At 52.7% G+C, this 143220-nt stretch overlaps 5 protein-coding genes; 2 read left to right on the top strand and 3 right to left on the bottom strand.

Moving 5' to 3' along the window:
- Window positions 1–36056: 36056 nt before the first annotated feature.
- CHC_T00009006001 (Animal heme peroxidase homologue) lies at window positions 36057–37804 on the bottom strand. XM_005714347.1 is given in 2 exon segments: window positions 36057–37772; window positions 37773–37804. 1 exon segment carries the CDS (start codon window positions 37770–37772, stop codon window positions 36057–36059), a length of 1716 nt encoding a protein of 571 aa, XP_005714404.1. The 5' UTR covers window positions 37773–37804.
- A 3926-nt stretch (window positions 37805–41730) lies between these two features.
- On the top strand, window positions 41731–43480 carry CHC_T00008590001 (Animal heme peroxidase homologue). XM_005714346.1 is given in 2 exon segments: window positions 41731–41764; window positions 41765–43480. The coding sequence occupies 1 exon segment, from the start codon at window positions 41765–41767 to the stop codon at window positions 43478–43480; it is 1716 nt and encodes a 571-aa protein (XP_005714403.1). The 5' UTR covers window positions 41731–41764.
- Window positions 43481–52534: 9054 nt separating this feature from the next.
- Window positions 52535–54250, bottom strand: CHC_T00009515001 (Animal heme peroxidase homologue). Its single transcript, XM_005714345.1, has one exon. The coding sequence runs from the start codon at window positions 54248–54250 to the stop codon at window positions 52535–52537; it is 1716 nt and encodes a 571-aa protein (XP_005714402.1).
- Window positions 54251–69318: 15068 nt separating this feature from the next.
- Window positions 69319–69711, bottom strand: CHC_T00003192001 (hypothetical protein). The gene has a single exon (XM_005714344.1). It carries the CDS (start codon window positions 69709–69711, stop codon window positions 69319–69321), a length of 393 nt encoding a protein of 130 aa, XP_005714401.1.
- A 36556-nt stretch (window positions 69712–106267) lies between these two features.
- CHC_T00003191001 (hypothetical protein) lies at window positions 106268–107200 on the top strand. Its single transcript, XM_005714343.1, has 2 exons — window positions 106268–106479; window positions 106528–107200. The coding sequence occupies exons 1-2, from the start codon at window positions 106268–106270 to the stop codon at window positions 107198–107200; spliced, it is 885 nt and encodes a 294-aa protein (XP_005714400.1).
- The last annotated feature ends 36020 nt before the right edge of the window (window positions 107201–143220 follow it).

Here is a 143220-nt window from a genome sequence, read left to right as displayed (position 1 = left end):
GCCACTCGCCCACCATCCCCTACACCCCTCAAGAGAACAGCCTCGCAGAGAGGATCAACAGTACACTACTGAATGCAGCTCGAGCTGCTCTGCATCACAGTGAGCTCCCTCAACACCACTGGGAGGACGCAGTGCGAGATGCAACATTTAAATACAATCACACCATGCATCACAGCACACACGCCCTCCCCGCCACCCAATGGCACCAATCGGTGCCACAAATCACCCAATTTCACATCTTTGGACAATTAGGCACCACCCCTGACCCCCGCCAGCGCACCACAACCCTCTCCAAGCTGCACTCACGCTCCCGCACCGTACGGTACCTCTACCCTACCGACGATCGCCACATCATGGCACTGGACATCAACACGAGCAAAACTCACCGCATACGCACAGTAGACTTCCACCCCTACTTCCGCACACAAGACCCCAAAATGACCTCCGCCGCCGCCTTCAAGGCGCACACCCCCCACCGTACACCAGACGAGCTATCGGTCTCCACCCCTGCCCCCTTCAACCGCGGGCAAGCACGAAAATACCCCGATGCAGACCTCTGGTCCACCGCTCACAACCAGGAGCTCGATGCGCTCGACACAAAGCGTGTCATACAGTGGACACCCGACCACCTACTCCCGCGAAATACGCGCCTCATTCCCCTTACGATGGGGTACCGCTACAAGCGCGACAAAAACGGCAACGTCACGAAACGAAAAGCGCGCTGCGCGGCTCGAGGAGACACAATGCTGCCAAACGTTCATTACGATCCCGAACGTACTACAACCTACATGGCAGACAAGTCCTCGGTACGCCTGCTATTCGCCATTTCCGCAGCCCACAACCTCGTCATTGAACACATCGACATTGAGGCCGCGTACCTCCACGAGGACTTCGACCACAATGGGGAAAAGCCTGTATACGTCCGTCAGCACCCCCGCTTCGACGGAACGTACAAGCACAATGCAAAGGAGGTAAACTAATCAAGAACCTCTATGGCACCCCGCAAGCAGGATTTACATACCTGCAAGCCGTGTTCGGCCTCCTCACCAAGGATGGCTTTCACCAATCCGAGGCAGACACCTGCCTCTTCCACAAAATATCCCCCTCCTCGGGCACATTCGTCGCGATCAGCATGGACGACTTTACCGTCACAGCGACCACACAAGCGCTGCTCGACGATTTCGCAAACCTGCTGACAAAGGCGTACACCATAAAGCGCCTCGGTGAGCCCCGCACGCTGCTCGGATGGACAGTACAGCGCACCGCCAACGGCGCGCTGCACATATCCCAGCCCACCGCCACCGCATGCATCCTGCGAAAAGCAGAGATGCATATCGCCAACGGTAAGCCCACACCGTACCAGGACGGAATCCGCCTCCACGGACCCACCGACCAAGATGAGCCTCTTTCAAAACACCCCCAACTGAAAGAGTACCAGCAAATACTCGGTGACCTGAGATACATCGCCGACTCCACGCGCCCGGACATTTACTTTGTCATCAACCGCCTGTCCGTCGCCGCCAAAGCCCCGACAACACGGCACTGGAATGCTCTCAAACGCGTCCTTCGGTACCTCCGTCACACTCCCCAGCACGGGCTCCTCTTCCCCGCTGCTAACATCCCCCTGCAAGTCAGTAACACCGCTGACAAACCCATCTCCAACACCCCCCTGCTCACGTCATACTCGGACGCCGACCACGCGGCAGATGTCACCGACCGGAAATCAATATCTGGCATCGTCCACCTATACAATGGCACTCCGATCTGCTGGGCATCTATGAAACAAAGCATCACGGCCCTCTCCACGTGCGAGGCGGAATACATTGCCGCCACCGCCGCAGTGCAGCAAACTGCATGGCTTCGCCGGACCCTCCAAGATATCCGCATGCTCAGCCCCCACCCCACCCCCTTCTTCATGGACAACCAATCCGCCATTCGCGTCGCACGAAACACGGGACCGACCAAACGCCGCAAGTTCATTGATCTCCGGCACCATTTCTTGTCCCATCACGCACGCAACGGCAACATCGTCCTGAAGCACGTCCCGAGCGAAGACATGCTCGCGGATATATTCACGAAGCCGCTACGATCGGAGCCGTTCCGAAAGCTCACGGCGAAGCTCCAAATCGTCGCCGCCGCCCCCCCACCCCCCGCGCAGCACGACCACACAGCGACGGGGGGAGTGTCATGATTCCCATGTCCAATTTATGTCGCTATGCGGCCGTCCTGCGCCCTCTGTCATGATTCACTGTCATGATTCCCATGCACAGCTCACACACCTGTACCACGCACACACGTAGCACAGATGTAGCTCCCCAGGCAGCGCCGCCGCCACCGGCGCCGCTCCCCTTCTTAGTCGCACACGGTCCGTCTCCCTCAGTAAACTCGGGTATCGTTCCTTGCACCACAGAGATACCACTGTGGAACGGTAGTCAGAGCTGTCACGAGAAACCCAGCTGGAAACGCAACTCCAGATTGCATCGGAAAGGGACAGGTGACTACTGGATAACGTAAGTGGGGCTGGGCTCTCCTCACAAATAAACACAAACTTCACACTCAGATCCGTACTTTATAACGGTGTAGCTCCGCCAGAGATGAAATAGAACAGACAGTAACAAAAAACAGCGAGCTGCAAATCGACAGTAGATATTTGACACAGAAATCCTGGGTTCCAGTGCTCTTCCGGGTCGGAAAGACTTTCCGCTCGCAACGGACTTTGATCTGCCGTAGCTGTGTGGAAGGGCATGCTGAAACAGATGAAAGAGCGGGCAGATGTTCACTTAAAGATCCGATGTCCCATTTTACGTACCCAGCCATAGCGGCAAACTATTTATACGGTATATATCGATACTTTCTGAATCCCACAGCATAATACTACGGCATCCTGAAGAGTCAACCACGTCCATCACTATTCGTAGATATTGAAGTAAGAATCTGCCTCGAAATCCTGTCTTAATAACCCGCCACGGCATGCTCTCCGACATACTTGTGGCACTATATCCACCTTCCTTTATTGACGACCCCATCAATGTAAATGTATCAGAATGTTATGATGTTGACTGTAGTCCAGAAACACAGATGTGACAGTGCCATCCGTGTCGATGAAATCCGCAGTGGGTTGCCACGCTGCCTCATGTCTAGGATCTCCCTTCATGAGGGTCAGAAACTGATAGATTCTTCCCTGTTTCCTGTGCGATAGTATTTCCTGTGGCGTGTACTGAACGATTCCATCCTTCCACACAAATGTAACAGGCTTTGGCGTGATTTGAACTGCAAAATGTGAAGGCTGAGTGCGATACGGTCTGGTATGTTCGACGTGGATACAGCACGAATCAGGACTTCCCAGGAGGGTGCTGTCGAAGGGCGTTCCTCCCAATAAGCTCCTTAATTGTAAATGGCCCCTAACCGCTTGGCTTCCAACTTGGTTGGTATTATAACCCTGGCAACAGTATCTTGAACAAGACCGTGTCCCACCATACTGAGTCCCCTTCCTTGTAAGGATGTGGCTGTACCTTTCGTGCACTATATGCGCTTTGCCTTGCCTTGTAAATTTTATGAGCAAACGTATCATCACGTAGCAGCTCCCTCCGTGTAGTGCAATGCGCCTGTCAGGCAGAGACCGCGGTCCGATGGTCCAGCAAAAACAACAGCAACAGAAAGAAGAACTGCCGACGGCACATCGCTACGGAGTGTCCGGCTCTCCCTTCTCAGTTTAAACGAGCTTGCGACTAGTAGTAGATCGGATTCCTGATAGGGGGGCACATAGAAACAGCCCGGCCCGGGATCGATGTGGTAGAGACTTGCGAAGAGATCTGCTCGACGAGTGTGGAGTGGGGCGCGTACGTAGGTACCCCGGTTCTACTGGGTTGTAAGGCCAATGCTCGTTGAGCTTCTTCGACACCTTGTAACGCGACAAGGCCCTCGACGAGAGCGTCGCTACGCAGCCCGACAGGATGAAATGAAAGTAGCAACGCTACACCAACTGTGCCGCCCGATGGCTCGAAACACCTTCACCGGTTCGGTCGCAACCGAGGCCGATGGCACCGACACTGGCTTGTAGACACGACAAAGCCCTTCGAGGGAGACGTCGTCGCAGCAGTCTCCGCGGGAAAATAGGTCACAGTAGCAGCGCTACGTCAACCGTGTCGCCCGACGGCCAAGACACCTACACCGGTTCAGTCGCAACCAATACCGATGGTACCAACACAAGATAAGGGAAATTGGTAGAATTAGAGATAGAAAAGGATAAGGAAATAAAGGAAAAGAAAAGGGAACCTCCGAGCGCAGAGGATAAAGTAATCTGTAGTTGAAGGGAAGGTCTTGTGAAATACGGACTTCGACCAAGGCGATATCAGACTCTGGCAACTCTGGTTACTTTTACTGACTTGGTGGCTAGTGGGCTAAGGTACACATCGCCCCGCCAGAGCCACTACAGTAGCTCGCGGCGCTAGATCCTAAATCTAATCTAATGTCAGCCAAATTAATGCTAACTAATTAACTAAATAAAAGTAATAATTAAAATAAAAACTGTGCAAATATTCACACGTGTGTCCACTAATCCCGGACTACACTATTCACATTCCAACTTAGTTTCTTTTCCCTTCACCCCCTTTTGCAACCCCTTATTGCACTACATATCCCCTTTCTGAGCGTCCTTGCTCATCTGCTTCGCTCCTTGATCTCCAGCTGCATTTTCCATCTCGACTCTTTTTCAGCTTTCTCCTGACCGACGGTCACCATGGGCAAGGACAAGACGAACCCTATACCTCCTGTATCGCCGAGGCGCGCGGGCTAGAATGTTATCCGAAAGCGCCTTGGAGTTGGCCATCCTTCCCAACCTCGAGCTTCCCGTGGTCTTCCTTCCATTCCTCGACTTCTTCCTCATAATCCCCTTCCCAACCGATTTTCCAACCCACTCCCCAAATTAATCCTTCTCCTCGTCGCTACCCCTCCCTCGCCGAACTACACGACAATTACATGCGTGAGCATCCCCTCTTGTTCGCGGCTGCTCCTTGGTTCTGCGATCTTGGCGTTCGCGACACCATGAATATCGAAAATAAATTTGCCGACGGCGCTGGTATATTACCCGGTCACCTCCCCCTCATAGCCATCCATTCCCACGATTGGCGAGCCCACATCGCGGTTCCACCTTCTATTCTGCCCGGCTCCTCTCCTCACGGCCGTCATTCACTCTCCGCGCGGTTTATGTCCGCTGTCTGCGATCGCCTCGAATTACCACTGACCGACGGTCTCATACCTGCCAGTTATTTTTGTGGCACCTGGCAGTACCGTACGGAAGGGGAGCGGTCTTACTCAGACAGCATGATCAACTGGACCGCCGGGGATCCCGTAAGAGAGGCAAATCGCCTTTAGTATAACCAACGGACTGCCACCAACGAAGCCATGTTCTGGACGCGAGCCATCATTCCGGAAAATTTCCATTATCTCAAACGTGGGAACCTTCCCTTTTTCCGACATACTGTACGAGCGGAGGGTCGTCTCCGTTCGGACATCGGCTACTTCGTAGCATACCACATGCTAGAGGCGCGAGAAATTGCGCGAGACCATTACACAAATAGTTATCAAAAAATCCCTTCCTGGTGGGGACAGTTCGAACTGTGTCAGTGTTTTTGGGCTGAGCTTGGTCCTGTGCTCACTTACTACGGGAGGTATCTTTGCGATCCGCGGCACGGGCTTTGGGTCGTATTCTTCACCGAATGGTGTGTTAAGTGGCAGCGACATTACTCTGGGAAACCTATGACTGCTGGCGTCTTTGGTTTCTGCCTCCCAAACTCATCGAACTCATGGGATTGCTCGATTTCACAGTCCCTCTGGGCGGTGCGGATGTTGATAGCGAAGTCCATTCGCTGCTCGACAAAATAGAGAGCGTGAACTGGGACGCCATTCCGAGTCAAAATTCTTCCCGCTCCTTCACGCACCAACGCCCATCATTCTCCCCCGGACGGACTCACTGTGCAGCAGGCGACTTTGCAAGTTTCAACCCGTGGTCACGGTCCCTGTTTTCAGCGGCGGAGGCTCAGCTGAGCTGCCGATTTGGGAATCAAATTCCCCTCCTGTCACCGAACTAGTTATACCCACAGACCCCCGAGTCTCCAATATCTGCACAAGGCCATCACCACTTTCGTCTCCGCGCCTCGCTTCACTCCCGCTACGCCTCCTATAGCACCCTCGGCTCCCTCAACCTCCATTTTCCAGCCGGTCTCACCAGCTGTGCCGTCAATCCACTTGAGATCCCAGCTTCTCCATCCTCCGCCATCTCTCCCTGCACGCGCTCTCACCCCAGCGTCCTCGTTGGAGATCAGATCTCCAAGGCCAGAGGCCACTGAGAGCCTGTCTGTCCGTGCAATTCCCGAAAGCGGAGGGGATCCAACCCTTCTTCTCCTCTCTCCAAAATGTGACCTCAAACCAGCGTCGCGTGAAGCGACTTCTCCTTCACCCAAAATTTCAAAAAAACCTTGTCCTACTTCGGAGGTGTACGCTTCCCTCCTGCGGGCTCATGGCGTGGCGACGGAAGCCATCAAAGAGGCTTCGTTGGAGGAACTCAGGATCCTCGCTCGACTACTCACATCTCTTCCGGAAGGTAAATCCTTCCGTGCACCGCCTCAGTTGTTCACCCTCACTTTCCCGTTCATAACGTAGTACCTCTTCGAGATGGCGCTAGGTTAGCGACGCCATCCTCGTCCCTTGGAAAAATAAATGAAACCCCCCTGCGTACTCCTTCATCCTTCAAATTTTCCTCCTCTTTTCTCATACGTCCCGTCGCCTCGGTCGCAGCTTCTTCTCTCCACTTTCCTTCTCTTTTCCTCGTTACTGTCTTCCTTATCTTCTCGTTTTCTCGTGCATCTCTGCTACTGCAGCTGCACATCCCCTACTACCTTTTCTTTTCCTCTGCTAGTCCGCGAGAGGCCGCCGATCAGATGTGATGCGATTGTTTTCACTTCTCGGTCCACTTGCCTCTCGTTGCTTACAGAAGGGCTCCCGTTCTTCCTGGCCTTCAGGCTTTCTCGATGCCTATATCCGCACCTCATCGAGAGAATGTACCAGCCCTCCAATAAGTGATTACCTCCTCTGCGGTTCTCAGATTGTCTAATGATCCCGATCAATCCCTGTCCTGACGTCATTGACGTCTCTACAAAGTCATCAGGTACGATCTCCTCCTCCTGCTCTTCCACAATTTTCCTCCTCTTTATTTTTCTGCGTGCACCCCGCCGACGGCGGTTGCCCCCCCTTTTTACGGACTTCCTGTCAGTTAGGCGCTCGCGAAACGCGAATCGGCGCATGGGGGCACAGTCCTCCTTGGTCTTCCGGCTGCTTCGTGGTCTGGTTGGTGTCCGACAGAAGTCATCGGATGCATCTCGAAAGGTCACAAATTCAACCCGGTGGGTTTGTCTCGTTTCCCGTAGTGTCCAAGCTGATCGAAAACCTCCCTGAGGCAACGCCGTAGGTCTTTATTGGCTCGCTCCCACCTGGCCTTGACGTCAACGTTGGGTAACAGGATCTTATACGCGAGAATGGGTTACACCGACGACGGTCATAAAGCAGCAGCCGGGCGTTGTGGTACAAGATTGCGGGCTGGAAGGAGAGTAGGTGATCGCTTTCTTTTGTAGGTTATTTGGGATTGTAGTAAGGTGGAGGGCGGAGCATTGCTCGCAGATAGAGGACCCGATGTCATCGTCGACTTTCAACGCTTGTTGGGGGATTTGATAACGTCTCAAACTCTGAACCGGAGGTTCTGGTATTGATCAGAAGCGATCCGCTCGTCCCGTCCCTGGGTTTCCGACGTCATCAGTGGCTGCTGTACCCGGCGGCAATTGGTAGCACATCGAGGTCCTCGGTACGTCTCCCACCATGGCGTAGATCACATCCCCTCAACTTCTTCTTGGTTTGACCCACAGCGTAGTGAATTAATTACGATCGACGATCGCAAGTATTCCTCGATCTGTCGTCGAGCATTGTGCGTCGCAAGGCTTGTTCGTCGTTGCCCGCGGTGCGGGGTTCTTGTTCTCTACGTCACATATGTGACGTAGAGAACAAGAACCCCGCGTGTTTTGTTGATATCAACAAAACAAAAAAAGACAAAAACAAAAGAAAAATGCGGAACGAAACGGTACAACCAAAAATGAATGGGGGATTACTGTAAACAAATGTGTGAGTAAGTCCTCGATGAGGACGTGGTACAACAAGGACATGTGACACAGTTATTGTCGATCGGAAACGGTACGGCCAGGTGGCTGTGGTCGCCGTCGCGGTGTTCACGATCCGACCGCGTCTCATTACGAGAACGTGCGCTGTAACTTCGACGAAGTTTTGGGGTTCCTATTTCAGAGTTGCGTCGGATCTCCGGTTATGCGAAGAATCCCTTCAACGTCACTCCCAAACTGGCGCTCCACCCTTCTCGCCAGCTCCTACCATCCGGTCCTTTGGTGTCATGCACGACTTCGCGGGCGGTACTTGTGCGTGTGTCTCGTACTTGTCCAAAAATTAGCCGGCATCTTGTGCGCTCGTCGCGACACGTTCCTTAAATTTGATTAAAAATCCCAGTGAGACTTCTTGTTCCGTTTTGACTTCGGAACGCTCCTCCGCCTGTCTCTTCTTTGAAGAACAGTACCTCTGATTTTTCTGTGTAACTCAGCTCTGATGAGGGCGGATCGCTGATCCAAACGTCATTTCGCCTACACGCGTCGGTGCCGCGCGTGTGTGCGCCAGTAGACTCATTACCTCATCCGGGGCACTGTAGGAGTTCCCATTGCCTAGCGTGGCGGTGCACGCCAGTTCGGTCATCTGCGGCGGTTCTCCCGACTCAGCTCACTTCCATATTTTTCAGCCTACGTCCTTGAGCTTCCTGCATCTTTCCTCAGTTTGTGGGTTCTCACGCCGCATAAAGCATCTCTCGCTTATCGTTTGCTCAAACTTCTTGAAGGCTAATCCGCGAAGCCGTCCCCTTTGTCCGTGTCGCCTCTTCCTTCCTGGCCTTCGGCTATATCCTGGTTGTGATTCGCCCATACTGTCCAGTAGCACTGCACGCAGGGAGCACGGAAACGCCATGACGATCGTCGGTCGGGTAAACTACTACTGTGGACCACGATTGGTGACGGGTTGTCTCGGGTAGACTTCTGGTCCTTCCTTTGTCACTGCAGCTTTCCCTGACGTCACCGCGATGGTCGTCCTTGACTCTCCTTTGCGTTTCTCCTCCTCCAGGCCAGTCCATCTCTTCCTCTAGTTGTTGGGGGCCTCCTTCCCTTTCGCGTGGGGGTATCCTCCTTCTGGTTCTTCTCTTGGTCCTTGTAGACTTGCTGAGCGACCTCCGCGGTGCGGGTCATGTCCTTGCCATCACAATAAAAACGAAGAACAAATAAAAAGAAAACCAAACAAAAACAAACACGAAAGAACGAAGGAAACAGAAAAGAGAAAGGGAAGTTATCGTAATCAATTTCTAATTATACCGCTCTTGGTGTAGGAAACGTATGCGTGCGACCGTGTCCGTCCGTGCCAATCATGCTCAATGATAGTCTTCCTCCGTGAAGACGTCGGTAGTGGAGAGTACGTGTTACAAAACGGGCTTGTGCCGCGGTGTTGCCGTCGGCTTGTCTCTTGCACGATTTCCGATCTTAGCAGGTAGAGGGCGGGCATCCCCTATATGGGAATGTGACGGTGCAGTTGCATGGGATCTCGGCGGACAAAGCGCGTTGACGGTCCATGTAGGCATATCTTTTCGCTCGTCGAGCAGGGCCAAATCACGACTTTGCCGCAGAGCGGCTTTGAACATGGGTGTCGCCGGCTGTGGAGCAACAGCAACCAAAAAAATGTCTTTTTGATTAAATGACTTTCCACGAGGACGTACCGCTGATCCCAGTTGTCATTTCACGTGCATCCGAAAACGCGTCGCGCGTGAATCCTTTCGCTCTCACTTTCCTCGTGTGCCAACCTCGCATATCTGTTCCTTTCTAGAATTTCTGACTTCTCTGTTGTCCCTCACCTACTTATTCTACTTACGATGACTATCCCGGTTGTGCGTGCGCGACTTGCGCCGGTAAGGGTAGCCTTTTCCTTCGGAAATATGTGACCACCGCGCCGCGGAGTAATTGATCAATAGGTTCCCACGTCGCGTCTTCTGTCCAATACCCATACCATTTCACCTTGAGGATTAATTCCTCGCCTTGATACCCGTGGTCGATGATCCTCTCTATCACATACTCGGCGTCCTTATCCTCTCCCTCGCGTCCGGCGTTACTTACTTCCCCCTCCTGAAGATCCTCCGATGTCATTAACTCTTCTGAATTAACTATCTGCTGTAGGTCTTGCGGTATCTCCGCTGACCGATTTCGACTAACTAAATTTTCCTCGACCTCTTGTGTCTACGCCCTTGCGTGAGGGTCGTCCTCACTCTCCATGGCGTTGTGTTTTTGATCTGTCACGTATCCGCTTACCCTAGCAATCCTACCGCAGGGAAGCCGGAGTACGTAGTGAACAGTAGCGGCGCAGTCCATCCGCAGTACGTGTGTGGTGCATTGGTTTTGTGGCACTCCTAACACGTGTACTCTACCGCAACACTGCGGACAAATAACTACAGTACTGCGCCTATACTCCATTCACATTCCAGTGCACTGCGGTGGCACTGCGAATGAGACAGGCATACGGTTCAGAATCGCATATTATGGACGCCCATTTGCATCATATATAGCTGAGAGGGGTGGCGATTAGATGGCAGCATGGTGGATCCAACTAACTGCCAAGTTTCGGCTCTTTCGGCAATTTGGAAGCTTTACTGCTGAGCTTTACAACCGAGCTTCACAGTCGAGTGTACTGTCGGCCGTCGCTCTCCGCCGACGCCTATCTCACGCCCTCGCCGCCAGCCTCGCCCGCCCCGCCCGCGTCTACCTTCTTGACGCGATCAAAGTGCGGTTTAGGCCATCGCAGCCACACGTATCCTTGTACTGCTGAACCCCTACGACCGACTACATTATGGTTGTTAGGGCTTCTTGTGCTCCGGAAGCTCTGCGTATGGGCGCGCGTCCCGCGCATCCCAACTCCAGCCTCCGAACTCCGCCCCGCTGCGACCCGTAGCCACCCCCGCCCTGCCCGTGCCGAGCCGTTGTGACGACAGTTCTTCGTGCGGGAATCGTCACCGAGTTGAAAGCGATTCCCTCCAAGCAAACGCTTTGCAATCCCAAAATCTCCGACGCCCAACTCTCCGCATCCCCCTGCCCGCCGTTTTGCTCGTCCCGACGTTTGTCCAGACTTCATTTGTCGCATTGAGGAGCTTCGTTGCCTCATCATTTCAGAACGCCCACCCTTCATACTACCATTTCTTCCACTTTTCCGCACCCGTCTCCTCTTTCGCCAACCTTTCGACGCGTAAAATACCCTTGTACGTCTGCGACCGGATGTTCCCATGCGCCACTGCTTTGCCAGCCACTTTCTTCGCAGCATTATGCGATTGTTCCTGGGGATTGTCGAATAGAATCCCCAGGTTGACTACATCTTGAGGCCCGCGGAGATCCCATTCGTGGGAAGGTCACCAGGGAATTCACATGAAGCGATTAGTGTTCTGTACTTGGATCGGAACGGCATCGAGCGTGTTGCTTAAAGAGAGAGAAAATACGCCTTACCATTCACTCCTCGCTCCACTAGACATGATCCAATGACTCCCTCTGGTCGCGCAACAGATTGCTCCAGCATTCGCAATCAAGAACCGTCTGCTATCCGCATCTCTCAACCCTGCTGAGTACGCAATTTCAAAGACGATGCCCTGAGTGAATACCATCCCATCACAAAATGTTAGAAAGCCTGCCATGTAGTCGTCTCGGGTGTCAGAGTTGCAGCGACGCCCCAGAGCCATACCTTCTCTGCAGCAACGTGTATTTGCAGCCGCTTCACTTGTAACACCTGACGACGATCTAGAGCCAAACTGATGATGTCAAAGTCAAACTGCAGACATTGTTGAAACACATTCTCGGTCGTTGGCCGCACTGCAACAAGATCAAACTCATTCAGGGAGGAAGAGCTCAAAAGCACAAGCTGGGAGGGCCCAAAAACGAAAACTGCGCGCGCGTTAGACAACCCAAAAGAGACGTTGAAGACGAAAAAAGTATACTCGGTTGACAAGGACAAATGCGCCCCGACTTAGTCTCATTAACGAATAAGCTTACCTGACTTGCCTCTGAAATGACCAGAGTGACACACTCTAGAACGGTGACACCCTTCTTTCGTAACCTGGGACGTGACAGCTGGTGCACCTGTGCAATAAAAACAACAAAAACTCCGAATGTGAGATAAGCAAAATTCCTCCAACCTCAATGATGGCAACCCGCCTGCGCCAAAACTAAACCCCTCTGTAACGCACTTTTACCTGTCTCCTTTGTCGTGCACTGAGGGGGAAGGTTGGGATCCCCCTCTGGCAGAGCGCGCGCGTTCGGGGGCGCGTGTAGGGGGGGTATCGGGAGACCACCCGTAAGAGACCGGTACGGGGCCGGGCGCGAGGCGCAGTAGGGAAAGTAAGGAAAAAAGGTGGAAAATAGAGCCCAAGAGGGGCGGAGCGGTAGGGACAGCTGTCGCGCGGAGAGCCGGGCGTGGCGGGACGACGCGCGCGGTAGAGACAGGAGGGAATCGGGACGTAGATGGCTCGCAGGGTACCGTCGTGGGACGGGGACCGACGCGAGGCTACGACTCCGTTCCAGAAACCCGAGTTGTAGACCCAAAGCTTCGTAAGGATTTACTTAGGGTCGGACGTCGGCTATATACTAGCCGACGTCGGAGCTATAATTAATTAAACTAAAAGATACTAAATTAAAACGACGGCGGCGACGACCGGAGAAACTCCCCTTGGGGAAGTATGACAACCACTACACGTGGGGGGTGACACCTGGACACAGGAGCCTTGACGCCTGGTTACACGTGGCGCGCGGTACACGTGTGTCCCGGAGAAGGAGTCGTGCTGGCCGGGGACAGGTGTCCCCTGGGAAAAGGGAAAGGTGGGTCAGTGCACTACATCCTCGGAAGAACTCCTTCGCCGGAGGGCTGCTTGGACGGAAGCAGGTCACTGTTTATCGATGTCGCATCGGCACTGACAGTTGAGAATGCGATCACGTCATAGCCCATGCGAGAAAGAATTTCCAATGTCTTCTTTCTCGAGCTTCGCGGCACGTTCACATGGCAGTCGTGATACATTGCGAGTGCGAGGCCCGAGAGTCACACCCAAGCGGGTTTGAAAAGGTTGCTCGAAGTCGAAGACTTCAAACACCGGCTGATGCACACGAAGTCTGAATGTACTTCACCGTTGCTGAGGTAGTTGGCAGCTGATCGCATTCAGGCGATAACAAAACGCACTTGAAATACGCGCATAGGTCTTGTTAACACCTGCCTCAACAATTCCTCAGACTCAGACAGTAGCGGGTTCCGGGGGTCGGGTGGCAGAGACAGTGGGAATGTAGGTCGGGTCGGAGAGCAAAAATAGATCGCCGTAAGGGTCGAGCGGGTGGCGCGGTGGGTGCAATGACGAGTGGGGAAAAAGTGAGGCGAGGGAAAATGGGGCTCGGGCGGATTCGAAACGAATGGAGAATTGTGTGGGGGCGGACGTTCCGGCGGGGTCGGGGTGAAGAGCTTGGCGGGCGTCGGGTATGCAAAAGAATGCGAGGCTGGAGAATCAAATGAGATTTGTGGATTCTGCAGGACGGCAAGTTGGGGTGGAGAAGGGCTTGGATAGAAGGCGGCGTGGGGATTGTGGCGCAGCGGGGGCTCGAGGAGGTGCGGGGATGAGAGGAGCAGGTAGTGGTTGGTGGCGGCGTAGACGGCGGAGGGGACAAGGGGGAGTGGGAAGCGAAAAGCGAGCGGCCGCTTGAGAGGGCAGACGGGAGGGTTTGTGCTCGGCAGGGAAGTGCCACGCGGTGGCCATGGTGGTGCCCAAGGCCTTTTTGGCCGTCAGGGTGGATCGACCATGTAACGCTTAAGGTGAAGGAAGCGGAGCGACCAGGGTGAGGAGACGGGCGGGGCTGTGGAGGAGAGGGCGGGGAGGCGACGAAAGGAAAAGGAGAAGAGGGAGAGGGAGGGATGAATATGAAATGAAAGAGAGGGTCGGGCGAGGAAGGGCGAAGAAAGCGGAGACTTCCTCGGACAGCGGCATTCTCCCACAAGCGGATTTCGGCGCCAGCTACCTTCAGCAAGCTGTTGGGCGCTTGAAAGTGGCCGACCTCATAAATGGGAACAAGCTGCTTGCTGAGATCAAAGCGCTTTCGCCGATCCTCTCATTCCGCACGCCGTCGTCTCTCTTGAATCCTTCCTACCTCGCTTTCTCCGATGCCAGTCAAGGTAGCTCCTCATGTGGGCAGACAGGATATGTCTCCGGCCTACACCTGCCAGCAAGGGGTGCGGCGATCTATCATATCCTTGACTGGATCAGTTGCAAGCAGAAGCGTGTAGCTTTTTCTTCCATGGGGGCAGAGGTACTTGCCGCCGCAATCTCATCAGACAGAGGCTCGCTAATGACGGAGAGCCTGCAATCTCTCCACAAGGACACGGTCAAGCTTCTCTTCGTGCTGACGGTGGGCTCACACGCGTTGTACTCCACCGTGACCACCCTGCATGAAGGTGCGGACTACCGGTTGAGGCCGACAGTGGCAAGGATGAGGGACTCTTTCGAGAACGGAGAAATATCAGTCATGCAACTGGTGTAGTATAACCCCCCCTGGGGCTTTTTAGTTAGATTAGATCAACAACGGATCTGCTGCTGTAGAGCCCGATGCTCTACAGTACCACTGCGCGTGGCCACGTGTACCCCTCGGGTACAGGGCACACGCGTGCGCACGTGTACACGTGTACGTGCGAGACTGAAGAACGCGCACACACGTGTACTGTCAGCCCCGATGGCTGACAGTATTACAGTGTCGACCGACCGCTACAGTTCATCGGTACTGTACTACTATGATAGACTATTATGTACATTAAATATGGAGCGAACCGGCGGCGGTGGAGGAGGACAAGCACGGACTTGTCATGTAGCGTCTGCAGGGTAACTACGTGAGCAGAAAAGGTTTCATTCATAACGTCAAGTATGTACAAATCCCCAACTTGACTCGCTGTGGCAACTACAGTTGGTCCTGCAGTAACGCGGCATTTCTCATTTTCAAATGACACTTGAAAACCCTTTGAAACCATTTGGCTAACAGACAGTAGCGAGTATCCGAAATCAGGGCCATGCAAAACGTTTGACAATTTGCAAGGATGTGGACTACCGTTGACGTTCAACATGAATTCTACCTCACCGCGACCAGCGACATTAGCTCTAGCCTTCGTGCCCATCTCGACTGATCCAGATTGCATCTGTTCATACGTAACGAACAAAGAGCGATCAAACGTAATGTGAGCGCTGCAACCGGAATTGACAAGCCATGACCTTGCGTTTGCAGCTCTCTTTTCTGGAGTGGAAGTCGAAAGCAAGCAAGTAAAGTCACTCTCCGCAAAGGCAGCAGTAGAATTGTCATCTTGAGAAACGAATGCACTTGGCTTCAAGCCAGTGTCGCGTGACCGAAACCCATGTGGCGGCGCTGGTCGGCGCCCATTCACGTCCTTGCCCCAGCAACGCGCTGCAGTATGCCCATATCTATTGCAATTCGTACATTTCATATCGCGTCGAATAGGCATACGATTGACAAGTGCAGGCGCATGTTGTGATGAAGCAAAAGCGGTCTTCATGCTTTCTCGTTGTTCTTCTTGCAGCAGACGACTCTTCACAAACTCGAGTCCAAACACTTTATCTTCATTGCCAAGTGCGTCAAGAGCAACAATCAGGTTATCGAATCGTGGAGGCAAGCCATTCAACACAGCCATTGCAATTTCTTTATCGTCAATCTCAACACTCATTGACTGCAATCTGGCAGCAAGTTGCTTCACACGATTGATGAACACAAGCACTTTCTCGGATGGGAGCATGGATACAGTGTAAAAGTCGCGACGGGCGGCAAGTTTGTTGAGCAAAGTATGACGCTCAAACACATTCAGAATTGCTTCCCATGTCTCTTTCGCACTGCTACACCCTCGCACATGTTGCAACTAGTCATCGGAGAGCGTGAGTCCAATGACTGCCTTTGCTTTTGCATCACCACGAATCCACTTTCTCCGTGAGATGCTAAAATCGAGGTCTGAAAAATTTGCCGCAAAAATTCGTTAACCACTAAGCCACAGGCGCTGGCTTCTTGGTGTTCCCTTGGGCTTGCTCACTATTTCAACACTCCTGTCATCTGAGGTCGCATTCTCCGGTATATCATCAAAAACGTATTGATCGACATCTCGGAGAGCAAGCAGTAGCTGGCTTTCTGCTTCCATATGTAAAAGTTAGATGCGGTCAGCTTCTCGATTCTGACCGATCCAGAGCTTTGGTCATCCATTTCGCCGAATGGATGTACCCCTCGAGTATACAAGGTCTTCTGTTCCGGGATCCCAAGCCGTTAACCGATAGTCAACACAATGGCAAGCCCACCCGTATAGCAAGTTTGTAGCGATTACTCGGAAACGTTCTTGGTGCTTGTTCCCGGCGGAGTGGAACAAGCGTATTCTTCTTAAAAATGCCTTAGGGCGCTACTCCTGTATGTCGGCCAGTGCGAGTCTTTCGACTGTGAACTAAATCAAACGTGCCACGAGTAAGCACAACACTTTGCCTGTAGACGAACCAGGACTTTTGGTCACTACCGCGAACGGTCCCTGCAACCGAAATCGGCTTGTGCAAACTTAATACGGTACTACCTCAATGAGTTTTCCCTCAACACAAGAATGAAACTGCCTTCGTCGTACTCGTGTGATTTGTTCACAATCACGCCTAGGGTCACCCTCTTCCGTGCCAACTAAATCATGGTACGCGACCTTATACACGTATAGTGAGAGGTTCAGTGTTTAGGCACGTATTCTCTTCACCCAGGGGACCGAAGTCGTACCTGTAGAGCTAATACCTGTGGTATAACGGCAAACTATATTTAGATCTAGAATGGATCCCGCACTATAGAGCCGGAGCTCTACAGGACGGACCCACACGTGTGCGCGACACGCACGTGTACTGTCAGCCCGATGCCTGACAGCGTTACAGTGCAGGCTGACCCGCACTACAGTAGCCCCCTACAGTACGTCGGTACTGTAGTGTTATGATAGAGTACTTTGTACATTAAATACGCGAGCGACCGACGACGGAGAAAAAAGGACAAGCACGAGCTTGTCCACGACTCTCCGTCTACGTCAGCTTGGCCGCTTACTCTACTAGAACGACCGGCCTACTCTAGTCCGTTCTAGGCAAGGGACCGCGCGGGCAAGGACGCGCCAGCACGCGAGCGAGCCTGGATCCGCCTCCGCCCGTCGGTACTGGATCGTCTACCAGTATCGCACCGGGGCGTCGAGGCGTAGATCCGCTCGCGCGTGCGCGCGTCGGAACCGACCGCGCTCTACCACACTGCTACTACGGCCCGCGCCCGGTCCCGTGTGTGAGTGGTGCTTCATCCCGTTCTCGGCGATCCGAGGTCTATAGGACTGGACGCATACACCCCTCTCCGCGGGGGTGTTTATGCTACAGTGGTCTCCCGACCTAGAAGACCCTGGATTCAGATCTCCGAGAAGACTTCCACGTCCCTCCGCGAACCGATCGCGTCGAGATGAGCCAGGAGCTCGACCCCTCGATCCGCTCAGAAGCGGCGGATCTGAGTCCGGCCGCTGTGCAGTCCCCATCCGCCCCGTCGGGCGACGGCGACGCAGGTCCTCGTGACCGCGAACCGTCGCTCGGATCCTCCGAGAAAAGAGCGGCGGCGATGTTCGAACGCATAGCCAAATACATCGAGGAAGTTCGTACTTCTCTTCGGATCGATGTATCGGACCATGCATACACTCGATGTATGGCCGAACTCCGCTCCCTGCGGAAGGGAGGTTCGATAGAGTGACGCAGTTCTTAGAGAATCTCCGAGCACTGATCGACGAGTTACACTCGCGGATAGTGCTCGTCGAAGACTCCCGTTGCGCCTCGCCCGGACCGTCCGGGCAAGGTCGCCCTGAGAGGCCGACCTCGGTGAGACGACCCGAGGACCGAACCTCTCCGTCCGCAGAGCAATTGGGTGCGTTCGCGCACCTCTCCGCTGAGCTCAACGCCACTCGTCGGCGTGCTCGTGACATGGAACGTACCATGGCCGAAGGGCTACCCGGTGCCCCCTCGAGGGGGCCCGGTGGTACCGTACCTCCGAGCGCCGCTGCCCCCGAAGGTTGGCGTCCGACTGGTGCCGCTACCAGTCGGACTGCAGAAGGAAGCCGTCCTCCGATAGACGCGAACTTCGCGTCTGAGACCCAAGCCTTGCCGCCTATCGCCGGAAGTAGGCGGCAAGTGGAACGCGTATCGTACGCGGACGAACAGGACCGTGGAGGAGCCGCCCGCGGATCCGGAGAACCAATGTTCTCCGTCGATCACCGCTGGGGCGGCTACCCGCCGGCGAGTTACGCCGAGCATACAGGTCCGGTAGTCGTCCGTACGCCACGGGTTACCTCCTTCGGCACGCTGGGTCCCGCTGAACCCGGGCTCGAGCCGGTACATACGATAATCCAAGAGTTCAGCGCCGTTGCTGACTATCGTATGTACTGCTTGGATAACACCTCGAGGCTCGTTACCTCGGGTGACGCGGGACGGATCGCGAAGTACGTCCAACGCTGTCATGGGATCCGTCCCACGATGCGCAGCTTCGACGGTACCGACCCGATCCAGCTGCTGCCGTTCTTGAAGGATATCCGAATCACCTTCAACTCGCAACACCTGACCGAAGGTGTTGCGGTACGAGTTCTCGCGCACTTCCTCGAGTGCGACGCGGAGCGCCTGTATACGGGTTATACGATGCATGGCCTCCGCGCCGGCCAGCTCCACGACGACGTGAGCTGGTTGGGGCTCGTGAATCAAATCCTAAAACGCTACCTCACGGACGACGTGTTAGGTGAATCGTACGACGCTGTCGCTACGGCGCGACAGCAATCGCATGAGACGGAAAGCACGTTTGCTGACCGACTCGAGACTGCCGCGTTCCGATGCGCGGCAGTCTTCTCCGAACAGTCCCTCGCGCACTACTTCGTGCGGGGACTTGCACCGGCAACCCGTGCCGCAGTATCCGAAACTGTGCAAAGGCTGCCAGGCAGTCAGAAGACCGATCTTCCGACCATCCGCCGTATCGCCACGGCGGAAGGTACAACGTACTGCGCTCGGCGCGGTTTACCTCTGCTGGATTCGAAACCGGCAGGGAAGGCTAGCAGGACTACGAAGTCCGCCGCAACAAGTTCGCCCGCCTGTACCCTCCATGTCGGGGAGGATGAGTGGCAGTCCAACCCTGTCCTCATTACGCAAGGAGCAAGGCCCGTAGGGGGTCGATCCCCCTCACCGAGGTCGACCAGAACGACACCGAGTTACGCGACCGCGTTCGCGGCCACTCCAAGAGTGGCAAGGGGTGCGGACCCCCGGGTCGCAGAGCTCGACATATCGAACCGAGATGCAGGAGGCCAAGCGCCTCGCGTGCCCCTCCTCACCGATGAGGAGGCGCGGCACGCGGCGACCTTCGCCTCAACGGACGGCAGCGCGTACGTGTGCTGGCTATGCCGTACGTACGGGCATGCCATGTACACGTGCCCGTTCCTGTCCCCGGAACAACGAATGTTCATGGCGTACAGGAACTACCGCTACCAGATGGAGACGCGCCCCGGTGCGCGTAATCTCCTCCGGCAAGCGGCGGGCGAGGGCCGTCCCCCGCGTCAAGGTTTCCCGAACCGAACGGGTGGGGGCGCACGCTTCGCCCCCCGTGGAGGCGGGTACCGTCGTAACGAAGTCGATCGTCGGGATCGACCCGCCTACCGGCAGGCGGACACAAGGTACCCCCGGCAATTAGAAAGAGGGGACCGAGACCGTTCTCGGTTACCCCAACAGGTAAAAAATGCGATAATGTACCTGCAAGACTGGGTAGAGGATCCGTACCCTCTACCCACGGAGGGTCACGAAGGAGAGCCGACTCGCTTCGTCCCCCATATCCTGCGACGACCGGACGCCGCAGATCAAGGCCCGGAAGTACCCGAGTACTTTGCCAAGGCCGCCGAGCCGCAGTGAGGGAATCGTCTCGACCCACGCGGCCGGCTATCCGAAGAAGACCTGGCCGTCGATAGCCAGGAGGGTAGCTCCGATAGCACAGGTAGTTCGAAAAAAGGGTAAAGACGGTTACGTACACGCGGTCGCGTGAGCCGTCTTTTCCCCACGAACTAGACCCGACCCCGCGTGCTCGCCAAGGACACGGGGGGTATTGTCCGATAGTACATCCCCCGCTACCGGAAGCGAGCACGGGAGCTCCTGTAATGCCGATACAGGAGGGAACGCACGTCGAGGCCTCCGAAGGCCCGACGTTAGGAGGACAAGACACCGGGACAGCCGACGTCCTGGTGAGGCGTAACAATGGCGACGGGGGCAACGACGACCGAAAAGATTCGGTCGACGCCCTCACTCCCGCCAGCCCCAGGTCGCCGGAGAGGGATCCGTGTCGTACGGACTCGAATAATCCGGGGGGCGTCACTGATCCGCGGACGCCCCAAGAAAGAGAGAGAAGGAAACGTAGGCGGGGCCAGCAACGAAATCGAAGGCCCCGGCGGAACGAACTCACCGATAAAGCCGCCCCGAAGGTTGTCGACGGCGTCATTTGCCTTATGACGTCGAAGATTTACAACGTCCTCGGCTCGATAGCCACAAAGGGAAATGCATTTAAACCCCGCACGACCGCCGTTGATACGTGCTCGGGGTACAATCTGGTGAGGAAGGCCGACCTTCCCCCCGATTGGACGCGTTACGTCGTGCACGGCGCACCTCTGCCACGATTGGCAGGCGCGAATAGCAACCCCCTCAAGCTTTCGGCCGTCGTCCGCCTGGCCGTGCGGTTGAGGAACACTGTGTTCCGAATCCCGTTCGTAGTGGCGGACCAGCTGGCCGTGTCGGTCCTCCTCGGCACGGCCTTCATCGATACGCACGTGCGATGTATCGACATCAAAGCTCAACGAATGGACCTACGCCAAGGCGGTTCCGTCGCCATCGTCGACGGAAAGTGGGAGTCGACTCCCCCTACCAGGCGACAAGGGCGACACACGGGTCGGCCAGACGTACGCGAGGAGGCCCCGCAAGCGATCCGAATCGCCGGCTGGGTTACCATCCCCGCAATGTCACAAGCCCGCGTGCGTGTGACAACCGCGGGGACGGGCCTCGTGTTCCTGGAACCCAAGCCCTCACTCCAACATCGACATGGAGTGAGGCTGACGAATGGCGTCGCGGAGGTCCTACCGAATCAGACCTTCGACGTCATCGTCGCGAATTTCTCACGACGAGAAAAGAGGCTTCCGAAGCACACCGTCGTTGGATACACGAAGCGCAACCCCCTCGCGATCCTCAATCCCGAACGTAAGGTCGCCGAGGGGATCGCGCACGCGCTACACCTGACCGACTTGACCGATCAAGTCGGTGGGGTAGGAGTTGGCCGATCCAACTCCGACGATAAGACCAGCGCCGGGGGCAGGGGGGTCGACCCAGACGAACGGTCACCTTTGTGCCAACTGACGGCGAGAGGTACTGTACTCCCCCAGCAAAAGGATCTCGAAAATCCACCGATGGATTGGGAAAAAGAGATCGACCTGTCATACATCGACGATGACAAGCTCCGTGGCCACGTACTTGAGATGCTCCGTAAGCACTCGAGTCTGTGGAGCGGTGCGCTTGGAACGATCCAACCCACGGAGCACCGCATTCCCCTCGAACGGGGAACGAAACCGATTCGTTCTATGCCCTATCGGAAGGGCCCGGCCATGCGTGAAATGGTCGCGAAGGAGGTCAACAAGATGTTGAACGCAGGGGTTATCGAACCCGCGAGCATCGAGTGGGCGTCCCCCGTGGTGCTCGTACCGAAGAAAGACGGCTCTCTTCGGTTCTGCGTGGACTACTGGCGTCTCAACGCGAAGGCGGCAGCGGATTCGTATCCGCTGCCACGGATGGACGAATGCATCGACCCGTTATGAGATGCAGCCGTTTTCACCACGTTGGACTGCAATTCCGGTTATTGGCAGATCCCGGTCGCTCCGAAAGACCGGGATAAGACCACGTTTACGACGAATATGGGCACGTTTCGCCACTTGCGCATGCCGTTTGGACTCAAAGGGGCACCGGCCACCTTTCAACGTGCGCTCGACATAATACTCTCCGGAGTCCGCTGGCAAATATGCCTCGTCTATCTCGATGACGTTATCGTGTTCTCGCGTACGGACGCGGAACACGCAAGGCATCTCGATACCGTCTTGAGCTTTTTGCGGAGTGCCGGCAGCTCCCTCAAGCTCAAGAAGTGCAGCTTCTTCCGACCGAAGGTGCACTACCTGGGGCACGTTATATCCCCAGGTAAGTTGAGCGTGGCTGATACGGCAATCGACGCCTTCAAGACTTTCACGTTCCCGAGGACGCTGACGCAGGCGCGCTCGTTCCTCGGGGCGTGTAACGTGTACCGTCGCTTCGTCAAGGGCTTCTCGAAGATTGCCCGTCCGTTAACCGATATAACGCGCAAGGACTCGGATCACGATTTCGATAACCCAACGGAGGTTCAGCTCCAGGCTTTCGAAAGCCTGAAGGGCGGCGATGATCTCCCCGCCGATCCTCGCGCTACCACGGTACGGCCGACCGTACCTGTTGGACACTGACGCCAGTGCATATCAACTCGGGTGCACCCTCCTACAGGAGCACGACGAGCCAAACGATTGGCGCCCCGTTGGGGACTGGTCGTACTCGCTAAGCGATAACGAACGGAACTATAGCGCTACGGAGCGTGAGTGCTTCGCCGTGGTGTGGGCCGTCCGCACACTGCGGCCGTACATCGAAGGAACAAAGTTCACCGTCCGGACGGATCACGAAGCCCTCCGGTGGCTCATGTCTCTCACGGAGAGCTCGGGAAGACTCACCCGCTGGCGGCTACGTCTGGCTGAATACGATTTCACCATTCAGTACCGCCCCGGACGCGTGCATCAGGTGCCCGATGCCCTCTCACGATCGTGTCGCTGAAGGTCGCCGATGACCCTCGCCCCACCGTCGAGGTGGATGACGACGTCCCCACTTTCGACGGGGGCACGACAGTTCGAGACGTATCGAACGAGCTCGAGGACCACGTTTGTACCGCGAGCTGCGATCATCAGGCCATCTATGTCTTCGTAACGACACGGAATCAAGCCGAAGCCCGAAAAAGGTCGCGCGTACGGACGCGCGACGAACCGAGAGGCGACGACGAAGCACCCGCTCTCCAAGGACCCAATTCGTTTTGGGAGTAGAACGACGAGTTCGACGCCGCCGACATCCAGCGCGCCGAAGACCCCGAGGCTTGCGCGCTCGACTCCCCGGTCGCCCCACCGCAGGACGACCTTCCGTCCTCTCTTACGATAGAGGAGATAGCCGAGGAGCAACGCGTGGATGACTTCTGCCAAACCGTTTTGGCACAACAGTCAGAGTCCCGGGACTCCGCGTTCTTCGAGGACCACCAAGGGGTGCTCAAACGGAGACACCCCTTCGACCCTGATATCGTTCAGGTGGTGATACCTCGGACGCTCCGCGCCAGGCTCCTTCGCCTGTGCCACAACCCGGCCATCGCGGGGCACCCGGGCCAGAACCATATGTACTACGCACTTCGACGCGAGTACTACTGGCCCCATCTCGCTGCAGATGTCGCTGCCACGGTGCGAGGGTGTCGGACCTGCGCGATGAACCGGGTGAAGCTGAGGAAACATCTCAACCGATTGAGATTGTTTCCAGGTACGAGGCCCCTCGAGAGCCTCGCGATCGACATCTTGGGGCCGCTCCTCAAGACGAAGACATGAAAACGGTTCCTGCTCGTGATTACGGACCGCTTCAGTAAGCTAACGCAAGTCGTTGCGCTCCGCACGATAACAGCGCACACGGTCGCAGTTGCCTTCTGCGACTCGTGGGTGTTCAAGTATGGCGTCCCTCGCACATTGCTTTCGGAAAACGGCCCTCAGTTTAATGCCAAGTTCTTCTACAGCACGTGCCGCGTTCTGGGGATAACGAATTTGTACACTTCGGCGTACCATCCCCAGACGAACGGGCAAGCCGAGCGATATAACCGAACAATCGCCTCGATGCTGCGGAACTACGTGGATGAACACCAGGACGACTGGGATGTGTACGTGAGGCCGCTTACGTATGCGTACAACTCCCACGTACATCGCACCACACGCACCACGCCGTTTGAGCTCGTGCTCAGCAGGCCACCGCCGGAGTTCTCTCTTCGACGGGCGGACGGCGACGCGCCTCCTTTCGATAGGGGGAGCCAACGTGCCGAGTTCCTCAAGACCTTGGATTCGACTATCCAGAAGGCCTACAAGAGCCTGCGTCGCACGCAGGCTCGCTACAAGCGCGACTTCGATAAGCGCATACGACGTATTAATTCCCGGCTCCGTCCCGGAGAATACGTATATCTCAACCCCACCGATGGGGCTAAGACGTCGAACAAGCTCGCCTCGCCCGCTGTCGGACCCACCGCGTGCTCGCCAATGACCGCCGAACCATCACGATCGATCGTGATGGGGTCATTGAGCGAGTCTCCGCCGACCGTTGCGTGTAGGCGCCGTCTCCGATAGACGTGCCACGAGCAAATACGACGACCCCGCGGGACCTCGCCGATAAGGTCACCGCGGGAACGCAGTATGCCGTCGAACGGCTACTGAAACATCGAGTCATGGAAGACGGAACTACGAAGTTCCTCATCAACTGGGCGGATTACGACGCGCCCACTTGGACTGCACGGACCGACGTCCCGGAGGAGTTGGTGTCTCGTCACGCCCAACGCCTCCGGAGACGTACCGGCAGAGACCTCACCCAAACCGTGAATGCGGACGTTCACGCTTAAGGGGGGGCCCTCAACCGCTCCTTCGCGGATTAACCCCAGCCTGCACGAACAGACTAAAAGGGGAAGCGAAGGAGGACGGTGGACCCTATCGGAGGGTCACAGCCGGGGACGTGTTCAAGTCAAGTCGCCTTGACTTCTCGGACGTCAAGGACGCGAGACATAAGAACAGGACAGTACGAACTGCCTGAAATCACGAGAGCCCTCGGTGGGCAGAGTAAGCGACCGGAATGCCCGTCGCTTGTGTCTCGGAATACCCAGAAGGTTGGGGCTCACTTCGAGCTCTCAGTCCGCATCCGGGTCCGGTCCCCCGACGGACGACGTGGTCATGACCGTATCGATAGGGGTAGTACGCGAGAAAACGCGCAAAACGCTCCGACAGATGAGCAAGAGGGTGGAGCTGCGTCGGGTAAGCGCGCGCCAGGGCAGTTAAGGAAGAGCGAGCGAGCGCGTGCAACGCGATCCGGGGAACAGTGATATCCGCACGCAGGCCCGAGATACCCCAAAAACCCGCCGCCGGGACAGGCCCCGTAATAAGGAAAATTGCAGAGGAAGAGAACGTGATACGTGAGCGACGCCAGAGGCGCGCGCCATGCCACAAAACTGACTGCGTCATCATCAAACCACTGCCGCCACCATACCCCGAAAATAACGAAAAAATTAAGGGAGAAAAATTACAGCCGCACGTGCGCGGCGTGCACAGATACTGCACGCCATACGATAAGCAAAGAAAAGGCAGACGGCGCGGCCCGGGGGTACAATTACTCGCAAGAAGGTACATACGTCCGCCCCCTGACCGAGAAGCGAAGCGAGCATGAGGTGGTCGCGTGCGCCCGCTCCGAGCGGGTGCCCCGACATCTGGGATTTGTTGCCGTCCCTCCCCCGTGCTCAACGGAGGTCTAGCCGGCCACCGTCGGTGAGGAGAGGAGCACATATAGCCACCGCCCATCCGACTCGCCACCGCCGAGGGCGCTAGAAGATGCTGCGAACCACCCGCGCTCGGTGCCGACGGCAACACGGAATACCAGCACCCACGCTCTTGGCTACAGTTTAACGTTTCGTTCTGTTGCCACCAATGCGGGCGCGGGGACGAAGGCAATCAGGCACCGTGCCGCGGCTCGGCCAAAGGCGGGTTAGGACGCTCACCCGGGCCTTGGCAACACGAGACGTCCCGACGCGCCGCGCGTGACGACGCCTCGTCGCCTCGTGACCTTCCCTTCCGCCCCCCCCGTCGTTGGGCGGAAGGAGACGTAGAACTGCGGAAGAAGACGTCGTCGGGAGGCGGGAGTCGTGCCTCGAAAACCGACGTGGGACAAGCCGCCGGATCGGGGTTTTCCGTCTAACTTTCTTCGCGCGCGCTGCAAACCACGCACAGGGTGAGCGACTGGCCCCGGCCGCCCTCCCGCTACCAACGGAGGAGCGGATGACTACAGTCGAGGAGGCGACCGGCGCACGGGACTCCTGCGCCCCCGAACCTTCGCCGCCGACGGCGAACAACGCTGAAAGACACCTCCCCCACGGGATCCTACGTCACTAACCTCTCTGTCTTTGCGAGTGCGAACGCACGAACCGACCCCTCGCCGCGATAGCGCGCGCGCGCCCTGGGGCAGACGCCGAACGTAAGATGCCACTCTGGCAAAGCGGATCGCGACAAAAGGGACAGCGCCGCGGATAGCTCAGGGCGAAGCGGAGGATGACGCTTGCCCGAGCCCCGGCGAAACACGAGGCTGCGATCCGTCGCACACGACGATGCCCCTCGTAGGGATCCGATAGACAGTCCAATGACTCGGCTCGCACCCGTCGTCCACAAGTGCAAACCGGAGGCGACGCCGACGTCGTCCCGCGACCGACTGCACGGGCAGACGGCGAGAGGGAAGGACGAAAAGGGATGCCGCTGAGCATGGGAATTGATAAGCGACGGAAAGAGACCGCGGCAAAGGACTGGGGACGCCCTCCAGAGCACAAGCACGACTTCGAATGTCGTCTTCGCGGCACCTTCCGCGAAAGGGCGTAGAGATGCTCAATCCCCCACTCCTCCAGGCAGCGACCCGAAGACACGACGTCCCCACAGAGCTCCGTCGCTGGCTCGCCGCGAGCACCACGCTGGAGCACTGTCAGAGGGAATTTCTCCCCCGCCACCCCCGTCCAAGCGGGCAAGTCTTCGCCCCTCGCGGGAATGCACCGAACCGATTTGACCGTTTACACGCGAGGGGCTAGATCGCCTTTGTGGTCACGAGGTCGCTGGCCCATCGCACGTTGGTTGTGAGGGTCTACAAAAGAAAATCAGTTACCGCTCCCGAATCGGGCCTTATGCGGAACCACACGCCGCGTACGGGTGGTGACGAGGACGGCCACGGATTGAGGGTTGCAACCAACATCATGACGTAGATTATCGAATCCGGGAGCATGTCGGCCCCGTACGCAGCTGCTAACGCAGCTAAAGACCCAGACCATCAGCTGAGAGTGGACGAACTTGGAGGTCCTTCGAAGCGCCTTTCGCTGGCGGAGAACGCAAGACAAACTGGCACAAAGAAAGGCAGTTGAGGATAGTATCACTGTGTGTATGGTTGGGGGTAGTTCGAACGCGGGACGGCACTGTACGATCAGGCTCATGAGTTAGAAGCGGACTTAACGATTGACGACTCCGACCGAATCGGGGATCGGACTCCGTTGATAGGGGAACGAAGACAGCTCGGGCCAGGAGGCCTGCGAGGAACAGGCAATACCCCATCACGCTACGATGGGACACGCTACGCCGTGTCAAGAAGGAAATGCCTCCTTTGGTGACGAGTGGAAGCATAGGAAGGGCGTTATCCGAGCGGAGACTCGGACCTCGGAACGTCACTGCTTACCAACCCTACGTAGGTCACCACGGCGACGATGAGGATTTCACGAGAGCGTCCAGAAAAGCGGCAGGAAGCGCCACCGTTGCAAAGGGTGATAGGAGGACCCCTGCACGCAGAAAGGAAAGGATAACGCCGAGGACTTGAGACGGCTCTGGCTCGGTGCAAGATAACGGGAGTGGCTCAGCCAATGGGAGCTCGTTAATTTTAGCCGAAGCGCGACTCCCCATCTCAATCGCGGACATCCCGGCAATCCGTCGACGAACCCCCTCTCCCCGACACGCCCCGGACGGACCTCCGCGCATCGGACGCTGCAGTCGTACGAGAAGAGCCGTTCACTCTCGCGCCTCCCATTGCTCTACGAAGAGAGCCATGCTCGAACAGCATGAGAGGACGCGGGGTGGGACGACAACAAATCCGAGACCCCCCCTCCCTCTTTTTTCTTGTCCAGACCAGGGAGGAGGTCTTCCGCGAGCATAGGGGAAAGACTCGCGAGGAACTGCCTTAGGGGCTTCACGGGAAAGGAAATGACTAGGGATGTCGAGAGCCGGTCTCTATGCTTGCACGCTCAACGGTTCGTACCGTTGGAGGGCACTGACGACCCGGGGGCACGCCTTTCCGGGGGACGGTAGCTGGAGTGCGACGGAACGTCCGACTCCATCTCGTGGAGGGGCGGAAGCGCTATCTTCGGTGGGAGGACCACCCCGGACGTGAGTTGGACGGGACGGCTGGTCCGCAGGTCACCGAGGAGTCGTGCACACGACCCTCCTATGGGTCCCGACGTTGAGGGAGAGGCACGTGTGTAGGGGAAGCCCGAAGGTCGTCTCGCTCCTGGCGATATCGATCGCGCTCGACCGATAAGTGTTGTAGCATGCTGCTCTGGCGCGACGCCGATTCACGAAGGGTCTCGATTTCCCCGTGGGCATGGCGGAGTTGTGCACCGAGGCGACGAGCCTCGTTACTCCGCTCTACGTACCAACCGGCCAGTGTCCGGAGGAGGCCTCCAACTTGCCAACCTCGGCCGACCGAACGGCCCAGCGCGCGCGCCACCCCTGGGATAGCAATGATCTCGTTGTGACTCAGATCAAGGCTGCACGTGGTCTTGGGACTCACGTCACGACATGAGCCGGCCCCAAGAGGGGGCGGGAGAGCCGACGGAGCGCCTACCGCGGCACTGTACCCCTCCCCCGAAGGGAAGAGGGAAGTACGTAGGGAATGTGCATCTCGGAAGGCGACAGACGGAGCTTGGCCATCCAAATCGCGGTACCGCTTCCGGCGCGCTTCTCGGGCAACGGACCCCACGCCTCCCTTGCTCCGGGAAGGATCCGACCCGAGCGGACTGGGACGCGCTACGAAAGCATCCCCTTTCCAATCGTAGACCATGTAGAGGCTCCGGGTGCTGGTTGTGTAATCGTTCCAAGAACGCCGATTGCACTCGGGCACCGCCACGGCGTGGTGCATAAGATCGAGAACCAAGGAGTAGGACCATGGGACGTGCGGGGAGCCGCGCTCCATGGGGTGCAAGGTCACGTCGGGAAGCGACGGCGCGACCCGGCCAAGGAAGGACAGCACGCCGACGGGCTGTACGAAAGCCCTACCATGCGATGAAACCTCGGCCATGTAGGCGGTGCATAGGGACCACGCCCATTCGCACTCCAAATTGTAGACCAGCTCGGCGTAAGCCGGGTGTACCGGGTCATTACAAGCGAAGCCAAAGTGTCTCAGAGTGTAGGGGAGTAACAGATGCACCCCTAACGACGGGAGTGCCTCCCCTATAACCGCGGGAAGCTCGGGGAAGTCGCTTCGGGACAGACCGGAGGCGAACGCGGCCGACGGGAAGACGCGTCCGTCTTCTTCCGCAGCATCGCGATACGCGGACCAATCTGTTGGCGCCACCGCGATGTAGTGAAGGTGCATCAGGGAACAGGCCGATTTTTGAAGGGCCGCCCGAGCCTTCGAATGGGCACGAGTGCGGGAGCTGACGTATAGCCCCGCTACCTCCGAAAGTACGAAACGACGGGGATCCCGGGGGCCCCGATGGAAGAGGTACGTCGACATCCGGTCGACGTACTCGGCCTCCTCTACACTATAGATGAACGTCCTGTCGCCGGGTATCTCGTCCGGAATTTGATAGGGGGCACCGTCACTCTCAGATAGCAAGCGCCCTAAGGCAAGGGACGCCTCCTCAGCTCGGCCACCTGCGTATATGGTGCGAATCCGGAGTAGATCAGGTCGCAAACATGCCCGCGCCAAGAGCTCACCGACGGTGATGCCCGACCGCGCGTGGCGACGCCACGCGTAGTTTAGGCGACTGAGCGGTAGCGGAATCGACCGCTCCAAGGGAACGCCCAGCCACTGCGTGGAGGTGTCGGACACCTCCTCCTCCACGACCCTGCGGAGCCGGGAAAAAGGTGTCGGCGCCCCGGGACGCCGACAACTACCAGTGGCCCCGTGAGAGCCCTAGACGGGACGGTACGAACCATCCCTCGGCCATGCCGCGAGCTCCCCATCGTGCGAACCACTCGCGCCACCGACGGGCGCAGCCAACGACGGAGCGACGGGCGGCGAGGGATCCAACTCCTCGGATACTGTAGAGGCTCGGGTTTCTCGAGGCTTTCGGAGAGGCCTCGGAGGTCACCAGAGCGGCGGCGCGGAAGGGTTGAGAGCGGCCGAAGGCGACCGCGATGCCACCTCCTGGACGGGGGTGGGGTGATCCATGGTCGGGGAGCAGACGACCGGTGCGGCCGATCCAATCCCAAGGGCCGGCAGAGGACGCGCGGGGGCGCCCTCAGGGGTAGTGAGGGGCGACATATGGCTAACGTAAGGACGCGGGCCAATCCAGTAGACGAGGGAGTAAGCTGGCTCTTGGGTAGGGAGAAAAAAGGGTGCCCGCCAGGTCGGATGCAGAAGAACGGACCCCTCCGAAGGGAGTGACGGGTCGACGCTCAAGGCGAGCCCAGATGGGGCACGCACGACTAAACGGCAGAAACGAGCCGATGGCGACAAAGGGGAGGCGAGGTCTCGGGACGCCAGAGAGAGGGGCGATAGATCGACACGCGTGCAAACGAGGGCGAAGCGGGACACCGAGAATGCCGACCCGAGAGCGGGGTCGTGGGAAGGGGTAGACGGGACCGTATCGATTATACGGTCAGCCATGATTTCCGCTCTATGAGCACCCGTGGACACGGACGTCCCCGCTTAAGAGGGGGCCGTGTAGTATAACCCCCCCTGGGGCTTTTTAGTTAGATTAGATCAACAACGGATCTGCTGCTGTAGAGCCCGATGCTCTACAGTACCACTGCGCGTGGCCACGTGTACCCCTCGGGTACAGGGCACACGCGTGCGCACGTGTACACGTGTACGCGCGGGACCGAAGAACGCGCACACACGTGTACTGTCAGCCCCGATGGCTGACAGTATTACAGTGTCGACCGACCGCTACAGTACATCGGTACTGTACTACTATGATAGGCTATTATGTACATTAAATATGGAGCGAACCGGCGGCGGTGGAGGAGGACAAGCACGGACCTGTCACCCACCAACCGTCAAGGTCCGACTTCCCGCTTATTCGAAGGTAACGCTCGCTAATTACCTTAGAGCGGCCCCGAGCGCGGGTTGAGTACGCGCGCGGTACGCCCAAGAGCCGGCTCCGCCTCCGCCCGTCCGTACTGGATCGTTACCCAGTACCGCGCCGGGGCGTCGAGGCGTCGAACCGCTCGCGCGTACCGGCGTCCTCCCCGTTCCCGCTCTACCACGCTCCCGGGCCCGCTGCCCGGTGCCGTAAGCTGGTGTCCTGCTTCACCCCCGTCTTCTCGATCGGACGGGGTCTCGGTCGAACTGTGCATACACCCCTATCGCTGGGGGTGTTTATGCTACAATTGGTAAGCAGTACGCAAAACCCTACTGACGCATTAACGAAGAGGAACTTGGAGATGTTCAAGATTCTTAACGGAATCATGCAGAGAGGTCTTGTAGAGGACGAGGTTCTTCAAGGCTCAAGGCGGATCAAAAGAGCATCGAGCAAGTAAATGTGACACTCGAACGCCTTTACTCGCTGTCGTCTTCCACTACCTTCATCCTCTTTGTCCTTCTAGGCACCAATTTATGTTCCGATGAAATCTTCTTCTTTCGTGTGCTGGTGCTGCGCTGTTTTCCAGACTTCTTCCGGCTTCTCTTCCCTTTCCCGACCGGCTGCAGCTGCAGCTGTCTCACCTCAGCCACTTCGAAAGAATCACTTCCTTGTCCAAGACACGCACCCAAGACACCGGGTCGATTAGAAAGCGCAAATTGCTCTACAGGGTCTAAGACGTGCCCCTTCAGGGTGTTGAGAACCACTACGTGATCTAAACGCCGGCAAAGGGCGTCCAAGGCGACGATCCTTACCAGGAAAACGCCAGAAACTCGATCACTCATCCACTTACTGTGACCTTCCAAGATGGATACGTCGCACTTCTTGAGGCGGTATCTTCCAAGGTTCTTCTCAGAGCCTCTCCACTCGCATAAAATTTGCAGGTCCAATGCAAATTTTAGACTTGGAACCAGGATATGAAAAATTCGCTCGCCCACCCTTGCAGTTCAATCTAAGTTGGCTTTGAACTTGGATTAGAGTTTTTCGAAACAGGGTCCAAATGCAGGATATTTGGACCCTGTTTGTCCAGGATCCAATTCAACATCCAAGCAGAAGTAGCACTGTTGTACCACTTCCATTGGTCCAACACTGGACTCGAAATGGCGGGAAGCAATACCACCGAAACTCCAAAGCACAAGAGTGAATCCGCGTGGTCCACACAAGCATGGCTTCCCTGCGTCTGTCTCTCAAAGATGGAAGCACACAACTATGGGGGCCGGAAAGGGATGGACGGATGATGAAAGTGTTGTTGCTTGCAAAGCCTTCATCAGGTCCTCATAGGATGTAGTCCCTGGTCGCATCATGTCGCTTGGCCAGAAGTATTTGACCATATAGTGCTTGTGTGCCCCATGGAAATCGCGTTGAATGTTCCCAGCCTTTCCAGGAGTAGATCCGCCATGACTTCCCTTTGTCCCCCCATCAGTACAGAGGCTTACCATATGTAGCCAAAGAGCTGCTGCGTAGTCCTCTGCATCATTTTCTACACCTTCATCAAGGAAAGCACGAGCAGCAGACATGATGTGACTGGTTGCTGGTTGAGTTCAGATGCGGACTCCGTACTAAAACAATGTGCCCAGTGAGCAGCGCATGGAATCCAATGGAAACGTGTCATCCTTGGATGAACCCAAAAATCCCAAAATTTAAATCTCGTTTTCCTCCTATCACAGCTTTACAGGTTTCACAAATTTTGGAACTTGGACCCGAAAAGGGCTGTGCTGGTGGAGAGGCTCTCATTCCACACTTGTAGTTCGGCTAAGTTCCGAGCTCCTATGCCTTTGCGTGGCATCTCAAGCGCTGAACCCTCGCCGACAACACAGCGCAACGCGTTGCCGAAGGACGCACGCGCGCACTCGCCGTGTGTTGCTCGGCAGAACACGGACTCGCGTGTACGATATGGCTGCGTCCGCTCCTTCACCTCGCAGTGACCACGGCCTCCGATGGAAACAAAGTCGTCAGGGTGGCTGGTGCATTACCGATCCAACCACTCCATAGCCTAGACTCTCTTCCGGAGTCCAAAGACCAGCTCGACTTCCGCGTTCGACTGCTCGTCCCACTTCACCACCCCAAGTTCGCTGGTGATTGGACTGCCTGCCTCATCTAACATCGGCACGACGCTCGCCTCTAGACTATGGAAGTCCACTTTTCAAAAGGTCTTCCGCCTGCCTACACTCCTATGTGAAGCGTAGTAACGTCCAGGGCGGAAGTCGTGGGTCTTGCCGGAGGCGAACACGACGCGTCGCACCTCCCAACGCCGTTGCTCGAAGTCCAACAATCCAACTTCGTTCAACAAACTCCACCTCTCCATCACTGAAACCTCCATCTTCCTGCCCATTCTCTCCACCAACCAAGAAAGAAGCACCCTCGACGCCTCCTGCCCTAGGCTGAGATTTTGCAAGACCCTCTCTCGGTTGAAGGTCTGCTATATCTCCCGAACAACCAACAAAACCTCTCTTGATTTCTATTTCCCTCCTAGCCACGCCATCGACTCGACCGCACCCTTACCTTCCCTTCCGTGAGCCACAGGCCCACCAGACAGCGGGCAACGCACGACCACCGATCCTTGGCTTGCCGGCACTCTGTAGGTTCGAGGAGGTCGCGCGCGACATGCGGATGAATAGGCCGGCGGAGATTGGGCGTTTCGGAGAAAGGGAAGCGTCGGTGTGCGGGAGGACGGCGAAGGTCAGAGGACAGTTGCAGTGGACTAGAGTCGACAGGTGAGCAGCGGATGACGTGCAGAGGACCGGCGGTGTGGACCTCAGGAAGGGCGGCGTGCTACACGAAGCGAAAAGCAGCGATCGCGAGCGGGCTGTGTGAGACAATGGCGAAGAGCGGCGAAAGCGAACGCCGCAAGTAGTGCTCGAGCTTGCGACGAGCGCGAGAGAAGGACAGCAAGAAGACAGAAGCGATGAAAAGGCGCAAGTCGGAGCGCGGAGCGAGTAAACCTACGTCCAAGCGTTGGATCCGTAAGTGGATCTGGGCTATCACCGCCCGAAAGTTAGCGATCTAATCTCCGGTCACGGCGGCGGTGTCAGGTACGTATAGGGTCGGCAGCGACGGCAGGACGGCCGGCGCCGCGCACCCCAATTTAGGGCCAATAGGAGGTGTGTGGGAAGCTAGAAATTGAAGTTTATTTGGATAGCCCTAAATCTGGGAAAAAGGGAAAATTATCCGGGCGACGCGCCGGCGGGAAATCCCGCGATATTAAAGTCTGAGGGCGGTATCCCGGCCGGCCCTCGGGGGTAACTTGCTACCCGATCAGAGTGCCCCGTTCGAGGCTGGAGACTCTCCGTCCGAGGTATCCCCGTCCCCCTCACTCTCGCGACTCCTTTCCCCGCCACTGCGCGCGACGAACGCGGCTACTACTAACCTCATCGTTCCCGTTCTCCCACATTAATGCCATGTCCTTTCGTTTCTCAAATTTGCCTTTCCCCTCTGATTCCGAAGGGAAGTCTCGGTGCCGTTAAAAATACTCCGCAAGCCTTTGCTGCTAAATAAGAATTCCAGTTTGTGAGCTTGCAGAAAGTAGTTGCCAAAGCCAAAATCGGGACATGATACCGGCTTTTGTCGACTGTCTCTGTGCGAAAATTATACTTTTTTTTGTTTGTGGTTACTTGTACTGTTTCTTCGTTACGAATTCGGTTGTGCTAAATACGACGTGATAACTTTCCTTTATCGATCAGTTGGATAGATCCTTGCACTAAACGGTGTGACTGTGCAGGCTTGCGCGATAGTTGACGGAGGGTATTTCTATGCCAGAAGATGAAAACGCGGAAGGTCTTTGCAAAGGATGTAACAATAACATTTAGTGAAGAGTCTCCGGTGCTTAATTGCCTAATTGCCTAATTGAGGAATGAAATTGAAATACCGTGATTCATAAGCCTAAAGAAGGATAGGCTTTCTCGGTGGATCTACTTTGCGAAAATGAAGAACCAACCAAAGATCACTAGGAAAAAATTAAGGACGTTGCAACACTTGTTGAGTGCGTTGCGGCAAATGTTGAGTATATGTGAGGAAATGTCACAAAGGGAGGAGCCTGTCGAGAATGCAAGAAAGCAGAGCAGGAAAGGTCAAAGGGAGTTTCTGCTGCAAACGCACCGTGAGCAAGATGGAAGAAAGAGGCGTGCATTATACCAGCCCTCAAAATGACTCTCTTCTTCAGAGCACATGTAAAGACTGACCACAAGATTGCTGACGCGTTTTTTTGTCATCCATTCCCTACAAATTGAAACGACAAACTCCTCAACTTCGGCACTTCTTCTTCGTCCACTGCCGTGAGATACGCATTCTTTTGTAATTTGCAGTGGTCTGCAGTATGATATTCCCCCTGAGGAATATTAGGGGGAATATCATACTGCAGACCACACTGATGATGTTCTTTGTTTTCCGATTTCAAGTGATAGATTTGAAGGTGCGGTATAAAAGTGAAAGCTGTTTGCTCTAGAGAGGCATAGCGTACTTCCCATGAAGCGGCAATTGTTAGAACGTTTTCCTGTTTATTATTTCATTGGAGAGGACTTTCAATGTGTAGAAAAATATAGCTGCCCTCCCCTCCACTTTCCCAAGAAAAAAAAGTGTGTCGATGGTTAAAATATCAAAAAATTAATTTCGAAAATGCGCCTGTAAAGGGCGTTAGAATCCCTGTCGCAATTAGTTGGTGAAGAAGGGATTGTCGGGCATGTCAGAGGGCGATATGTTGGTGTTCCTGAGCAAGAGAGCCTTCATGGTGTCCTCTCCATCCAGGGCAGCTTGGAGCCTGGGGATGCTAGCGAGAACGCGGGGATCATATTGGAAGGTGTTCACGTAGAAGAAGCGGTCGCCATCCCTGAAGCGGCCGAACTCCTCCTCCCAGATGGCGAGCATCGTGGCGCCCATGGAGCTGCCAGGGGCATGGTCCTCGGCCATGAGGCCGATCCAGGCCTCGATACTGTCGACGTCACCGTAGACGCTCTGGAGCCTGCTCTGGACGTTGGGGTCACTGGAGATGTCCGAGAAGCTCCTGACGATGGCTTCCCTTCCGCGACGGAAGCGACGGCGGATGTCGGTGTACAACATGACGCCATGGTCGCGACTGCGCTGGAGGTTGAGGGCAATGAGGTCGAGGCCGATGACTTCTTCGACGTTGCTGAAGAGGAAGTTGCGAAGGGCGTCAACAACCATGAGATCGATCTTCTGGGCACCGGTGTTCAGGACACCGCGGAGGATCGGTTCAATGCCCTCAGCTATGATCGGGCCCACGCCGGCGAAGAAGGTCATGGTGAGGTCGAGCGGACTCATAGGAGTCAAGCCTGGTCCGAGGCGAGTGATCTCGTTGTTGACAAGTGTATGGCCGACGCGGAAGGAGGCGGTGGTGAAGAGGATACTGGCAGTGGGGTCAGTAGTGCGGATGAAGCCTCTGTAAGGGGGAAGAGTGCGTCCGGTGATGGCGGGGTACCACTCGTCGAAGACGATCCTCTGGAACTGGGCGATGTTCACCTGGCGGGAGTTGTTGAAGATTTCCTCGTCTTCCATTTCTGGGAAGGTGGCCTTGATCTCGCGAGCGATGTCATTGTGCTCACGGAGGAAGACGGTGTGCAGAGTGGTGAGGACGGGGTGCTCGTTGGAGCGGGCGTCACCGGCGACAAAGAAGTTGGAAGAGGGGGTGGGCTCGTTGGACAGGCCCAGGGTGTTGAGCGGGAGGAGGTCGTTGGCGCTGGTCTTGAGCTCGCCGTCGACGAAGGAGCGCAGAGCATCGGAGCGAGCCTTACTGGGCCCGTAGACGGAGTCCAGATCCATGGCGGAGGTGAGGATGTTGATGGCGCGCTCGACGCTGGGGCGCGTGCGGAGCTCCTCGCGCTCAGAGCGGAAGAACATGAGCTGAGAGCCAGATATATTGGCCATGATGGGGTCGTCGGCGGGGATGTCGATGAACGCGGGCTCGGCGGTGGTGCCCTCGGCGCCGTTGTTGGTCGGGGTGGAGGCACAGGTGTGGTCAATGAGCTGGCCGAAGAAGGTGACGAGCTCATTCAGGCCGCGCGGCTCACGGATGTCCATGGTCTGCATGGTGAGGCCGTTGGAGATGAACCTGGGGGACGGGAGTTCGTCCGAAAAGAGGAGCTCAGGCGGGCTCTGGAGAAAGTAGGAGAACTGGGGCAGGCCTGCGGAGCCCTCCGCACGGTTCAGCTCGGTGGCATCGTTGGTGCAGGTGCCGTCGAAGGTACGGAAGCGGGGGTCACACTGAGTCTTGGTGCGGCGTTCGAAGATTTCGCTATCGGGGGCGACGCCGTCGAAGGCCTCGCTGTCGGTCGGGCCGTTGCCACTGGTAGGCTGGGCCACGACGGAGCCCAGCAGGCAGACAAGGGCAAAAGCGACGATGGCTTTGTTCATGGTGAGGGAGATGTGACTGCCGGACTGAAGCTACTGAGTTGGCGGGGAGGTGGAGAGACGAAAGGGACGGGCGGCGGGGGCGGCTTTTAAGTTGTTCGCAGAGAGGAAGGGAGGTCATGAGGAAGTTAGCTTTGCCATTTCTGCAGACGCAGCTGGATGATGGCAACACACGGCAACGCGGTTAAATTTTGCCAGCGGGCGGACAACGAACCCGGGCACCCTCCCCTGTCGTAAAACTGTGCTTGTGTAGCAGGGGTAATGTCGACGTGTGCCTCCGTCACCTGAAGCGGTTGATGTGGGATGTGTGTGTGTGTGGGTTGAGGCGGGCAGCGAGGCAGCGGGAGCTGTGCGTGAGATTAGTCATGCTAGCTTCCGTCATTCAATGGAATGGTGGGAAGCGTTGCCCTTCCGCGCCTGGCATACAAGTTTGACAACTGAGACGGCAAAGCACGTCGCGCGCGCACCAATGGCCGTTTTCCAACGCCAGGGAATGGCTCCAGCGCACTCGCTCCACGCGCGCATGTGCGCCGCTCCCTTGCCAGCGACTACGGAGAAATGTTCACATCGAAGTGATGTTCAATATCGGTATACAGTACTCCTGATAGAAGGGGTGAGGGGAGTCAATGCGAGAGGGCGGCACTGGTTGTATAGTTGTTCGAACGGGCGGTCGGCGAGAATGATATCGTCGCTGCCATGGTCCTACCCTGTTCTCCCCCGATGAAGGGTGTGGAGAGAATCAACACGAACGAAGAAAGGGCCATGTAGTCGTTCCAGCGGGCGATCTGCGAGAATAATGACGAAGCGATAGTCCCGTTGCTTCCTCCCTGGTGAACCGCGCGGAGGGAGTCGAGACGAGTGTACTGTGAGCCTCGTAGCTGCGGGAACTCGCGGTGCAGAGAGGGTGGCCACCCCGCGAATAAGCTAGGATTTTGCCGTGAGGTGATAGGAAGAAGAGAAGTAGACGAATAGGCCTCTGCTGCAGTGTCTGTATGGGAAATGTGGGTGTTCTCCCTACATTGGCAGGATTAGAGCAGAAAGAGAGTTCTCCCATGTTCTACTGGCCATCATCGTTTCTCATCCGGCATGTTCGGTACTCTCGTCCAGCATAGGAAGTTCGCACCAGTTCTAATTTTACAAACTGCTGCGAATTGCGGATATCAGCAATCAAGGCTGAAAATGAATATACACTATTGCTTCGGATACGGGATATTCACAAGATATCTTCGGGAGCGTTATCGAGGAGTGGCAAAAAGCAATGAAGGACGTGAATATTTGAATGAGATCTGAGCATCTCCTACTTACATTGTGAAGTGCAGTGAAGCGGAGACTACGGAAGCGATAAATGTAATCCCTGGCTCACAGACTGCGGTATGCGATAGGGCGACAATTAGAAAAGGACTAATCTTCAGCATACGAAGAAATTGGAATGGGAGTGTACAGTATCAATTTAGACGACACACAATCCCGCTGATGATGCCACTTGGAACAGGGAATTTATATAAGTCTGAGCCGGGTTACGTCCGACATTGTAATGGCGCCGTGGCACTGCAGTGGACAGACTGCATCCTGTCCTGATTCCTACCCTGCTTTCTGCCTTACTATATTGAACTGCTGGGGCTGTGTGTTGGAGTTGCTGGAAAGTGGACAACAATAACAGCGACAAGGTAAAACGTGAGGTAAACGTCAGTTTTCCCTTGTTGTGAAAAACGCAATCCAGCAACAAGGCACGAGGTTCAAAAAGCGAAAAAAAGAACTGATCATCCACCAGTACAGCACAACATGAGACACACGCATGGATGTACCCTTCAAGGGTATTGTACACAATTCAGTACCCTTGGGTACATAACTGTAAATATTACAGTGCAGTACGTAACGCACACAGCTAATGTCTATCCGACCAGGACTTGTATGACGACAGCTCTTTTTGTCGTATGTTACACGTGTACATAACTCCCCCACGGTACTCAACACCGCCATCGCTCCTTCCCTCAGTAAACACGACTAAGGTCTTGAGTCTCTCCTACACTTTTTTTGCAAAAATGTATAAATTAAATTGATTCTTTGAAAGGCTATCTTGGACACCATTTCTTTAACGTGCTTGTTTCGGCAACAACATCTTGCAGAACACTGGGATAGCAGAGCGTTGGACACGATGAAAAAACAAAAATGTAATAAAGATTAAGTATGTATTTCCCTTGCTAAACTGCCGTTTTTCGTTTCAATGTTGTTTTTCATGCGGTAAGATGGTTTGAAAAGCTTCTTTTCCAGACATATCTAGAAGCAACAAGGAAGAGCATGAAATTCGCACAAACTTCTCTTTGGTCAACGGCAGAAGTGCAGCGGTGGCGGGGTATTCTTCCTTCTTGTCGAGAAGGCACAAATCAAGAAAAAATAAGTTGAAAGAACAATCGGCCGATAGACACTAAAGAGAAGACGATTTGCCTGGACAGTAGGCCGAGGGATCGGATGATCATATTCATTGCAGACATATTTAAGTTTACGCATGCAGTTCTTCAAAAGTAAAGAATGCGAATCCTGAAATTCAGGAAATATAACTTCCTGAAACAGGCTTCCGCAAAATAGTCTCAGCACAACTGCGATTATTACTCGTAGCTTTCTTTCTCACCCTTTCTGTACCGTACCAAATACAAAGCGTTGGCACTTGGACTTCATCGCAACCGCAAGCCGCATATCATTTCGGAGCGCAGTAGTCGCGAGACAGGTCTCTTGTCCGTATTCTTGATGAATATCAAGAACCGCGGAGATGATCCTGCTTCTACGTCGGCTAACAAGTAGCATTTAGCTGTGCAGTGACATTGATGCTGCATGCGCATCATGATGAGCGTATACAGCCGCTCATCAGGGCGTTGCGAATTGTTGTAATACTGTTTGGTGACCACCGCTTTCCGTTATACTTCGAAGAGGCCCTACTGGTTATGTTCCGCTTTCATTGAAGCGACATCAGGTCGCTGGTAGAGGTAATTCGATTGCCCACAGGTAATCTGCATACCAGTCGAAACCGTTACACAGTAACACCTCTTCTGACAACCTGCGTGACACTGCGGCGCGTCGGCTCGCCAGCAAGATGGAAGAACTGTCCGCGCGGCGCACGTCACAGCTCACAGTACACTCGTCTCGACGCCCTCCGCGCAGTTCACCAGGGAGGAAGCAACGGGACTATCGCTTCGACGTCATTATTCTCGCGGATCGCGCCCGCTGGAACGACTACATGGCCCTTTCTTCGTTCGTGTTGATTCTCTCCACACCCTTCATCGGGGGAGAACAGGGTAGGACCATGGCAGCGACGATATCATTCTCGCCGACCGCCCGTTCGAACAACTATACAACCAGTGCCGCCCTCTCGCATTGACTCCCCTCACCCCTTCTATCAGGAGTACTGTATACCGATATTGAACATCACTTCGATGTGAACATTTCTCCGTAGTCGCTGGCAAGGGAGCGGCGCACATGCGCGCGTGGAGCGAGTGCGCTGGAGCCATTCCCTGGCGTTGGAAAACGGCCATTGGTGCGCGCGCGACGTGCTTTGCCGTCTCAGTTGTCAAACTTGTATGCCAGGCGCGGAAGGGCAACGCTTCCCACCATTCCATTGAATGACGGAAGCTAGCATGACTAATCTCACGCACAGCTCCCGCTGCCTCGCTGCCCGCCTCAACCCACACACACACACACATCCCACATCAACCGCTTCAGGTGACGGAGGCACACGTCGACATTACCCCTGCTACACAAGCACAGTTTTACGACAGGGGAGGGTGCCCGGGTTCGTTGTCCGCCCGCTGGCAAAATTTAACCGCGTTGCCGTGTGTTGCCATCATCCAGCTGCGTCTGCAGAAATGGCAAAGCTAACTTCCTCATGACCTCCCTTCCTCTCTGCGAACAACTTAAAAGCCGCCCCCGCCGCCCGTCCCTTTCGTCTCTCCACCTCCCCGCCAACTCAGTAGCTTCAGTCCGGCAGTCACATCTCCCTCACCATGAACAAAGCCATCGTCGCTTTTGCCCTTGTCTGCCTGCTGGGCTCCATCGTGGCCCAGCCTACCAGTGGCAACGGCCCGACCGACAGCGAAGCCTTCGACGGCGTCGCCCCCGATAGCGAAATCTTCGAACGCCGCACCAAGACTCAGTGTGACCCCCGCTTCCGTACCTTCGACGGCACCTGCACCAACGATGCCACCGAGCTGAACCGTGCCGAGGGCTCCGCAGGCCTGCCCCAGTTCTCCTACTTTCTCCAGAGCCCGCCTGAGCTCCTCTTTTCGGACGAACTCCCGTCCCCCAGGTTCATCTCCAACGGCCTCACCATGCAGACCATGGACATCCGTGAGCCGCGCGGCCTGAATGAGCTCGTCACCTTCTTCGGCCAGCTCATTGACCACACCTGTGCCTCCACCCCGACCAACAACGGCGCCGAGGGCACCACCGCCGAGCCCGCGTTCATCGACATCCCCGCCGACGACCCCATCATGGCCAATATATCTGGCTCTCAGCTCATGTTCTTCCGCTCTGAGCGCGAGGAGCTCCGCACGCGCCCCAGCGTCGAGCGCGCCATCAACATCCTCACCTCCGCCATGGATCTGGACTCCGTCTACGGGCCCAGTAAGGCTCGCTCCGATGCTCTGCGCTCCTTCGTCGACGGCGAGCTCAAGACCAGCGCCAACGACCTCCTCCCGCTCAACACCCTGGGCCTGTCCAACGAGCCCACCCCCTCTTCCAACTTCTTTGTCGCCGGTGACGCCCGCTCCAACGAGCACCCCGTCCTCACCACTCTTCACACCGTCTTCCTCCGTGAGCACAATGACATCGCTCGCGAGATCAAGGCCACCTTCCCGGAAATGGAAGACGAGGAAATCTTCAACAACTCCCGCCAGGTGAACATCGCCCAGTTCCAGAGGATCGTCTTCGACGAGTGGTACCCCGCCATCACCGGACGCACTCTTCCCCCTTACAGAGGCTTCATCCGCACTACTGACCCCACTGCCAGTATCCTCTTCACCACCGCCTCCTTCCGCGTCGGCCATACACTTGTCAACAACGAGATCACTCGCCTCGGACCAGGCTTGACTCCTATGAGTCCGCTCGACCTCACCATGACCTTCTTCGCCGGCGTGGGCCCGATCATAGCCGAGGGCATTGAACCGATCCTCCGCGGTGTCCTGAACACCGGTGCCCAGAAGATCGATCTCATGGTTGTTGACGCCCTTCGCAACTTCCTCTTCAGCAACGTCGAAGAAGTCATCGGCCTCGACCTCATCGCCCTCAACCTCCAGCGCAGTCGCGACCATGGCGTCATGTTGTACACCGACATCCGCCGTCGCTTCCGTCGCGGAAGGGAAGCCATCGTCAGGAGCTTCTCGGACATCTCCAGTGACCCCAACGTCCAGAGCAGGCTCCAGAGCGTCTACGGTGACGTCGACAGTATCGAGGCCTGGATCGGCCTCATGGCCGAGGACCATGCCCCTGGCAGCTCCATGGGCGCCACGATGCTCGCCATCTGGGAGGAGGAGTTCGGCCGCTTCAGGGATGGCGACCGCTTCTTCTACGTGAACACCTTCCAATATGATCCACGCGTTCTCGCTAGCATCCCCAGGCTCCAAGCTGCCCTGGATGGAGAGGACACCATGAAGGCTCTCTTGCTCAGGAACACCAACATATCGCCCTCTGACATGCCCGACAATCCCTTCTTCACCAACTAATTGCGACAGGGATTCTAACGCCCTTTACAGGCGCATTTTCGAAATTAATTTTTTGATATTTTAACCATCGACACACCTTTTTTTCTTGGGAAGGTGGAGGGGAGGGCAGCTATATTTTCTACAAATTGAAAGTCCTCTCCAATGAAATATAAACAGGAAAACGTTCTAACATTGCCGCTTCATGGGAAGTACGCTATGCCTCTCTAGAGCGAACAGTTCTCACTTTTATACCGCACCTTCAAATCTATCACTTGAAATCGGAAAATAAAGAACATTCATCAGTGTGGTCTGTAGTATGATATCCCTGTGGTGAATCTGGGGAGGGCAGATGACGAAGGATCGTGTTCTGTTAAGGACATCGGACAGTACCTTGCTGGCGAGATATAAAGGGATGTGTACTTGGGGTCTAGGTACTGTACTGACGTATCTGGGTTATGGGTTATATGCTGGATGGACTCGTAACACATTGCGCAGTAGAATATAATAGTGAGTTGATTGTACTTTGTCTTCATCGTCTTGAGAAAAAGTTAAGCTTAAGATTTACAACAACTGTCAACTATCCGAGAGGACGCATTTCGCACAACGCATCTGCAACCAAGACTGCTGTCTTGGAATCCACTCGCCCATTTGCTGACCCACGGGTTCTCCGCGGTCAGACTTGCGCGTGTGCAGACTCACTCGGCTGATTACCCCGGACGGACCGTCGTCCTGAAATAACAGCGACGTGAGTACCGTCCGCTGGCGATTACTCCGGGCAGTTGCCCTGAAATAACGCGCGGTCTGGACATCAAGAAAGGTTCTATTATCAATCGAACCCAAGAAGACTACAATCGATTAGAGATTCTACAGGGGAAAGTTGCAACAATCCCCCCCTGATATTCCTTTCTCCGTGCGCACAAGAAAACCGCAAAAGGGGGACATGGGTAGTGCCAATTACAAAAGAATGCGTATCTCACGGCAGTAGACGAAGAAGAAGTGCCAAAGTTGAGGAGTTTGTCGTTTCAATTTGTAGGGAATGGATGACAAAAAACGCGTCAACAATCTTGCGGTCAGTCTTTACATGTGCTCTGAAGAAGAGGGTCATTCTGAGGGCTGGTATAATGCACGCCTCTTTCTTCCATCTTGCTCACGGTGCGTTTGCAGCAGGAACTCCCTTTGACCTTTCCTGCTCTGCTTTCTTGCATTCTCGACAGGCTCCTCCCTTTGTGACATTTCGACCCATCACCACTTAATCCCTTATCAACCTCAATATCGCCTATCAGTAACGTTCAAGTTTCAGAGCGCCAACCCCCAAAACATGCCTGCACACGACTCACTTTTAAGTGAGAAAATTGAAACGGGACGTTTGCTAAAACTCGGTCATTCAGCTGAGCGTATCATGAAAAATTATTATGTGTCACGGCGAACTGTAACCAACATATCTTCAAGCATTGACGCAATTTTGAAGAAAGCGCAGACAGCGAACATGTCGATGCATGCCAAGACGATGAGGTCTGCGCAATTTCCCCAGCTAGAAACACAAATTATGCACTCCACATCCCTCGCTCGCGCTGCTAAGATGCATGTCACTCATGCCATAATTTCAACCAAAGCATTATGCTTGAAAGAGGAACTTCTCAAGCAAAACATTTCTGTTGACGAAGCATATACGCTTCAAACATTTACATTTTCTCGGGGATGGACGGATAAATCCGTAAAGCGCCAGTTGTTGCGGTCGGTAGCCCTCGATGGAGAATACGGAAGTGTTGATGTGTCTGGAGTTGCTGCTGATATTGTAGCCTTGCGGGAAACGCTTCGCGAGTATGAACAATCAAAAATATAATGTTGACGAGACGGAATTGTGTTTTAAACTTCTTCCCCGCAGAACCTCTATTTCTTAGAAGGATAGTTGTGGTGCATCTATCTGCATTTTATGGTCCAAACTAATCCCAAAATCAACGCTATTCGTGTTGATAAAACCTTGATATCCACGGTTGTCTATTTTGCATCTCGCCAGCTAACCGTTTCCACGGTTGCCGAAATTTTTTTAGAAAACCGTACACTATTGTAACCGTATTTCCAACACGGGGGAAACCGTGTTCGATATGTGGGCGACCTCTTTATGTCAACCAGTATATGTACACGACCACCCCGCGGGCAGATCTGTACATATGTTCCCAGCATCGTTTTCTTGCCTTTTCATAAACGACCGCATTAACAGTTGAACGCTCATACAACCCACGCCAATCTCTGATCCGTTACCCATGACATCCTTGTGGCCTGGATCCGCTCCGCGACGCCCACAACCCTTCTATGCCAACGACCAAGTGTTCTGTTCCCTGCCTTGCACTGTTTTAGTCACGTGTGGAGCCTCGTTTCCCGCAATGTTTCCTTCGCCGAAAACCCCCATATCACAGAGCTCATCGGCGCGGAACAATTGTAACAGTTCCCACCGCGATAAATTTAATTGATAATTGACATTCTACCAGCAAGAGCGTCGCAGAGTAGCATGCACTATATTCTAATCCTGGTTCATAATAGGTGGACTGACCAGGTTGTTGTCGACCCGCTTACCCGCGTCTTTAAATCTTACAATACCCATATCCTGCGCTTGCCTTTTAAAGGCTGATCAGCAAGTCGTTCACCGCACGTCAAGTCATTTGCGGACCATTCGTAGTGTCTTCGTGTCCTAGTACCAGGAGAGTGCACTACATAAAGAGAGAACGTATCACTTTGTATCTGTGGGTCCAACAAAAGCCAATCTTCACAATGACATCAACTACTATCGACGGTACAATATGTGCTGAGCCCTGTTGTCGTAAACATTCGCTGATAACATGGAGAACGGAAGAGGAGGCATTCTTGGCAGAACCTTACAGTAGCAATGACTAAATCAGTATGGGCGGTTTGGAATTGTGCGCGACGACAAGACGTTCTATGATGAAGCGTAACACGCACAGTGTCCACACTCGCATGTGTTGCTTCCTTGTTTTCGTAGCATTTGTTTCGAGATATTCCCACTGTAGCGGCAGCGGTTATGTTGAGCGGATCTGAATTGCGCCAGTCAATTCATACTGGCACGGTGCTCAGTACTCGTTCCTTTTGTACATGTACAGTACGCGCCGCAGCTTAGGCCCTGCCAAGTGTTTCCAAATCCTTTTGGTATGCCGGAAATAGTTTGCCAGAAATAGTTTGCTTACAACTGTCGCAACTACAACTCGAAAGCGTGGCACCGTAACTGTAAGGGACAGTACTTCACGCCTGGCTTCGGTCATTCTAAAGATTACAACTGACCTGATGGTCTTGTTTCACTGGCCGAGCAGTACGTCTTCTGTAGCCTGACCGACGGATCACGTCATCGAAGGGTTCGGATTGTAGTATCAGTCCTTTGGAGCGTTTGTCAGTGGCGGAATGTTTTGGTCAATCCTCTCCAATGCCGATTGTTTCAGTTTGCCTTATAAATATTTTATTCATATGATTTTGGGAAATGGGAAATTTGCGAAATGCAGCTATTCACACTTAGGGGCGTTCCGCAAGTTTTGTGCCTTTAGAGGTTGCCGGAAGTCTGTTCGGGCGTCACAATGTCCTTTCCGCTTATTGAATGTCACAAATGGAAGCAGCCCAGTGAAGATGTAAGCAAGTAGAGAAGGGCAAGTCAAATAGAGTTTCTTCTACTGTACTATATATGCACAAGCAGCCAGCTGAAAGAAAGAGAGCTGTATATCGGCCCTACAGAGTGCCCTTTTGCAGGGCACATGTGAAGGCTTGCAGTAAATTCTTGACTAGTTTTTTATGGTCTTTCGTCTACAAGTCAAAAGGACTGCTTCAATTGCATTATTTCTTCTTCTTACTCATCTTCCGCTGGGACAAATACACCCCTTTTCTGATTGACACTAATCGTGCCGCTACGGGTTGCATGTGCGAAAAGGAAGAAGAATCACGCCGCAGATCATCATGGTGCACGTTTTTCATTCACTGTTCTTGAGAGACATACGGAACGGTATAAAAGTGGCGGGCAAGAGAAGTATATATCTTGTTTTGAAAGAAGGCTAGAGCTGATAGAGATGTTAGAACTACCTTCCAGTTTTATATTTTTATCTGAGAGGACCTTCCATATCTGGAAGGTGCAGCTGTTCTAAAAGAAGAAAGTCGGGTTGGTACGTATTGATTAAAATGTCAAAAAGTAAATTTCGAAAATGTGGTTGTAAAGAACGTTAGTGTCATGAGAGCCATATACACACACGTATCACACGTACAACAGCGATCAACTCACCACGATCGCTGCCGGCCTACGGATCGCTACCATCCCTACATAAGGTAGATAGAGACGCGATCACAGTAAACCGAGCCATCGATCTTGCATCACAGGTTATGGACCCTAACCACGCACCACTACAAGACGATCATCTCGTATACCGACCACCCGGACGAGATCAGGACAACGAGAGCACGGCACCACAAAGCCCCGTTGCCCCAACCCCACAAGCTCCGCCAGCAAGCGTAGAGCCAACACAACCCGCTCCGACCACACCCGTAGAGCCACAACACCAAGCTCCGATCACCCCCGTAGAGCCAACACAACCCGCTCCGACCACACCCGTAGAGCCACAACACCAAGCTCCGATCACCCCCGTAGAGCCAACACAACCCGCTCCGATCACACCTGCAGAGCGCCCACAAATGTCAAACCAGCAAGAAATAGCACCGGCAATGCCCCAAGCTGACACAAGAATGCATGGACAGCTACCTCCACTCGCAAGCGACGGAACGAACTACAAGCTATGGACGCAAACCCTCCACGACATAGCAATAATCAACAACGTCGAGGCAGCCCTCGATGAAAGCTCACCACCCCCACAGTAACGAGCCCGTACCATTCCATATACCGCAGAAAATGTGCATTCCTACGCATGAGCATCATGACCAGCCTCCCTGCGGATCTGGCAAGCACAATCGACATGGACCTCAGCGTTACCCCTCAACAGCTTCTGGCAGAGATCAAAACACACTTCACTGACTCAACGCCAACCACACACCTCATCCTCAAACAAGAAGCACAACGCACAAAGATCAAGTCGGGAGGGGACATAGATGAATACATCGCAGCACACGGAACCATACGGACAAAAATGTGTCTCGCAGAGTACCCCAGCATTCAACATGATGAATCTGTCACAATAGAATTCATCATACACGGCCTCAACTCGCACCCGGCATTGCAACACCTACCCGACATGTGGATCGCGAACAACACAATCCCCACAACCATAGCCAACCTCGTCCAACGACTCAAATCCATACAAGCTCGAGAAGACGAAAAACAGGAAATCCGGCAACAACGTCCACAAGGCATGAACACGACAGACCAATGGGCAGACAGCCCCAACTACCAGGCAATGAGACGACGAACTCGCAGCCGGAGGCAAGGCAGAGGATCAACGACCCACCCCGATCAACCCCAACGCGGCAATGCAGCCACAAGGGAAAATGCGGACAAATGGTACACGAATACCGATAAGAAGCGCACAACCCCTCGGCAAACACGTTTGCCGCCCAAAACCACCACCGGGAAAATGGCCAGCACCCGCGACGAACACGACGACACAATCGCGCAACAGGTGACTGACGAGGACATATGCGAAGGTAAGCAGTATGCCCTCGACTCAGGAGCGCATCCGTCACATGTTCGCAAACCCACGACGAACATGAAACCACTCCGACAAATCATCCGAACTAACACGGCCACCAACATCACGCCACCCGCCACACACAAGGGGATGATACATATACGGACCAGTACGAATAGGCACATACGAGTCCCAGCGATCGCCAACCCAGCAATGCGATCCAACCTGCTATCAGTTCACGACATAGCAGAGCAATGGGGAGAGGTCCGGTTCACACCCACACAGGCCACTGTACTCGACACGAGCACACACCCGCCACAAATAGTAGCGCAAGCACGCTTCAGGAAAGGCATGTACTACCTCGATCTCCCAAAAACCAAACGCAACGCCATGGCAGCCCGGACCATACCACCACGGTCAATAAAAAATTCCAAAAGACCCGATACCCAAACCAAAAAAGCCCCCAATCCAAAAACAAAAAAAAGAAGACAGCGACGCCAAAGCCAAGCCGTACAATAGCACGTGGCCACACCGCACCACGCGCAGAAAAAATCCCACTACACCAAATGCACAACCCAGCGCCCCCACCGCACATCCCAGCACACCCAGCTGTAGAAAGGGACTTCCACCACTATCATGTACTGTTCAATCACATCAGACCAACAACGCTCCAGAAAATGGCCAAACTCGGCCTCCTGCCAAACCTCCCGCCCACACTCAGGCAACGACCACCGCGGATCACCTGCTCGAGCTGCGCTGCAGCGAAGCAGCAGCCCGCACCGCACTACCCCAAGACGCACAACTACCGAGTAGGAGCCGCCTTTAGCAGCGATATATGTGGACCATTCAACCCCACATCCAGGCAAGGCAACAAATACATACTCACAGTAATAGACACACGATCCCGCTACCTCATAGTCGACTTCCTGCAATCAAGAGCAGAAACACCGCACAGGCTGGATGTCATCCTCACAGCCCTCAACAAACGAAAAGGGTGCAAACCGAGACTGTTCCACACAGACAACGCGAAAGAATATGTATCAGACAGCGCCAACGTCGTATACAGATCGCACAACGTCATGCACAGCACTACAGTCCCACACACGCCCCAACAAAATAGGATCGCGGAAAGGATAAACAGTACACTCATGAACTCAGCCAGAGCCGCCCTCCACCACAGCTCACTACCCAAGACGCACTGGGAAGACGCAGTAAGGGACGCTGCATTCAAGTACAACAATATATTCCACCACGGGATCAACACCCTTCCCTACACCATGTGGACCAATGCCACCCCCGACGTCCCGCAATTCCTGCTGTTCGGACAGCTCGGTACAGTACCTGAGTTAGCAAATCGGAAACAAATATCAAAACTCGCCCACAGGACAACACCCGCCAGGTACCTCCATGGCATCGACGAAAACCACATCATGGTCCTCGAACTCGACACGAACAGACCACGACGAGTTCGATGCGTCAACTTCCAACCATACCACAGCACCACCGATCCTGTAGCCTCATGCACATATGCCACGAAAGCCTTCACCCCGCATCGCACGCCAACAGAGATAACAGGCACCACACCCGCCCCAGCTCACCCCGGACAAGCCAAAAAATACCCCGACGCTGCCGAATGGGAAAAAGCCCACAACGCCGAACTCGACAACCTCGACGCCATGAACGTAGTACAGTGGATACCCGACTCCAAAATCCTCAAGAAACGGAAACTGATACCCCTAAAAATGGGATATCGTTACAAGAGGGACAGCAAAGGACAAATTGCATCGAGAAAAGCCCGATGCTCTGCAAGGGGGGACAAAATGCTACCACACAAGCACTACGACCCATCCAAAACTACAACGTACATGGCCGACAAGACCACAGTACGCGCAATGTTTGGAATAGCGGCCAAGTACCGCATGCACATCGAACACATCGATATCAAGTCAGCGTACCTACACGAAAAATTCGCGCACAACGGAGGAGAAACAGTATATGTGAGACAGCATGCCAGATTCAATGGCACATACAAACATGCCTGCCAAGGCGGAAAACTAAACATGAACATATACGGGACGCCATCCGCCGGCCACACATACCTATCTGCAGTCTTCACACTCCTACGAAAACACAACTTCAAGCAAAGCGAAGCAGACCTGTGCCTCTGGTCCAAAAAAAAGGCAAAGAACATATAATTGCTGCTGTCAGCATGGATGACTTCACAGTACTCGCCTCAACCGCGAAACTCAAAGACGAGTGCGCCGCAGCCCTAGCGAAAGCGTACAACATCAAACGCCTAGGGGAACACAGGACTTTTCTCGGATGGACGGTGACACGACACCCAAATGGAGACATTCACATCTCCCAGCCCAACGCCATCAACTACATAGTACAGCAAGTGGACATGGCCAAATGCAATGCTAAAGACACCCCATACTGCGACGGTGTCCTGCTCCAGAAGCCAACAGACAAAGACGAGACCCAACTGCACACACTCAAAAAATACCAGCAGATCATTGGGGACCTACGCTACGTCGCTGACTCGACGCGACCAGACATCTACTTCCTGGCAAACAGACTAGCAGTAGCGGCCAACAACCCGACGCAAAGGCACTGGAACGCACTCAAACGCCTGATAACGTACCTCAAGGGCACACCAAACACAGGCCTCACGTTCCGAGCCGGCAAGCAAGCAGACAAAGAGAAACCCCAGAACCTCCTTGTCTCGTATGCCGATGCCAATTTCGCCGCCGACATCACGGACAGGAAGTCCATATCGGGGACCCTCCACACATACAACGGCACACCGATATGTTGGGGGTCCCTCAAGCAAAACATCACAGCCTTATCCACCTGCGAGGCAGAATATATTGCGGCCACCTCCGCCGCACAGCAGACCACGTGGATCCGACGTCTGCTACAGGACGTGCACATGCTGCCGCAATCCCCGACCCCCTTGATGATAGACAACCAGTCCGCCATCCACGTTGCCAACAGCACGGGACCGACGAAGAGGCGAAAATTCATAGATCTGAGGCATCACTACCTCACGCATCAGGCTCAAAAGGGCACAATTGCCATTGCACATGTCCCCACGGATGAACAACTCGCCGACATCCTCACAAAACCGCTGCGTCGTCAAGCATACACGCGCCTCCTCCCCAAACTACAGCTCAGAAACCACACGACTGCAGACGGCAAAACTGCAGCGCCGTCGACAGGGGGAGTGTCATGAGAGCCATAAAAACAAACGTCGACGCCGCAACAGCAATGCGTCAGCAGTCATGAGAGCCATATACAGACACGTATCACACGTACAACAGCGATCAACTCACCACGATCGCCGCCGGCCTACGGATCGCTACCATCCCTACATAAGGTAGATAGAGACGCGATCACAGTAAACCGAGCCATCGATCTTGCATCACAGTTAGAATCCTTGACACAATTAGTTGGTGAAGAAGGGGCTGTCCGGCATATCAGCGGGCGCGATGTTGGTGTTCCTGAGCAAGAGAGCGTTCATGGTGTCCTCTCCATTCAAGGCAGCTTGGAGCCTGGGGATACCGGCGAGAATGCGCGGGTCATACTGGAACGTGTTCTCATAGTAGAAGCGGTCACCATCCCTGAAGCGGCCGAACTTCTCCTCCCAGATGGCGAGCATCGTGGCGCCCATGGAGCTGCCAGGGGCATGATCCTCGGCCATGAGGCCGATCCAGGCCTCGATGCTGTCGACGTCACCGTAGACGCTCTGGAGCCTGCTCTGGACGTTGGGGTCACTGGAGATGTCCGAGAAGCTCCTGACGATGGCTTCCCTTCCGCGACGGAAGCGACGGCGGATGTCGGTGTACAACATGACGCCATGGTCGCGACTGCGCTGGAGGTTGAGGGCGATGAGGTCGAGGCCGATGACTTCTTCGACGTTGCTGAAGAGGAAGTTGCGAAGGGCGTCAACAACCATGAGATCGATCTTCTGGGCACCGGTGTTCAGGACACCGCGGAGGATCGGTTCAATGCCCTTGGCTATGATCGGGCCCACGCCGGCGAAGAAGGTCATGGTGAGGTCGAGCGGACTCATAGGAGTCAAGCCTGGTCCGAGGCGAGTGATCTCGTTGTTGACAAGTGTATGGCCGACGCGGAAGGAGGCGGTGGTGAAGAGGATACTGGCGGTGGGGTCCGTGGTTGGGCTGAAGCCTGCGTAGGGGGGAAGGGTGCGTCCGGTGATGGCGGGGTACCACTCGTCGAAGACGATCCTCTGGAACTGGGCGATGTTCACCTGGCGGGAGTTGTTGAAGATTTCCTCGTCTTCCATTTCCGGGAAGGTGGCCTTGATCTCGCGAGCGATGTCATTGTGCTCTCGGAGAAAGACGGTGTGAAGAGTGGTGAGGACGGGGTGCTCGTTGGAGCGGGCGTCACCGGCGACGAAGAAGTTAGCGGAGGGGGAGGGCTCGTTGGACAGGCCCAGGGTGTTGAGCGGGAGGAGATCGTTAGGGCTGGTCTTGAGCTCGCCGTCGACGAAGGAGCGCAGAGCATCGGATCGAGCCTTACTGGGCCCGTAGACAGAGTCCAGATCCATGGCGGAGGTGAGGATGTTGATGGCGCGCTCGACGCCCGGCTCGAGGCGGAGCTCCTCTCGCTCAGAGCGGAAGAACATGAGCTGTGAGCCGGAGATGTTGGCCATGATGGGGTCGTCGGCGGGGACGTCGATGAAGGCGGGCTCAGCGATAGTGCCCTCGGCGCCGTTGTTGGTTGGGGTGGAGGCACAGGTGTGGTCAATGAGCTGGCCGAAGAAGGTGACGAGCTCGTTCAGGCCGCGCGGCTCACGGATGTCCATAGTCTGGGTGGTGAGGCCGTTGGAGATGAGCGTAGGGGACGGGAGCTCGCCAGAGAAGAGGAGCTCGGGCGGGCTCTCCAGAAAGTAGGAGAAGTGCGGCAGACCTGCGGAGCCCTGGGTGCGGCTGATCTCGGTGGCATTATTGGTGCAGGTGCCGTCGAAGGTGCGGAAGCGGGGATCACACTGGGCCCTGGTACGATTCTCGAAGACTGCGCTCTGGGGGCCGACGGCTTCAAAAGCCTCGCTGTCGGCCGGGCCGTTGCCACTAGTAGGCTGGGCCACGACGGAACCGAGCAGGAAGACAAGGGTAAAGGCGGCGATGGTTTTTTTCATGGTGAGTGAGATGTGGCTGAGAGAGATGTGGCTGCCGGGTTGAGGCTGGTGAACTGATGCGGAGATGGAAGGATGGAAGGAGGCGGGCGGCGGGGGCGACTTTTAAGTTGTGTGGAGGAAGGCCGGGAGATTCAGAAGCAGCTCTATTTTGACATTTCTTCGCCTGTTCATCCTCCGCACACAGCCGGGGGACGGCTGAGAACGGCAACGCGGTTGAAGTTGCCAGCGGGCGGACAACGAAGCGGGCGGACAGCGAAGCCAAGCCTCCCCGGCCGGCTTGGAATTGTGCTTATGTGGCGGGGGTAAGGTCGACGTGTATTCCCACTGCCTCAAGTGGCTCGGGATGGAAATGTGTGTGAGTGGGTTGTGGCGGACAGCAAGGGGTGCAGCAAGACTTGTGCACGAAAAAGAGTCTGGTGAGCCTCCGTCGGTTGAGGAATTGTGAAAGAGTTGCGTTCTGCTTTCCGCATACGTGTGTGACGTAGCGACTTATACGGCACGGCGCGCACGTGCCACTGGCCGTTTCCAAAGGCCACGAAGGTTCCAACGCGGACGACTCGTTCGACGCGCGCATATGCGCGGTTCCCGGTCGGTGATTGAGGAGAAATGATCACATCGAAGTGATGCCCATTCTGCGAGCACTGCACTGCTGATGACAAGGATAGAGAGAATCGACGAGAAGGCAACACGGGCCGTAGAGTTGTATTAAGAGGCTTTCGACAAGAATGATATCGTCGGCGCAATGGTCTTTCTCCAGTCCCTCTCGATAGACGGGGCCGACCGAATCGCCACGAACGCAGAAAGGGTCGTGAGTTGTTCTACTGAACGACCTGCGCAAAGAATCACGTCGGATCGATGGCCCTGTTTGGTGCCCTCCTGTTGACCGGGGCAGAGAGAGCCGAGGCGAGCACAATACGGGCTTCAGAACTGCAGGAGTGCGTGCAACAGTGCGCAACGGAGAAAAAGTGGTCACCCGACGTATATGCTAGTGTCTATTGGATCATTGTCCTCATAGGAGGACAGTATTCGACCAATTTTATTCTTGACTTTCGCTTCCCCGACAAGAAAGAAAATGATACTCGCGCCACCGTACTTGACCTCTGACTTGGGACCAGAACGAATTTTGTGAGAATTGCATGTTCTTCGTGGTCGTTTTTAGCTATGTCTGGAAAAGACGCTTTTTTAAAGCACCGTAGAACCGCAGGTAAAATAACTTCGAAACCAAAACCGCTAGTGTAAAAAGACAGCTTGGTACTCCATCTGCATTATATTGTTAAGGTTTTTGCGCAATCAAAGCGGCTATTCCTGTGTTCTGCAAGATGCTATTGCAGAAAACAAGCACGTTAAGAAAATATTTCTCAAGTTAGCTTTTCGAATGTTCAATTTAATTTATATATTTTTGCGAAAAAGAGCTGCCCTTAATGAATGTGATGATACCCATACACGTGGACACATAGCACACATAATACACGCACCATGATCCACTGACGACGGAGTGAGACCGCTTGACTTAGTGTAGAGGAAGACAGATCACGAGTAAAGACGAGGCTATCGTTCCTGCACCACGGTTATAGACCCTACGCAACAATCACTGCAAGACGATCACCACAACGCGGGAAGCCACCTCCCCCGACGATCACCCCGCCACCGGACAAGACCCCAAGCGCCAACCCACACCGGCAGCCTTGTATACGTCCCCAGAACACCACCAGCGCCTCCACAGAACAGTTTATAGAGCCCGCAAACCACAGCGCCTTCACCCAGTGTTGAGAGCATCCAAACACAGCCAACAAACATGGCAAACGAAGAAGGATCTGGCACCACAGATCACAGGATCCAAACAAAACTGCACTCCCTACGCCCCAACGGAGACAACTTTCCCTCGTGGAAGCAAGCTCTGAGCGACTTAGCAGTAATCAATGGCATGGAAAATGTACTGGACCCCACGTACACCACACCAGAAGAAAGAAGCCCTACGGGGCATACAGACGCAACAGCGCCATAATGCGCATGGAAATCACCAACTCACTTCCACCAACATTCGCAGCGACCGCAGATCTAGAAATGGACGCACCACCACTCCAAATCGCGCAAACAATCACCGACCACTTCTCAGACACGACAACTGTGGGATAACTCCTCTCCGCCCTGGGTTGGGTGAGAGGCGGAGGCTATAGCGAGGGAGCACGTGGCGTGGACGCGACGCGCTAATTGAACTGATCGGACGAGCTCGCGAAAAGGGAGTGGCTCACTGGCTGGTTACGCGCAGTCGCCCCGTGGTGCGGGAACAGGAGCGACCGGTAACGGGTTAGAAGCCAGCGCGCGCGATAGACAACCGAAACAGACGTATATAGGCGCGAAAGGGACGGGGGCGAGCCTCCCCCAGTTTACCGGTAGGGACGGGTGTCAGGTCTTAACCCCTCAGAGGGACGCCTCGGACACCTGTCCAAGTACAGTAGTACAGTACCTGCCGCCTAGTGCGTGCCGGGTACTGTACACAATTAAAAAGCTAGCGCCATAATACTACTACCGCACGGACGCTGCTACTACACGTGTGCACTATTGTACACGCGTGTTGCTTACAGACTACCGCACGGACGACACGTGTGCTACTGTACACGTGCGCCACGCCACGGCCGGTTGGTCAACGCGCGCGCTCTCTACACGTGGGCACACCCGCCCACGTGTGCACCGTGCACGGCCGCACGGTTAATAACCTCCCCGCGCGCACACCGGTCGTTATACTACAACAACCACGGCTCATCTCCTCTTTAAGCAAGAAGCCGAACACACGATCCTCACACGCACCACAACGCTGGAGGAGTATATCGCCAAGCACCGCGGAATACGCACCAGAATGCGCCTTGCCAACTATCCCAACAGCAAAAACGGCGAGTCAGTCACCATTCAGTTCATCATACAAGGACTGTCAGCCCATCCCAAGTACAGGCACTTACAAGACACCTGGATAGTAACCGGAACAATTCCGGACACAATCCACACCCTCACACAAAGGCTCCAAGCAGTACACGCGCGCACGATGGAGCGGCAAACCCAACCCGGAAACACACCTCACGGCATGCCCCAAACACCGAACACCACACCCGTAGAAGCATACAGAAGACGCACCAGAGGCCGCAGCCGAGAAAGAGGATGGAGCCGATACCCAAAAACGGGTGACCCCTGGAGCAACCCTGCATCCACACCCCCACTTCACACCTTGCCCGATCCCCCCGATATCAGCAAGGGAAACCAAGCCCAACAAAAAAATTGGCAAGGGGTAACGCGGCCACCATCACGAATGAACAGGAAGACAACAAGCACCTATACAACTCACAGTCAAGCCCACATTACCTGGATGGCAACGGCCATGGTAGGAAATTCGCACTGGACTCCGGAGCAAACCCATCACACGTCATACGGCCAACCAAGACCATGCGTCCCCTCAAACAAAAAATCCGAACTAACACGGCGACGTCAATAACCCCCCCTGCGACACACCACGGCACGATACAGATACGGACGACCAAGAACAAATGGCTTAACCTACCAGCCATATCGAATCCGCACATCAAAAAGAACCTCCTATCAGTCCATGATATAGCAGCACAGTGGGGAGCAGTCACCTTCTACCACAACACAGCACATGTGATAAACACAAAAGCAAAACCCCCGACAGTTGTAGCCACCGCACAGTACAGAAAAGGCCTATACGACCTCAATGTGGCACACCATAACCCCCGCACACTGGCTACAAGAGTGATGCCGCACCAGAGGACAAAGACAAAAAGGAGAACGCTACCAGAACCCACCAAGCAACGTGCACCACCAACGGCCGCACCTCCCTCACGCACTGCAGCACCCCGCCCCCGAATTAGTACCCCCCACACAATCGGAAAGCCAATCCCAATGCAGAGGCAGCACAACCAAGTCCCAACCCCCCCTGACACTTTCAATGCCAAAACACAGCATGAGCACCACCATTGACCCATGGTCTTCAACCACATCAGACCATCCACGCTCCAGCAAATGGCAAAACGGAAATTCATACCAAACCTCCCCAAAGCCCTTGCCAAGACACCCCCATAATAACATGCACAAGCTGTGCCAAAGCGAAACTCCACCCTGCTCGCCACCGTCGAAAGCAACACCGATACAAGACGGGAGAAGCCCTTAGCAGCGATATATGTGGCCCATTCCCCACACCATCAAGACAAGGCAACCAATACTTTATGACCGTCATAGACACCAACTCCAGATACCTCATTATCACGTTCCTCCAAAAACGCGACCAAGCTCCAGAACATCTCGACAATGTCCTGTCGCACCTGAACAAAGGACCGTACCCAAAACCACGTAAACTACACACTGATAATGTAAAGAGTACCTAGCAAGCCACACCAAAGAAGTGTACAAAGCCAACGGCGTACAGCATACCACCACAGTCCCCTATCCGCCCCAAGAAAACGGAATAGCCGAAAGAGTAAATCGCACAATCATGAACGCAACAAGGGCGTCACTCCACCACAGCGGCCTGCCGGACCACCACTGGGAAGACGCAATCAAGGACGCGGCATTCAAATACAACCACACTCTCCACCTTGGCACCGGAGAAATCCCAACCACCGTATGGCATGGCCACAAACCCGCTGTACCACAATACATGATCTTTGGACAATTGGGACATGTCCCGAACATCACCAGCAAAACAGTGGTACGCAAGCTTCATGCACGAGCACTCACGGTGCGATACCTCTACGCCACAGACCCCCAACACGTCATGGTCATCAACACACATGATGGCAAGACACGACGCATCCGAACCGTTGATTTCAAGGCATACCACAAAGAGTTAGACCCCACACACAACGTCCACGTCCTCTTTAAAACATTCACACCCCAGCCAACACCAAAAAAAACCAATGCCACATCCCCGGCCCCCATGCACCACGGCCAGGCAAGAAACTACCCAGATGCACATATGTGGGAAAAGGCCCACAACAAAGAGCTCGACAATCTGGACAACAACAAAGTTGTACTATGGCTACCCCCAACACAAATCCCCAAACAGACCAAACCAATACGGCTGACCATGGGGTACCGCTACAAAAGAAACGAACAAGTGGAGATCACCGAATGAAAGGCACGATGCTCAGCAAGAGGGGACAAAATGATACCGCACGTACACTTCGACCCTGAGAAAACGACGACATACATGGCAGACAAAACAACTGTCCGCCTCCTCTTTGCATTGGCGGCATCATTCAACATGCACATCGAGCATATTGACATTAAAGCAGCCTACCTCCATGACAAGTTCGACCACTCAGGACGCAAACCAGTATACGTACGCCAACAGCCGAGGTTTGACGGGTCATTCAAACATCAACACAAAGTGGGAAAGCTCCACAAGAATATCTACAGCACCCCAGGAGCAGGACCAACATACATCAGTGCGGTCTTCAAGCTGCTACACCAGCACAAATTCACCCAATCGGAAGCAAACATGTGCCTGTTTCACGGACGCACACCCCACCACATAATCATAATATCTGTTAGCATGGACGACTTCATGGTAATCAGCACGTCCAAACAGCTCCAAAAAAAAGTTACCGCCATCCCCACCACAGCATACAACATCAAACAACTTGGAGAACCAGCACAACTCCTAGGATGGACAATCAAAAAATTCCCAGACGGAGCGATCCACCCGTCACAACCCAACGCCATACAGTACGTGGTCAAAAAGGCAGAAATGGACATGTGCAACAGCAAACCCACGCCATACAACAGCAACACGGCACTCCATGGACCCACAGAGGATGACGAACCAATGCCAAAAATCACAAAAGATATATCAGCAGCTGCTAGGAGACATAAGGTACATAGCAGATTCAACCCGACCAGATATATACTTCGTGGCAAATAGGTTATCAGTCGCAGCCAAATGCCCCACCACCCGGCACTGGAACGCACTCAAAGGGCTAATCCGATACCTCAAACACACACAGTACCATGGATTGCTCTATAAAGCCGGAAAACACAACGAGAACACAACCGCTCTCCCCAGCCTTCTCGAAACGTACAGCGACGCAGATTTTGCCGCGGATGTCACCAACAGGAAATCCATATCTAGAATGGTCCATCTCTACAACGAAACGCCAATATGCTGGGGATCAATGAAGCAAACAATAACAGTCCCATCAACATGTGAGGCTGAATACATAGCTGCCACAGCAGCAGCTCAACAGACGACACGGATACGAAGACTCCTCAAAGACATTGACATGCTCCCCCCAGGACAAACACCGTTCCATATCGACAACCAATCGGCCATACGTGTAGCCAAAAACAGTGGCCCCACGAAACGCCGAAAGTTCATAGACCTCCGCCACCACTATCTCGCACATCAAACGAAACAAAAAGCGATCCACATCAAGCATGTATCCACCAACGACATGCTCGCAGACATCCTCACAAAGCCATTCACACCCGCGCCATTCACCAAACTCACAAAGTAGCTAAAAGTCTGCACCCCACCCCCCCTGCCCCATGCACAAAGCACACGAGGCATCGCGCCACAGCGACAGGGGGAGTGTGATGATACCCATAACAGCGCAGTCGCTGCGGCGCTCATGCCCACCGGTGATGATACCCATACACGTGGACACATAGCACACATAATACACGTACCATGATCCACCGACGACGGAGTGAGACTGCTAGACTTAGTGTGGAGGAAGACAGATCACGAGTAAAGACGAGGCTATCGTTCCTGCACCACCATGAATCGTAATCTTCACGGGGTGGTCTTTACTCGTCGTCGCCGTCGCGTCTCCTAAATACTGTTGTGGACAGACTGTGATACGGACAGTCTGTCCTTGCTGTCCGTCAGTCCTCATATCCCTACTTTGAGTTGATCTGTATACCGATCATACGGTAAAATTGCAAAAACCGTGTGAACCCTAAGTGATGCACTGAATTTTTACACCAAATTTTAGACCAAATTTTAGAATAATTTCGGAGCGCTTCTAGATGTGTCTGCGTGGGCTTGCAAGTGGAAGTTCGGCTGCGATAAAAGCGGGAGGGAAAAGGTGGAAGCACGGAGGAGGCAGCCACATACAGACAGATTACGACAGAGAGGGAGAGGAAAATAATAAAAAGACCACTGACGCCTTTACCATACAGCATGGTACTCTTGTGGAGGGCCGACGCCGACAGTCAGGCGAGCTCCTCGAGGCTGGCGTTTGACGGTAAGCACGAAGCAGATGTTGCTAAGTTCTTCTTCGTCTATGAGAATGTCGTGATGCGAGGAAAATCCGATGAAGACAACGCTGGAGAACTGTTATGATACCTGCGAGGTGATGTCCTTGAGTTTTATTACGACACCTACAGCCGTAATGGCAAGCTGACGGACGACGCTGGTGACTATCATGCCGTTACGAAGGCCGGCATAGACCGCTTCGAGTCTGTTGCCGGACCAGAAGAACACATTCGTCGAGCAGTCTCCATCCGTTTGAATCAAAGCGACCTGCAGGGATCGCTGAACGAGATGGACCGCTGTTTCGACAAGGCGGCGTTTAACTCCGAGGCTAATATTGGGCTGCTACAAAACGCGGTCATGGAGCACACCGATGTCGTTCAGTTCGTATTGTACCGGGCACCAGGTACTTAGGGAGAGCTTCGTAAGGCAATCCAAGAATTCGATGGTGGAGGCATGGCATTTTTTGCTGTACAATCGATGTCCCAGCCACATTACGTTGCCCGGAAAAGCATTTTACAACGCCCTGACCGTTTGCAACTTTCAAGTAAGGTCGAGGAAAAAGTAGACATGCTGGCAGACAAGTTGTCCGAGCTCTCTCTTTTGATGAAAAAGAATAATGCGGGCCAGTCATCCTTCGACACTCTTACCTGCTCTTTCTGCAATGATTTCGAGCATGGTGCGACTACGTGTCCGTCCAACCCTTACCGTGATACACACTGTCCCAGTTGTGGGAAGCTTGGTCACGGAGAAGAAAGCTGCTGGTCGAGGGCCAAGGCTCCGCTGTCCAGGAGCTGGCCCCAGACCAAGGCTGCCCCCATCGCTAAAGATAGCCCAAGCTCGAGGCGGGTCCCCTACACTGCAGAGACAAAGGAAGAGGATATGATGGCTGCCTCTAAGCGTAACGCTGAAGGCGAAGAGCGCCCGAAGCAGCGTCGCACGCAGGACAAGGCTGCGATCCCCCACCTTCTGAACCCGCCTACAACGGCAGGGCTAGGTCAAGGGGCAGGTGCCCTTCCGCCCTTACTCGCAGGCCAAATAAGGACTCGTAGAAAGAAGGCTGGTAAGAAGACAACTAAAAAGGCTGCTTTTCAGGAGCATGTCGAGAAGTACAATGTCATCGCGAAACTAGCAAATGCATCGTCTGTATTGACGTTTGGCAAGCTAATCCGTGGATATGCGGAGGCTACAAAGATATAAATCGGTCGCTTTTTCTCTAGGCAAAGAAATCTTACCCGTGCCTATGCAGGTCATGTTTACACGAGGCCTAAGAGGCTGAGGTCCGTGACCGTCCGTCTGTACGGCACTGAGGCGCAGGCTCTGCTTGACTAGGGTGCAGTACCGAATCTCATTTCCCCGCAGCTCGTCTCCAAGCTCTGTCTTACGCCCCAACCTAGTAAGAAGAGGATTACGGTAGCAGACGGGGGTAATGCTCCATGCATTGGGGCCTTGCTACAGGTCCCTACGTCTTTTGGCGAACTCACCGTCAACCTCGACTACTTCGTTGTAGAAGCCACACCCTTCGATCTGATCATTGGACTTCCTTCGCAAGAGAAACTTCAAGCGTGTAATGATGTGGGGAAACAGCACGTGCAGATTACTATTGGATAACAGACCATGAAGCTAGGATTGGAGATGGAAGTAGAGAAAAGGGAGTTATCAGGGTCGTCGACGGATAGCGAGGATTTCAAGTCGGACAGTGACGCCGCCCTCGACTCTTCCTCCGCAAGTGGACGTGGACTGGTCCTAGCAGTTCGTGATGAGATACCTTTCGAACCTGATATTGCATAGTTGGCTTCATACCGGCGTCTGCAGATACAAGCCGCGGGTGCTGACGAGATTGCCCTTGAGGACATCATACCAGAGCATTGGAAGGAAGACCCTTCGTCTAGCATGGAGGGCGAAGTAAAGCTCGAATACAGCCCCGAGGAGGCCCATTTTGCCCTGCTGTCGCAGAAGTTGAGCCACTTGACTGCAGAGGCAAGGAAGCGTCTTCGTGAATCGATCAAGGAATCACGTATCGCCGCTTACTCACTTGATGACTTAAGGCCGGCCGATGTTCCCACCACACACTCATTTGAGTTAGAGGATTCGTCCTCTATCACGCATACGGCACGAAGACTACCTCCGCGCCACAACGAAATCATTCGTGAAGAAATCAACAAGATGCTCAAAGCCGGAATAATCACGCCGTATGTTTCGGCCTGGTCGTTTCCAATTGTCATTGTGGCAAAGAAAGACGGCAAGAATCGGTTCTGTGTCTACTGCCGAACCCTTAATCTACAGATAAAAGCCGACCGCTGGCCATTGCCAAAGATAGAGGAGATTTTCGATGACCTGGAGGGAAGCAAAGTGTTCACTACACCCCAGTACTGTATTTAGAGTACGTGAAAAATTAGTGTATGTCCGGTATTAGTGTGTGACACACCAATTAGGGCGAAAGAAACTTCAGGGCCGGGGCAAATAGTGTATGTGTTTCGGATTTATCGCTACACGTGTGCTTCTTAAATAATTTATGGCAGCTTTGCGGCGCCGGCCGCCGCCGTCTCTTTGCTCCTGCGCATGACGTAATCAAAATACAGTATATAACTTCCAGCGGACTTCGCTGCTCTTTCTGACCAACATTCGTTGATCTCAACATGCTCAAGGCTTCCCCGATCATCGCAGCACTGCAAAGACGCATCAACAGCCAATGTCTGTCCGATGCAAGCCCCCCTTCCGCTACAGCACCCGGCGAATTTACTGTTGCGCACAACAGCCCACAAGTGCTTCTCAAAATGGAACCAGCGACTCCCACACAAACGCCAACCCTCGTCGTGCAATCCAGAATGTCTTGACCAAAACCCAGTGCGCCAAGATTGTGAGATGGATGCAAAATGACGCCTCTGCCAATGGAGAAAGCCGAATAGCATCCAAGTCTGTGCGTCAATTTCCCCAATATTTTCGCGGTACGCCCAACGCAAACCTCACTCGTGCCAGCAGATACTGGGCAGCACGCAACAATATTCTCGCGGAACAAGGGGCCAATACCAGAAGGAATGGCAACGCCTTTGTTCGACCGACTGCTCAGAGTATCCGAAGGCACAACATTAAGGCTAGGTCTGGACGTGGTCGCAAGAGGAGTGCATGGGTTGTTCATCTCTATGCAGACCTACTTTCGGAATTCGGACGTCTTCGCAAGGTCGGGGTAAAATTCAACAAACATCTGCTTCATCGTCTTGCCCTCCGACTAGTAGATAACTCGACATCTGAGCAGTACCACTCCGGAATGGTGGAGCCTCGTTCTGGAAACTTCATACGCAGTCACGTCACACCCCGAAGGGTGCAGGGCTTCATGCAGTCCCACGGAATTGTATCCCGGGCACAGACTGGCAAACTCCTCGTGTCTCTACAGAAGCAAGAGTTTATCAAACGTGAAGTAGCATATCACCTCGGATCACTCTGCCGTGAATTTAATACTGGCTCATTGTATGATGAGGATGTGTTTAATGCAGACGAAACACATTTTGTCATTAACATGGACGATCATAAAACGCTTTCGTTACGTGGTGATCAAGATGTCAAATATGCTGATGTGGTCTCGAGTGACGTTGGTATGACTATGATGGTGTTGATCTCTGGAGGGTCACGAGCGGAAATCTGTCCGCCGTTCCTAATATTTCAGAACGCCCTACGCAATTACCCAATCCGTGGTCTCCCTGACAATGTACCTGGGGTGTCCTACAGGTCGGGACCAAAATGCTGGATAGACCGAATTGTGATGGCACAGTGGCTCAAGGAACCGAGGGCCATATCGCCGCTTCCCGGTGGACGACGACGCGTTTTGTACATGGACAACTGCAGTGGTCATGCTATCACAGACGAAATCAAGTCAGCCTTGGGATCTATTAACACAGAAGTACGGTTCGTCCCAAAGAATGCAACTGATTTAGTCCAGCCCGCGGACTCTTTTGTAATTCAAAAAATTTAAGACGGCTTGGCGTCGTCGTTGGGACGATCACAAGCTGACCATGATTGACGAGGGACTATGCAGTGTAGGAGATAACGCTTCTGGGAAGCTTGCTAACCCTGGAAAGAAATTTTTTATGAAGCTTGCCGCAGACTCAGTCCGTGATGTGAACGTCCAGAGAGATAAAGACGGTATTAGCTTTGCTCGAAAGGATATGGTTAGTTGTGGGCTCGGCACTAATCTGAATGGAAAATGGGAGGAGAGGCAGCTTTTTCCACGCTTGCAGGAAATAATCAACAAGTATCGGGACAATTTTGACGGAGCGCCGGTGAATGGAGATGAAGTTGAAGACAACGGGGAGTCAGCCGATGAACCCCTAAGGTCAACGGAGGATTTAGACAGTTGAATGCGATTGCATCTGAGCTCCAAGAGGCTCCTAGCCTTTTTGCACCGACATACACTAAATAGGTAGTTTTCATATAGTGTCACACACAGTAAATACCCCGGCCCCTATAATAGTGTATGCCCACAAATAATGTGTGTGGCACTAATTTGTGCAGACCGTCCCCAAATCAGGGCCTGAGAAATAGTATGGGTTACACTAAATACATTACTAGGGTGTACTCTCGATTTGTTCTCTGGCTACTGGAAAGTCCGGATGGCAGAAAGCTGTAAGGAGAAAACAACTTTCGTCTGTCGTTATGGAACCTTCCAGTTTGAAGTGATGCCTTTTGGTTTGATGAACGCACCGCACCGTCTACGTTTCAAAGGATGATGGATCAACTATTTCGTGAGCTTCGTCTTGTGCTTGTTTGTCTCGATGATGTGGTAGTGTTCTCGAAGTCTATAGACGAGCACGTCGCTCATCTAACCGAATTATTCTGAATTGCCAGTGGGAACGGGCTGAAGCTCAAGATTTCAAAATGTAGTTTCGCACAATCGCAGACCCGTTTTTTGGGTCAAATTGTGAGTGCCCAAGGGATCAAGGTGGGCCCGGAGAAGGTCAGGGCTATCCAACCGCAGCTGGTGCCAACCAAGACCACGGAGCTGCGCAGCTTTTTTTGTCTTTCCGGCTACTACCGCCGCTTTATACCCGGATTCGAGGAGATATCAGCAACGCTACATGCAGCGACTTCCGTGAAGAGGACCTTTGACGGACTCCAGGAATGCAGAAGGCTTTTTGAGGAGCTGGAATTAATGCTGACTTCTCCGCCGGGTCTAGCGTTTCCGGACTTCGAGAGGTCGTTTGTGGTCGAAACTGATGCCTCGTCGGTTGCTTTTGGCGCTGTGCTATCACAGCGCAAGGATGATGGAAAATCATTCTATTCAGTACGGGAGTCGTACGATGAACGATCCCGAAAAGAATTACTCGGCATGTGAGCGTGAAGCTCTAGCTGTTATACTTGCGCTGAAGAAGTTTCGGGTGTACTTGTTATCTACGCAGAAGTTTATGTTGGTGACTGACCACCAAGCCCTTCAGTACGCTTTGCAGAAGGATATTCATGGCCGCCTCGCTAGATGGATGGACTTTCTCGCCGAGTACGAGTTCAAACTGCAGTATCGCCCGGGCAGCAAGAACAAGGCCGCCGACGCACTTTCTCGTCTTTGCGTTGGAGGAAATCTGCGAGGAGACCCGGAAGACGAGGGTGACCTTGTCTGCAATTCTTAGATTCAGGCTGTCGACGTTCTAGACCTAGAGCCACATTTGAAAGACATCGCCAAATACCTACGCGGTGTTGACATGATAGAGTTGGACTCTCTACAGCGTCGAATGAACCGTCGTAATGCCAAGCGGTTCCTGACGCACGATGGAAACATCTTCCGCCGAACGACTTGCGCGCTATTCCTTCGCAAAACGCTCGTAAAAAATAGTCCGTGCCGTCCACGACGAGTTGGGCCATTGGGACCTGCAGAAAACAAGGAAGTTTGTGCTGGATCGCTATCGGTGGCCGGGGTCCACAAAGACCTGTCTGGTTATGTCCGCAGGTGTGAGGGATGCCAAAAGGCGACCACTCTCTCCAAGTACAAGACGACGTCACACTTCCCAATAACTTCCCTTTTTAGCACGTTCCCTGTGGACTTTGCAGGGCCGCTATCAAAGTCGGGTTCCGGCAAGAGATACATGCTGGTGGCCGTCGAGCATCTCACGGGCTGGCTAATTGCGAAGCCAACTGAAACTTCAACCGCGGAAGAGGTCGTGAAGCTCATTGAGGAAGAGATCATCTATAATTTCGGTTCACTCTGTAGGATTGTCTCAGATAATGCGACTTGCTTCACAACACCAACACTCGAGAACCTCATGAAAAAGCATGGCATTGAGTGGAAGATTGTGCTTGCTTATGCACCCATGCCGAATGGACGCGCAGAGCGCATGATTGGAACCCTTAAACGAGCGGCACGCAAGATCATTATCGGTCTTGGGTCGAGCAGCTCAACATGGGAGGCCGCTATACAGACTGCGGAATATGGGTACCGCCGCAGAGCATCGGCCGGCGGTTCTTCGCCCTTTTAGTTACTGTACGGTGTTCCCCCTAGAATGACACTACTCGACCAGCTCCGTTTATTCCCGACGGCGAACTTAAGCTATCGAAACATGGAATTGATACATGTTGCGGCCGTAAGAGCAGAAAGAAGTCATGCTCGATGTAAATCAGCCCACCACGGAAGCGCTGGGACGTAACGTTTCGGGTTGGTAAGGAGATACTGGTGGCAAAGGAGCATCCCTGGGATCCGTGGAGAAATGGCCCCCCTTCAAATCGCGCTTCTACGGACCATGCACAGTTGTGCTAACTCTCCACCCTAGATACACGCTCGTTTCACAGGACATTCGGTACACTCGCAAGGACGTACATGCGAGGAGACTCAGTCGCTATAATACAAAACCGGAGCACTTGCTCTAGAAACCGGACGTGTCCTTCTTCGTATTGAATTGCCCCGTAGTATGCATTTACTCATTCCTACCTTTGTATGCGTAATAATCAAGGGAGGTTCAATTACGGTGACTACCAGAGGCTTGACCGCGGCTATGGTCGAGGGATGACGCCTTCTCGCGTGCCCTGCGTTGCACGCTGTAACCTGGGCGGGACCTCTTTTTTTCTCCGGAGGTGGAAACACTTCAACGCGGTACAGTTCGGATACCGTCAGAAAGGCCGAGCCGGCCCAACGCAGCTCTTCAGAGAGCTGGCGCAGAGGCGTAGGGGGCTCTCTTCCATGCAGTCTACAATAATCTTGTCAGAGGCGGCAAAGCAGAGACTATGCATGACATGGGGAGTTCTTTCAAGTGTGGCAACAACTACGCCACTTTTAAACGCCAACGCCGCGGAAAGCGTGTGGCTAGTACCTTCTTCGCGAGTGAGTCTAACTCTCTTCTCGTCTTGGCGCTTCCTGGCATCTTGAAAATCTCGGATGCAGCGCGGCAAGGCGCCACTTACTTCGTACAACAGGCTCGTCTTAATGAAATCGTTCCAATACTCCTTGGCCAAAGAAGTATCGCCAAGAAGTTTGACTGCGTTGCAGACTGCGACTGGGATGCACATGTCGCTCCGGTCTTGGAAGAGAACCTTTTCGAGATGGGGCTAGAAGAATTTTGCCCCACCAGGGTTCTGCCCCCTTCTGCGACCGAATGCCATTTTGCATTTTGATCGCAGAAGTCCTGCGATCAGAAGGCGTCGATTTCCGTGTATGCATAGTGCCGGTCTTTCCCCCGAAACGGAAGACTCCCTTAACCACCGTATGGGTAGTACTGTCCCCGGTACCCATGATCTTGAGTGTGTAAAGATCTATGGGGTAGGAGTTCTCAGTGGATGCATCCACCCCATAGTACACACCGGTTTTCCAGAGGTAGATTTGGGAGATGTCCTACTCGTTTTCTGTAATGGTGTTGGGACGGCTTGTGTCGTTGACCGAATTGGTCACCCGGAAGCGTGCCAGGTCGTCGACAGTGAACTCACAGGCTTCTTTTCGAATGAGCAACTCGGGGATATGATGCCCCAAAAGGGCCTCGAACTCAGCTCGTGTTACGTCGTACCGCCGATGTCCGCTTTTAACCCATATATGGTAGTCATGAGGAAGGACGACGGCGGAACTTGACTTAGAAACTTTTACGATGTCCGTACGGGAAGACAACTGGAACATGACATTGTTCCGAAGGTCTTGATCTTGTTTCGTAACACGAGCGGCCTTTAGAGCTACGTGCTTGCGCGGGGCCTTCCCGTCCGCACTCCTTCTCGCCGTCTGCTTGGTCCTAGCCATGGTGGAACAAAGAGGGAAGGAAGGGCCAACGAGCGCGCGTGAGGGCTAAAACCTCACGTACGCACGACTCACCTGGCCGGGGCAGATGCGCGTCGCAGTGTGCAGGCGACAGAAGCGGACGCGCGTTATGAATGAGGCGTATCGGTGAGAAGGGGCAGTGCGGTAGAAGACATGGTGGACAAAGGACGAAAGCCGGCGATGTAGATGCAGGAGGGGGAACAACTTGAAGAACTGAGGCCCAGTAACAGACTATGTACTGCACCGCAGGGCGCTGCGCTGGAAGGAGGATCGTGTGAACCCTAAATGATGCATTGAATTTTTACACCAAATTTTAGACCAAATTTTAGAATAATTTCGGAGCGTTTCTAGATGTGTCCGCGCGGGCTTCCAAGTGGAAGCTCGGCGGCTATAAAAGTGGGAGAGAAAAGGTGGAAGTACGGGGGAGGCAGCCACAAACAGACAGATTACGACAGAGAGGGAGAGGAAAATAATAAACAGACCACTGACCTCTTTACCATACAACAAACCGTACCATACCTCCATTGATCGCTATACTACTGATCAATATACCCTTTTAAAATGGTGATATAAATAGCAACATTACTGCACAACTTGGCAAACTGACATTCGAGGAGACCCAGGCATCTGGCCATTAATTCGAACTTTCAACTGTTCAAATCTGTAAAGTACACCCCAACCCTGCCCCCTAAGACTACCACCTCCCACGACGCCATGGCGACCGTAGTATCGTCTACTCCCACAGCGGATCCAAGTAACGACGCCCCGACCCCAGCCACTCGAGGACGTGGTAGAGGACAACGGATACCTAGAGGGTGTGGGAGAGATCGCAGGCCCATTGACACCTAAAGGCCCGGCGTTCAAGACGCGGCGAAAGATTGGAGAATCAGGAAGAGCACTTGAATCGAAGTTATGCTTGAGAAGGACTTCACAGAGGCCATTATTGTAGAAAGCTCCAGGCTTTGTTGTAGTGCTGCTGTACGTAGAATGGAAATTGAACGACTTGTTCGTGGTGTGTCAGAAATTAGGTGCTCTTTGTTGCGCCTTTTCGCCCATGAAGATCTTTCCAAATGCAACGCGTGGCTAAACAAGTATTTAACCTTTCATAAGGCTCAGTGTGGCCCCTTAAAGATGCGGGAAATGTACCGTTTCTACGTCACTGTGCTATTCTCAAATTATACTGGTTTCAGTCTGTCCAAGACAGTTCAAATCTTACTTAGTTCTTATCTGAAGTGCGACGAGCTCTCTTTTATCCGCTTTATAAGTTCTAACATACTGGAATTTTCTGCTACGGGTCGTGGAGATTTAGGGACAGCATCCTGGAACGCCCAGATAGACAAGACTGCATTTCTCGCGCAGTTCGAGAAGGTAGCATTTCAGGTATCGGCCAAAGTTTTTTGTCCCCGTTCTACACTTTTCCCAGGCTGAATGATGAACATTACGGAACGAGGGCGTCTGGTAATCAAGTGAAGACACTCTCCACTCGTAAAGCGGACTGGGAGGGGCATACACCGGATGCACTGTAGGATGCGCTATTCAGAATGTCCTACATTGTTCGTTTTGGAAGAAGGGAACAAACGCAGACTTCTTCTGTTGTCCCAATGGTTTATGCGCTTCTGGAAGGTCGTCGTGAGCGGCATCTCAGTGTTTTTACAGTAACGGCAGACCGATGATACGGGAAGTTGTCTACAATGACGAGCCTGTTTAGTCGTGGTATTAATTGTATCTTGGTAATTCCTGATCACGTGGTTAAATGCCACCCATTTGTTAGGAGGTACTTTCTTGATGTGACTCGAAATGAAGAAAACGATGGAGAAGGGGATAGCTGTGGTACTGATGAAGATGTAGACGACGACGCATCATCTACAGAACAGACTATTTCAAGAATTGCCACTGCAACCGCAGACAGACGGAGAGCTTTCGTTGCAGATGACCGCGCTGATGACCGCGCGGAGGCTGAGCCGACGGCTAACTACGCCACTAAAACGTCTAAGGTCAATTCTGATGGCGTGTCACAAAAGACGGCAGTCGCTGATTTGGCTGTACAGGAGCATGGCACAGTACGAAACAGCAAGACTATCAGATTCTTGTAGAATTTAGAGTTGTTTGGGGACTTGGGTTGCGGTATCTCAAAGTGGATGCCTGAAAGGAAGTCATTTTACAAAGAGATCAAATGATTGAACAAGTTTTTCCTCCGCAGAAGAATGGCAGTAGTAAAACCTTTTTGGAGAGATGTTTATTGGGAACTTATGAAGGTTTAACAGTCGTGCAGCGCTGTGGCGACTAGTTTATACAGCGACAGTTTGGAGTAACAGCTACACGTGTTGGAAAAGATCTTGCTGCCGGTTAGCAAAATTCGTAGCACGCTAGGTAAAGATCCCGATACTACATCTCTGGACTTGAGTCCGGCAGAAATTCTGCGGTCATGTATGAGCTCTTGGTTTAGTACTGCACAGTATACTGCAAATACGGAGCGAGAAGCAGCACCAGAAGCTCCAGTGCCACAGAAGCTCATCCACAGGCCTTTTGCTGAATCCGTTTTCGAGTGCGGGATGCTTGCCAAAAAACCCAAGCTGGCTGGCGTGCTCTCCCCACGGCATCGCTATAATCTCCCCTACAGCAGCGGGTTTTACCAAACACGTCTATCTTTCTTTGACATACGTAGAAATCAAGACGAACATTTCACGCGAAAGCCTTGAACGAGCACTTCGTTTGGCTACTGTAAATACAGCTCCATGCGTGGTTGGGGAAAGGTCGTTTCTCGAGTACGTTCCGGACAAGCACATTGGCCAGGTTTTTCAACGGATGCTTATTTTCTCCGTTAACTGCCTCATCCATGTCTCCGCCTCCGACACGGGAGTGCTGTACACTGCTTTGGTTCATTTTGTCGGGAGACGAAATCATTGAATTTACAGAAGCATTAATCGGAGGTGCTCAAGCTTGTGTGTCATGGGCGCATTTTGCGGAAGTTTTAATTCCACATTTTGCTTCTATACAGATGAAAGATAACTTACAGGGAAAGATTCCATTCTGGGAAGCTGTTTCAAACTATGTCTCTGAAAGGGGTGCATTTATGCTTGTTAAATTGTTGAGGCATGGCTCTCAGTCTTTCTACTCGAAAACAAAATGTGGTGTAGATAGCAGTGCTTGGCAACGTGCGATATTAAGGTCATTCACAACTATTATAAAGTAGGAACAGAAAATTGTCTACCAAACGTTTAAACGATTGCTATTAATGCCTTTATTGCGTGGAGAATGAACCAAAAGAAGGATATTTTAGAAGACAAAGATATCCTTCAAGGTCTTCAAGAGTTTAGAACAGTCTGAACAATGTACAATCTCTTGCGAACTACATCTACGATTAAAGTACAGGGATGCTTATTTAGTATGACACACTCCAGGAGGGAAGTTTAAAAGGCGGGTCTGTACTAGTAATTACGGAAGTTCCATCTTCAGAAGTCGCCGTTTTGCGTGCTAAGGCTTCTGCCTTGAAAAAGAAGCGAGACCAGGTTTTCAATTTCCAACAGGGCAACAGATTACGGTTAGAGGTACAGGGTTATGAACAATGTCCGAACCCCTTCGAGCGATACTGTGAGTTATGTGTAAATAACTCAGTTGGTTGGCGGGGAACAGAAGCACTTTTCACTGCTCCCATTGTAATGTTCATTTGTATGTGAGAGTCTATCCAGGTTGCCGCAAAAATTTGTTGGAATGTCTGGCTCTCCCTGCTGGTTTTAAAGCCGAGAGATTGCTCTAAGCCTGCTCCAAGTGCATCACCTGCATCTACAGATACAGAAAAGCTACAGGAACGCGGCGAAGGCAAAGAAATTTCTCCCGAAACTCCAGAGCCTCCAGCAGTCCGACTGAGAAAAAGGCGTCGAAGTAACAAAGAGCCATCCGCAGATCATTTGCAACGTCTCTCGAGTAGAATTAGGCGCTCTTTCGATTCTTTTTGGCCTATCACATATTCAAGGACGTACTTGATCGGTATATCGATCAATAGGCCAATATGCCAACTCCACGAACATCATGAGTGGTAAAAGTTTGAGGATCTCTTTGAAGCCTATTGACGATTTAAACATAAAACGGTGTACATGCATCGAACCAGTGTAACGTCTACTTTCGGTAAGTATTGCTCTTGGCTTAGAGTTGGCTCCTGGCACCTAAGTCTGGAGACCCAAATGTTTTGTACGAAGTACCGATCCACTAAGTGGCGTAGTAGGTATATTAAGATATCGCCGGCCCTCATATGAGAATAAAAGAGGGTTTACGCAAGCACATTTCTGCAACATGCGATTAATATATGACTAAAACATTACAGTTTGTCATATTTCACAGACGGATGGGACAAAAACACGTGAAATGTGAGCACTTAGTGAAACCGTGTCTGTAACTGTTTCGAGCACACGTGCTAGCTGTGGTAAAACTTCGGCAGGTACCGTCATTAACCGTTTTGTAGACCTGAGCTCTAGAGTGAAGCTGTAACAACCACTTTTACTCAAATCATGGCGAACGCTATCCGGTCTTCACCATCTCTCTACCCTACTCTCGACCTCACCATCTTCAACACTCTCACCCCTGAGCGTAGCGACGTCAATTGTGCGCTTGATACCTCTCCCAACAAAAAGGCGGCCGTCGACCTAGGTTCACGCCAGAGGACGACATCATACTCGCACGTAAAGTAGCGCCGCGACAGCACACGTTGTCGGGTATGGGGAAGTCCAGAGGCGACTCGGAGAGGCGGCAACGAGGAAAACCTGAGCAAGAAACTGTCACAGAAGGGCATTGCCAAGAGCGTCCAGCACCACCACAAGAACATTCAAGACGCCTTCGAGCGACGCGACGCTGCAGATAGAGGACTGTGGGGGGTTGGGGACAAATCGGAAAGCTCGACGAGTTCCCGGGAATGATGGGAGAAGGGATACAAGATATGGGAAGGAGAAGAAAGCAGTTGGTGTTGCGCAAGAAAATAGAGAATCCACAAAGATCAGGATTGGAAGGGATGTAGTATCCCGTTTCCTGACGTGTAGGTGCTCCAAAAGCGATGAAGGCACCCAAGACGACGCCTAAGAAAAAAGTGGGGAAGACCAAGGCCAGGGGAGCTCGAGAAAGAGGCGCCGAAAGTCAGGCGTACGCGCCGGTGGCGCGCTCGAGGCGGAGCTGAAGAATTTTGACACGGCCTCGCGGGATGCCGGCATGTATCGTTTTGAGGTAGAAAAAGAGCGTTTGGTGGTGAAGCATGAGCGCGTTGAGATGGAAAGAACGGACTGCGAGAAGGAGAGCGAGCTAACGAGAGAAGAACGCGTCGCTCAACGTCAACTTGAACCTGAAAAGTTCAAGATGACGATGGATGCTTTCATGCAAACTGAGAAGTAACTTTGCGGTCCTCGTCAGAAAACAATAAATACAGCCCGTTTACGACTTCTTCACAAGAAAAATGCAGTCTTCAGAACCTCTAAATGGGCTGGCGCTGCTTGCGCAGGGCTCGCTGCGGACGAAGTCCGCTCGCTCGGGCCGTGCGGTGCGCGTATTTAGTCCTCAATCCTCGTTCATCTGCGCGGAACGAAGGCGAAGAGGATTGAGTATATGTTGAGGATATGCAAGAGTATACAATCTAGTGCTGCTTGTGATCAATGTAGTTTTCCAGAGTGGGAGGTGTGCAGAGGAAGTATTGGGCGACGAACATTGAATACACGCAATTTCTGACTTTCGTAAGCAGCATAGCGGCGATATAAAGAGCTCCAATAAGGGACCATCCCGTGAGAATATTTCTGTTGTAGTCCATGGTCGAGCATTACAGCTTGACCATCTTGAAATATCATTCCAGCGTAACTCTTCCCTTTTGTATAGCACCGTTGAATGCGCGTTGATGAGAGGATTGGTTTGAGGCTTGATACGGTACTTCTAAAAGGGGAGCTAGTTGTATCCAGAGTCTCTATAGATGCAGTACTGTTTCCCTCCTACGAACTTCACTCGCGGTAAGGACTCATCCACCCCGCTCCGGCAGTGGAGCGTCCAGTCATACCTCCTCCCATCAATTGGCGCAGCAGCATGTAGAACCCAGTCACCCGGTGATATTATAGCTTAATATTTCAATGAATGCTTACGCTTGTGATCATTGTACGCTATGTTGTGCACCGCCCCTCTACTCGCCCGAGCAATAGCAATAGCTGTACCATCAATGAAACCTGTACAGATGACCAATGCTTCACATTTTTGATGGCACATACGTATAGCTCAGCCCTTTCACTAAAGAAGGTAGAATCTATGACTAGAGAGTATTAAATGGTGACGAGCTTCCAAGAAACTTTTCATTCCCTCCCAGAATATCTCCGGCAGCTGCCTCCCATGCTTCCCGAACAGCATCTCCATGTCCCGCCGGCGCGAGTGTGGTCAGACGGCGTATCACGATACATATTACCAGAAGCAGAGCAGATGTGGAGATTTCCAGTAGAAATTTCCACTTTCGATGCAATTGCCGTCACCATCCCGATTACATCTTCCTTGCGGAATCTTGAAAGGGAGAGGCAACATACATCTGTAAGAGCATTGAAGTTAAACGAAAAAGAAGAAAAAGAGATGCGGATAAAACGTTCAGAGAATCGTAGAAGCTCACTTTTCTCGAACATGCAGCGTTTGACACAGTGCATCAAACGGCACTTGCTGAAAACGGTGAAGGAAGATAACGTCGTGTGAACAAGGCGCGCGAGGCTGCCCTCCATTTCAGTGCCCATGCTGTGGTGAGGTTCACATAATGGTCGCGCTGACGTCCTCCTACCATCACTTGGCTGGTGATTTCTATCGATGCTAATACTCCTATGCTGTTGCTCACAATCTAATCTGCGTACATGGTCGTTTGTGCTCATAACCAACCCCCCTAGCTGTCATTTTGGTTTGTGAAATTTTACTCATCAGCTTTACATAAATCCTTTCGTGTGAACCATAAAATGTCGAAAACTCCTTTGAGCTTCTTCGGGATCTGGACTCCGACAGTAGGCGCTCGCGAGCCATGCCGCTCTTGAAAGAGGAACTCGGGTAGATGAGAATGAATGGTGCGGACGCTCGCACAGGAGAGCTCCGCCGAGTTTCGCAACAAAATGTACTTGGTCGCCGATTCGTTCTGCCTTCCATCCATCTTAGAGCGCTGGACCTGTATATCTATTAACCAACTTTGGCTTGACCTTTGCTGATAATTTTGCTCTAACCGTCACCGAATTGGCCAAGACCTCTGGTACAGTTGCGCTCACGTGTTCCTCGAAATTAATCGAGGCCTACGCCTGACAGCACCGTAAACTACGAATGTAGTCGATAAGACGATACCAGTCATCCGCATGTGAGGCTTCTGTTATGAAACATATGATCGCTTCACATCACGGGTGTGCCCTCATGATTGAAACCTGGAGTTTAGTTGAGATGGAAGTTGTACCCATCAGGTGTGGTTTTCCTTTGATACCAGTGCCCGCACAATCCAATGTTGCACAGGCCCGTCGAGTCTTCCGACATCCAGTATTCGTTCCAGGGCTCTGCATGGACCTCACTTGGAGAGGGCAATGGCTGGATTGTCTTCAGATCTGATCCATCCAACGTCCCTTATTTCTTGACAATCGTAAGATTCCCGTGCGGATTGAATGTAAATTATGAACCGTTTTTCTTTTGTTGTTGTGGACTTGACAAGTGCTTTAAAAAGACTTTCTCTGACTGTAAACAACAATGGGGGATTTTCTTTCTAAATATCCTTTCCAGGTCATGTCTAGGTTGTATGCGAAATCAAAGCCATCTGCGAGCGCCACCATTTCCGCATCCATCACAGACCTGGTATTACGCTTGCTTTTATACGAAGAGAAGTGCAAAATATTGCAACCTTCAAACCTACCTAATAGGAGAACTATAAAGTTCAGTTGAGAACGGAGATTATGCGTGTTTGCGAAGAATGAATCCGTAAATACCCGAAGGGAGATGCTGTCCTTATGAAGTTGTTTCTGACGTATGCCTCTCTTCGGTTTCGCACGAATGCGAACCATAATGCAGTTGATTGCATTGATGTGTGACTAATTGAAAATTTCGCTTACTCATGCGATGAGATTTACTCCGGTGCCCAAACTTGTCCTTGTGTCTGTGATCCAAGCAATTTCGTGACTTTTCGATCCAAATCTCGAAAAAGTACTGTCTTTTGACGAAGATGCGATCTTTTTGGCCAAGTTCTCTTGATGCATTGTATATCCGCTTGGAGCTTTTTCAATCTCGATTCCCTTAAAGTGAATGTTTCCCGTCTGTGTTTCCTTTGATTGAAATGTTTGCGATGTTAACAGGGCGTCCCCGGTCCCCACAGTATCGACCACATAGGATCCTTTCATACCATGTAAGTTCCCGTGCACGACTTTAAATAATACGGAAAGATCTACAGTTGTACGAGACATATAGAGGTAGTGCTTCAGATGGTTAGAAAAGGTATGATGCAAATAGTCCCTACAATTAGAGAGACCGTACAATGGTTTTAGAAATTGCAACAGTTGACCGGAGGATAAATCGAACTCTTTCTTTGGTCTTACATATACGGCCCGCATAAGCTTACCGGCGCTATGCTGGTACGTCGGGGATATATCCTGCGCCAAATGTTTTAAACCAAAGATCGCCGCCAAGGCCACCTGCAGTCGTACGGGACTCTGGTGATTGTTAGTGCTGTTGTGAACTAAAATATTCTTTTCCACGTCCCTATGGCCTTCAACGACAAAGCGCGCGTTGTAGGTATCTTCGATGGTTTCAATATTCATGATTGCAAGCACGAAACGACTCCGACTATATTTGCTTCAGATGGAATATATTCCTTGGAAACAATTCTGTATACTCCCTGTTCCGCAAGAACTGCGACTTCCTTCGCTTTGGCCATATCAAAACATTCCGGATGTCGCCTCTTGTCGGATAGATGAAAGACCTCAGTGATGAAGATGCGTGGAACGCATTCTGAGATAGCGGATCTGGCCCATTCTTTCTATGAGGCACCTGATGTCTCTATGCCCTTGCACCGGTAGCATCGGAAGCACTTGTGAAAGATAGAAATGCTTCTCCTCCCCTTCATATTGCCCTTATGCCTCCTTTTCGAATATACTCGAAACACAGTTCGGTCCAATCCATTCACTTGGCTTTTTCCGGAACACAAGCACTTATTCTCCCGGCTTGACATCATACCATGTGGCAAGTGGAAGTTTCGCACGCAGTGCTTCTCTGATTAGACGCTTGGCAGCTACAGTCTCCATCTCACGCTCAGCAGTCCCAAGGGCGGCCATTCTGTCTCTGATGAGGGAGGCTGGCGTTTAACACCGGAAAGGTCTGGTCGACTTCATAATCGAAGGAACCTGCCCATTTGGTCCAAACGTTTCGTTAGCTGCTTTGACTGCCAGGCGTAATGATATCTCAGTATCGAAACAGGAATGTAGTGCACAAATAATTCGAAATATATTCTGATAGGGGTGTGGTACCTCTCCTCGATCCCAATGGATTTGTGACTATCTTCGCCAGACAGCTGTAGGCTAGACAGCTGTAGATTTATAACGTGAAGCGCGGCGACGACTCCCGAAAGCTTTGGCACGAAAACGGATCCTTGATTTGCACTAATGCGATTTGGATAGCCAACGTAGACAGTAGCCCATGCTTCTAATAACGCGTCCCAAACGCGTTGCGGTGACAACAAATTGCGCAAGCCGATAATTTGATATCCGGTGTGAGTGTCGGCAATATGGGGCACGAGATTGCAAAACGCCAGAACAAGTCTATTGCAACTTCATGGTTGAAAATGAACCCATCGTTTGGAAGACTGACTCGACATCTGTACGGCCTCGTGTCGATCCGCTTGCATCCATGGCACTTGCCGACTACATCTTGAATTGATGTTTCTGGCTGCATTCTATCTGGTGCCCACATTTCAATTGGGAAAGTAGCTTTCTGCAGAAGGATGAAAAAGGAAATGCGAAGTCTTTCTAGTTCCTCACGACTGTACAAAATTTGCGCAGTATCCCACTGAACAAAAACTTGTCCGTGTGTTCTGGCTATGAGTAGCTTCCATCCTCCGTCTTTGCTGAGGAATACATTCTCTACATTTTCTGCTATCAAGTGATTCCGATCGTGAAAACCAAAGCCCAGTTGAAGAGAGACATCTACGTCGACCACTTCGGTGCAGCATGGGATGAAACAACTTTCAGATACAGGAATTCTTTCTTTGAGTCTTCCGAAACTTGTTCTAACACCATCTTCGAACTTGTAAGATATCGGGGAGATGTGAAGGCGGAACTAAGTACTTTTCAGTCGACAGTACGCCTTTGCGGGTGAGTCCACAGACTGACTCTTGTGCACCGGTGTCCACACATGCACCCACGAATAATTGCGCATTGCATTCCGTCTTTGAATTCGAGATGTTGACGTTTAGAACACTTTTGCATATGCAAGCAATGAAGAGGGGCTTGATTGATTGTTGCAGTGATATTTGCTTTCCGTCGACAAATACGCATTTAATCAGAAGGTGTTTTATGCATCTCGGCATAAAGGCGAAGGAGAGTTGTTAGGTGGTCTCTTGTGCCTATTGAGCAGGACTGGTCTTCAGTTTAAGCCCCGATTCAGAAACAGTCATCATCAACTGGCGTTCCCTCATCACAACAGTTCTTAACGTCTTGCTCCAAGATCCCTGCTGCTTCTGTCATGTTGTGAATGACTTTGAACTAGTCTGCTGCGCTGTCTTCGAGATCTCCCATTAACACACTCGTGTAATAGTCCGTATTACAGGTTTCATCCTGCGAGTCGTTTGTATTCATTGTACTCTCCATCATTTCCAGGGCCAGTTCATCCACAATCTCATTTACAAGAACATTCACAGGGGATACTCGAGCGTTCTTGATTCGATTTCGAGTGACACAGTCCATATCAAGTGGATGTTTCCACTTGTACCAACAACACCCGGCTTTCTTGCAGTTGGGACACGTCATTGCTGAACGTTCTGCAGAATCTGTATTTCTAGTACCTCCCCAACTCTGTCTGCTCTGTGTGCCTCTTTTGCTGCTTCGTCCGTAACTGTATCGTGGAATGATTGACTCTCTCCCCTGTGGTGCATTTGAATATCTTCTTCGCCCAGCAAGGTTGATGTTCCTCCAGTGATTTGTGAGTAAGCGGTTGATTCTTCCCGTGGAAAATATTTGAGACGCCTCATATTCACGAATGCCCTGTTTTAGGGCATATTCAACGCGGTTTATCAGGTTGTAGTATTTCAAATCGGCTGCAGAAACATTTGATAAGACACTCTTGGCTCAATATCTGCCGGCAACCGCCCGCAGCTTTTAAATGTAACAGCTTTGCTCGATCTGACTTTTCCTTCCGGGAGACATTGGCATTAGTCTGTCAATTTCGTCTACAGCTTTCCTGAATACCTAGGCCCCAGCAGATTCCGCATTTTCGATTTGAGAGATGTGTATCTCCCTCAAACAATTTGAAAGGTAGTTCTGTTTCGCTGCTGAGACGTAAAGAGCGTGAAAATATCTAATCTCTTCTCCATATATATGTACCTTGCCTTCGATCTTGATAATAAACAATTGCAAGGAGGCCCGTCTAGGAAGTAGTGTAAGTATTAAACCCTTTCTTGGCTTGTGACCTTAGTCTACATGTACATAAACTGATATCAGCTTAGCATCGTAAACCAGTCCTCTTAACTTTTTCATGAAAACGCTGCTTCTCATGCGAATATGGAGCACTAATACCCTTTGTTTCATTCCCTGCAATTGAATGTGTAGTGAACTGTTGAGCGCGCGGTCTCTCCCATTCCGCTACAGCAGTGGAATCTTGAATCTGCGAGGCAATCGGTGGTCGATTGGTCGCAAAATTTCGATCGACAATAGCAGAGTGAGAGTATGGAGAGTCTCCCTGCTTAATCGCCTTAAATTGTTCAATTGCACCATCTCTTTCTTTTTCGTATTCAGTCATACGCCAAACATTTGATATGATGAGGCTAATTATGACTCTTCCAAACTCACTGGTCTCAGGCGCATTACTCTATTTCTGTTGAGAAAAACACGAAGGTTTTGTAGATTTCGTAATTAACGGCAATATTGGGATGGACAAGTTCTCTTGGTTCCATGTCTTCCATAATTTGGGTAAGTAAAATTTGTCCTTTTGGAACACCTGTGTGTTTGGGTAGAATATCCTAGAATTAGGATTTCCAGACCTTCTTGCTGCGCATCGCTCAATAAAATATCTCCAGAAGAAGTTTGATTAGGTGATCGCGTACTAGGGGTTGGACTGCCTTCCCCTGAAGCCATTGAACGTGCGCCTCCTCGTGACTGTGCAATCAGCCTCTTCTAAAGCGGCATTTTCTGGTGTGTACCGTGTACTTCAGCTCGACATTTCTGATACCTTGGGCTCGTAGTGATGAAGTTCATTTTAATTCGGGAATGTCGGAAAACTCCTTTGAGCTTCCTTGGGATATGGAATCAGACAGTAGGGGCTCATGAGCCTTTGCCGGTCAAGAGAGAGGAACTCGATTCAGTGAGAACGAAAAGCGCGGATGCTCGCACAGCAGACTTTTGCCAAGTTTTGCCACAAAATGCAGTTGGTCGCTGACTCGGTCTGCCTTCCATCCATTTAAGAGCGATGGGCCGAAATATCTATGTAACGACGCATTCCAACCCGCGTTAGCTCTGCGTAGCGGTCACGGAACACCTGGCCTCATTGTACCACAACAGAGAGCGGGTATTGAACTGTAGTAATCGGGTACTGATCTGCGCTCCACGGAAGTGGACGCGGATTTGGGTATGACGCCGGTCCTCCTCATGCGCGCGGATCGAAACACTATTTCCAGCGCTTGTGTGGACGAGAATACGGGGCCCAAGAGGCTTAGTCCTGTTCAGTGAGAGAGGTTAGACATCTCTGGACATCGCAGGATGAGTGTGGTGTGCAAACCATGATGAAGCAGGGAAGATTCATACAGTATCGAGCGCAAGGGACAAAATGACGGCAGGCTCTCCTGTAGAAGTGAATGCTATACAGACGCGCAACCGAGGTCGTCGCGTAGTCTCTGTACGGTTTGGAGGCTGCGAAATCTGACGTAGGTGCGAGTCTGATGCAACAGAGACGCGTTTCGAACTAGGTAATGTGGTCTGGTACAAATGCAAACCACGAACTCCCGGAGAGGAAGGTAGCCAAAATATAACAGCGCGGAAGCGACGGTGCTTCCGCCGCTGGTCATGTGTACGGTAAGATCTTTAGCACGCGTGGGTACAACTGGAAGGCGTCCATTGACAGTTGGAACCCGGTGCGGAGTACAGTGCAACTCCGTCGGGCACACGTGCAGGATCCCACCGGTTGGTAATTGGCAATTAGTAGTTAATGGCACAAATTCACCAATTTCAGTGCAGTAGCTAGTCTATAGTAGGTACGAGCTACTATATCCCAACAGGTGCTCGGGCGTCCCTCTGAGCGGTTGAGACTATGGCACCTGCCAAGTTCCAGGAATCCAGAGGCAATCTCGTCTCCCTTCCGTTTTGCCCCTGAAGTTATTCGGTGAATCTCGGTTCCCTTTTGCGCACCGCCCTTCTACCTGTCAGCGGGCGTACGGATTCAATCGGTACGCCCGCTGACAGGACAAAGTTTGTCACCACCGACCGGTTACGCGTCAGTCGCCAACTATGTCCTCCTTCTTTTGGATTTCTTACGTTCGGATTATGGCTGTGCGCCCTAATCCATCAAGGTGTGCTCCGTCACCCTTAAACCCCCTGGTTTAGAATGGATGGGAAGTGGGCAGTAATACCACTGGCAGTGTTCTGTTCGGAATTAATGGGTTGAACTCTGGGCTGACACTCGATGAAAATCATTGTAATCACAGGAAGCTGAATGGCAAGGAGAGCTGCTGATCCAACTTTGACGCATATACCTTGGGGTTAAGCTCACAGGAGACAAGAGCCTTACCACCGCTGAATCTGCGACGAGCCCAAATAATTCTGAAGCTACTCAAAGAATTGCTTCTGCTAACGTTTCCAGGGAGGGAAAATGCAGAGGGGTACAGCTTGTCCCAGTAAGACTTCCCAGAGACGGAAATAGGAGACGGACACAAGTATGTAACAAAAGAGTTGTATTATATGTCCAATTTAAGCTCCCGTCCTGGCCTGAGCCACCTGCAACAGGTATCTGTAACAGGAAGAAATTGATTTGGACTGCAAGCCACGACTTCGTTTGATTGGACTACATCTGAATCGTTTAATGAGATGGAAAAGGGAAGTCCTATGTCTTCGAGATATAGGAGGATAGGCTCCCGAGATTCGTTTTACGATATTTACTGTACGTAGATTCCACTCCCCTTGAAAACGGCAACTGTGTCTTAGCTATTTATCGCATTTGTAGACTGCATTTACTCTCTGCTTCCTCTAAGTTAGCCGTTCATGAATCATCAGAATCTCATCATGAAAATGTGCTTTGCTGCGTAATTTGACTTCTTCTCGTAGAAAGGAGGATATACTTTGCGAGTGTTAGGCTCGAATACATGCTTTAGTCAACCTGCGCGATGCAAACCAGGCCAGCATAGCCGCTAACATGGACAGAAGACTCGCTTTTCCTTCCTTGCGTCGCGAGGAACCAGTAGTGCTGCGAGAATTCCTTATCTTTTACCTATCGTTACCGCTACTCAACCTATCTTTACCCTTGTACCCTATCTTTTATCCTTCAAAATCTATCCTTATGCAGTTCCTTCCGATGAGTAATCTTCAATCATTTGCAGGTCCAGGGCGAGTACTTGTGGTTGTTGTTGGGTTAGCCGTTCTTGCCACGTGTGAGCTGAAATGACTGAAAGAAATGGAAATGCTGCCGGTCCAACAGAGCCTGGGCAACCGCAGAAATCCTCGCTTTTATTGTTGGAAGCCGTAACTTGGCGGTGTTTTTATCGATCTGCGCGGGACCAAGGTGTCTTACATCCTATGGGCGGTGCCAAATCAAGTAAGATTTCGAAGCGAGATTCTCTTCTATTTTACGCTCGACCCTAGACCCAAAACTTCTTTAGCATCCTACTGTATGCCTTGGATGAGTTTTTAAGAGCCATGCTACCGGTGCGAATGCTTTGGACTATCCGTCAGATGGCCTCACAGATGAATCTCCAACGCAACCAAGAATTATAAGGATTTTACCGAGATCAGTCTGACATAGTGGTAGTAGCGAGAAACTTTATTGATCGAGTGGAGACCTTGAAGTTTGGCGAGGTGTCAGTTCAATCTGCAGTACTGTGTGAACCATTGCGACAGGATGACTCTCAATCAAGCGAGGCCATCATGCGAATGAGGCATGCTGTATGTGAGGCTGCATAGCTCAGCATAATCAAGTCTAACTATGGTGGATTCCCCCATTCGGATTTGGATGTTGTTAAGTCCACGATGGCAAATGCTGTACCCGACTTGAGCTCACCAAAAGAGAGGCGCCCAGATAACTACACAACTGTTTCACTGGGACCGCCAAGAGGTTTTTCGACAGTGTATCACGCTTCGAATCGGCAATAACTCTTGATACAATATTTGAAATTAAGCGCTCTCGTTTCATGCTGCCTCCCTCACGGGCCGCAGTTTCAATCTGCCTGGCACTTTGAGCATTGCAAACGAATTGCGCGAAAATAAACCAATGCATGGAGGAGTCCACTCAATGCCCCCCTTCCCGTTTCCGTTCGCACCCAACTACGGCTTACGTGGTCACAGCCATGCCCGATAAACTCCCACTAACTCCCTATCCAAATCCTTGCAAGCAGCCCGTCAGTCTTCTCTTGGCCGACTCCTGCGATCGCTGTCCTCCGCTTGCGGTTCAGGATCCTCTTCTGGAGCCTGTCCTTGCTCGCGTTCGATTGTGGTTTCAGCTCTGCCCGCGCTCCGTCCTTTGGCCCGCAGTCGTCCAAGCGCAATTCTGTGCCTCTCGCCTTGCCCTGTCCTCCAAGCGCAAATGCCGCGCGCCCTTTCCTTCGCAGTGTACTGTCCTGGGCGCTGGCTTACAGTATTTCTAACAGTAATGTACGTTGTAAACGCCACAGGGGAACATTATAAGCTTGTCGTGGTTTATATAGGGAAACAAGCCCATTATCAAAGAAGCCATGCATCTGTAAAATCAGTTCTAGACTATAGTCCAGAACTGATTTTACAGAAGGGGTACCTTCTCCCTAGTTTTTCAACCCACGGGAGGCGTCCGGTGTAGACCCGGCAGTTTATTCGACAGGGCCAATAGGATTTGTATCTGACACGCAGAATTTGATAGCTTCAAGGAAGAAAATGTTTCTTTTGCTTGACAGTTATGCACGCAATGTGGAGTAATCTGTTCTCCATCTGCTATATCAGAACATTATCATTTTCATTGGTCTTCCTGCACATATATCCTACGTCATACAACCGCTAGACGTATCAGTTTTCTGTTCTTTTAAGTCGTACATGCAGAGGGAATTTCGTCAAGGATGAAGGCTCAGAACCGTATTACATGCATTTTAAATCACAGAGATTCTCAATTTTGCGAAGCCAGATTCTTTGCCCGCATGAAACACCGCCAGTGTATGTAGGAAATGTGGTGTTTGAAGCGCACTAACAAATTCAGCCTCTGTTCCTGAGCCCATTATTCAGTTTGAAAACGCCGAAATGCCGACTTTGTCGCAGATTGTTAGCAATTTTCGCGCGGCAGGGAGAAAATTATTGCGTGATGGTGATATTGAAGAGGGCGGAACCATTAAAAATAGAACCTTTTAAGGGGCCCATGTGGCGTCTGAGGCAGTTCAGATGCGTTGCTGCGCAGAGCAGAGGGGTGCAGAGAGCGGCAATCAGCTATCAAGGATGCTATGGCTCATAAAGGTGGGAAGGAGACGGCCCACGAAATGAGTAGGTTGTATGTTGTCGTCCCAGAACGGTCAATATGCATCTTTCGTATCTCTTTTCTATGAGCATTTACGATGCATAACCACAGGCACTAACCATAATTAGGGTTTGGATTGCCGTGATTAGGTATTGATTTAATTACCTGTCAAGTTGGGCACAGTGGCAGATAACTCATCAAGCAGACACTCAGAATCACGCGTAAGTAAACCTGTGCTCTTCTCACAAGATACTATCCTAGTAATGTGAGGCTCACGGTTTGTCTTAGCATACGAATTGCCGTCTTGAGGCTCTACCAAGTGGTGTTATCTTTGGGGTTTCTAGTAGGACTTACCAAGCTATATCTCACTACTTCAGTTGCAATTTCAGAAAGGAAACGGAACTCTGTTCGGTACGAGAACAGAAAGAAAATAGAAGTGATCTGGTAGCCATCCGAAGACCCAGGAACCCTGCCAGTTCAATGCTCCATAATCGTCATTAAGCAGTTGGTTATGGGCCCAGCCCGTATGGACTGGGCCCATCACCAACTGCTTATCTGTCATGGAAGACAGCGAAAGGATATATGAGTCAAATGGGAAACGACGAGAGTACTACCAGTTGTTATATGCCAGAACAGAACCAGCATTGGCTGTTAAGGCGGTTCTGCGCATTGTCGAAACCGATGTTGTATTGACAGAACAGCCTCTTAGTGATGAAAGTTCCAAGAAAGTTGAAACTGCACGTGCTGGTCGAATTAAAGGACTAGGAGACAGACCCCCATGTAACTACTTGAGTGTCAAGGATAGCCCACGTAAGATGTTGAGGCACCTCAAGGATCGGTACGCTGTATCAAATACGACAACCAGGGTACAGCTACAGTCGAAACTGTCCCGAATGAGCGACAAAGGACAATCTATGTTGGACCACGTGGAATCATTCGAAGAAATATTCAACAGACTTGCTGCAATAAACGGTATGGTGGCTGAAGACTTGCAGGTTGCGAGGTTGCTGGCCTCATTTGGGGACAAGAACCGTTCTCAGTTTGGCTTCGCAATCCCGTCACTTCAAATGATCCAGGAGAGTCTGGATTGGGAAACGACAACTGCTACTCTCATTCAAGAGTATGAAAAGCAAATTATCAGATCTGATTCTCGGCAGAAGACGTCTAAAGAGAAAAGGCACGCGCAAGCCGTACGGGATGGAAGCAAAAGACGAAAGCAGCTGTTTTGGAAGACAAACTTCTGTTCCATGAAGCGGGAAAGAAAAAGCTTTTATAAGTGCGAAAAGGTTGGGAACATGGCCCGAAATTGTTTTTCCAAAGGTTGAAACCCCGGTAACGTCAAATTTGCGGGTGACGTTGCGGACAACCGCGAAGAGAGTTTGATCATGCATACACTTCACAACAATAACGATTTATTTTGGCCACAAAGAGCCGTAAGAAAACTTTATTGGAAGGTACGGAGTTTTGCTCGCCGAGTTGTTCGGAGGAAGCCCGTTCCCAGTTTTGATTCCGGAATAGCCTGCCACCGTAGTGCTTCAGAGAGGTTTCGTTGTCCTATCTTGACGCCGTCATCTACAGAAGAGACAGCAATCGAGTCTAAAGATGTGTTCCTTACAGAATCTGGAGCGTCAAATCATATGGCACCTCGCAGAGAATGGCCGGCTGACATACTGCAAATCAAGCAAATAGCTATTATTCCCGTAAACAGGAACAAAGTGTTTGTTTCTAACCGAAGAACATTGGTACTACGCACGAAGATCAAAATATGTGGCGAACAGTATGAAAGGATAATCACGCTATTTGACGTATATGGATCTGAGCTTCACAAAAAAATCTCATTCCTGCTCCAGGTTATGTGAACATGAATATGTGATCAATATTGTTCGAAACAAGTGCAATGGAATGCGCAAAGGTATCATGCCGTTCAATGGAACTATACACCAGGGGGTCTTTCGGTTGATTGTGACAACAATTTCCTTGCTCTGTTTCTACTCGTGCCTTTGGAGCATTTAAAGATTCAGATACTGATGAGAGCCACGACAGAAGTTTGACTCCGGAAATGACGAGTCTTTTGCATGAACGTTTAGGAAATGCTCACGCTGGAAGCATCAAGAATCTTTTGTCAACTGGGACTCTCAAAGGCATTGTACAAGCCAGAGAAAGAAAGCAGCCTTGCGAAGACTGCATGAAAGGAAAACAGGTAAAGCAGACTCTGCCCACACACACCCATCCACCCGGAGTCCGCTGTGCGGCTATTGATTAGACGTCTATGGGCCAATTTCATTATCCTCACTCTCCGGATACCGGTGCTTTGCTTCGTTAATAGACGTGTACACTGGCTACATCTTCATGATGCCCATCGTACGACAGAGTGATGTCTTTTGCTCAGTTCAAAAAATATGGTGCATGGTTAGAGCGCAGAATCACCTGCACTCTGACAAACATTCATAGTGACAATGGCGGCGAGTTGTAGCCCCCAAGAGAAGAGATACGTTGAAGAGAAGGGAATTGAAAAGCAGCGCACCGCAATATTCTCCCAACTTAACTGGAATGTCCGAAAGATATAATCGCACAATAATGGAGTCGGCTCGCGCCATGCCTGAGCATTTGTCCCTGCCACGAACCTTCTAGGCTGAAGCCTTCGTTCATGCAGCTCGGAGTATCATTACGTTTTCTACCCCAGAGACAAGATTACCTCCTACGAACTCATGACTGTCAACAAGCCAGCCGTTTCGTCTCCAAGAGTCTTTGGATGACTTGCTTGGAACTACATACCGAGAGAACGTCGCATGAAGCTCGATGCGAAATCTGAAAGTGGCATCATAGTTGCTTGTATCAAAAACAGGCAATAAACGATCTGGATCCCTTCCGGAATCATTGCTGTCATATCGATAGATATAAGAATGGTGGACAATGAATTTTTTGGAGCAGGAATCAGAGACGACCTGCACCGGAATGATGCAATTCCAGTTGAGGATTTTGAAACAAATCGCAAGGGATTGCCCAACAATTCCCGATTACTACGAACTCCAGTTTAAAGTTCAAACAATGAGGAATTTCCAAACTGTACATCAAACGACACTCAAGGGACTAAGAAAAATAACAGTTCAACGAGAGGACGCAAACTTTTTGGAGCCCCTCACAGGTAGTAGTTTGATCAATTGACTCACTACCCTGACCTATTGAATGCGGAGACGGATGTTACCATTCTTTCGCCAAATGCCGAACCAGACGTTGTCGAAGAAGTGGACGCCATCATTCAAGACCTGCATAAACCAAGTTATCCTAGCCGGGAGCCCGAACATCCTCATACTATACCCCTGGGTCAGCTAGCTCTACCCGTGTATTCTCCGTGATTGAAGAAAAGTCGCTGTATTCTTCAAGTGTTACTGAGTCGATGGCACAAGGAGGTGCGGCCGAATAGATGCGCACGACCAAGGTCGAGCTGGATTCCCTTATACGGCAAAGAACATGGAATGTTGTGAAACAGCATTGGGAAGTACCTTTCAATTTTACGTTCGTATTCGTGCGGAAGTATGATGCAACGGGTAACATAACTCGTACAAAGCCAGGCTTCTTGTTCGTCGATATCTTCAAGGTATTGTAGAACAGACGTTGGACCCAGTTGGGGATTACGACACTGTTAGAATTTCCATTACAATCGCTTTACAGAAGTAGCACACTTTGCATCAACGAGATGTGCGCATTGTGAATATAAAGGGGAACAGAACAGAGAAAATGTATAGTAATACACAAATGCGAAGTAGAACAAATGCATTGGACAAGATGATTGTGAGAGAGCGCTAGACATGTTTTGACTTGCACGGATGCACACGAAAGAGCAGGTAATGACTGTTAATTGCCACACAGTAATGGTATTGACACAGTATCATGGAGCAAGTGAGGTCAGCACAGAATTATACACTCCCCCGGACTTATATGTCAGCAAAGTAGTAGCGCGGAAGAGTCTCTTCGTCCCATCTGACGAAATTCTAACATAAGTTCTCCAGAGAAAAGGGTAAGCTGTAACGGCTGCTTCAGCGTTGAGTCCTTTTGGTGAGAGGGTCGGCTAAGTTCAAATAACCAGGGCTCCAAAATATTCTGATTGAGGAGCGGAGCTTCAAAGTTGTATCGGAGAAGTGCAATTTCCGCTGTAATTGAGTGTGTTCTGGTGTACGGCATGTTCATAAATATTTGAATAGTTCTTTTGAGTCAACTAAAACGTGCAGATTCATTTTCATGCCAAAAAGCTCGGAAAAGGGGCCACAGAGGATCTTTCTTTCTTCAATCGCACATCCCGTGGCCGTGAACGGGGCATAAGCAATGGACTTAACGAGTCTAGCTGAGAGATGCGAGCTCCAGGTTATCATGTGCACAATAGATCCTGCCGAGAAATTGCCAATGAGCAAACCTCCTATAACACCTATTTGTTCCTGTGTAGAGGGCCTACCCGCATTACCAAAAACACTAAACGTGAGCTTCTTATGCCCTTTTGGAAATCGTGCTTGTACCGTGAGGTGGTGCCAAAGCGTTTGGTATCTTTGAGCTGAAGACCTTGTCGCACAATGTCATGCACAGTAGGATTTACATCAGTTTGTTGCAGGTGACCAGATGAAAAGGCGGAGAAAGGACTGACGCAAATCTTGAGGATTCCAAGTGACCGGTTGATAGACTGAAATGCATGATTCTCTACAGCATCCAGTAGTTCATGAATACTTTTTCGGCGATGACGCGGAAGGCATTATGGGACCATTTCTTGCAACTTATCGTCATTAGATATATTAATGACCACATTCTCATCCTGTGTGACAAAAATTCCGAACTGAAAGCATTCCGAAAGGGGCAAAGTTGTGCGTAGAGTGAACACAGCCATGAGTTTTCGATAAATCGTTTCTTATGTGCCTCAGACCCACCAAGAAGGATATCATCAACAAGAATTTTCCACGAGTAAAACAAGTCGATTATCATCTCTCAAGTAGCAAAAGTGGGGGATATGTACAAGTGAGCACAGTCCAATTTCCAAAAGAGTTTCATCAGAGTGACGCTGCCACTTTGCGTTCGCATTCACGAAACCGTACGTTGCCACGTCTGAAAACCGAATAAATCTTCGGTCTTGGCATTTGCGTGACCGCGTGACTGTAGCATAAACCCCTGGTCGGATAGGAGTTTAGCCATAGTTACGCAGACCTGCACACGCCAGAAAAACAAGACAAAACAAAGCAATGTAGAAACGAACGCCGGTTAGTGGTAGGGTGGTAGAGCAGGGGCAGCGGTCGCGATCACAGTACGCGTTAGGGCGGATCGACGCCGTCGACGCCCGAGGGCGGCGCTAGTTGACGTTCTAGAGCCGGTAGGCCGAGGCGGATCCAGCTTGCACGCGTATGTTCGCGTCCGCTCCACGTGTAGTTCCTAGCTTAGACGCGCGAGTGAAGAGTTCGCGTCAAGAATAAGCGTCGGGTAGCCGGCGGTGAGGTACTGGCCAAGCCCGTGCTTGCCTGTCCCCTCCGCCGTCCGCTCCCAGTGATTTAATCTACAATTACAATTTAGTAGTCTAATCTAATATGTTACAGTGTCTATCCCGTGGCTTACACGGTAAGCCCGTGCGCATCGCTCCACATTGCCCCGCTGTACCCGTGCACAGCAATCCCCGCGCGCGTACTTACAGGCGGGCGTGTGCGCGCTGTAAAGCTAGTTGAGGGTGTACAGTAGTCACCCCTCGAAGTAAATAATCACTTCTGCGATATGCTACATAGCCCCCCCTCAAGGGTGAACGTCCCCGTTAACTCTTTCGGTCGCGGGGGGGTCACCACTAAGGGGATTCATCTCCAGTCCTATCGTGCCGTCTTCATCACTCTTCTGTTCCCTTTGTCCGTCCTTCTTCTTGCAGAATCGCTCATACGCTCAGCTACACTCCCCTTTTCCCTGCAGTGCCTCTTTTCAGTACCCAAAAATTGCCCGTGTAGAGGTCCCGGTACAGGTCGATGGCCTTCTGAGCAGAGGAAGCCAGGCTCAAATTCCCCTCCTGTGTTTCCCCTAACGTGTCGGCGGTGATGGACCGGTTTCCTTCTTTTCTTGACCAATTACCTCCTCGCGTCGGGGCATTTCCTTTCTCTTCCGATTCACCCTTCCAATCCTGTATTTCAGTGGCAACTCGCGGTGCCGCGCGGTCAGCCTCGGTTCCGCTGCATACGCGGTATACCTCTCCAAGGCCTTATACGCGCCATCCCTCCTCCGTTGCAGTATGGGTACCCTCGCGGTAGGGGAGTAGGGGATTCTATCCCAGAGAGCATCGTGGTGGCACACGCCGCCACCTCTCCTCGATATGGATGTGTTTGCTTTTGCAGGTCATCTCCATGCGTTCGCGATGTCATCTTCAGGGTCCTGCTGTGGACGCGTGCAGACCGAAAAAAGTGCGGAGTAGAGCCGATCGGCCTCCTCGCCTTTGCGAAGGTCTTCCTCGTGCCGGGCCTGTAGATATCTATTCCACTGAAGCGAGGGTCTTCTCGTTGCACTTCTGCGGCATCTGGTTCTAGCTCTCCCTGGTTCCCTTGCCGTTCCGACACGGCGCTCCGCGTCCAATCAGCTCGATCAACCCCGATGGGCGGCGGTTGACCCCGAGTAGGTCCAACTTTTCTTTTCCGTCGCCGTCCGGTCCTTCGTGAGTCTATGAGCGTGTCCTTGCGCATTCCGGGGTTCGACCCGTCATCAAGCGTGGGTCCCGTCATCCCCCCTCCGCTTCTCCTCGAACTTCTTCTGATACCCTCGCATTTCCCATCCGCGACGGAGCAGCAAATGTTGTTCCACATCATACCTCCCCTCCCGGGTTACGGCCTAACGCGGTCGTGGGTGTCAGCGGTGACCTCGCCATCCACGCCCGTGCGGCGGCCCCGTGTGTCAGACGTGCGAGCCGGTCTGACCGCGCATTCAGTATGATACGACGCAGGGGCGGCGGAGTGCGTACGCGGTGCGAGTTGGCTCAGGGGCTCGCCGTGAGTCTTTCATGACAGACTAAAATGGGGAGTGGGATGCGTTTGCGTGCGAACCGGACACCTAAAAGGGAGTAGTCGTGAGAGCCGCATCGGGGACGGCAAGCAGCGACTGCCGGCGAGAAGCTGTCCCGGGCAGCTGTGAGAGCCCCTTTTGTATAGCCATTGCAGTTCACGTGAACTTGGATTCCGCCTATCGCAAATGTCTCGGCAAATCGTTTTTCACTCATGTTGGGGATGTCTCCAAAGTGCTCCGATTCTCCCCCAATTCGCAAGTGACAAGCCGATTTATCCGATGCGGTTAATGCGTAACAGTAACATTCCACGTTGCCCCCGTTTCCGCGCTAACCGTAAATACTCTGAGTCAAGTGACTGTAGGGGTGGCTATTGTAATCAGCGGACACGGAACCGACTTTCAGTCTTGGCCCCGACCCTTTTAGTACGGTCCAGTTCTGCGTCATTGGGAAGATACTGGCCACCATCGACTCTGCCCCAGTTGCGTATGCCGTGGACAATGCTTGAAACGTTTCTGGGCTCATATAATAAATTAGAGTATGGAATGGTAGGACACTTGGCAGGCCGCCACCCAGCGCAGGGGCGACGACAGCTGGACAATTTGTCATAAACTTTGCAAACTCTCCACCCATGCGAGATTTACGTGCCGCAGTTGGGGATAATGCGTAATGAATAAACATGCGTCGTTGTTTTCATTCGGTACTGTCTTCGTCTCCTGTGGTGCTGGCTGGTACAGAGGCTCCGTATTCTGAGTTTGCACTGTCGTGGTTACTTGCGTCGTGGCGAAAGAGGATATTAAATGTCTGTGGCTGTGGCCGTTGCTGTGTTATGCTGCATCTGCAACGTAATCAACATCCGAGGCTCTTTCGGCATCGAGGGGGAGCATATCTGGTTCTTGTTTTCGTTCCCCAGTAAAAATTGCAGGCTCTGAGATTGGGTAATGCATAGAAGTTTGTCGCACTCCCGGTTGTTACTGTATTGGAGGGAGCTTCCCCTGCTGAAGGATGACTTCCTGAGATCTTGTTGTTGTTGCGATTCCAGCGGCTAGGAAGCGACATGAGCAGACGCAAGCTGCGCGAGTGGTTGCGCAAATGACAGGGAGAGCCCTCTCGGCGGCTCCTGGTAGAGTGACTGAGGTGGGATTTTCCAATGGTCGCTCTGGTCTTTTGCGTCTGGTGAGATGGTTGCTTTCGTATCAACATGCATAACATTCTGCCAGTCGGAAAAATTGGCGGCAGCCGTCACGACGGGCCCCGAGACATCCAGTAGCGGCGGGTTCGAGTGCTCGACTAGAGCGACGGGGGATTCATAATACGCCGCGGAAGGATTCGCAAGGGGGCGAGGGGCGCATTCGGGAAGTCAATCAACTTTGAGCCGAGACATGGTTGATACTGTAGTGGACCGATGGAAACTTTTCAGGGTTGTAAAATCCGACCAAAAGTTGGGATGTTTGAAGACAGACTCGAAATCAAGATCCCCGAAACTGGATGGTCCGCTGGCGTGCATGCATTTGCGTCCACGCCAGATCTCTAGGAAGCTAACCGACACGGTAGCCGATAGCAAGTTAGTCCCATCGTAGCCATGCAGACGCAATGCCGACGCCATTAGAGCAATACGGCAAGGATTAGGCCAGTAACAGGAACCGTAGTCACATAGCACGTTCTGTAAAACCTATGCAGAAGATGTGTATTTAAGAGCGCGGCTCCAATCATCGATAGCATAAAAATAGATACAGATCTAAGAGACTGAACTCCGACAACCTATCAGAGTGAAAGTTCAACACTATCAGAAGTATCATTGAAGCGGCAGACAAGTGCAAAGAATCTGGACTCAACGTTTTTTCAGGGACTCAGTTGTTCCTCAAGTCGCCAGAAGTAACCTCGTGAATCTCTCATAGCACTCCGCAACTTTGGAAAGAGGGTCAACTTTATGAATCTCGTTTGCAACTGCGAGTGCGCCATCGTCTGAAGTGAAAACGTCGACAGGAATTCGTTTTACAATATCATTAGCCCTCCCATGAAGTTGAGATTGCAAGACAACAATCTGGAGGGCACTGGATATTATGCTTGGGTTCTTAGCTGGTAGTGCATCGTGGAACTGCTTCCATAACATAACAGCATAGAAGTATCCTTCTCGAGACCCTAACCGTGTGTCCAAGATCGGGTTTGGATGTACCGAGAATATCAGGAGGGCAGATTACGACCCATAACTGAGTACAAAGGAGAACGGAGCAGATGAAAAGAAACGTGAGAACTTTAATGTAGCGGAACAGATAAAGCTGATCGTTGTTTCATGAGGCCTAGTTTTGAAGAGCGCTCTACTAAGGTACTCATAGAAACGTGTACAGTAGTACACAAAAGGGAAGTTGAATGAATGCATTGGAAAAGGTGTTTGTGACAGCTATAGACACGTTTTGACACGCATTGATGCACACGGAAGGACAAGTAATTACTGCTAATTGCCACGCAATAATGGTATGATCACAGTATCATGGAGAAATTCAGGTGAACACAGAATTTTACAAACTGCGTTCCTACAAGGGAACGTTGACTCAGATATTCTTCTTATACCACCGGATGGCATAGCAATATGCGAGAAGGAGAAAGTACGCAAACTTCGTCGCGGATTGTATGGTCTGAAACAAGCAACTAGGCCTTGGCAGTATAAATGGCAAGAAGTCATGAAGCCTTTGCAAGGCAGATGTCAGCGGTTCGAGTCCGCTTATCTCCACAAAGTTAAGTTGTACTTCTCAAATAAAATTTTATTATTTGATTGGCCCAGTGAGGGAGTCAACTCTGTGAGGTTTTCTGTCGATGAAGTTGTTCATCGTGAGAGTTTATTCTTCATCGTATCCAGAGACGACATTTATACTAAAGATAGAAATGGTGCCTACCTCTCACAGTGGAGTTCAGCACCATGTCCCAATTGCATGGAACAGTCAAGACTAATACTGTCGATTGTTAGATTGCGCAGAGCAACAATACACACCATAGCAATAATAGTTCAGCAGATATGTATCAAATTGATACTCCACAGACAGCCGTTGAGTCGCTGTGGCTGCTGCGCATGAGCACACATGGCACAATCACATTAGAGTCCTACTCTCTTGCTCGCAATCAAATTCCGTCAGAACGCCTCTCATGCACACAAACAGCTTGCATGTGTCACTCGCAGCAATGAACTTTTCTTCTGTGCTTGAGAGAGCGGTGACGGATTCAATGTACGCCACGCCATGCCGAAATTACCAAACGTGAGTAGTGTTCCAGACGTTTAATTTCTATCCTTTCTATCTCCCGCCCAGTCCGCATCTGACAGTGCACGTAACGTCGGTTTGCTGCTCGACTTCGACAGCCGAAGAGATACAGTTTAAGTGCCTTGCAAATAACGTGGTACTCGCTTAGCAGCGGTGAGAATTTCAGATGTCGGGAAGATGAGTGGGGACAAAAGAATCCCAACAGCGGCTCTGATGTCCGGCCTTGTACGTGTGGAGAGAGACAGAAAAGACCCCATTATCTCCTGGTACAATTTCTTATCTGCGGAACTACTTTCTTCTTGAGCCGGACTCTTCACCACCATTGGTGTTTTGACAGGCTTGCAGTTCTGCATGCCGAACCTATTGAGGACTTTTGAGGTGTACTGCGCTTGGCTCAACCAAGCCCCCTTTCGATCACGGATAAATCTGACTCCCAGAAACTGAATCAAGGTCCCCACTGGCTTAACGTCAACGTGGCCAAAGATTTCGGTCTTTGGTTGATCCAGATCTTTTTGAGTGGGTGTCATGGCGATGATGTCGTCGACATACAAAAGTATCCAAAACAAATCTCGGCGGAAAACACATGGATCCCAATAAATGAATCTGAACTTGAGTATGGCTATAACATCCTTCCATTTCCAGTTCCACAGCTTGGGTGATTGCTTTACCCGTACAGCCCTTTATGCAGACGCAGCGCTTTTACAGGCGGGCAAATCTTTAACCTCTTAGGTGGCAGTACGAATACCTCCTTGTCTAGAATGAGCCTAAAACTCTTTTGCAAGTCATCAATGTGTTATCCAAGAGACGCAAGCTCGGACCCGGTTGCTTTCCTCGAATCGTCAGCCTCAGCCGATGCTCAAGCATGATTTAGAGTCTCCGGTTTCTACTGTTACGCGCTTTGTCGCAGGCTAACGGATCCAGGGGACCAAAACGTGGTGCCAGTCTCTAGCGTTATCCCCATTCTGGGGAATGTAAGTCAACTCTTCGAGTTCCCGAGCGTTCTCATGAAAAACTGGAGTTGGTACCGGTGGCTTCTGCGCATCTGCACTATACAAGTTTGTTTGTGGAGCAGCAGTTTCATCTTCGGTAGGAGGCTGAGGGTGCATGCCTGTTGGACGGGAAATACTAGACCGGATTTGGGCTGGATTATCGGAATCATTCTCATCAACGAAATTTCCGCTGTTCGATTCACTGAACCATTCCTGACTGTGGCATATATCGCAGGCTACTATATGTTAAATTTAGAATTAGATCTAACGCTGTAAGATACGGACCTTACGGCGTGCGCATGCGCATACCTTACAGCGCGCGCGCACCAACACGTATATCCCACGTGTAGCACTCGTGTTCTGTCAGCCCCGTCGGCTGACAGCATTACAATGCGGGCCGGCCCGCACTGTCTACCGTAGCTAACTGCTGCACAGTCTGTACTGTAGACCGTTAATTAACTTGTACAATAAATATAGGAAGAGACCGCCGGCGGAGGGGATGGAAGACAGGCAACCTTCCACCGACGGTCTACCTCTCAGATTTCTCTAACTCTCGCTCCGCCATTTTGCGAGCGTTAGTGGCCACAGCACTGGTAGTAGACGCGCGCAAAACGTCGGCCAGCTCGGATCCGTCTCCACCCGTCAGCACCGGACTGTCAACCGGTGCTGCTCCTGGTCGTCGAGGTGTCGAACCGCTCGCTCGTGCGCCCGTCCATCTCCGACCACGCTCTTCCACCCGCTACCGGCCCGTGCCTGGTGGCTTTGGTTGTGTAAGACCCTCGGTACCGCGGATCGGAGGTCTTCCGTCGAACAGCGGAGAACCTATCCTCCGTGTGGGGGTGTTTATGCGACGCCGACCAGGAAATTACCTCTCGAAGAGGCAGACATGTCTGCTAACGACTGTTTGGTTTGTTGCACGAACCTACAATTTGTACTGGTGATTGTCATACGACGCCATCAGCAGGCCTTCTTCAGCCTTTGAGTCCAGTTTGCTTCTCTTCTCTGCGGCAAAATGTAGCCTGGCTCTGCAACCAAATACCCTGATATTATCCACTCGAGGCTTGTTTCAGTGCAGTAGTTGGAAGGATGTAGCGGTTCCTCGGCGAGGCGAGAAAATTCTATTGCGAATGTCGGCGGCATTTGCTACTGCGTCAGCCCAGAAATTTAGAGTTTGACCGGCATGGGCGAGCATAATCCGAGCAGTTTCAATGATGGTGCAATTTTCGCGCTCTGCAATGCCGTTCTGTTCCGGCGAATACGGCGGACTTCCACTCAATTCCATTCCTCTTTGACTGAGAAAGGGCTCCAGGGAAACATATTCTCCCCCGTTATCGCGGTGAAGTCTCTTGATCTCGCAATTGAACTTGCGCTCCGCCCATGCCAAGTACCGCTCAAATGGCTCGTTCACCTGACTCTTGCGAGTGATTGGTAGTATTCTGATAAAACCTGAGTACTCGTCTATGTATGAAACATAATAGCGAGAACCGCTTAGAGAAACCTGAGACATTGGACCGCAAACGTCACTATGAATGACATCCCCAACGGCTTGAGCTCGGAACTGGTTGCTGTTCAATGACTGGCATGTACGCTTACCTCTCTGACAAGCCTGGCAGCTCTCTGGGCCACTAGAGGTTTTCGGGGCGTCCAAACCAATCACGGATCCGTTTTGTTGTAACTGACTGATGCTACGGTAATTTGAATGACCGAGCCCCTAATGCCAGAGCTTGTCGTCAGGGTTCTTGGCAGCGTCACGCTGCGAAGAACCCTGACGACAAGCTCCTATTTCTCACGGAACCGCACACGGTGTGCGGTTCCGTGAGAAATAGGTGTACCGACGAGAGGAAGTACTCCATTCAATCTTTTGGCCTGAAACATTAGTATGCCATCCATGATTCCGGAACATACTCGCCTGTATACCTTGAAGTCAAACTCGTCTTCAAGTAGTGCGTCAAGTGAGATCAAGTTTGTGGTCAAATCGGGAATGTACAGCACATCTTTGAAGGCGATAATTCGAAATACCTTTTCTTTCTCATTTATGACTTCTGCATTGAACAGTAAGTCTCCTATGCGACGCGCAACAACTTTAAACCCATTTACAAGCTCTGCTTTTCATTTATGTCCCTGACGTTTGACAAAAATTTCAAGTTGTTGACCATGTGTTCGCTAGCCCCACTATCGAAATGAAACAATTTATTTTGGAGACGCCTCGGTGTCCTAAGTACTAACAGCTCCGCTGATTGCTTTTCCTCAAAGTGGTCCTGGCCAATAGTCATTAGGGGCTTAGCGTGTTTGGCACTTCCACAGGCATTGTACTTCTGATTGTGGTCTCCGCGAATTTTCGGCCGGCCTCAATACTGCCTGGTCTGTTTCTGTGGACATCAACATACGAGATGCTCAGGTTTATTACATCCGTAACAAGTCTTGCTTTCTGATGGTCCATACGTCCTTTCAAATTTGTTCCTGGTGGGCTCTACTGTTAGCGCATGACCGTGGGGTGATCCGGACGACTTCATGGATAGCGCTGAACACTCCCCATATCCCTGTCGCAGGCGGGTCGTTACAGCCTCCCAGTTTAGTATGTCGCCAAATGTCTGAGGAGATGCTACAGTGTTGCGCCTTTCACTTCCTCGGAGAATGCTGTACTCATCACCGCCAGTCTGTTGAACACCTCCTCAAATGATCCGATGTATTCACTCATGGCTTAATCGCGAAAGGACAGCTTAGCCAATTTGGACTGTACCTGAATGCGAGTTCTCACGTTTGACACAGCGTATCGCTTGTACAGACGTTTCGAAATGCGATGCGGGTTTTCCCTGTCGGCGAGAACGAAACGGGGAGGGGTATCCCCGAGACCTTGAATAATTACTGCGCGAGCCTTCGACACAGCCAAGGTTCTTTCTTCATTCAAAGCTGCAGCGTCCTCAGCAAGGACGTCTGTTGAAACCAGATGGTAAACATCTTTTGCCTCCAGAGCAGCTGCAGTCCTGGCTGACCAAAGCGCGAAATCTTCCCCCGGTTTTCCATTAAACTTGTGAAGAAACTTACTGTCTTCCATTTCTGAAAGTAACAGCAGGACACAACAGCCTCAACACAAGAACCAATATGTTCTTAGGTTCTCCGATTTTCAGCAGCAGTGAAGCGTTAATGAGCGTCTCCTGTAACCTGAAGTTTTCTGTCGATGAAGGAGTTCATCGTGAGAGTTTATTCCTCATCGTATCCAGAGACGACATTTATACTAAAGATGGAAGTGGTTCCTACGTCTGACAGTGGAGTTCAGCACCATGACACAATTGCATGGAACAGTCAATACTAATATTGTCGATTAATAGATTGCGCTGAGCAACAATAAACACTGGTTTTGTGGTAACCACAATTTGGGATACCAAACAGTACCAGGGGCACCCCTTCGGATTCCAGATGTTTTTAAATGGTCGTAAAGCTTAGAGCAGTAGTACTGGTATGCAGAAAACAGAAGTGGACAAACCAGAATAGTTTAGAAGTTATCGTCCAACATGTACTTTCTAAATCTGGGGGATGGGGGGGTTTTGTGTAGGCCAAATCAAAAAAATTATCATACAATTTTACTTGGAAATTGCAGTACAATTTATGTTATATAAACGTTTGATACCTGTGTGGTTCCATCCAGATAAGACACAGTAGAAATAGGACAATGCCAATAAGGCGTTATCTACTCAGTAGGAAATAAAGGCGCCGTCGCCTCCGCCACGATCCGTGGTCGGAGGCATCGGACCAGTTCTTGGCATCGCAGGTTATGGGCCCCCCACACTACCACTGACTATCGATCCGCAGCATAAGATACCCAATCCCAACTGCGACAAACGCACAAGACCAACACCACCCCGCGCAACACACTAACCCTCGTCCCCAGCTCTCTAAATCCACAGAACAATGACAGATCAACAAGTATCAGCCCCGGCACAACTACCCCGCCTCACAGCAATTAATCACACTTACTGGTACGATGCCCTTGAGATCTACGCTCGCACGATCAAGGCAGCACACCTTCTCACCACTCCACCGAGCACGACCACAGAGCCGAACACGGACGCACCGCAAGAACAACAGAAAGCGGACATGATCAGGAAAGCCATAATGCAAAGTCTCACCAACGAAATCATCAAAATCCTGCCACCCCACATCGTACGTTACGAACCTCAAACGATCTGTCACATCATAAGGACTACAGTGGACACATCGTCGACGGAGAACCACGAGCTCCTCGTTGCAGAAGCTCGCAACACGAGATACCAACGGGGACAGGAGCTCAACGACTATGTTGACAAACACAGAGAGATCCGATACAGGATGCAAGTAGCGCAATTCCCAAATATCTATGTAGAACGCACCACAGTGGGGTACATGATACAGGGCCTGGCACCGCAACCAGACATGGGACAACTAGCTATCATCATGACAGGAAACCCACCCTTCACTATCAAAGAGTTTATCAACCATGTGCAGCAAGTCCAGCTAATGCACACCCAGATGCACACCCAACAAACCGCACCAGCACCGCGCAAACGCGCAACCAGAATGCAACCCAGGCGAACAGTGAGCAAAAAACCTCACTACACAAAACCTACAGAATACAGAGGTCCATGGTGCACGATCCACGGAAGCATCACCCACGAAACAGAAAACTGCTACGCGCGTACGTACAAACAGAAACAAACCCACGCACAAGCGCAAGCAGCGCACAACAACGGCGACACAGAGACTAACGAAACAAACATCATGCACCAGTGGCATGATCGTTTACACGTGATCGAAGAACAATTGCAAACACGGGACGACACGAGCGAAGGTACGCAAAACCACATCATCGACTCTGGAGCAAATCCAACTCATACCGCTACACCCTACGCGCGTATGAGACCCAACAACGGTACACTAACAACCACGGCAACCGGCCAACGCGTCCCGATCACACACACTGGCACAATCAAGACCACACAGAAGAGGAATAGCGTACGAGTACCAGTCGTGCACGCTCAGAGCATCAAGGAAAATTTTCTATCGGTACACGACATGGCAGCACACAGACACGTGACGTTCTCCAGAACCCAAGCAATACTGCATAAACCGACGCGCTTGCCACCAGAACAACTCACCGCACATTTCCAAAACGGTCAGTACCGCCTCCAACAACAAGAAACAGCCAAAGGAGCAAGGACATACAACCGTAAAACAACGACCAGCAAAACCCGTGCCAAACCATCACCCAAAAAAATGCAGGCACCCCCAATCACACCCCCCATGACACGGCGACGCAGTGATCAAATTCCCTTCAACACAACGCGACGACAAACACCGACACTGCAAAACACACCCACCACGCCGTCGAGACAACAAATCCCCATAGCTGCAGCACAGCAAATGGCTGAATGACACATCCGCCTCAACCACGCCAACCCAAAGACCATAGCTCACATGTCACGACACCAATTACTCCCTGGAATTCCAAAAGGCCTACCAGACACCAGTGCACAAATGACATGCACCGGGTGCATACACGGCAAAACGGCCACGAGGCCACAAAAACGCACCGCACACCACGCAGAAAGAGGAGAGAGTTTCTCCTCGGATGTCTGCGGCCCAATACACCCCCCGTCGCAACATAACTGTCGCTACTTCTTCACTGTCATCGATGCAAACACGAGATATATATGGGTGTTCTGCCTCCACAACAGGGCACATGTGCCACACACAATCATCCAAGCCATCGATAGGATGGCAACGGAAAATGGAGAGCAGCCGAAACTCCTCGTGACAGACAACGCGAAAGAGTACCTCGCCAAACAAGTACAGAAGCAGCTCGAACACAGAGGAATCCAATACCGACCGACAACGCCATACACGCCGCAGGAAAACGCCCTTGCCGAGCGCATAAATCGCACACTCATGGATAAAGTGAGAGCCACGCTCGCACACAGCAAACTCCACGACGTGTACTGGCAAGACGCCATGAGCGATGCTGTATTTAAATACAACATAACTTACCACCACGGGGTTAAAGGAATCCCTCACACGCTGTGGTATCAGCAATTGCCACAGCTCAAAAAATTATAGCGTTCCGACAACTGGGATATACCCCCATTCTCAAACCCAACATGCCAAAACTCCACAGCAAGGCATCACAAGTGAGATACATGTACGCAATGGACGAGACCCATATCTGTGTCCAAAACCTTGAAACCCGAAGGTACAGCAAAATGCGAGCAGCGGACTTCAGAGCCTACCACAGGCAGCAAGACCCCTGCGAAAGCACCACGGCAGTGTACAGAACACAGAGCACGCCGAAGAAAAAATCGCAAAGAACAGCACACATCCCGAAGACTGTCACCAACACTACCGCCCCCTTAAAACTCTCAAGCAAGCGCGCCAATACCAAGACGCTAAAAAAAATGGCAGACGCACACGACACCGAACTCGACCAGCTTGACGAGATGAAGGCAATTGACTGGCGAGAGCAGACAGACAGTACTAACAGACGGGACATCATCCCGACGACGATGACATATCGTTACAAGAGCGATCACACAGGCACCAAACACAAAGCAAGGTGCTCGATCCGCGAAGACAGAATGACGCCACACACTCATTACAATCCGGAGAAGACAGCGACGTACATGGCCGACAGAAGCACGATCCGCACCCTTTTCACCATCGCGGCGTCCTGCAACATGGAGATCGAGCATTTCGACATATCTGGACCGTACCTCCACGAGGCATACCAACACAAAAGGAAAGTGTTCGTATGGCAACCAAGGCGGTTCGACGGATCTTTCAAGCACGCAGCCACGCACGGGCAACTAAAAGGAAACGTATACGGCACACTGGCCGCCGCCAACATTTACAGCACCAAACTGCACGCACACCTCAAGAGTCACTGGTACAAACAAATGCGCTCAGACACGTCCCTCTTCACGAAAACAGAAGGGAAGGACACGCTGATAGTTGGCATAAGCATGGACGATTTTTTACCAATCGCCACCACAAAATCCATGAGTGACTCACTGTACCACACACTCCAAAAAAAGTATACAGTGAAAAGGATGGGACGCCCGACCTCGTACCTCAACTGGAAAATCAGGTACGCACCTCAGGGAATACACATCTCCCAACCGTCCCACATCGATGGCGTGGTCACACTCCTCGCGTAGACAGGGTGCAACAAGAGGACCACCCCATATCTGGAAGGCATAAAAATAGATCCGCCCACCGACGAAGAGGAAAAGCGAGCTGACATTGCGACGATATATGGCAAAGCAGTTGGCACAATAAGATACATAGCGGACAGCGCGCGCCCGGAAATCATGTCATGCTATGATAGCATTCGCAGCAACCGCGCTCGCACGCGCGCTCAAGAAACCGACACAGCGCCATTGGAATCTGCTGCAACGACTCGCATAGTACCTCCACAGTACTCGGGACGAAGGCATTCTCATGCCAGCGGGAAAAAACCGCGAAATCACCATCTGCGCATACTCGGACGCCTACTATGTGAACGACGCCACAAGCCGAAAATCAATCAGCGGCATGGTAACGCTCATCAACGGAGCACCAGTACAGTGGCTTGCGAAGCAACAACCCGTCGTCGCAAAAAGCACTTGCGAGGCGCAGTATGTCGCCGCATCCGAAACAACGGCCCTCACACTCTGGCTACACAACCTCATCCGCGAAATACAACTCGCCACCAGCACGCGCACCCTGCATGTGGACAACACAGCAGCGTTGCAAATGTCGAAGAGCATGGGCGCGACGAAAAGGAGGAAGTGCATCGACGTGAGATATCACTATCTCCACGACACAGAACAACAGGGAAGATTGAACATCCGGCGGACACCATCCATCGAACAATACACCGACATCCTCACCAAATCCCTCAAAACAACACTCTACCGCGCACACAACAAGAACATCGCCGTAAGAGAAATACAGGACACGATACCCTCGCGTCGGGGGGAGTGTGGTTCCATCCAGAACCAAGTTCGACGGTCGGCCAATGCGCCACCAAGAGAAAAAACACCTGGTTCCATCCAGATAAGACACAGTACAAATAGGACAATGCCAATAAGGCGCTATCTACTCAGTAGGACATAAAGGCGCCGTCGCCTCCGCCACGATCCGTGGTCGGAGGCATCCGACCAGTTCTTGGCATCACAACTTGTTCACAATCTACCGACAGAATTTAATCATAAATTATGTCTGGACTTGCTCGAAGTTGGCGATTGTGGCCCACTTCAAGCCTCCCCGACCCACTACGATGACCCGTATCGTCACGTCCACCCCCCCGCGTCGCCAACTCTAAGCCCAAGTCAAATTGAGAGGTAAACTCCCAGCCGATATTCGTCTGACAGAAAATCAGGAGCTGAAGGTGGACAACTCCCCCTTCACTGGGGCGTCCGAACCCATCGGCCGTACCGTTGATTGAACTGATGAGAATCCCCTCAAGACCAATAATCTCGCCTTCTTTGGTACATTGGCTGTCGATGGAACTTGCGTTGGTATTGTTGTCAACACTGGTGATGGTACTGTATTCGGTCGCATTCCTGGTCTCGCTGCTGGGTCTAGCTCGGAGGTCACTACCCTGCAGCTCGATATTCATCATTTCGTTATCATCATTTCTTCTGTCGCAATCTCGCCCGGTGTTAACACCGGGCGAGATTGCGACGATGAGACGGATGATGAAAAACAGAATTCTGTTTTTCATCATCGGTCTCATCAAGGGAACTGAAGTTATCACCAACACTGTGTTCTGCATTGGTATCATTGTCCCAAATGTCCCCGAAGGTCTTCTTCCTACTGTGACTGTCTTCCTCAAATTGTCCGCGAAGCGTATGGCCAAGAAACAAGTGCTCGTGAAGAAGCTGGAGGCTGTCGAGACGCTCGGATCCACTACTTGCATTTGCTCAGACAAGACAGGCAATCTTACCCAGAACCAAAAGACTATTGTCCATCTCGCGTACAACAATGCGCTGTACACCACGAAGACGGCCGCGACTGAAGCCACGTTTGACACTCAGGTTTCGTGCGTGAAGGAGCTGTTATGCATCGGTGCGAACTGCGCGAAGGCCATGTTCGATGCTAAACATCTTGGTGATACCCCGGAGAAGTCAATTGACGAACGCAAGGTCAACGGTGATGCTTCAGAGGCTGGTATTCTCAAGTTTTCGGAGAAGATCACGTCTGTCAGTGCAATCCGTGCTCACAACACTCAGGTTTCGACCATTCCTTTCAACTTTGCGAACAAATTCATGATCACAATCAACAAAGTTGCGGATGGGGGAGATCGCCTCCGTTTGTGCATGAAGGGGCTCCTGAACATGTCATGGAGAGGTGCACAAGCGTCCTCAAGAAGGAGGGTGTGATGCATTTCGATGCTGATGCCAAGGCTGTTATCAAGGAGCAGCTCGCTTTCATGATGGAAAGAGGAGAGCGCCGCTTAGGATTCGCCAAGATGGATCTTGACCCGGCCGAGTTCCCTTTACGTTCGAGTTTGATGTGGAGGAGATCAACTTCCTCATGGAAGGTTTGGTATTTGTCGGCTTGATGGCTCTTCTGGACCCCCCTCTTGAGGCTGTACCGAACGCTGTCGCCACGTGCCAGAGCGCCAGTGTTAAAGTTGTCATGGTTACTGGTGATCATCCAGCCACTGCCAAGTCAATTGATAAGGTGGTCAATATCATCAAGGGAGTGTGGCTTCGTGGTAATACATATTGGTAATTTGTTCCGGCTTAATATGTGCATTTCGTAGATCTAGGAAAGGTTGGAGAGAAATAAAAGTTATGTCTGCCTCGAAGGAACCTTCGCTACTTGCTCACATCAACGAACTACATGTCGGGCCTCAAAAAACTAACGTTGCAGTATGGTGGGGTGTGCGCTGGAGAAATATCTATGGTAATGCGCATTTGTGGCATATATATTACAGTAGAGAGACTGGAGGCAGTCAGATGCTCTTTTGCCAGTTACTGCTGTAGGCTCATCTGATATGAATATCTTTGGTCAAACCCAGGGTGCGTCGCAACCGGCCTTTGGTACTGCTGCACCCACGTTTGGCGGGCCGGCTCAAAGCTTTTTTCCTGGTACCGTCCAAAACGCTGCTCCGGTGCTCAGGCACAGACCAAGGCAGCTTCATTCGGCGGGCCTGGGTCCTCTCCTTCTCTCTTTGGTGCACCAGCGCAGAGGGCCTCATTGTTCGGTGCGCAATCACAGAATCCTCCGTCCCTGTTCGGTGCAGCCCCTCAACAACAGAAGCCCCAACAGCCATAATCCCAGACCTCCGAAATTAACTTGCACACTCGTGTATGGCAGCTTCCACAGAACTTCCAGACCGATCTGTTTGCAGTTGAGAGACACTTGCGAGAGCAACGGATAAAGGGGACTCAATTACTATCGAAAGGCAACAGTTTTGAGTCAGATATCGCACAAACGAAAACGCGCTCCACAAATATTACTCGTCGTCTCGCCACGCTTCGCGCTGGTTTAGAGGCGTTGAGGGCTAATTCGGAAACTCTAAAGTTTACCAGGGCATTGCACCCTCACTACCGTATCTGACTGCGTCAAGCAGACCACCGAGTAGCGGAGGCCACCCAGCATATCACGCAACTCCAAGAGCCTGCCTAATTTGCCTGGCCGCTGCTGCGCTGGTCTCTTTCGATTTCTTCAACTCCGAAAACCTAGACAAAACAGTTGCGACACTGATAAACTCTGTCCACGGTTTTCTATTGTCATGTAACCTAGAGGGTCCATACTTACCTGTCCAGGCACATTTACCATTGTACCCTTCCCACCAATGGATGGTGAGATCCGTAGTTACGCCTTCATCGTCATTGTGAATTGATATGACACGCCCGACCCAGAACGGGACGGTTTCTATAGAGCAAGAAGAACCGCGTACTGCTACGAAGTCATTACATTAGTATTCGAGGTCTTGCAGGGGTTGTTCTGCCATCTCGATTTCAACTTCATCATGTTCAATTCAATTTCGTCTTGCAAGCCATCAACCGCATCAGTAACTGTTCTATACTTTCCCTTCATCTCAAATACGTCGCGCAGATTCCAGTGGAATCTCTCCAGTCTTGATTCATACACGCGGTCGCGTAGAAGCCGTAGCTGGGCTAACTTTCTCCTGTCATTCACTCGTGTCTCCTCAGACACAAGCCGGGTGTTGATTTTATCAAGACCGTTAGGACATGTGGCTTCGGTCGGTGGTGTTTTGGCAAGGTCAGGTGCAAATTTCAGGAAGCCTCCGGTGCACTGCTCGACCTTGAGAGAGCCCCAATCGTCGTTACACCCAACCCGCGCGGAACATGCAGTGTTAAAAGAATTACCACGATACTCTGGGATCCCCTCCACACGGTGAAACTTGAAATATCGAAAATGGGAAAACCGTGGAGGCTTTTCCAAACACCTTTCTTGGTCACACAGCCCAGAGAAGTTTATAATCTGGAGAAGATCAGCAACGTGAGGGGGAGGGTTATATGCCTTCCCGAGTTCAGTGATCAGGTCTTCCAGAGTTATAGCCTCATGATGCCTGAGCCGGTGAGCAGTGCAGCTGAACGCTTGGTCTATGTCAGAATGGGTATGACCAATTGGTAGAAACGGCACAAAGACTTCTTGAAACACGCCCATGCAACCAGGGATTCCATGTATCCGAAGAAGTATCTGTTCTTATTTTCGCGAGTGCAATTGTCCACCTGCACGAACAGGGTGTCCGGGAGTGGGCCCTTCTCAGCCTTTACCATCAGGGTCCGATGAAGAGGTTCTAATTCGTGATTCGCGCCTGTCTCATATTCATCTGTCATAGTGAACAGGGACAGATGTTTCACGGGACCATGTTCAAGCACTCCAATTAGCTTGACTTTGATACTGCGCCCCTTTGTGTGCTTGGTATTAAAGAGAAAATGCGGCAAACCGAGGGCGGACTGGTCTGCACCATCTAGAATGATAGAGCAATACTTAACAGGATACAGTCCTGCTTTATCACACTTCTTCTGGAACTCGCGCCGATCCGCTGCAACCATATCGTTGTGAGTGGTTTTTCGCTCACGAAGTAACCGAGTTGCTGACTCATCGGTACTGGCTTTGGAGAGCAGGTCTCTGATGAGATCGCATTCGGAACACACTGTGAACCAATGCCCCTCCGCACTTTGATGTTGGGCACGTGCTTTTGCCATCTCTCGTAAAAATAGCTTCGCGTGGTTGGGGCGCGCGAGTGGAGGCGACTGAAATCAGAGAGGAAGATGTCGAGGACCTGGGCTTTTTGGAAATAGGGCAAGTGCTGTTCGTTTCGGTTGGGCATATGGTCGGCTGTGCTTTCTGAAAGACGTTCAAGGAAGCATATGACTGCGTCCCGTTGATTAGCTTCTGAGTTTCTTACAGTAGAAGTCAAGGAAGACCTCCTCTTGCTAAACGGTGTGCCTTTAACAGAGCCCTGGAAATCCCTAGAAAACTGCAGGGACTTCTCAAGAAACTTATAACACACCGCCTTTCCATCGAAGAAAAACATCCCTGAGTTATTTTCCAACAAGCACTCCAGATAAGCTCGTCTCCCCGCCCTATTCAGCAAAGATACATGTTGCACTTGAGCCTTGACGTATCGAGCGTCTGTTTTGCAAAAACAGCGGCGATGGATACAACGTCTTAACTTATCCACCTCCATGTTTTGGAAGGCATCAGCGTAGGCACGGCGTCGTTTAAGTAACAAACACTCCACACCCTTGCCGCCACGGCGACTCTTGTACGTGTATACTCTCTTTTTCAAAGGTGATGTCTCGCTGTTCGCAACACTGCGACTGGCCGGACTTCGTTGCGATAGGGGTCCATTTTTCGTTCGAGTGTTAGAGGGCGGAGGGGGATGGTACTCAGCGTCACTACTAGGTTTAGACAACTCATCTTCATGTTCCAGTGTTCGATATTCTGCGGCATTTGGCGTAGCTAGAGCATCTTCTTCTTGCAGTTCGGGTGGTGTAGATTCTGCTGCATTTGGGGTAGCTGGAGCTACTTTGGGTTCCGCAGCTATCCGTCAGGCTGCAATTACCAATGAGCGGATGCTCCACACTTTACGCTGCACTGTACCGGAAGCCAGCGAAACACTTGATGTCCGCCTTTGGGGCGATCGTCGTATCGCTGTGGTCGGGCTGGGTTGATTTCGCATGGTAGAATCCGGGGGACATGGTGAGGTGTGTCGGATGGGAACATTAAAAAGTTGCGTTGTGTCTGGCGGCGTTAAGAGTGGTGTGTGTGAAGTTGCTGGCGTCGCAGAAAGGGCGCCACGCTTCCCGTCTCGCAATCCTGAGCTTTGCGAGTTCTGAGCAGTGGGTGAGGGATCTGTTGGCGGGCAACCTCGTTTACGACTGCTCCTTGCCGTTTGTTGGGGATTCACAGGGCGGGACTCAAGGGTATGTAGAGTGGTTGGCGTCGCGAGCTGCACGCGACGCTTCCCGCTTCGTAGTGGGGTGCTTTGCGAGTCCCGAGCAGTACTACGCGGTGATGTGCGTGGGGGAGCTACAGTGCGGGACTCAGGGGTATGTAGCGGTTCACCATGCCTCGAGCTACTCGCTTGTGCAATATTGCGCTTTGCGCGAGTCGTACGCCTAGTCGTAGTCATTGGAATGGTTCTGAGATGGGTTGTTGCCCCCAACAGTTCGGATGGGTTGTTGTGGATTGAGATGGGTTGAGGAACTTTATCGCGGAGACCAGGATGGTACCCTCTTTACCTTTTATATTCTGGAGCGTGTATCAACTACAAGCACTGCAGCACGAGAATTCAGGTGATGGTGGGTGCAGCTCCACACAAGCAGCAGCGATACTGTTCTGTGGAACAGATAATGCCTGCTGGATGACCAGTTTAGCTATTCGTGAATACTGATATTCACTGAGCAGGTACGCCGAGCTATGAATGACTGGCTGCTGTCTCTGCGCTACCATGAAGAAGCCTGTAATGGAACCTTTTCAGATCTGAGAGAGCGCTGTTTGAAACATATCTGAATCAAATATTTGGGAGATTGCACCCAAATCATATGTTGCACTAGATTTGATACGCAATGTTCACCATGAGGGCATGGGAAAGTGCGAATTTATCATTACGCTACTTGACATCGTGGTATCACACAAGTAATCCAGAAATATAGCGGACTAACCCCATCAGATGAATAGAGTTTTGCAGATGAAGTGAAGCCGTACTTGATAATAATTCATTCTGACTACTCTTTCTTACGAAAGGATTTTTAAATTACTGTTGAGTGAAAGCAGTCCTGTTGTTTTACAAAATGGAGTTTATTTTACTTTAATTCTTTCAAATGTCAATAATGGTTCCTCAACCTCCATCATCAGCTGCATCACGTTTGCTACAGCATGAAATCATTACGAATGAAGTGAAATGTGGTGACGAAAACGGCGGCTGATAACAGCAAATTGTTTCAGTCGCCCATTCACGATTTCATGACGAGCGCGAATACGTCCGAATATCTCCCAATCTGTCTCCTGTACCAATGTTGGAATTAAAAATTTCTCGTCTGGATAACCACCGTCAGCCACGACCTTCTCATTGGGTGCAAAAGCAGCTTTCATTCCTTCACAAAATATTTTTAAATCTGGATAGGAACCACAAGGAAACGGGCCATTAACCCATACTATGTGTCCAGTGGAAATTGAGATTCCTATTTCATATCTTAACCCGGGTCCGTTAAATTTGTGCGAGAACCACTCAGAAGAAAAGGGCTTCGGTTCCATGATTGGATAATCCGTCTCGTCTCCTGACACGTTCAAGGATCCACCTACGCTACTGCCGACACGCCGATCCGAGTGAATCTGCCCAATAAAAACGCTAGAAGTTAGATCTAAACGACGAATACACCTGAGCCAAATCATGGTGATTTTTGCTTACAGATTTGAGATCAGACAGTCAAATGACGAATTTCCAGCACCATTTCCGAAATGTTTTCTCATCACCAGTTATTGAACAATTGACATGTTCAGTCGAATAAACTTTCAAAAATAAAAATGCCCACAAGAGGTGCTCTGGCATAGCATCCTTTGGGAGTAAGCTTCCAAAAGTATTCCAAATAATCGCGCAAACACGGTGTGATACACCGAAAAAGGCTCGAAAGCGACGCGACTGCGCGGCAAGTGCGGACGACTTGCGTATAAGCTTCTCACCCACAGCCGAAAAATGTGTATCCGTAACAATGATCGCGGATGCCATCGCCACGAGACGCAGGCTGACAGGGATAAAATTCCCGTTTGGGAATGGACCATTTTATAAACTTTCCTCACGAATATAGTGCTTGGAGAGAGCAAAAAGCGAAAGCTTACGTGAAGAAACAGTACTACTTTACGAAATAATCAAGCTGTTTTGGGACAATCTGTAAACACACTGTAATCGTCACTACCTGTAGCATAAACCCCCGGTCGCGTTGGGGGTTTAGCTGTGGTTCTTCGAAGACCTGTGTACGCGAGAGAGGACAAAAACACACACACCAGAAAAGAACGCGGGCGGTGGTAGCGTGGTAGAGCGGTGGGGAGCGGACGCGAACACAGTACGCGGTAGAGCGGTTCGACGCGCTCGACGCCCCGGGGCGGCGCTAGTTAGCGTTCTAGCACCGACGGGCGGAGGCGGATCCAGCTCGCGCGCGTACGTTCGCGACCGCTACCCGCGTTCGTTTCTAGTTAACGCGCTCGCGTTAGGAGAACGCGTTTAGAATAAGCGGACGGGGTTAGACCTGCGGTGGAGGATCTGGTACCAAGCCCGTGCTTGTCCTTGTCCTCCCTCCGCCGCCGGTCGCCCTGTCATTTAATATACAAGTAAATAATCTATCATAACAGATACTACAGTATCTAGGTAGCGCCTTACACGGGAAGCTCGCGCGCCTTACTCCGGATCGTCACGCTGTAAACGTGCACAGCGAGCAGCAATCGCGTACTTACAGGCGCCAGTGTGTGCGCTGTAATGCATTTTGCGGGAGTACAGTAGTCACCCCGCGCGTTCAAATAACGTCCTCGCGATTATGCTACAGAGCCCTCCCCTTAAGGGTGAACGTCCGCGTTCACTCTTTTGGTAGCGCGCGGGGGGGGTTATAGTCCACGACAGCAATTCGAGTCCTCATGCGTACCCACCACGCGTGCTCTCCCACTCTCTGTAGCGCCGGGGTTGAGGTCGCGCGGCCGCTCTTACAGAATAAGCGACGTAGGGGTGCGGTGGTTCGCGTGACCGACGCGAAGGGGAGGAGCTGTAGTCATGAGAGCCGCAGCGGGGCGGTGGCTAACGGTCGCTGGCTCGAGGTCTTCCCCTTCTTAGGCCTCCTACCCTTGCGACGGGCGAGCGGAGGTGACCTTGTGGAGCATGGCGCGTCTCCTCCGGTTCGTACTGTGTCCCGGGCGACCCCAATCGCGACGGCCTTTACAGCGCCCGTCATGACGCCTTCACCTGGCAGCTTATGCGCACCCGCCATATGCGAACGCGTGCCGGTGGGGTACAAATTTACCCTCGATTTTTTTTGGTTCTTCTATATCCACAACGGCGGCTATTGTGTTGTCCGGCTGCGCGCCGCAGTCCCTGCCCTAGCTGACCGCGTGCCTTTCCTACAGCGCCCCTTGCGCTTACCACTCTTGACGCGTTCTCCTTCGGTTTCCTTTTGACCCGCCCCTCTCCCGTGCCTTATCGCGTCCTTCCCTCGTTCCAGATGCCCGACCGCCTCAACAGTCAGGGCTCGTCGTTGCGGCCGTCTGGCACGCCTCTTATCCCGCTGTCGGTGCTGCCGACCAACGACACCGGGCAGCGCGCAACGACGATCTCGAGTGCCTCGGGGAGCGAGCTGGGGAGCCTCCGCTCCCCGTTTCAGAAAACCCGCTCACGCGCCTCTACTGTGTCTGTCGTTCTAGATGCCGGCCCGACCTCCGTTTTGCGCGGGGGGAGCGGTCCTCCGCCGCGTAAAGAAGATGCCCCGATGGCTCCCGCCTCCGTGGGCGCGTTCTACCAGCCGGAGCAGGGGTCATACGGGGCTTGCGGGAGTTGCCGTTGCCCCGGGTCGCCGATCGGGGACTCCGGCCATATCGCGGCTGGGGATGCCGCCGACGCGCCTTCCACCACCCGGTGGTTGGGTGTGCCCTGGGAGGGTTCCGCGCCGCTCCCCCTCAGCCAGCTACGATATCCTTGGCGCCGTTATGAACGGGTCCGGGTCACTGTCTCGGAGTTGTTGACGCGTGCTTGTCTCCGCCCGGATCTCGTGCGTATCCGTAAGATTCATGAAGCTGGTCTCGTGGATGAGTCCACATCGGCCCTCGGAAGGCTTATGGCTGAGGGTGGGGGCACGGCGTATCAAGTGCTGGATGAGATCCCTTGTGATCGCACGTTCGCGTATAGCGCGGCGGAGGCCGAATATATAGACCGCATGGCGTCCGCCATGTTCTGTGGCCCCCGCCGCGAACCACGGCAGTTCGTACTGTCAGGGGTCGCGCCGTTGTACGTGTGCCCTCGACCTTACGCGTACTCCAAGTCCCGCGTATCCTTACAAAAGTCAGCGAGTTCGCTGATGCGTCTCCATGGCATCGCGGTGGCGCATCACGACTGGGCGGCATACAAGAGAGCAGATGAAGTCGACGGTCGCGTTTTCCGGTCGGCTTCTTTCGAAGGCGGTCTCACCCCCTTCGACTTCCCTTCTCTGCCCGACGCGGTACGTGGGTCCTTTCCGTCCTTGGGTATCCACCCGCTGCTCCCTTACGTATTGAAACACTTCGGGTACGCGTGTGTCGACCGTCGGCATCCTGCCTATGCCCTCCTGGCGTATAATTGTGAACGGGAATGGGCCTGGTCTCTCACGAGCGCCATAATGAGTGAGGTCAGCGTCAACAGACGGGTTTTTATCCAGCCCCCGGCCACTCTCGCGTATCTGGAGAGGGTTGCAGTGGGTCTTCCGAACGTAGCGTTACACTCTCTCGAGTGGAACTCTTCTCACTTTCTCTGGACATTTGGCTCCGCGCTTGACCTCCTACAACGAGCGGTTCGAGTCGGCGAAGCAGCTCGGCGCCTGTGGACCGACTTCACATTTGGTGAACGGGCGGCGTTCTTGCCGTACGACCTCCGGAGCGACGCGTTCGTCTCGCGTTCCGAATCGGGTCCGTCCAACCCTCCTCGTGCGGGGGCGCTCGGGGGCGTGGGGTCCAACGCTCGCGAAGCGCGGCGGAAGAGGTACCGCGATTTGGACGCGGTAAGTCCGACCACGGATTTCGTAGGGTGTAACCCTTTCCGCGCTGCCGCGCCATCCGCTCCTGTCTGTATGACGGATCCGGTCCCTGCCGTGCCCCCGGTTCCACCCCTCGTCCCAACAGTGTCCCAGCCAATTCGGGAGGCCGAAGTGCGCTTCCTTCAAGTTCCCCCACGCGAAGTCGCGGTCATACCCGAGCTCTCTCGAGCCCTTGGTAAATTACGGGACCGCGCCTGGTCGGTACACGAGCTACTGAAGACGTTTTCGACCTGGTTCTTGGCGCGGACGGAGGATGCACACCGCCGCGGTGGCGAATGCGATCGTCTATCGTCTGAGTTGCAGCGCATCACGGAGGAACTGCAGCGATCCCGACAGGACTGTCTCCAGCGTTTGGACGCGTACGAGCGTGCATGCGTTGACTGCGATCGGTACCGCAGGGAGCGTGACGCGCTCCGCAGCAGTCGGGCGACGTCCTCTCGCGAGGGTGGTGCTCTCCCTCCGAACCCCACTCCCGTGCGGCGGGAGCCAATCCGCGACCCGTACGCGCATATCCCAAGCTACGCGGAGGTAAACGAGGTCCCTCGTCACCCCAGCTACTGCCCCCCGGATCCCTATGAAGCGGGCTCGGCAGGGGCCGTCGGCAAGGCCGATCCTTGACTACGTGGCCCCGTCATCCCTTAGTAGAGCGGTTAGCGCGTGGATGACAACGGTAAAGGAATCTCTTCCCTTTCTTGCGTTATAAGAGCTTGCGCGAAGAGTGCGGCGTCATCATGATTATCTTTGTGTAGAGACCCGCCATCCACCGAACACGGGGAAGAGGGAGGTCTCAAACTAAGGCCTCATATGAGGACGTTTTGAGATTGCCCCGGTACAGGGGATTCAACGAGACTGCTGGTCCTTTGTTCCCCTTTTGCATCCGAGAGCGCAGCTTCACGGTCATCCACTTCATCAATATTGTACACCCGACGCCTATCACCGCCCCTTGACACGCCCGCACGGACTGGATGTGCCGTCTTAGGGGTCCGCGGGGATAATCCAGGGGAAGCGCGGGGTCTGATTTCAGAGCTAGCACGAATTTCTGCAGCATGTCCTTGAAGTCCCCTAGTGTTCACTGCCACCAGCTTGGATTTTCAGTTCGTATCCAGGGATATCGTCACCAATATCCCCTTCATTCTCCCCGATTTCCGCAGCTACGCGGTCTCTGCGACGAAAATTTGTGGGGGGGGGCTATTGTAATCAGCGGACACGGAATCGACTTTCAGTCTTGGCCCTAACCCTTTTAGTACCGCCCAGTGCTGCGTTACTTGAAAGATACTGGCCACCATCGGCTCGGCCCCAGTTGCATATGCCGCGGACAATGCTTGAGACGTTTCTGGGCTCATATAATGAATAAGAGTATGGAATGGTAGGACACTTGGCAGGCCGCCCTCCAGCACAGGGGCGACGACAGCTGGACAATTTGTCATAAACTTTGCAAGTCTCCGCCCATGCGAGATTTCCGTACCGCAGTTGCGGATAATGGGTAATGAATAAACATACGTCGTGGTTTTCTTTTGGTACTGTCTTCGTCTCTTGTGGTGCTGGCTGGTACAGAGGCTCCGTATTTTGCGGTTGCACTGTCGTGGTTCCTTGCGTCGTGGCGAAAGAGGATATTAAATGTCCGTGGCTGTGGCTGTGCTATGCTGCATCTGCAACGTAATCGACATCAGAGGCTCTTGGGGCATCGCGGAGGAGCATATCCGGTTCTTGTTTTTGTTCCCCAATAAAAATTCCAGACTCTGCGATTGGGTAATGCATAGAAGTTTGTCGCGCTCCCGGTTGTTACTGTATGGGAGGGAGCTTCCCCTGCTGAAGGATGACTTCCTGAGATCTTGTTGTTGTTGCGATTCCAGCGGCTAGGAAGCGACATGAGCAGACCCAAGCTGCGCAAGTGGTTACGCCAATGACAGGGAGAGCCTTCTCGGCGGTTCCTGGTAGAGTGACTGAGGTGGGATTTGCCAATGTTCGCTTTGGTCTTTTGTGTCAGGTGAGATGATTGCTTTCGTATCAACATGCATGACATGCTGCCAGTCGGAAAAAGTGGGGGCAGCCGTCACGACGGGCCCCGAGACATCCAGTAGGGGCGGGTGCGAGTGCTCGACTGGAGCGATGGGGGCTTCATAATACGCCGCGGAGGGATTCGCAAGGGGGCGAGGGGCGCATTTGGGGAGTCAAGCGGCAGCAGAGCACTCAACCCCTGCTCTCTGGCTCCGCATTTCGCTGCGCGGTGCCGGAGGACGAGAGAGTTTTTGCTTCCACTTCTGCTTCTTTCGCGCCTCTTCCTGAAGTTGACCAGTACCCTCCGTCTGGAAAGCGCGTAACTGCCCCTCCAGCATGAGCCGTTGCTCATAGGGCGCGTGTTATTCCGACGTCCGCTTGTGCCAGTGCCGTTGACCCGACCGAGAGGGGCGTGGGTCCCCACACGAATTCTTTCCGGCTGCGCGTGTTGTACGGGATCTTTGACCTTCCGATTTTCTCTTTTGCGGTTATGGGTCGCCATCGTCAACCTCGCCTGCCCAGTTATAGCAGACCCCGTGACTTGTAATTTTCTGCTGTGAGGAGGGGCGCGTGGTCGTGTGCGAGAGGGACTGATGTATCAGGGCCGACAAGGGTACCGGGTCGGGGGTCGTTCTATGCCGCGACCAGAGCTTCGTCCGCGAGACGACGTTGACTTCCTTGATCACGCGCGGCGAGCCCGACGTTTCTTGCGGTGTCCGTGGGTCTTTCCTACTGCGCGTGCGCGCGGTACGCAATCTTCTTGCAGCGTTCCCCTGATCTCTTCCACGGCCAGTTGGCCTTGCTCCTGGTGTTGATTCTCCTTTTGGTCGTCGCGCGACAGTCTTCTGGTTCTTCTCTTCTCTTCCCGTTGTTCATGCCCCAAGGGTGTGGACGTAACTCATATTGGTTGTCGCGCGACGGTCTTCTGCTCTTCGCCTCTCGGGGGGGGGGGGTTGCGCACGCAGTTTGCAGGAAAAAGAAGTTCAGTAGGTTTCGTCGCGCCACGGTGATTGACGGTCGCGGTAGGGTCGCGTCAAGGGGCCCCAAGTTGCGCTAAAGTCGCGTGCTCTGCTCTTGTGCGCGCGATCGAGTCGCGTCCTTCGCGATCGCTTCGAGTCCGTGCGCTCATGGTCCGTACCCATGGCGCCGCGTTCACGGAGGGGAGGGGGAGCCGTTTGCTGATGGGGTCCCATGATGGCTTCTAATTGCGTGTTCATCGTGCGGCACGTGCCGCATGGACGCCGGTACGATGGGCGCGTACAGTAGTGGTAATTTTTCCATTAATTTTGGTGTTGCTCCCGACGGCTATTCGAGCACTGTACGGCGCGGCCTGCATGCCCATCCTGTAGCGCACGTCATCCCAGCCAATTTTTTCCCTAATTTTTCCTTCATTTTTTTTCGTTATTTTTCTTTCTGCGACGGCGGCGTCGCCACTGTATGCAAGCGTACAGTGTTGCTGCTCCGCTGATTATCAGTTCGCGATTTGTTGCACCGTCTCGCGTCTCGCCATGAAGTGACCCGTACCTCTTGCGCACGTTCTATGTGCCCTGCATTCGCGTACGTATATCCGTGCGGCAACGCGTCGTGCCCTTGCCCGCCTGTTTGGGATGGGATGCCCGAGGCATATTCTGCGCTCCAGTGTTTTGCACGACAGCTTGACATCAAGTGCACGTCGTGGCTCCGCCGGGGAGGAGGTGGAGAGGGCGCTCCTAATGCGGTCTGAGGGGACGAGTTCCGGAGCCCCTTTTCGCGGTGTGTCGGCGCGTATGCGCTGTGCTTCTTGCTGTGTTCGCGGAAGGTTTCGCCGTCTTGTGGAGTTGCAGTTTCTCCCCTGTTATGTCTGAGGCCCCACTGCTGCCCCTCCTCCCATGTGTTATTCCGACATCGAACGTCTCGTTTGCGCGTTCAGTACGGGATCTTCGACCTTCTCGTTTCTGCGAATACAGTCCGCGTTCGTCCGCCTCGCCCGATCGGTTGCCCTGAGTCATGTGACTCCTAAATTTCCGGCTCTACCGAGGTATGCGTGTCCTTTGGCTCTTGCCAGTTAATACTGAGCGCGGTAGTCCAGAAGCGGTTGAGGGCGGTTGAGGGCCCCCCCTTAAGGTTGAACATCCGCGTTCAACTTGGTTGTCAGGTCCGTACCCGTGCGTGCGCGTAGTCGGCTCGCGTAACGCGATACGAGTTCTTCCGGGATATGTGTCCTTGCTGTACACGTGGGCTCCTCGTAGTCTGCCCACTTCACCTTGAACTCCGCGGTCCCGTTTTCCATTACGCGATGATCAAGAAGCCGGTCCACGGCGTACTGTGTCCCCGTGGTGACCTTGTCAGCAAGGTCACCCGGCGCGGTTGTGCTTGCTCGTGGTGCGTCCACAGGTGGTGGCGCGTACACACACCTATCAGCGGACACGCGTTCTGTGACCCCATCACGATCAATCGTGATGGTACGTTGGTCATTCGCGAGGACGCGGTAAGGTCCCACGGCTGTTGACGCGAGCTTATTTGATGTCTTGGCTCCGTCCGTAGGGTCGAGGTATACATAATTTCAAGGCTTGACTTGCGTGTTTACGCGTCTCACGCGTTTGTCGAAATCGCGTTTGTAGCGAGCCTGCGTTTGTCGCAGGCTGCTATATGCCTTCTGAATTGTCCCGTCCAGTTTCTTAAGGAACTCCGCGCGATGCGTTTTTCTATCTGGAAGGGGCGCGTTCCCCTCCGTCCTTCGAAGCGAAAATTCTGGGGGAGGTCGACTGAGTACAAGCTCGAATAGGGTCGTACGCGTAGAGTTGTGTACGTGGGAGTTGTACGCGTAAGTTAATAGCCCCACGTACACATCCCAATCGTCTTGGTGTTCGTTGACGTAGTTACGCAACATAGACGCGATAGTACGGTTGTAGCGCTCCACTTGGCCGTTCGTCTGGGGATGGTACGCGGAAGTATACAGGTTCGTAATCCTCAGGATCCGGCACGCGCTGTGGAAGAACTTCGCGTTAAATTGAGGTCCATTATCGGAAAACAGCGAACGCAGAATGCCGTACTTGAAAACCCACGCGTCACAAAACGCGGTCGCCACTGTGTACGCGGTCACTGTCCTCAACGCGACGACTTGGGTTAACTTTGTGAATCGGTCCGTTATTACCAGAAGGTATTGTTTTCCTCCCTTGGTCTTCGGAAACGGTCCAAGAATGTCTATCGCGAGGCTCTCCAATGGACGCGTAGCGGGGAACAATCTCAGTCGGTTGAGATGTTTTCGGAGTTTGACGCGATTCTTCGCGCATGTCCGGCATCGGCGTACTGTCGCTGCCACGTCCGCGGCCAAATGTGGCCAGTAATACCAGCGTCGGAGCGCGTGATACATGCGGTTCTGCCCCGGATGTCCCGCGATCGCGGGGTCATGGCAGAGTCGCAACAGACGCGCGCGTAGTGACTGAGGGACCACCACTTCAATGATTTCAGGATCGTAGGGGTGCTTGCGCTTCAAAACCCCTTGGTGTTCCTCAAAAAACGCGGAGTCGCGACTTTCCGATTGTCTGGCCAGTACGGTTTGGCAGAAATCGTCGACGCGTTGCTCCTCGGCTATCTCCTCCAGGGTGAGAGGGGCCGGAAGGTCGTCTTGTGGAGGAGCGACCTGGGAGCCTGACGCGTCAATTCCTGGTTCTTGAGCGCGTTCAATATCCACCGCGTCGAATTCTTCTATCTCAGCCCATAGGTCGCCGCGTTCTTGTAAAGCTGGGGCTTCTTCGTCGCCCACTGGCCCGTCGCGTGAACGCGCTTTTCTCCTTCCCCCCGCCTTGTTTTGCGTTGTGACGAACACGTGGTCGCTCTTGTGGTCGCATTTCGCGGTACAAGTATGGTCGCGTAATTCATCTGACACATCGCGTACGGTAGTGCCGTCGAAGGTGGGAATGTCGTCATCCACCTCGACGGCCTTCCGAGGATCGTCGGCGGTCCTCGGGGAAATGAGACGCGACAGCGCGTCGGGTACTTGATGAACGCGTCCAGGTCTGTATTGGATGGTGAAGTCATACTCCGCTAACCGTAGTCGCCAACGCGTCAGTCGGCCGGAGCTTTCTGTGAGGGACATCAGCCATCGTAACGCGTCATGGTCTGTCCTGACGGTAAATTTGGTTCCCTCAATGTAGGGCCGTAGTGTGCGGACGGCCCACACTACGGCGAAACATTCGCGCTCAGTCGCACTGTAGTTCCGCTCACTATCGTTGAGGGAATACGACCAATAGCCGACAGGACGCCAATCGTTGGTCTCGTCGTGCTCTTGTAAAAGCGTGCACCCCAGTTGATACGCGCTCGCGTCAGTATCAATCATATACGCCCGTCCGTATCTCGGGAGCGCGAGAATTGGGGGCGCAATCATCCGCGCCTTGAGCTCTTCGAACGCGTGAACCTGAGCCGCGGTCGGGTTATCGTAGTCCGGATCCGCGTCCTTCCGCGTCATATCGGTGAGGGGGCGCGCGATTTTCGCGAACCCCTGCACAAAGCGGCGGTAGACATTGCATGCCCCGAAAAATGACCTGACTTGTGTCAACGTTCGGGGAAATATAAATGTCTTGAACGCGTCCGCTGCAGTTTCTGCCACGCTTAACTTCCCTGGGGATATCACATGCCCCAGTTAGTGTACGCGTGGCTGAAAGAAGCTGCATTTCTTCAACTTGAGAGAAATGCAGGCGCTTCTCAAAAGTCCCAGAACTGCGTCCAAATGTTTCGCGTGCTCTGCGTGCGTACGCGGAAAGACGATACCGTCATCTAGATACACTAGGCAAATCTGCCATCGTACGCGTGATAGAATTTTGTCCAGCGCGCGTTGAAAAGTGGCTGGAGCTCCGCGTAACCCGAATGGCATCCGCAAATGTCGGAACGTTCCCATATGGGTGATAAAGGTAGTTTTGTCGCGGTCTTCCGGCGCGACCAAAATCTGCCAATATCCTGAGTTACAGTCCAGCGTAGTGAACACAGCCGCGTCCCCCAATGAATCAATACAGTCGTCCATACGGGGAAGCGGATACGAATCCGCCAGCGTTTTCGCGTTTAAGCGACGGTAGTCCACACAGAAGCGTAGACTACCGTCCTTCTTTGGGACAAGGACGACCGGGGACGCCCACTCCGTATTCGCGGGCTCTATCACTCCCGCGTTCAACATTTTCTTCACTTCTTTCGCGACCATTTCGCGCATCGCGGGCCCTTTGCGGTAGGGCATGGCGCGTATCGGCTTCGTGCCGGGCTCAAGTGGGATGCGATGTTCCGTCGCTCGGATCATTCCGAGCGACCCGCTCCACAAACTGGAGTGTTCGAGTAGCATCTCAAGCACCTGTGCGCGTAATTTCTTGTCCTTCACATGTGATAGATCAATCTCCTTTTCCCAATCTTCCGCGTCCCATTTGGGATCCTTATATTGTACGCGTCCGGTATCTTCCGCGAAATTTTGGTACCTCGCGTGCTCCTCGTCCGCGTTCTTGTTGGCGTTCATATTCCCGGTGGAGTCCGCCCGTCCTGCTCCTAATGTTCCTTCTTGGCCGTCCAAGTTGGAAATGTGCAACGCGTGCGCGATCTCCTCTGCCACCCGACGCTCCGGTGTCAGAATGGCGAGAGGGTTCCGTTTCGTGTATCCGACGACTGTATGTTGCGGCAGTCGTCGTACCTGACGCGAAAAATTCGCGACCATAACCTCGAAGACCTGGTTTGGTAGCACTTTCGCGACACCGTTGGTCAGCCGCACCCCGTGGCGGTGCTGCAGCGACGGCTTGGGCTCCAAAGATACCAGGCCTCTCCCCGCTGTCGTAACGCGTACGCGAACTTGCGACATAGCGGGGACATTTACCCAGCGCGCGATCGGAATCGGGTGCTGGGTTTCTTCGCGTACTTCTGCGCGGTTTGTCTCGCGTCCATGTCGCCTTGTAGGGGAAGACGGCTCCACCTTCGCTTTTACGATGGCCACGGCGCCCCCATGCCGAAGCTCGAGCCTCTGGGCTTCTATGTCGATGCTCCGGACATGCGCGTCAATGAACGCGGTGCCCAGAAGCACGGGAACAGCCAGTTGGTTCGCGACGACGAACGGGACTCGGAACATCGTGTTCCGAGTTCGGACTACCAAGCGGACCACTGCGCTCAGCCTCAACGGGTTGCTGTTTGCTCCGGCCAGTCTTGGCAATGGCGCGTCGCGCATCGCGTGTCGGGTCCAATCGGGAGGAAGGTCGGCCTTCCTCACCAGGTTGTAGCCAGAACACGTATCGACGGCGATAGTGTACGGCTTGAACGCGTTCTTCTCAGTAGCTATCGAGCCCAATATATTGTAGATCTTGGACGTCATCAGACAGACGACGCCCTCGACGATCCTAGGCGGAGCCGTTCGCTCCAGGTCATTTCGCTTTGGGCGTCGGTGTCGCGTCTTGCCCCTTCTTCTCGTTCTTCTTCCTTGACCGTCGGAGCCCGGGGCCTCGCGTTCGTCTTTCGGCCGTTGACTCCTTAGGCCCAAGGGGGGGCCCACGCGCTTTTCACGCGTTACTTCTTCACGCGGCGCTTTCTCGACGCGCACGTCGCCTTCTTGTTCTTGCACCGGGCTCTCGCTGGCCCTGGTGCCTTCACGGCGGATCCGTGGCATCCGACTTCCGGCGGTCGGGAAATATTCGCGTTCGTGGGGTGGTACCGGGCTTACGGAAGCCGCGGTAATTTCGCGTTTGATAAATAGTTGTTTTTGCACCGGACTGGCGGGGGTCTCGGTGACTTTGTGTTGCGGCGAGGGGAATATTATCGGTAAATATTCACCTCGCCCTTGATAGGGGTATATGGACGGGTCGGGGTTATAAGAGCGAGACGGTTCACGTGACCGCGTAAACGTGACCGCCTTTACGCGTTTTTTGAGCTACCTGAACTATCCGTGCTAGTCGCGCCGCTATCTGTAGCCAACGCGGCTCCCGACCTCCGTTCGAGTGGCTGGCCTGGCCCTACCCACTCTGGAGCGGCAGCATCCGCGAAGTACTGGGGTACCTCGCGGGGTTGATTTTCAACGTTCGGACGTTGTAAAATCCGGGGGGCGGCGAGAGTCGGCTCTCGCTCGCTTTCCTGTAGGGGCAGGGGATTCCGATCCCCTGCCCAGTCCTGGAGGTACATTATCGCGTTCTGTACCCCTGTCGGCAATCTGGACCGACCGCGTTCTCCTCTTCCATCCTGACGCGGGTATCGCGTGTCGACTTGTCGGAAATCGCGTCGTTCGCGCCTGTATCCTCCTCCGCGAGGGGCGAAACGGACGCCTCCTCCGGGGCGATTGGCGTGGCCCGAACGCGGACCACGGTCACCAGCGACCGACTGTTGGAGGAGGTTCCTCATCCCTGGACGTGTCTGTAGTTGGTACCGGTAGTTTCGATACGCGGTAAACATCCGCTGCTCCGGCGCGAGGAAGGGGCACGCGTACATGGCATGGCCGTGCGTTCTGCACAGCCAGCAGACGTACGCGCTCCCGTCGGCTGAGGCGAAGGTCGCCGCCTGACGAGCCTCTTCTTCGGTTAGCCGGGGAACACAGGAGGGTATGCGTCCCCCTCCTTGACGCCAAATGTCCAATTCCGCGATGCGGTGGTCCGGACCACCTATCCCCGCTGGGGTATGCCCGAACGCGGTGGCAAAGCTGCCCGTGGTCTCCGTCGACGCCGGCGTTGACGGCCGGCCTCCTGTAGCCTCCCTGCCTCTCATGACGAGGACGGGGTCAGCTTCCCAATCCTCCTCGTTAACGTGGAGGGCTGAGGCGCGGGAGCTCGTTGCGTTCGACCTGGCGGCTCTCCCTCCTCTCGCTGCCGGTTTCGGGTCCGGCAGCGGTAGTCTGCGTCGGGCGCGAAACGTGGTTCCTTCTGCGGTCGCGATGCGTCTGATAATTGACAGGTCCGTCTTCTGGTTCGCGGGCAACCTCTGGACGGTCTCTGCCACCGCTGCTCGCGTCGCGGGAGCCAATCAGCGTACAAAATAATGAGCCAAGGCTTGCTCCGTAAATACCGCAGTGCACTTGAACGCGTTCGATTCGAGCCTATCCGCGAACGCGTTTTCCGTCTCGTGCGGCTTCTGATGAGCCGACGCGACGGCATCGTGCGCTACCCCCAGTACGTCATCCGTGAGGTAGCGCTTGATGAATTGATTAATAAGCCCAGGCCAGCTCACATCGTCATGGAGCTGGCCTGCGCGGATTCCGCGCATAGTGAGCTTGTATATAATCTTTCCGCATCGCGTTCAAGAAAATGCGCGAGTACGCGAATCGCGACCCCTTCCGTCAGATGTTGCGAATTGAACGTGATGCGCACATCTTTCAGGAAGGGGAGTAATTCAATCGCGTTCGTTCCATCGAAATTGCGCATCGTGGGACGAATCCCACGACAACGCTGCACATATTTCGCGATTCGCCCCGCGTCCCCTGACGTGACGAGGGTCGAGACGTTGTCCAGGCGATACATCCTGTAATTAGCTACGGAGCTAAATTCCTGTATCATCGTGTGGACCGCCTCGACCCCGGGGACCGCGGGGCTCAATGTGCCAAATGGGGTCACCGGTAGCGTACGGACGTCTACCGGGCCCCGACGCGTAGTGAAATCCTGGGGCTGATAGCCGCCCCACCGGGGATCAAAAGCGAGAATCGGTTCCCTCAATCCCCGGGTGGTATCCCCGCGTCTAGTCTCGTCCGCGTAAGGTAGGCGAACCGTCTGCCGCATGTCTCCGGCGACATGCGGCAGGGCTTGGGTTTCGGACGCGAAAGTTGCGTCAATCCTTGTTCGATCTCCGCGTGCGGGCCGACTGGTGTCACCACCAGCCGACTCCATCACTTGAGCGCCGGACGCGTTCGGAGGTACAGTACCACCGGGCCTTAAAGGTGGGGCTCCGGGTGACGTCGCCGTCGGGGTACGTTCCATCTGACGAACACGTCGGCGTGTAGAATTTAACTGCGCGGTCACATGGGCAACCGCGCGCATCTGCTCCGCGGAAGGAAAAGGTCTCGCGTCAGTACGTCCCACAGAGGCCGTCTTCTCGGGGCGGCCTTCCCCGAACTCGTCGGGGGAGTCGAGACGCGATTTCTCGACGAGCACCAGTCGACTCTGCAGTTGATCGACTAGTGCTCGGAGGTTATCCAGAGACTGGGAGACGCGTTCAAACCTCCCTTCGCGAAGGGATCGTAGTTCTTCCATGCAACGCGAATATGCTGCGTCGGTTACGTCGATTCGAAGCGCGGTCCGGACCTCCTCAATATACGTCGCAATCCGGTCATACATCGCGCGTGCGCGGCCTTCTGATAATTCAGGCGACGGTTCGCGGTCACTGAGACCTGCGCCACCGCCGCCGAATGGGACGCGGAGCGCGGCTGACTCGGAGGTGCGGAACGCGGTTGACTCCATATTCGCTGGCTCGGATTGAATTGAGGGGGCGGATCCTTCTTCCATTTCGACGCGTGCGGACGCGGACTCGAACGATAGTCTTCTCGCGATATTCGTGTGGCCTTCTAGGTCGATAGACCAATGTAGCATAAACCCCTGGTCGCGTTGGGGGTTTAGCTGTGGTTCTTCGAAGACCTGTGTACGCGAGAGAGGACAAAAACACACACACCAGAAAAGAACGCGGGCGGTGGTAGCGTGGTAGAGCGGTGGGGAGCGGACGCGAACACAGTACGCGGTAGAGCGGTTCGACGCGCTCGACGCCCCGGGGCGGCGCTAGTTAGCGTTCTAGCACCGACGGGCGGAGGCGGATCCAGCTCGCGCGCGTACGTTCGCGACCGCTACCCGCGTTCGTTTCTAGTTAACGCGCTCGCGTTAAGAGAACGCGTTTAGAATAAGCGGACGGGGTTAGACCTGCGGTGGAGGATCTGGTACCAAGCCCGTGCTTGTCCTTGTCCTCCCTCCGCCGCCGGTCGCCCTGTCATTTAATATACAAGTAAATAATCTATCATAACAGATACTACAGTATCTAGGTAGCGCCTTACACGGGAAGCTCGCGCGCCTTACTCCGGATCGTCACGCTGTAAACGTGCACAGCGAGCAGCAATCGCGTACTTACAGGCGCCAGTGTGCGCGCTGTAATGCATTTTGCGGGAGTACAGTAGTCACCCCGCGCATTCAAATAACGTCCTCGCCATTATGCTACACTACCAAGTGTCAAATTGTGTATGCAACATGAATGGAACAAAAATCAATGCGTTCCGTACGTCGAGTTCGTGGCCGTCGAACAGTACCGGTACTTTATCATATTTGTACTTCTGCGGACCGCACCTGTCAGGTGAGCGCCCACTGTAAACACACACATAAAAATAGAAACGGGTATATACATTTGCCGAACGACAAAAATTCGTCTAGGCATATCTGATTGCTGTGCACACGAGATGGCATGGTTATGAAAACTTTCACAAAATTAGACACGAAATGGCAGAAGCCGTCAGCATTAAATCGAATCCAAAAATCAAACTGAACTAAGCGCTTTGTTTTTGTAACAAATATATATGCCTGTTTCAACCTCAATTTTCATTTTCACTTTAAAACGACAACACTGGTGTGGTCTTCTATTTATCAGGCGTTCTGGTTGGCAAAGTAAAAAAGATTTTCTTAAATAATCAAGAATCAAGACATCTTTAAAAGTACCGAATATTCGGTTTTTCCTACAAATTGCGGTAATTAAAACCGAACTGAGGCCTTATGTGCAGCGTTCGCATAATCCTTTTTTTACGATGGCATTACGTTTTGCTTTTAAAATTCTGGTTCGCTTCGAGCGCCGCCAAATGCCATCGCACACAGACGCAACTGGCACTCAAAGCACCCAATTTGTTAAGGTTTGGCCTTTGGAGATGGATAGAGGTTGTCACCATACCACAATTTAAGATTGATGAATTCGTTGACATTCAAGAAAATTCTTCTTTATTTAAAAATTAAGCAGGGCACTTTTGCTGTACTTTACAGTCTCCTCCTATTGAAATTATTCTTACCAAATTCTTAATATTCAGAATGGGGACTTCGGAGAACCTCACAGGTATTGTCAGCGATGGCAATGCTGTCCTAACGTAACAGTAAAATAAATCCCCGTAGATTCCTGTCGGTCTTCTCTATTATTAGGCTGGCACACGCGAACGAGCCAATAGATTTTCACACCAGACCTCATGCGCAAAATGTAGTAATGTATTGTAATTTACGTGGTATGGGGTTCCATCAGGACAACCAGTTCTGAGTTTGCGTTGCAAATAAGGCCGTTGCTTGCAATTTATAACCCGTGGTGCCCGAAGCTGGGATGGAACAAACTCTCGTTTCCGTACTCTTACCCGATTTTGGAGACGGACAGAAAAATGCAGCTTACTCGCAGCTCAAAGGCCGGAATGCCGCTTCTCGCTAAATTTCGCAATGGAGAAATTAATGGCACAGAAAAACCAAAGGCAATGCACTCGTCTGACACGGAGTTTGAAAACGTTTCCCTGAAAAATTTCCGTGCCTTTTATAATCGCATGAAAAATAGAGTTCTACCACAGGTACATTTCTACATTATCTACAATTTTTTTGCATCGCATCCGTTCCATCCCTTTCTTCTCTGACCAGGTTTGTTTTTTTAGATCATAGCGCCAATCACCGGAGATGCGGATTTGAACCGCAAATGCAAGCTGTCGGCATTTTCTCCTGGCCCGGCCAGTAAGAGGCGTAGAACTGTGGAGGAAGACGACGAAACAGCGAATGGCGACGATTTATCAGAGGAGAGCGACGAAGTCATTCGACGTAGCTCAGGAGGTTTCATGCCTCTTACACTCATTTCTGAGTGGTCCGAACCCAAAACTATGACAAAAAGGTTTACTGTGTGTATCAATCTGCCGTCAGGTGTCAGCAACACAGGGTTTGCCGTGCGTGTGCTAGATGGCGGTTTATTTTTGGAGCTCACCGTTACTTGGCCTGTTCCCATGACTTCTGTGGATGTTCTACACCGAAAATGGACCGCCCCGCCAAAAGAACGTGAAGATTTTATGTCGGATTATCATCCCGAAATACTAGGGTTTGAGCAGGCTTTAAAAAAGGTGAGGGGACATAGCCTTGATACAGTTCAGTCGGTTACAAAATTTTCCCTCCCATTCGCTGTGGAAACGCACATAGTCAGTCAATGCGCTTTAGGATGGCGTGACAACGCCATGCGTGCCGTCTATATTCGTTTGAAGGCTCTTGCTGAGGACTACGCTGTGCAAAATAACTCTTCTGAGTTTGAAATTGTCTAAATCTCAGTAAACATGGCATCGCCTTTTCAGACACCTATAATATTTTTTATGTGCAGTTTCCCTCCGCAGGTCAAATTCTAACTTGAGTTGAAGATAAAATCAAGCTTACTAGGACAAATAAATTTTTATTCAAGCATCTGTTTTGTGCTAAAATAATTCTCACTCTCCACGATGTATCTCACTGAAGTTGCTCCCCTTGCCTTTCTCGGAGAAACCTAGTTTCCCGCACCCTCCATGTCCAAATATAGATTTTTCATTCCACATTTCGTGACAACAGTTATGCATTACTGATGTCTGACCGCACAGGACAGGCTGTCACTAGAGAGGAGTATATACACCTAGAGACGACGACGAGTAAAGGAATGGGCTATCAGACCCCGTGATCACAAAGGTTATAGGCACCATTACGCAACCACGCGCCGATGCTCCCAACTCCAACAAGCCACCGCAACGACACGATACGATCCCTCCCAGCACGTAGGACAACGCGCAGAAACAACCCGCCCGCCGCAGCACGAACCGATCAACTCACGTACAGACCTCCCATACGCACAAGCACATCCTCAAACATGAAACAACGAACCGACGTCCCAACCCTCAATCCCGACAACTACGGCCCGTGGTTCGTTGCGCTACGCTCCGCTGCGTATGCCACCGGAACGATCCACCAACTAGAAGGCAAACCCGAACCCCCGACACAAGAAGACGAGCACCACACAGCCTACGGGGCGCCAATCGTTTGGCTGGTCGTGCTCCTGGAGCAGCGTGCAGCCAAGCTGGTAGGCACTCGCGTCCGTGTCGATCATGTACGGACGGCCGTACCGTGGTAGCGCGAGGATCGGCGAAGCGATCATACACCTCTTGAGGTTCTCGAACGCGTTCAGTTGGGCCTCCGTGGGGTTGTAGAAGTCAGGATCCGCATCCTTGCGCGTCATGTCGGTCAGAGGACGCGCTATCTTCGCCAACCCCTTAACGAATCGGCGGTATACGTTGCACGCCCCGAGGAACGAGCGCACTTGCGTAAGTGTCCTCGGGAACGTGATCGTCTTGAAGGCATCGGCCGCCGTGTCCGCCACGCTTAACTTACCTGGGGAAATGACGTGCCCCAGGTAGTGTACCTTCGGCTTAAAGAAGCTACACTTCTTGAGCTTGAGGGAGATTCCGGTACTCCCGAGCAAGCTCAAGACAGTGTTGAGATGCTTCGCATGTTCCGCGTGCGTACGCGAGAACACTATAACGTCATCGAGATAGACGAGGCATATTTGCCAGCGAACGCGTGAGAGAATAATATCCAGGGCGCGTTGGAAGGTGGCCGGTGCCCCTTTTAGTCCGAACGGCATTCGCAGGTGGCGAAACGTGCCCATGTGCGTCGTAAAGGTGGTCTTATCCCGGTCCTGCGGAGCGACCGGGATCTGCCAATAACCGGAATTGCAGTCCAACGTCGTAAATACGGCTGCATCTCCTAACGAGTCGATGCAGTCGTCCATATGCGGCAGCGGATACGAATCCGCTGCAGTCTTCGCGTTGAGACGCCGATAGTCTACGCAGAACCGAAGAGAGCCGTCTTTCTTCGGTACGAGCACCACCGGGGACGCCCATTCGGTGCTTGCGGGTTCGATAACCCCTGCATTCAACATCTTGTTGACCTCCTTCGCGACCATTTCGCGCATCGCGGGCCCCTTACGGTAGGGCATCGAGCGTATCGGCTTCGTACCCGGTTCGAGGGCAATGCAGTGCTCCGTTGCTCGGATAGTTCCGAGCGCACCGCTCCACAGACTCGAGTGCTTACGGAGCATCTCCAGTACGTGGCCACGGAGCTTGTCATCCTCGATGTATGACAAGTCAACCTCTTTTTCCCAATCCATCGGTGGATTTTCGGGATCCTTATTCTGTGGGGGTACAGTACCCCCCGCCGTCCGATGGAATAAAGGTGACCGTTCGTCCGTATCAACCTCTCCGTCACCCGCGGTGGTTTGGTCGTCGGATTTGGATCGGCCAACTCCCACCCTTCCGACTTGATCGGTCAAGTCGGTCAGGTGTAGCGCGTGCGCGATCCCCTCGGCGACCCTCCGTTCGGGCGTGAGGATCGCGAGGGGGTTGCGCTTCGCATATCCCACGACGGTGTGCTTCGGAAGCCGCCTCTCCCGTCGCGAGAAGTTCGCGACGATGACATCGAAGGTCTGATTCGGGAGAACCTCTTCGACGCCATTCGTCAACCTCACTCCATGTCGGTGTTGGAGTGAGGGCTTGGGTTCCAGGAACACGAGGCCCCTCCCCGCGGTTGTCACACGCACTCGGGCTTGTGAAATGGCGGGGATGGTAACCCAGCGGGCGATTCGGATCGCCTGCGGGGCCTCCTCGCGTACCTCCGGTCGGCTCGTCTGGCGTCCGCGTCGCCTGGTATAGGGAGTCGGCTCCCCCTTCCCGTCGACGATGGCTACGGAGCCACCGTGGCGAAGTTCGAGCTTCTGGCCATCGATGTCTATGCTGCGTACGTGGGCATCGATGAACGCGGTCCCAAGTAGGACGGGAACAGCGAGCTGTTCGGCCACTACGAAAGGTACGCGGAACGTCGTGTTCGGCAACCTGACCGCGAGATGGACGATGGCCGTAAGTCGGAGCGGGTTACTGATCGCGCCAGCCAGTTGGGGTAATGGCGCGTCCCGTATCACGTACCGGGTCCAGTCGGGAGGAAGGTCGGCCTTCCTCACCAAGTTGTACCCCGAACACGTATCGACTGCGATCGTGTGGGGCTTGAACGCGTTGCCTCCGGTGGCCACGGAACCCAAGATGTTGTATATTTTTGACGTCATGAGGCACACGAGGCCATCGACTATCTTAGGCGCGACCTTATCGGTGAGATCATTCCGTTGGGGCTTTCGCTTTCGGTGTTGACCCCTCTTGCGCTTCCTTCTACGCGTTTACTGGCACGTCTGCGGCTCGGTGACGCCCCCTCGAGTGCCCGGATCCATACGCGGAGTACAGTTCGTCGGTGGGTCTTGGCTCACGGAAGCTAGGAGATCGACGGGCTCCTTTCGGTCTTCATTACTTTCCTCGTGTTCGCTCGGCATCACCGGGGTTGACGGTGTCCCGGCGGTGCTCTCCTCCAGCGTCGGGCTTACGGAGGCCTCGATGCTCCCGTTCTCCTGCATTGGCGCCGCAGGGGTTCCCGTGCTCGCTCCCGCAAACGGGGGATGTATTATCGGACAATACCCCCCGTGTCCTTGGCGAGCACGCGGGGTTCGGTCTAGTTCGTAGGGATAAGACGGCTCACGCGACCGCGTGTACGTAACCGTCTTTACCCTTTTTTCGAACTACCGGTGCTATCTGAGCTACCTTCCTGGCCATCGGTGGCCAGGTCTTCTTCGGGTCCTTGGCCGCGTGGGTCGGGACGATTCCCCCACTGCGGCCGCACGACATCAGCGAAGTATTCGGGTACTTCCTGACCTTGGCCTGCGACGTCCGGTCGTCGCAGGATATGGGGGACGAGGCGAGTCGGGTCTCCTTCGCGCCCCTCCGTGGGTAGAGGATACGGGTCCTCTACCCAATCTTGCAGGTACATGATCGCGTTTTGTACCTGTTGGGGTAACCGAGAACGGTCTCGGTCCCCTCTCCCTCCTTGACGGGAATACCTGGTGTCCGACGGGCCGTAATCCGGTCGATCACCACGATCGAGTTCGTTACGACGATACCCGCCTCCGCGTGGGGCGAAGCGTGTGACCCCTCCCGAACGATTCGGGAAACATTGACGCGGGGGGCGGCCCTCGCCGACAGACTGCCGGAGGAGATTACGCGCGCCGGGGCGCGTCTCCATCTGGTAGCGGTAATTCCTGTACGCCGTGAACATCCGTTGTTCCGGCGACAAGAACGGGCACGCGTACATGGCGTGTCCGTACGTACGGCATAGCCAGCACACGTACGCGCTGCCATCTGTTGAGGCGAAGGTCGCCACGTGACGCGCCTCCTCATCGGTGAAAAGGGGTACGCGAGGGGATTCGGCTCCTGCATCACGACTCGAGATGTCGAGCTCTGCGACCCGGGGATTCGTACCCCTTGCCACTCTTGAAGTGGCCGCGAAGGCGGTCGCGTAACTCGATGTCGTTCCGGTCGACATCGGTGAGGGGGGTCGTCCCCCCACGGGTCCTGCTCATTGCGTAATGAGGACAGGGTCGGCCTGCCACTCATCCTCCCCGATGTGGAGGGTCGAGGCGGGCGAACTTGTTGCGGCGGACTTCGTAGTCCTGCCAGCCCTCCCTGCCGGTTTCGTATCCGGCAGTGGTAGACCGCGCCGAGCGCGGTACGTCGTGCCTTCCGCCGTGGCGATACGGCGGATGGTTGGAAGATCGGTCTTCTGGCGGCTCGGCAGCCGCTGTACGGTTTCGGAAACTGCAGCACGGGTCGCCGGTGCCAATCCCCGCACGAAGTAGTGCGCGAGGGACTGTTCGGAGAACACTGCCGTGCACTGGAACGCGGCAGTTTCGAGCCGGTCCGCGAACGTGCTCTCCGTTTCATGAGATTGCTGTCGCGCCGTCGCGACAGCGTCGTACGCTTCACTTAACACGTCTTCGGTTAGGTAGCGTTTCAGGAACTGGTTCACGAGCCCCGGCCAGCTCACGTCGTCGTGTAGCTGGCCGGCGCGGAGGCCACGCATTGTATAACTCGTATACAGGCGCTCCGCGTCGCGCTCTAGGAAGTGCGCGAGGACTCGTACCGCAACACCTTCGGTAAGGTGTTGCTAGTTGAAGGTTATTCGGACATCCTTCAAGAACGGTAGGAGCTGGATCGGGTCCGTACCGTCAAAGCTCCTCATCGTAGGTCGGATCCCATGGCAGCGTTGAACGTACTTCGCGATCCGTCCTGCGTCACCCGAGGTAACGAGCCTCGAGGTGTTATCCAGCCGGTACATACGATATTCAGCGACTGCATTGAACTCTTGGATCATCGTACGTACCGGCTCGAGTCCGGGTTCGGCGGGACCCAGCGTGCCGAAGGGGGTGACGGGTAGCGTACGGACGTCTACCGGACCGGGAGGCTCGGCGTAATCCGCCGGCGGGTAGCCACCCCAGCGGGGATCGACAGAGTAAATCGGTACTCCAGATCCGCGGGCGGCTCCTCCACGGTCAGGGTCGTCGCGATACGATACGCGTTCCATCTGCCGCCTACTTCCGGGGATAGGCGGCAATGCTTGGGTCTCAGACGCGTAATTCGCGCCTGTCAGAAGGCGGTTGCCTTCCGCGGTTCGGCTGGTGTCGGCACCAGCCGGTCCCCAACGGTCCGGAGCGACGGCGCTCGGAGGTACGGTACCACCGGGCCCTCTCGTGGGGGCACCGGGCAGCCTTGCAGCCGTGGTCCGTTCCATGTCACGAGCACGCCGACGCGTGGCGTTGAGCTCGGCGGAGGGGTGCGCGAACGCACCCAACTGTTCCCCGGACGGAGAGGATCGGTCCTCAGGTCGTCTCGTAGGGATCGGCCCCTCCGGACGACCTTGACCAGACGGTCCGGGCGATACGAGACGCGAGTCTTCGACGAGCACTATCCGCGAGTGTAACTCGTCGATCAATGCTCGGAGATTCTCTAAGGACTGCGTCACTCTATCGAACCTCCCTTCACGCAGGGAGCGGAGTTTGGCCATACATCGAGTGTATACATGGTCTGATACATCGATCCGAAGGGAAGTACGGACTTCCTCGATGTATTCGGCTATGCGTTCGAACATCGCCGCCGCTCTTTCCTCGGAGGATCCGAGCGACGGTTCGCGGTCACGAGGACCTGCGTCGCCGTCGCCCAACGGGGCGAATGGGGATCGCACAGCATCCGGACTCGGATCGGCCCCTTCGGAGCGGATGGAGGGCTCGTACTCCTGGCTCATCTCAACGCGTTCGGACGCGGAGGGCCTAAGAGGTCTTCTCGGAGAACGTACTCCGGGGTCTTCTAGGTCGGGAGACCACTGTAGTATAACAACCCCCAAAGGAGAGGGGTGTACACTTAGCTCGACGTAGACCCCATACGAGGGGCCGGAAGACGGGGAGAACACACAGCTAACGAGACACGGAAGCGGGCCCTGGTAGCTTGGTAGAGCGGGACGGTCGGGGATGAGCGTACGCGCGGGCCGATCTACGCCTCGACGCCCCGGAGCAGCGCTGGGTAACGTACCGGCGCTGACGGACGCAGGCCGATCTAGGCTCGTTCGCGTACGCAGCTGTCCCCTACCCGCTTTGTCCCGGTTAACGCGCGCGAAGGCGGATCGCGCTCGTTAGTTAAGCTGGAAGACGGACCTAGGCCGTAGGTCGTGGACAAGTCCGGGCTTGTCCCCCTTCACCGCCGCCGGTCTCGCTCGTATTTAATGTGTCCAATGCCTCTATCATAATACTACAGTACCGGTATGCTGTAGTGACGTACTGTAGCGCGGGTCGTCCCGCGCTGTAATGCTGTCAGCCGTCGGGGCTGACAGCACACGTGTGAGACCCGTACTGTGCGTGCGGTGGTACGCCCCTCCTATACGTGTACGTGTGTGGTCGCGTGTCCCCCGTACACGTGGGGGTACACGTGTGCGCGTCTGTGGTTCGTATGGATCTGATCTAAATCTAATCGCGAACCGCCGTTATGCCACAGTTACAAGCTATCATTCGAAAGCAACAGACAAGGATCCCTTCTTTCTTTCAGTCAACTTCCTGTTTACTGCAGCTAACAATAAACTACGTGCACTACCGAAAATAATTTGTGAACCACCTGGGTCGACGCAATCGTATTTCTCTTACAGACTTTAGCTTCAACTCTAATTTACTCTAACTCTAATGCGTTTAGTGACAAGGACTGCATAGTTCGCTTCCGGTTTCGTAAGGAAAATTTCTTCCAGCTTGTTCCGGTCATGGGGTGGCCCGTGCACAAAAGAATTACATCGAGAAATCGCTATAGCGCTATTGCACTGCTAGCTACATGTGTTATTCTAAGGCGTCTTGCAACACCTGCACGATGGGTTGACCTCGAGGAAATATTCGGCAAGTTTACACCACAGCTCTCAGAAATGGTTTGGCAAGCAATTGAGCCCTTGCTTAATAGTGGAAAGTAATTACTTACAGGTTCTATTTGTCCTACGTATATGGAGAATAGACTGCCATCCTTTTCTGCAGCGATCAATAGGATCTCTGACACGCTTCCTAGTTGCGTAGGTTTTATGGAGGGGACGGCATTGGGAATTGCACACCCGAAAGGCAACCTTGCACAACGCGTTGTCTCCAACGGTCACAAACGCAAACACGCCCTCAAGTATCAAGCCGTCAATACACCGGACGGAATGATCGTTCATCTACACGGTCCCTTAGAGGGACGCCGGCAACTGGACGCTGTATGTGAGAAGCGGGCCTGACGAAATACTGCCCGATGTCCTCCAATCAAATGGAAAAAGGTATTGTATATATGGGGATTCGGGAAACAACAGCAGATGGTTTGTGGAAGTTCCCTTTCCAGGGGCAAGTTTAACTGCAGCACGGAAAGCTTTCGACCAAGCCATGTCGGGAGTAAGAATCACTGTGGAGTGGGTGTTCAAGGAACTAAAGATGCATTTTGGGACTGTAGATGTCAAAAGGAAGATGAAGATATTTGAGAGTCCCGTTGGGATGCTGTATACTAGCGCGATGCTACTTTCCAACTTTCGAAACTGCTTCTACCCAAACCAAGAGTACATTACGCACAAAGATTGACCTCTTCGCGGAGGAACACGAGGAGGCGATGAAAAAATCCGCGTCCCGAGGAACGAGGGCGCGAGGCGAGCGGACTTGTCCGCAGCCCCCGGAGGGTGTTCTCCGCGAGGAGAAATTTGTGCCTTTTTTGGATAGCTGGAAGGCTTCCCATTGCTGCTCAGACACTGACAACGACCAAAAGGACGATTCACTTCTCTCTCATTAAAAGCGCTATCAGCGCCTTGTGTTTCTCCAATTCTAACCGACTGTGCTCCACAAGTTCCTGGCGACGATCTTCACACTCCTCCTTGCGTTCTTCCCTTCGTTCTTCACGCTCTCGGTACCTTTCCAACCGATCCGCTACAGCTCTATCCATCTCAAAGGCCAATGGTTCCGTCTCCCCAATTCGATGCGCGGGAGGTCTGCCTCCTTGAGATGTACTCCGAATCGATCCATCTCACTGACCTAGACCGCGCCCAAGGTTCGTTTTTGTCTCCGCTTCCTTTTTGCGCTGCCTCGCTGCTCAACATGCGAAATTCATACATCTTCACCCGCTGGCAGTGCGCCGGTGTCAGGATCGGAGCTGCCGCTGTTGTCGGCATCTTCATCGCTGCTGCTACTAGCCCTTGGCTTCGTCGCGGCCGACATGAGAGCCTCGCCTATTCGTTGCTTATCCTCCTCTTTCCTTGTTTTAGCTCTCCTGGCTGCCTTCTTCTGCGATTCCCAATCGCCCCTTGCCTCCCTCATCGTCATCAAGAAGTCCGCCAGCTCACCCATCTCACCTCCTCCAACCCTTGGAAGGCGCTGATTGCCGTCATCGAGCTGACCATATTGGTCTTGTAGACGCTTGTACTGATCCCGTATCGCTTTCCATGTGACAGGTTCATATTTAAACGCTGAATTAGCATTAATATTTTGTGCAGCAGCCTCAAAACTCTTTTTTGTTTCTCCGTAGCTCCGCGTATGGGACTTAGCAACGGCCACCTCCCTCGCGATAGCCAAGTCTTGTGCAGCAGAAAAACGGGAGTGCCGTCCTTGCTTAGGCGTTACAGCTTCTACTTCTGAGCTGATTATCTCCGCCATTCCGCTGCTGTACGATATCATCTAAGTCTCAGGGATTCTGGGTAGGTATCAGGCCTTTTGATACATCGTTGCCGCCAAAAGTCTGACAGTTGTCTTCCACAATTGCTCACAAAGTTGCTCACGCTAACTCACTAACTACTCACTCGTCAGCCCACGTAGTGAAAGTTGCAAAGCGGAATTCTGTATCTTTGCTGTCAGTGTAGTTTTTGCTGCAGAATTCTGCAAATGCTGAAGCAGAACTATGAATGCGTGAGCTCCCTACCCCTCCTAAGGGCAATATTTTGGACAAGCCTATAATTCTGGACAAAACAGTCGCCAGCAAATGAGCTGGCGATACTAGTATGAACAGCTCATAGAAGTTGCCCAAGTGGCGCCGTACGTTAGTACTTGACAAGACCTACAAACAGGGAACTGCCCAGAAACTCCCGCCCTTTCACATCATTCAAACGCGTTCGAACAGACACCCGCCTTTTCCCACAAGAATTTCCACTCTCAACTTCCAATTTGTCAACAACGCATTTATTCTATCTCTGCCAAATTCGGACTGTTTTCAATGCCTCTCTCTATGCGGCGACAGACCACGAGGGCAACAGGTGCACAGCAGTTGGCCATGAAACGGCTGGAATCAAAGAAAAGAGCCGTCCAGCTCCTCAAAACCACAAACTTGCCCATTCGAAAAATTGCCGTTGCCGCTGGCATCTGCAAATCCACTGTAGGAAATTTGAAAGACCTCATACCCCACAACCAGACGGGTGAACTCGAAAAATATTAAGAGACAAGAAGCACTGTAGTGGTGGAAGGCCAACAGTACTCACTGCATCGGAAGAGAAAATTGTTTGCGACTGGGTGATATACGCCGGCAAAAAAGGTTTTGCTTTTGATGTGAATGGATTAAGAAGTGTGATGTCAAAAGTGGCAAACGATGGCCGCCAGGGTTGGAAGAACGGCTTTCCATCATCGTCGGCAGTGCGATCATTTCGGCCGCGAAATCGCTCAATAACATATCGCTCAAACGAAAATAAAGACAGCCGAAAGTTCAAGGGCGAAAATTATGGCAATGTGAAGCACTAATTTGGCGTGCTTAGTGAGGTAGGATCAAGGCACCCTGATGTGCTGACGAATTGGGACAGATTGTGGAACGTTGAGGAAACAGAAGTGGACACGACATTCGGTAATCGTATCAAGGTTTTCGGGGCTTCCGATACTCATGATGGGGCTTCAGAAAAGCAAAAAGACATCAGGGACTGCGAATACATAACTGCTGTTGTAGCCGTCTCCGCATCAGGAAGAATCGCGCCGCCATTCTTCATCGTGGCAGGTAAATATGTCATGTCCAATTGGCTGGATCCTGGTCCAGATGTATACACATTGAGAAGCGAAATTTGCAAGCCTTTTGGCCAAGGAGAACTGCTTTCTTGTTGATGGGGTCATTAAGTGCACCGAGAAAGGGCCAATGGACATGGAAGTTCTTCCGTCCTTCATGACGCACTTAAACAATTTTGTCCGCTCCATTCTGCCCCAAAATCAACACTACGTTGTGTGTATCGAAGGCCATTTTTCTCGAAATGGCCTCACTTGGCTCGAAAATGGTGTGAATAATTGATGTGCGATTGTGCTGTCCTCGGCCAATACCTCACATTTTCTTCAACCATGCGACCAGAAAGTTGACAAACGGTTCAAAAATTCGATGCCAATGCTGCCAGATGAGTTTAACAAGTCTGTAATAGCTGACACTGACGCCGTGCGATTCCATTTGATGTGCGCAGTGTATGCCTTTACACAAATTACGACGGAAGACATCACCCAATCTTTTCATGCCACGGGTCTGCATCCATGTAATTCGCACTTTCCGGAACGTTTGGCCACACGGAAAGATATTGCTACGCGCGAAGGCATGGAACAGGTAGAAAGAATTGAGAAGAGTGGTAAATCAGAAGCGATTGTTGAAGTGCTTCATCGAGGTCGGGATAGAGACACGTTACACGGGGTCCAAGCACTAGTCACACAAAAAAGTCGCCTGAAGAAATTTTGAGAGATGTAAGTCGCCTTCTGAAACATGTGGACACAGTAAATTCTTTCTTCATGAATGCTTGCTCGTCTTCAAAATCCCCTAATCAAGCGCGCCCACTGATGGAAGCAGCAATAAAAGTACAAATATCAAGATCTATTGCGGTGCCGGAGCCGCATGTATCACTATCAAGGAGATTATGGACGCACGGAGAGCAAAACAGGCTCTTAAAAAGCTAAAGATGGACACAAAACGAAAAAACAGTTCAACAATAAGCTGCAACGGGAATGCAGACAACGAAACATCGAAGAGGAGAGAGCGTTGCGTGATGTTGAGCGCAAGCGGAAGCGGGAGGCACAACAGAAGCAGCGAGATGACAACACTGACAAATATCGCAGAGCGCGAAAAGTGTCAACAGATGCGATTATGCCTAGGCGTTCAAACCACCAGACGAAGCTAGTCAAGGGTGGCTTGAAGAAGGGCATGGAAAAGGTTTCCCAAGCAGTCATCGAGGAACTCCTCGGTGATATACTACGGGCCGTAGCTAGAGCGTAGGAGGCCGCAATACTTTGACGGTCATAAAAATGATTTTAGAAATTGACCGTTTAACATCGAGACTCTGTAAAAATTCGCGCTGTGGTCTGCTTTCTGTTTAAAAGAACTCTTGCCAGGTGCTTTATATTCGCCGTTGTCTCCGGAAGACAACAGCGCCGTTTTCAGGGGTGATCCTTGTTATCAAGGTATTTGGGTTTTAAGGCTTAAATATGGACAACTTCGTTTTTTAAAAGAACGAAAGTTGTCCATATTTAAGCCCCCAGGGAGGGGTACCACTGTGCAGGCACTAATCAAAATTGGTGATGTTAGATTTATCCAGACTATGAATTGATTTAATTATTTGTCAAGTTGGACACAGCGTCGGACAATTCATCAAGCCGAAAACCAGAATCACGCCTGCGTAACATCCTGCCCTTCTCAAATGATACGATCCTCGAAATGCCGGGCTCAGGGTAATTATTAGCCTACGAATTGCCGTCATGAGGCTCTACGAGGTGGTGGTTGCTTGGGGTTTTCGAAAAGGTTGTGCCAAGCTATATCTCACAGCTTAAGTTGTGATTTCAGAAAGTAAAAGAACCTCTGTTCCGTACGAGAACAGAAAGAAAAGAGAAGTAATCTGGTCGCCCCCTGAATACCCAGGAATCTCGCTACCTCAAGATTACATAATCATCAATATCTAGTTGATTTTGTCTCACACAAAATGTGAGAGGCAGGGCGACGTTCCTCACCCCTCTTCCTTCGACGGTCCCGTTTCCTCCTTCCCATCACTCATCTGCCTATTTTATGTGGAGTCCTTTGCAGTAGAAAGTACAGATGGCTGGAGGTGCGCTCTTTTGTGACGACCGTTCGCGGATGTCAAAATGACCATGATTGCAAATTCGAATGCAACATAAATTGCATTCAGCTACTCGCATTCTGCTCTGAGCATTCTCTTACACAAGAAAGGTTCGTAGATAAAGTGCAAGGATGAGGGCCGTCAGACGTGCATCAGAGTTCTGATTGATAGGCCACGTGGCTTTCTCTTGACGGCACCAGAAATACGAATTAGGAAAATATCCTTAAACAGGCTCCATTTAAATGATTTTAGTTGACGTGTTGTCACAGCGGGTACCTACAGTGAACCCATGTTTAAAGGAACCTTGTGTAAGGAATTTCTTAGTACAAGACTTCCAAGGGCGTCCACCATGTCCGTAGCATCGTTTTGACTCTACTAGAGCCATTCCTTCAATCTCTTGGTAAAAGGAAATTTCAACAGAAACCAAATTGTAGAAGGCGCCATACATATGCCTTAAATGACACATTTACACCTTGAATATGGAATATATAAGAATAACTAGATATGGGTCACGACATTTCGGCTGAAAGATGCCCTCAGTCGAGTTGGCCTGCAAACTCGTCAAGGTCTTAGATCGTTCCTTTCACAGCCTGAACATCTAGTCCAGAATCATGAAGCGCAACAATCTCACATATGCCCAAAAGAATGTTATTCATCAAGAAATTATGAAGAGTCGCAAGGCCGGAGACAGCACCATCCTCGACGAAATCTCCGAATGGGCCCAAACAGGGCTTAACCTATCCTTTCTTCCTTCGAAACCCGTTTTGTCTCGGCTGA

Source organism: Chondrus crispus, genomic scaffold (assembly GCF_000350225.1).
Source record: "Chondrus crispus Stackhouse genomic scaffold, scaffold_179, whole genome shotgun sequence".
Lineage (NCBI taxonomy): Eukaryota > Rhodophyta > Florideophyceae > Gigartinales > Gigartinaceae > Chondrus > Chondrus crispus.
Note: the sequence above shows the minus strand (reverse complement) of the source record. Positions and strands in the feature narration are given on the sequence as shown.

What these genes read in the sequence shown, in the direction of transcription:
- CHC_T00009515001 (XM_005714345.1), bottom strand. Translation starts at nt 54,250, where the DNA reads ATGAAAAAAACCATCGCCGCCTTTACCCTTGTCTTCCTGCTCGGTTCC.
- CHC_T00009006001 (XM_005714347.1), bottom strand. Translation starts at nt 37,772, where the DNA reads ATGAACAAAGCCATCGTCGCTTTTGCCCTTGTCTGCCTGCTGGGCTCC.
- CHC_T00003191001 (XM_005714343.1), top strand. Translation starts at nt 106,268, where the DNA reads ATGAGAATCCCCTCAAGACCAATAATCTCGCCTTCTTTGGTACATTGG. An exon ending in CTGTCGCAATCTCGCCCGGT is followed by an intron (nt 106,480 to 106,527) that starts GTTAACACCGGG and finishes GATGAAAAACAG; the next exon opens with AATTCTGTTTTTCATCATCG.
- CHC_T00008590001 (XM_005714346.1), top strand. Translation starts at nt 41,765, where the DNA reads ATGAACAAAGCCATCGTCGCTTTTGCCCTTGTCTGCCTGCTGGGCTCC.
- CHC_T00003192001 (XM_005714344.1), bottom strand. Translation starts at nt 69,711, where the DNA reads ATGGCTAGGACCAAGCAGACGGCGAGAAGGAGTGCGGACGGGAAGGCC.